This window comes from Aulostomus chinensis, chromosome 18, assembly GCF_037954235.1.
Source record: "Aulostomus chinensis isolate RoL2024-O1b breed Wild chromosome 18, RoL_Achi_v1.0, whole genome shotgun sequence".
NCBI lineage: Eukaryota > Metazoa > Chordata > Actinopteri > Syngnathiformes > Aulostomidae > Aulostomus > Aulostomus chinensis.
In genome coordinates this window covers 6,752,380-6,876,271 of record NC_141337.1, presented here as the reverse complement: position 1 = coordinate 6,876,271, position 123,892 = coordinate 6,752,380, and the positions used below count along the sequence as shown (strand labels likewise).

The 123,892-nt window shown below is 40.5% G+C and overlaps 6 protein-coding genes across 8 annotated transcripts; 5 read left to right on the top strand and 1 right to left on the bottom strand.

Moving 5' to 3' along the window:
* Positions 1 to 37,163: 37,163 nt before the first annotated feature.
* psmg3 (proteasome (prosome, macropain) assembly chaperone 3) lies at positions 37,164 to 40,151 on the top strand. Its single transcript, XM_086186381.1, has 3 exons — positions 37,164 to 37,302; positions 37,828 to 38,056; positions 39,612 to 40,151. Exons 2-3 carry the CDS (start codon positions 37,838 to 37,840, stop codon positions 39,762 to 39,764), a joined length of 372 nt encoding a protein of 123 aa, XP_086042507.1. The 5' UTR covers positions 37,164 to 37,302; positions 37,828 to 37,837; the 3' UTR covers positions 39,765 to 40,151.
* Positions 40,152 to 40,687: 536 nt separating this feature from the next.
* tmem184a (transmembrane protein 184a) lies at positions 40,688 to 59,949 on the top strand. Its single transcript, XM_086186378.1, has 9 exons — positions 40,688 to 41,470; positions 41,672 to 41,893; positions 46,207 to 46,372; positions 47,316 to 47,406; positions 49,883 to 49,958; positions 53,669 to 53,760; positions 55,158 to 55,327; positions 55,405 to 55,602; positions 58,520 to 59,949. The coding sequence occupies exons 2-9, from the start codon at positions 41,672 to 41,674 to the stop codon at positions 58,747 to 58,749; spliced, it is 1,245 nt and encodes a 414-aa protein (XP_086042504.1). The 5' UTR covers positions 40,688 to 41,470; the 3' UTR covers positions 58,750 to 59,949.
* A 3,140-nt stretch (positions 59,950 to 63,089) lies between these two features.
* mafk (MAF bZIP transcription factor K) lies at positions 63,090 to 70,551 on the bottom strand. 2 transcript variants are annotated; one of them, XM_086186380.1, is made up of 4 exons: positions 70,411 to 70,551; positions 65,790 to 65,895; positions 64,776 to 64,853; positions 63,090 to 64,686 (listed from the first exon to the last, which is right to left on the bottom strand). In XM_086186380.1, the coding sequence occupies exons 3-4, from the start codon at positions 64,818 to 64,820 to the stop codon at positions 64,252 to 64,254; spliced, it is 480 nt and encodes a 159-aa protein (XP_086042506.1). In that variant the 5' UTR covers positions 64,821 to 64,853; positions 65,790 to 65,895; positions 70,411 to 70,551; the 3' UTR covers positions 63,090 to 64,251. The 2 variants fall into 2 exon arrangements, with proteins under 2 accessions (XP_086042506.1, XP_086042505.1); XM_086186379.1 differs by lacking the exon at positions 65,790 to 65,895.
* Positions 70,552 to 77,932: 7,381 nt separating this feature from the next.
* On the top strand, positions 77,933 to 96,416 carry ints1 (integrator complex subunit 1). 2 transcript variants are annotated; one of them, XM_086185103.1, is made up of 48 exons: positions 77,933 to 78,069; positions 78,415 to 78,534; positions 78,616 to 78,906; positions 79,046 to 79,242; positions 79,870 to 80,007; positions 80,112 to 80,271; positions 80,520 to 80,625; positions 80,775 to 80,961; positions 81,089 to 81,234; positions 81,720 to 81,861; positions 81,992 to 82,168; positions 82,252 to 82,360; positions 82,446 to 82,566; positions 82,639 to 82,716; positions 82,810 to 82,967; positions 83,693 to 83,789; positions 83,878 to 83,969; positions 84,075 to 84,135; positions 84,221 to 84,418; positions 84,691 to 84,820; positions 85,313 to 85,492; positions 85,599 to 85,748; positions 85,840 to 86,019; positions 86,097 to 86,201; positions 86,309 to 86,476; positions 87,187 to 87,298; positions 87,395 to 87,553; positions 87,640 to 87,786; positions 87,872 to 87,970; positions 88,065 to 88,189; positions 88,328 to 88,582; positions 88,667 to 88,826; positions 88,910 to 89,041; positions 89,687 to 89,855; positions 90,342 to 90,465; positions 90,574 to 90,689; positions 90,992 to 91,079; positions 91,234 to 91,484; positions 92,849 to 92,978; positions 93,752 to 93,885; positions 93,995 to 94,187; positions 94,289 to 94,413; positions 94,507 to 94,616; positions 94,712 to 94,825; positions 94,907 to 94,977; positions 95,060 to 95,151; positions 95,279 to 95,388; positions 95,509 to 96,416. In XM_086185103.1, the coding sequence occupies exons 2-48, from the start codon at positions 78,480 to 78,482 to the stop codon at positions 95,622 to 95,624; spliced, it is 6,558 nt and encodes a 2,185-aa protein (XP_086041229.1). In that variant the 5' UTR covers positions 77,933 to 78,069; positions 78,415 to 78,479; the 3' UTR covers positions 95,625 to 96,416. The 2 variants fall into 2 exon arrangements, with proteins under 2 accessions (XP_086041229.1, XP_086041228.1); XM_086185102.1 differs by having other exon boundaries at positions 90,339 to 90,465.
* A 6,536-nt stretch (positions 96,417 to 102,952) lies between these two features.
* Positions 102,953 to 105,086, top strand: LOC147244875 (uncharacterized). Its single transcript, XM_086185074.1, has 3 exons — positions 102,953 to 103,349; positions 103,777 to 103,934; positions 104,520 to 105,086. Exons 1-3 carry the CDS (start codon positions 103,109 to 103,111, stop codon positions 104,931 to 104,933), a joined length of 813 nt encoding a protein of 270 aa, XP_086041200.1. The 5' UTR covers positions 102,953 to 103,108; the 3' UTR covers positions 104,934 to 105,086.
* Positions 105,087 to 108,885: 3,799 nt separating this feature from the next.
* On the top strand, positions 108,886 to 119,954 carry micall2a (mical-like 2a). The gene is made up of 17 exons (XM_086184439.1): positions 108,886 to 109,200; positions 109,821 to 109,869; positions 110,897 to 111,038; positions 111,203 to 111,393; positions 111,494 to 111,624; positions 111,696 to 112,172; positions 112,252 to 112,436; positions 113,476 to 113,533; positions 113,958 to 114,142; positions 115,225 to 115,332; positions 115,525 to 115,589; positions 115,770 to 115,893; positions 117,802 to 117,904; positions 118,209 to 118,282; positions 118,365 to 118,479; positions 118,581 to 118,627; positions 118,712 to 119,954. The coding sequence occupies exons 1-17, from the start codon at positions 109,058 to 109,060 to the stop codon at positions 118,789 to 118,791; spliced, it is 2,277 nt and encodes a 758-aa protein (XP_086040565.1). The 5' UTR covers positions 108,886 to 109,057; the 3' UTR covers positions 118,792 to 119,954.
* Positions 119,955 to 123,892: the final 3,938 nt, after the last annotated feature.

Below are 123,892 nucleotides of genomic sequence, written 5' to 3'. Positions count from 1 at the left end.
TAAAAGCCTTACAAAAGAGACACGGCTATTCCAACAGCTGTGACATGCAGTCTGTACTCTGTGACTCCGGCATGAACAAGGTTTATTTATGGTTGGGATGGAAGAATGGCTGAAAATACCTGATGCTGGTACTTTCAGAGCTCCCAGCTGAGCTACTCATGGTTTCAGGGTTTGTCAGACTCTTCTAACCAGGGGAATGGGGCTCCATGTCTGTAAATAGTGTCTAGCTCATATTGATACACTTGGAGGGATTGGTTTATTTTCACAGGGGATGCAATGCATGTATAATTAAAAAAGGCTAAGTGCATGTGTGCCTGCCTTGGTCATTTTCCAGAACACCCCTCCTACCTCTAGCTAATGGAGCTTGTACAGCTTCTCAGCTAAGCTATCCATTGTGAAAAGGTGCAATGAGTCAACTCTGATGTCACGGTCTGTGACTCATATGTATAAAATAAGTCGGCGTAACCAGTGTGATGTCACCCGTTGGATGGCGTTTTGGCTGTCATCTGGATTTTTTTTGGCACCTGGCTGTGATCAGTAGCTGTTGAAACCTTAAAGTCATATTGAAAATGTTTACTAAACCTTCTTCTGGCCTTAAGAGAGAATGTGTGTTTTGAGGTACTCTGCGTTCAACTAATTCTTTCACAAGTCAATGACAAACTTGATTAAATATCATTCCAAATCGTAGTGAAGGGAAAGTGCTTCCTTCACATGAGCTTTACAATGATGTGAACAATAAATTAGCCTAAGATACTGACAGCTTCCTTAAAAATTACAGGGAACATTTTTTTAGCTTCGGTCCTGGTCCTGGTTATACTGGGTTTTTTTTCTGTTTTTTTTTTTAATACCAGAACAGCAGCACAGGATGTAGGATAAACTTTACAATAGCTCTATTTGAATTATTCAAATTTGCAAGTATTCTGAATGCTAAGCAGTCCCTTACTGGGCCTTTTTTTTAACAAGCTTGGCTGCATGCCTGTGAAACCATGAGATCCTCTGACTCAATGCCATGGTTTATACAGTCAGCAATCCTCTCACCTGTCTGCACACATACTGGCAGCCGCTTCATGCCCTAGAGGGGTAAAAATAACTAGTTAATTATTCATCTCGTGGAACTGATGCCTTCTTTCATCAGTTGAAAAGTCTTGAGGTACATCTCAACTAGATGGTACAGACATTCCATTTACTAATAGAGATATGGCAGAGAAGAACAAACCTTTCACCGATTTGTCGGCCACCCAGTTTCTTAGAATATTCTTTAGTCACCTACAGGATGTGTCAGACCCACACAGGAGCTGAATGAAAAAAGTGTCCGTACTGCTCACACACACTTACATTCATTTATACTTGTTGATATAGTATGACTAAATACATTCCTAACAGTTACGGAATAGTAATACTTAGCTATTATTAGGTGTCAATATTTCTATGGCTTCTACTGTGCCTCTTTTTATCCACACATCCATCCATACTCCTCTGTCATAGAGGAAACAAAAACATCAGAATCTCCATGCTGGTAGGGGGTTCATGCAACTTTGAAGTGGGAAAATTCCCTTTTGCAAAGTGTCCAGTTCCCAGTAAAGTGTGTTCACATCATGTAATAGCCACTGTTATTCAGAGATTCTGCAATATCCCTGCAAAAATGAATGTGACACTCGTGAGGTTTTGCTTGTTTACACACAACCAAACAGCGCTGGGATGATGCCGCTCCTGCATTGGAATGTGCTGGTTTTCCACAACAGAGATGCAACATGTAAAGTTAGTAGGATCTTTTCTTTTCTTTTCTTTTTCTTTTTTTGAATAAGTATTTTCCACCATTCTGGCTCTCTTTCACACAGATGCTCACTAGGTGCTCTTCATTTCATTCTGTTGCCAGATCAGAGGCGCAATGGTCTGTTCTCTGACAGCAAGGTGTAGCAGAGCTGTAACATTTCCACCTTGGAAAGGCTGTGAATTGGCTGCCAACAACAACAAACAGGAAACACGCCCCACCCACCCATAAAACTTGCTCCATTTCTGCTGTCTGTGTCCAGAGAACAAACTCATCACCCTTTATCAAGTGACATAAAACCTGCTTCTCTGAGCTCTACAAACCTCCCACATTCCTAGCGGGATGATCAGAGTTCAACAGGTGTTGTGTGACGAAGGGTTGGAATTTTCCCATTTCCCACTTGCTCATGAACACACCATAATAGGCAAGGATCTTTTGGTGGTAGATCCATATATTTATCCTATAATTATTTCTTTTTCAGAACATTGATTTACATGTTATTTTATGATAGTGCAAAGAAAGAGATTAAACACTGGCAATAAAATATGCGTACATGCTGATGAAACTCCCTTCATCCCACACACTGTTTTGTTTTTTTTTTCCATTCAGAAGTCTGACTCATGATATCGGATGTAAACAGTGAAATGACACGTCAAAGGTCAGGGGAGTGGACTCGGGCACACATGTGGGGGTATATCCACATCACTCTCGCAGTAGCCGCAGCTTATTTCTAACTGTGCGTTGGAACACTGCTTGTGTGTCTGTCTGCAGGCAGTTAGCAATGATGCGCCCACCAGTCTGCATCTGTCTGACTACAGCCAGGGAGCCAGGCTTTCCAGTGCCCTATCCATGGGAGCACAGAGCCCAGCAGGCAGCCTACACAGATGCTGCGCATACCGACCAAAGGACGTCCGCCTACACCGTGTTGTCTAAATGATTCCCCAGCTCACGTAATGGTAGAAAAAGCAGAACAGATTGTGAAGTGTATGATCAGTGGAGGTTGGACTGCGTTTAGAGAAATACTTGCCTCAGTTCCTGTAAAACTTTTCATTACAGCAGAGCAGAGCTGCTTGAATAAAAAGAGAGGGATCAGAGGTTGTGAGCGGGTCTATGATTTCTGATGGATGGTGCAGGGAAAGGGATTGTTTTGATAAAGTCGGGTTAAAAGTGCTCCACTCCTTTGAACAACGTTGAATGTCTGAAGGTGAAAGGAGGGAGAGTCAAGTGCGTGCACACACACAGCCGGCGCAAGTTCATCGGTTGTTGCGGGTAGTGTTATTTAAGCAATGAAAGCACCTTTCTCTCTCGCTCCCTCTCACTCTCTCTTGCTCACTTCGTCTCTCTATCACACACACGCGCACACACACACGTCCACACACAAAACCTTGCTCCCATTTCTGTAAACTTGGCAGCCATGGCCATGTAAGTGAAGACAGAAAATATTTGTGAGCTCATGTTAATCATTTGTAACATCACTTCATTTTGCATTACCAGCTTGTTACAACATTTCAGGAATACTGTTCAGTTTAAGAGAGTAAAACGTGATTAGTTTGTTATTCATGATTATATTGAACATTACTGGAATCAAGACTTGAATAATCTGCTCAGTTAACAACTAACATAAAAAGGAGCAGTGCTACTGTTTGTTCATCGTTGTTGTTTTTTTTTGATGAAAGTGCAAAATGTAGTTCAGTAAAAGTAGTTGGCAAGTTTCATCTGCATTTAGCCTCGTGCACATATATAATTCTTATACCGGCCAAGTCATCCACAATATTGAAAACAGCCTTTTTGCTTTGCCTCACTTTTGTTCTGTCAGGTTTTTACACAAGGAGGTTTGGGAGAAATTGTTTTCAATTTCCTATATCCTTTTTTAAGCCCTTTAATTTAAAGATATCAAATGGCACCAGGCCTGCAGTGCTGCTTATTAAGAAACTCTTTCTAAAAAGTAATGATTTATTGTGCAGTAAATTTACTGCAGTTTCGCTACCCATTAAACTCCTTTTTTTTTTTCCTTCCTGAGAAAATCTTACCTCACAATCGAGCTGGAGTTATCTGAACACAAGCATTTATGAGAAACCATCTTGTCAGGTTTCAAGTGATGTGTCTGTATCTGGCACCGGCACTTCTGATACATATCAGTGTCCTTTGAGGACATGCGGACGTGGGTTAGGCATGATGACAGGGTGACAGTGAGAAGTGACTGCTGGTTCAAAACAACAATGGCGGCTCCTGAAGAGGTGACTGTGGATGTTTTATAGCATAGGTTATATCAGAGCTGGAGAGTATTTCCTCTTTGTAAGAAGAGCAAGGAACAGCACAGCTGGTTCACCCAATCACCTGCCAAGTGTCACCGTTTCTAAGGGCGATTTCTCAGCATGGGTCTATGAAGCAAACTAATCAAATACAGTTACACAATAAATAGAGAAGTGAAGTTGTGCTTAAGCCGCTGCTAATTGTCATTTTGGGCTTATTCAGCACCAGGGTACACAAATAAGTGGCAGAGTAAACTCTGCCAAGATTTCTTCTTTTTTCAGCTTGAGTTACTGATCTGTAACATTAGTACGACATCTTTTTCAGAATAAAGAATTGTGAGTTTGTAAAACTCATTAAAAAATCTTTGCAAAAGTTTTGAGCTGCTGTCGCATAATTTGCCAGTGTGGTGTTGAATGTTAGCGTGTCTTGAAGAGACTCAACAGACTCTACTATTATATCCCAGAAAGGCTGGAAGTGCTTGTGTGCTTCAATATTTTGTCTATAGCTTGATTGTGTTGGTATTAGACATTCAGTTCAATGAAATATTGATCACCTCTAAGGTCCCACCTGTTTAATACTTATGAAGATCGACAGCTACAGCTGCTGACATCTTTTTGGTATCTCTGAGAGCCATTATAGACAAACTAAACACTGAACACACTCTCGCACTTGGTAGCAGAGATTCCTATGTTGCTACTTAAAGTTTAAATCGATTTCCAGCACTCACAGGCTTTATACCTCATAAAATGTTTTTTGTTTCCTCCACTTTGTGTCCATCACGTTGTTTGTTTGTGGCAGAATAGAAGTAACACCTTGCCATCTGAAACATCTGCACATCCCTGTAATGCCTGCACAGCAGTATGTCAGACTTTTCTCTTTTTTTATTTTGATTAGGATTGTGACTCGCAGAGATAATCACACGTCTTCCTGAAAGAGCTGCTCTCAGAGGAAAACTCTTTGAGTCAAATGACTACATCACTGGGTGGTCCCTTAAAGGAGACTGAGCAAAAACCAAAGGGAAAATAAATCAGAAAGCCTCCTGGATTTATGAAAAACCTAACATCAAGGAATCAAAAAGCATCTAGCTTGCAAAAGCATTATTTTTAATAATCACTGTCGATCTGAAAAAATGCTGTGGGACTATTCAATGTGCCAGGAAGAGTTATGAATACTTCCCCATGCAGTATTTATGAAGGTGTCAAATACCCAAATCAGAAACTAAGGGCAGCAGCTGGTATTTCTGCAGTAATCCAATGAATAATCTGCTGATCGCAAAAGCAAATTATATGGCAGGGCGACAGTCGTGTATTTTTCCAGCACATTTCTGAAAGTGGGACTGAGGATGCACTCCACATCCCTGGAGAAGATTTGTTTTTACTTAATGAAAAGTAGTTCCCCACCTAAAAGTAGTCCAGAATAGTGCATATGTTGTTGTGTTGTCTTTGATAAAGCACACACCGGATTCAAAATAACATCACGTCCTCCAAAAAAAATAATCCATCTTGATAAAGGTATGATGTTTTATTAAAAGTCAAGATAACAGTGATCATCTGCTCAGCAGAAAAAATACTTTGAAAGAAAGATTGTGGCTCGGGTTCCTGCTTCATTAAAATTTCCAACATTGATGGAAATAACTGTTAAATTACTGCAGTATGGAGAAAGAGCAGAGCTTCCTGCAGCCCTTGGGCACCTTATAACGTAATCCAATGGGGCAACTGGCTACTGTCAAATTACATCCCCTAAAAGTTAACTGAAAAAATACTGGCTTATAATCTTGTTGTAATTGTCTGACAACATTTTAAAATTATACTAATCTAAATATATGATAATGACCCAAGCCTGTCAGCGTGTTGTAGAAGTGCACCTGTAGGGGGTGTAATTTGATGGGAGCCAGCTGACCCATTGGATTACATGACAGTGCGCTCTGGGGCAGCTGGAAGCTGGCTAGAAAGGCTGCTGCTGGGGTCAATTTTACTGTATGTCCCTCATTGCAGAGTTCCCTGTTTGCTCCCCCAGCCTGCCTCCTTGTGTGGATTTTCTCACTATATTTGCATGTCATCTGACCATTTCTGTGTAATTGGTTTCTAGAGGGCATCCATCACTTGAACTGTAAAGATTTGGGGCCCTACTTCCTTAAATATATGCTCCTAATCAACTGCAAATGTCTGTTTCAATGGGCTGCTCATATTCAAATCAGCTAGATAGGGGATTTATAAGAAACACAGAGCTTTTTTTTTTTTTTTTTTTTTTTAATGTAGAATGAGTTCAGTCTCTCACATGCAAACCCACAAGCCCCAGAGACAGAAGCAGCATGTAGGAGAGACAACTGAGAGTTGTTCCTGCCTTGTTTCCAGCCTGCCTCTGAGTGAGGCGCGCAGCATATGGAGGCAGTCAAGTGGAAAGCCCACCAGCACCTTCAAATACAACAAGGACTATTTTGCTCTGCATGTATGAAACATTCACCTTCTAATCTCTATGTAACAATTAAAGGATTTTTTGTGTAATATGTTCATTTCTGAAAGGATAGCTCGGCAAATCTACCAAAAATCTTTTTTCCATAAGTATTGCACAAATCTGCATGGAGCTCCATGAAAATAAAACATGCACGGTGTGGCTTGTGAAACTATTTAATAGCAACAATTAAATAATGCATGGCAACGGGATTAAAACCACCAATACATCAGGAGCAGCGACAATGCACAGCCACAACAATATTGTGTGCTCGTTTGGTACTAAGTACAAACCCAGAAGAAGCAAAACTTTCCATAGTTTTGCCAGAAACTTAGACTAACAATCTGGGCTGTACTTCAGTCTCTGCCCCCAAGCCGTCAGCAGTTCCAGTGCTGCCAATCTTCCTTGAGGACTGTAAGATAGTTACTGTTAATGAGGCATGGTCATCCTTGTTGATGCAGTCATTCCAGTTCCCGTGCTGTCGACCATCCCTCCCAATTCAGAGCCAGTTTGAATTTCTGAGCCGATGGCTGTCTTCACGCCAACACCATCCCAGCTGGCGTCCTATTGTCCATTCCCAGATGCCCAGTCACCAGAGCTGGTACTGGACTCTTGAGTCCTGCAGTCTACAATAGGGAAAGGCAGGATTCCGTCCAGAGATTTGGACTATGGGTGTTTTCTGTCTTATTTTGGACTTGGCTTTTCTTCTCACACTTGTGGGTTTGTTTGTTTTTTGGTAATGATTCCCTGTCTGTCCTGACTGAAAGATCATCATTGTGTGTTTCCAGGCATTCCTGTGTGTTACAGCGTGTTTTTTTCCCACTGAGTATTCAACTGTGTTTTTTGTTGTTGTTGTTGTTGTTTTTTTAACCTTAGGCTGATGTTGATTATTGACTTTTGTCTTTAACCTGCTGGATTTGGTTGCCTCGTTTGCTGTGTTTTTCTGGGTTTTGACCCTGGACTGTCATGAACATTCTACTTTTTACTCCCTTGCTTTTTGCTTTCTTTTCTAAACTTAACATGAATTCAATAGTTCATAACACCCCCCCCCCAAAAAAAAAAGAATAACTTCATTTAGAGATGTCTGTGTGTTTCTCCATGATTAAGCTTAAGAGTTAGTTTCAAATTACCATCATTCTCTTAAATTGTTCACACAATTTAAAGAAATTTGATGTATTTTATGACATTATCTACCTGGAAATTGTCTCATTAACAGTTGCCATATATTTTTATATTCTTGAATAGATCATCCTAACTCTTCATAAAAAGGGGGGGGGGTGTCATTTCATTTATCAGACTGGTGCTTTAGTGCTCTTTTCATTAGAAGGACTCCATAAATCTTGCATAGACATACGGATTTCCTACATTTGGGGAAACATCATATTCAAGGGTTAGGAGAGGCTTATTAGGATGGAGCCAGGCAAGCTGTTTCCCCATGTTTCCACCTAATGTGCTAACCAGCTGCTGGCAGATCTAAGATCAGACATGACCTTTAGCCAAATTATAGAACTACTACTTTAAAAAATGTGAGAACTGTACAGAGCTGATTTGTCTCCCGAGATTCAATATATGCTGAATAGCCTCATCTTTGAACTGAAAATGACAAATGAGATATTTGGTCAATCTCCCAGTTAGCAATTGCTTCAAAATTACAGCGTGAGTTCCAGAGAGACTTCCTTCTCTCCAGACATCTGTTGTGCTTTTTTTTACATTTGCTAAAATCTACAGTTGAGTCTTCAATCAGAGACTTTCATGACTCTCTGATCCCACCAGGCAGTCAGATATCATTTGAGCGTGATAGATACAATCACAGTAATCCCTCCTTGTATGTTGGAGGGTCTAAACAATGACACCATTAAAATGATTCAGGCGTCTCTGCAGTTGAGGACGGGTCACAGCATCCCAATGACGAACCGGATGACTCTGACCGCTAGAGATGGAAGACGTCTGCTTACCGCCCACCCAAAACTACCGACATATGTTCAGCTGTCCAGCTGTGTATGTGTGTGTCTAGCTCTATATTTAATATTTCATTGAGGTCAAGGGCAAAAAAAGAACACCTGTGTGCCAAAAAGTGAGTATAATGGCAGCAATATGGACAAGCATGTTTTTTTAATGGATAAATTTGACAAGTGTTTCTTATTCATCTCATTCAGGTCACATGCTGCTGGTAGGATATCATTCCAGTTGTCCCCTGAGAAGAGAAAACTGGCTGAATATACAAATAAGCTCATTTTATTTCAAAATGAATGTGTTTGCCATTTTCACTCCTCCTCATTAACGATCTGCGTCATTTGATCACACTCCAGGGAAACAGATGTGTTCAAATGAATTTACAGAGAACCCTGATGTGAGCAAAATAGTTTGTCAGTACTTCCTGACACTTCTGATCAGTATAAAGTCATCAGCACTAAAGCAAGTTCAAATCCCCCAAACTCACATTTCAATATCTCAGCATAGCTTCGCTGCATGTGGACTACACAATAACACAGACATTAATTATTTTGCTAATTAGTGTGGCTCTTATGGGGGCTGGATGATTTCATGTGAGTATTTCGGTCATCTCAAATGTTTTCTTTTATTATTAATTTTTGAATATTGAATCTTTATAATCCAGCACTGAGTCACACCAGCTGCGAGTTAAACACAAAGCTCAATCTGAATGTAATTTCTTTCAGAAGTTTGAGTTTGTGCACTGGATTCTAAGGGTTGCACTCGTTCCAATTTAGGGATAAACCTCGACTTTACCTCCATTTAGTGTGTGCAAAGCCCTTTGAAAACAGCAGTGGATATGGCACATGGTATTGGAGGATGATGAAGAGTGAATCTCTATAGCTGTATTGTCACATAGAGTTGGGGTCACCTTCATTCCAGCATGCAGTGTAACTACAGTGGAGTGATTTAGGGTCCAATAGTGTGGCACAATGGAATTCAAACAAACATTTCAGCTCAGAGACATTATGCAAATTTACTCAAGGTTGCCTACTCATCCAAAACCTGTTTTGTGTAACTGGTAAATGGGTTCTTTTCCACTTTAAATGCACTCAAAACATTTTAAAATGTTACCTCATTCACACTGATGGCAGAGGCTGGAAGGTGCATGCATCAGGAGCAATAAGGGTTTAAGTATCTTGCTCAAGGACACTCGCCCGTGGTCTCTGGAGGGGCCGAGGAATCAAAGTAGTAACCCTCCATTACCACTCACAGCCACCTGAGCGATGCCACCCTGCTACTCTACTGTTCCTTCTGAAACATCCTTCACATTTATCATGGAGCATCAAGTCTGAACGCAAGACAAAAGTGAAGTGAATTAAGAGTTTTGCTGGGACTTCTGCAGGCCAACCTTGAAGTTAGCATCTTCATGGGCTCTGGCAGCTAAATCCTTATCTGATTTTTACTTTTGGTTTTGCATTATCACTAAAAATAAGCTTTGTGGCAGAACAAAATATACGAGACTTAGAGACTCTCTGGAACAAGACTGTCTCCATTAACCACTGTTAAGACTTTAGAAGTTTAGATATGTTTGTTTGGAGGTTCAACGCCAACATTATGCTATTTATAAACTAAAACATGAATGCATGACGTCATCATCACCACAACTAGACTTTTTCTAGCCGTGTTAGCAACTGTCATTTTTAAGTCACATTAAGCTTCAAATTTCTCCTTTATTGTACTTGCCGACGTCTTTTATGTTGCAACTCATGTTAAGATATCTTAACCTTACAGATTTACTCTATTTACGGTTCTTTCTTTTTTTTAAAAACAGCGACCCTGAGACATTTCAGGAGTCTGTTTTGCACCACTGTATAGAATTGCTGTAAGTTCAAATCAGTCTGAAAAATGTATGACATTCTGCATGCAGGGATTTACTTTGTACATAACATAGGTATTAGGCAATAACATGAAATTATCACCACAAATATAACATTACCTTAAATCAACAATCACATTCTGATTGTTTTGGAGAGGCCAGATAAACCTCTTGACATTTATTGTTTCACGTAAAGCTTCACCGCACTGGGCAGTCCTGCTGCAGGAGCACTGTGTGTGACACCGCCAGCAGCGTGCGCACTCACAACTAAGACGCTGTAATGAGGAAGTGTAACGATGTGTGTCTGTGTGTGGCACCTCAGTGAGTCAGACAGGTGATATGAGCAGCAAAAGTAGCATCTGGAACTTGTCATATTGTGCAGGCCTGACAAATAAATAACCCACATTATCATATTTATATTAAAAGTTTTCTCTAGACATAGTTTTATCTACTTCTCTGACACATTTTCTTGCACGTGTTCATGTGTGGGAAAAAAGCCTATACAAAACAAAACACAAGTATTGTACTATAATGACCGCTTTTTCCAGATTAGATTAAAGTATTGTTTCAGTATGCAACCAAATATTCTGGAATAAACGTGAGACTCTTGGCAAGAGGCAGCAGCCTAAACTTTCATGCTAAAACCATGTGTGATTCACATGTACAGTGTGAATAACTTTTCCTTTTTTCTTTTTTAGAAAGCAAACACAAGTGTAGAGGGGGAGAGATGGAGAAACATATGCTGAGACAAATATTCAGATTACAGGCTGTGAACGTTCAGTGTCGCATCTCTAAAACATCACCACACGCAAACTGTGCCATCACTTTGGAATATTCCTCATGCTGTAAAAGAAAATTACCCATGTGACGACTCATTGCAGCTGACAGTGTGGTTTACATCCTACTATGTTATGCTGCAAGTGTCAGAAGTGTTTTTCATACATTTCAGTGCTTTGTATATTCATGAGTGTGTCGACGGTTACGAGACGTGTCCCTGCTTGGAAACAATTTAGACTTTTCAGTGTGTTTTCAGAATCTGCCAACTTTTTTGGGGGGGGGGGGGGGGACTTTTTACATTTCAATCTGAAGTGCTTGATGGCAAGAAGTTATTGATCACTGTCACTTTTTTAAAAACGTTTCCTCATTAAATCAAACAACATCCATCAGTCTCATTAAATCAGCAGTCAGCGGTTCATTAATACAGCAGAATGGGTATCATTCCATCTCAAAAGCTCCATGCCCAAAGGTTCTTTTATTTAAATCTCAAGGAGGACTGCAATCTGACCGCTCTGCCTTTCTTTAGAGAAAATAAAATACCTATTAACCTTTTATATTACTCCGTGCGAGTTGAAGTCCCAGAAATCATTAATAAGTCGCACTCAAGTGTCAGAGAAGACCCTGCGGTGTTCGCAAAAACTGGTTTCATCAGGTTCCCTCATCTGCATACAATCTAACTACACAGTGAGCCATTCGGAGGATGAAGGGGTCCTTATTGTCTTGACCAACAAAGGCAGTGTATGAAGGAGTCAATTTGCCTGCTAAAAAGCTTTACTCTCTCGTAGGTTCAGGCTGGATATCCGTCAGGAAACCTCAGGCTGTAGCAGCGGAGTCGAGACACATTCCTCCAGCAGAAAAAGACGTGGAAACAAAAGCTGCTCTTTCTGCATCTAAAGAAGATGGATCATTTTCTTATAAAAGAAAAACAGACTCATTATTTTGATGAGAAACAGCTGGTGTTCTGCCAGTTAGGTGGTGAATTTAGATTATTAGTGGAATTTGCTGCTGGCAGTGATGTTGCGTGTGTGTGCAGAACACGCACACACACACACACACAAATTGGCTCTACTCACATTGCGCTCCTTATATATCCAGATATCACTTGGCAAAAGTAATTGCAAAGCATATATGCAAAAAAAAAAAAAAAGTGTTTGTGTGTGTGAATGTATATGAAAGCCGGCAAATCAACATAGCAGATGGGGTAGAAATATGATTCAAAGCCTCAGGTCTGTGTTCAAGCCAGTTTTCAAATCAATAAATCCAGAAAGGTTTTTTTTTTTTTTTTTTTTGCACATGTAGCACTAAAGATTCCACTTGGAATATCAAATTATTATCACTGAATACTACTTTTTATGAGCGTAAAAAGTTAGCCAGCAATAAAGTGGTAGGTTAAAGGAAAAGTGACACCTTGGAACCTTTTCACATCAATGACCTTCATATTGCTGATATAAAATTCACAGGACATTTTCACTCTTTGCAGGAGGTCATGAAGGTGAAATCGCTGTCGAATAGGAAGACATTTGAAATGATAATCATAGCCGCTTAAAAAAAAATGAAATGTTTTTGTCATTTAATTTCATCGTCATGATAAACTTTGCTCCATTGACATTCACCCCATGCTATGCAGTGATAAGCGTATTTTTCTACATATTTCATGTGTCAAAATGAGCTTTTCACTCTGTGGAATTCTTATCAGATATTCATTCATAAACACTGGCACAGATAAATGTTTGCCAGTGCTCAGCCTCCTTGGGAAGTCTGTGACCTTGTGGTAGCTGATCTGAAACAGAGCATATCAAAAGTTATTTGTAAAAATGGAAAACAGCTACGATACCATCTTTGATTTTGTATACAATTATTTATTCTGGTCCCATGTTGAATTTTAAATTTTCACATTTGTTTGCATGCTTAAAAACAAAACCCTCCTTATCCTCCTTGTGTTGAGATTTTCGATTTTTTTTTTTTTATCCATTCTTTGTAAAAGTTACTCACATTTCTTTAACATACATTGATGCTTCAGAACTGGCTGTTAAAGGATGAGATAAACATAACTGTTTTTTTTGTTTGTTTTACATGAGTTAGAATTTTACTTTTTATGCAAAATATTACGCTTGTTAGCTTAGCTTAGCATCAAGACTGGAAGCAGATGCTCCCTGGCTCTGTCCGCACAGGTTGCAGAATTCCTGCAAAAACTGTAAAACGAATAAACACATAAGATCTTGTTTGTTCAAATTCACTGAGACTAAAATAACACAACATGGGGGGTGGGGGGGGGGGGTGGTGGTGCTTTTTTCTTTGTCCCAATCACTGGATTCTTGTCACTGTGAGGTTGCCAGGCAACCACAGGGAAAGTCCTGAAATGTCTGTTATTGTTCTTTTAATTTTCAGGATTTGGTATTTTCAATATGTGTGCAAATACTGGAGATGATTTATAGTTGGGTGCATAAAAATGCAAAGAAAAACCTTTGAGATTCCCATTTTGAGTGGTCAGGTTAGAATATTATTGATAGGTGTTTCCCTCTGCAACAAATGACAACCTGAGAGCATTTTAAAATATCTGCTTCATAGAGTGTACAGAGATGTATGTTTTTCCTTCCACATCTCTATGGGCTGTTGTCAGCTATGTGTATACCAGACCGCTGTAATTTTGGAAACTGTTTAAATTAGATAAGATCTCCTTATAGATGGCGCTTCAATGCTCCTGCAATGAGATAAGATCAACATCAAGGAAATGTACAAAAATGTGTACAGTAAAACCTTAGGAAGTGTAAAAGGAGAAGCAACACACACGAGGTGAAATATGAAATATCAATATTCAGTATTCAAGAAGCGAAATGCTTTGTGTATTGATCAAACGATGTATGCTTTCATTACTTCTTTCGGATTTAAAGTTCAAACCTTGTAATGATTTCACACAGTTTGGCGAAAAAGAATAGAACCCTGGTATTTCCCAAAATATTCAAGTTAGCATTGTGAAAGACATAATAGAAAATTCTCCGACACTCTTCTTCTTGCAGTCATTATTTTCTTGCAGGGGTTGTTGTCTTCTGTTTTATTGTCAGTTCACTTCATCCAACCATCCATCCATTTTCTATACCGCTTATCCGTTAAGGGTTAAGGGGGATGGAGCCTATCCCAGCTGACATTAGGCGAGGGCTGGGGTTCACCCATCCAGGGGACACCCCATCCCCTCCATTACAGTCCATCACAGGGCCATCAGGAGCAATTAGGGGCTCAGTATCTTGCTCGAATATATTTTGACATGGTCACCGGGGGAAGTGACCTATTCACTTTATACATCCATCCTTCTACCGCTAATCCCGTTAAGGGTTGCGGGGGGTGGAGCCTATCCCAGCAGCCCTCGGGGTTCATCCTGGATTGGTCACCAGTCCATCGCAGGGTCAACACATATAGACAGACAACCATTCACTCTCACAGCCACACCTACGGTCAATTTAGAGTATCAATCAGCTTCCCTCTTGCATGTCTTGGGACTGTGGGAGGAAGCTGGAGTACCAGAGAGAACCCACACAGGAACAGGGAGAACATGGAGACTCCACACAGAAAGATCCCATGCCTGAGCCGGGACTCGAACCCAAAACGCTTGAACAAAACAGACAACTAGCCGTCAGTTAACCTTTTCCTGTTCCATCAACCTCATCCATTTTATCCCGAAAACATCATAAAACTTCCTGAACTGAAAGGAATTCAGGCATTTCTCATGTCGGTCTTTCATTCTGATAGGAACATTTGCAGAGAGAATTTAAATCTGACCTGAAAATAATCCCCCTTGCTCAAAAACATGCAGCTTTGTAATTAGAGAATGCCTGAGGCATTTCTAAGCAGGAGAATTTAATTAAAAAAAACACGTGTGTAGTCGATGATGAATATATTCAGTGGCAGTCAAAAGAACTAAGCTGCTTTAGAAACTGTAACACATTAGAAGAAATTCAGTTATGAATACATGTGTGAATACTCCTTGCACACTGACAAGACCCAACAGAAATTAAATCCTTGTGTCAGTAACGTTTATTAATGGCTCTTTTTCTCAAATGTCGCGGTATTGCTTGTATATTTTCTGGGGCATTTAAAAAATTATAGCAGTATAAGTTTGACCCTTGATGAACATCTGCTTCTTATTTTTTTCCTGTGTTTCTAAAATGCAACGTTGTGTTGATAAATTATGTTATTATTGCCACAGGGAGGTGTGGCTTGAGTTAGACTATTTTTTTTTTCATGATATGATATTATTGGGTGGCACGGTGGTGCAGTTGTCAGCAATGTCGCCTCACAGCAAGAAGGTTCCGGGTTCCAGTCCCAGCTCCAGCATGGGATCTTTCTGTGTGGAGTCTCCATGTTCTCCCTGTTCCTGTGTGGGTTCTCTCTGGTACTCCAGCTTCCTCCCACAGTCCAAAGACATCAAGAGGGGACGAGGCTGATTGATACTCTAAAATGACCGTAGGTGTGACTGTGAGTGTGAATGGTTGTCTGTCTATGTGTTGGCCCTGTGATGGACTGGCGACCCGTCCAGGATGAACCCTGTCTCTTGCTCAAAGGCTGCTGGGATAGGCTCCAGCCCCCCCGCGATCCTTAACAGGATAAGCAGCAGAAAATGGATGGATGATATTATTGCCGTAGCTGCACAGATGGTGCCGTTCAGCTTGAATATTTATACTCTGTCAGTATCAATCAATTTGAACCTCAGAGACACAATCAGGTCAGATTGGGCTTTGCCAATAAGGAAGAAAGTAAATACTAATCCGGGTAAATGCAGTATTCCTATATGGTACTTTGAAGTGAATAAAGAAAGTTCAGTCTAAGCTATAACGGACCTGCAGTACAAAGGGAAGAACAAGTCAGAGTTCTGTCAAATCTGACAGTATCACCTTTTATAGCTATCGGCACTGAAGTCAGGTGCTGCAGCAACAACAAAAAAAGTCAAAGATCAGCTTTTCCTGATGTTTGGGTTTTTATAGCTGTGGCTCCGTTGGCTGCGTGTTGCTCTTTGACAGGAAAAAGCTTCCGAGACAGACAACACACCCAACTTTTTCAAATAACTCTTCAAGACAAGAGTATATTGAATGTGTAAGACCTTGGCTTAGCAAAAAAACAAAAGGAAAAGAAAAGGTTAGAAAAAATACAAAGGAGGGTAAATACAAATCATTATAGCTCATAAAGGTACATCAGAACAACAGCATTCAAACACTGACTGCATGTGTCATATATTTGTTCTTTTTTTTTCCGCATTCTTTTATTTTATACATCAGACTGTCATCATGGTGAGATTTAGAAGTTACAGAGAAATCATTCTGTCACACAAGCAACCATAGATCCTCCGGGAAGGTTCGACTTTAACTTTAAATTTGTCAGTGCCATCAAAAAAAAAGGGCATGAAATTGCTCGTTCATACTGTATGTCTATTATAGGACCTCCGCTTGGATACGCTGCCAACAGATGTAACCTGACTTAACCCATTAATGTCCACAGGGGAATTTTTTTTCATTTCAGCACTGAAGGTACCAGCCAAGCTATACAAATGTTTCGAATCAGTTAAAGGTCTAATATATGACAAAAAAAATTGACAAATCATAAAATGACGATGTATCATGATTGCTAAAATACGAACATTTATGACAAAAATGCAGCAAACAGAATTTTCAGCATAATGCACAAATTTATCTTTTTTTTGGGGGGGGGGGGGGGACAAATATATATCCATTTTTTTCATTTAACAGACGAGCTTTCACTCATAGTCTTTTAATCCCTAACCACAAAGAGTTACTTTTTTTCATTGAAAGCACAAGTTGAAAACTGTGATTCCAATCCAGTTACATTTCAGAGTGAATGAGACATGACAGTGGTGTTAACGGCTTCAATGAAGATTCAATTTCTGAAAAAAGAAAATCTGTTTCTGACACTCATGCTCATGTTATTCTATGTCAGACAGTGCTGTGGTGTTGGTGATAGAATCACACCATGCACATGGAAATTGTGACTCTATAAACACAACTGTGCCGTTGTGTTCAGTCCATTCAGGTGGATAAATAATCTGGGTGTGACATCACCTTTATTCATCAAATGAATCACTGTATATCAACTTGATCTATTGTCTGAGCAGTGAATGGAGCTTTAAAAACAATTAGTTTTGATATTAAGTGAAAATAAAAAGAAATATTCTTGTAACAGGACTCCACACACCTGTGTCAATTGATGACTCTGTTGCGTCGTCATCATATTACTGCCCCCTTGTGGTGTGGCATACCAATCTTCATGAAATGGTCTTTGGAAACCAATGAACACCCATATTGGTTCCAACAATTTGTTTTTTGAGCAAAAATATTATGGATTTAATCAGAAAGTCACCTCTTTAAAAGCCAGGTGCAAGTTGGACAAACAGACTTTACCTTATAAGTTCTGAATTCATTTGGTCTTCAGAGGAGAACATACATTGTTCTGGTGTAAATGCAGCCCAAAAATGAGTGGCATAGCCATGATGAATACTGGTCCAGGATCAGTCACAAATCATGCTCGTAGACCTGCTTTTCAAATCACATTCTCAATGAGCTCAGAGAAAATTTACTCTTTCATCAATGGCTGTGACAACAGTCTTCGAGTGTGAAACCGAACACACACATTATTCCACACAGTGAGACTCAACGTAGAACTGTAGAAACGAGAACAAAAACACTTTTCTGTCAGGAGAGACACTCAAAGTTGAATGTGTGCACAAAAATTAAAAATAAAGAGCCAATTTTATGGGAGTTGCATTTCTCATCACTGATGTTTCTTTGGGCTTCCATTGATGAAATAGGTATCTCTGACAACTTGATGTACCTACAGTAATTCTCTTTTTATTGTCCTTTTGGAAATCAGCCCAGTAATGCCTGAAGTACATTAAAACTAGGCTTTAACGCTTTGGCTCTGTTTCAGGTTACGCAAAAGCAAAAGCTAATCTCTGTGAGTGCTTAAGAGTTTATTAGAATGCTTCCATGTACTCAAAGTAACATGACAGGTCCACACTGACGTGCTGGTTTATTGTGACCTCTTAGCATGCAACCTGGTAAATGACACAGTCATTGTATTCGAACAGAAATACATCAATGGGAGCTCCTTCTGTTAGTAAAAGCCTTGTTCAGGGGGCTGTAAGGTTAATTATTTGATCTATGCGTGTGGAATACGTTGAAAAAAAAAAGCAGACAGAAGGCAGAAATTCATTTTATTATTATCAATATTATTATGACCTCCACCAACAAGATAATTTGATCGCTGTCATGTGCCTGTTTGTCAGCAGGATATCGCAAAATCTCTAAACCCGGGCTCTACTACAGGGAAGAATTGATTAATTTTTCAAACCAATCTGGATCAAATTGTAGCTCCTGGAACCTGAAGCCTCTTCTACATCATTGGCAGGATGTAACTATTATTTTTCATGTTTTCCTGATTTTTTTTTGTTTAATATTTCTTGAGAATATATTAATAGATGATAATATTCCAATATAATGATCAATATCTTGTGACGATTGTTTGATATTAGAGAGACTCGGATGGTGTCGATGTGTGTGATTGGTGACTGGGGAGACTTATTTTTGGTGGTCGAGAAGAAAACTGATGATCCAGGAATTCACTTTCTCAGTGCTTTCAATAATAATCTAAAAAGAGGAAGACCTATATTAACTTTTCATATTTCATATCACTCGTACAATATCTGTGGAAGATGAACATTTATTTTCTCTAACGCTGTTCTGATTTCTCCTGAGACATTATGTTTGAGACCAAATACTGCATGGAGGAATCTCTTTGGAGGTCGGACGGATGACAACTGCACAGACTTTGCCCACGCAAGTCTGATATCTTGAAACATAAAGAGTACTTTCAAGTCCAACACCATAGCAACACTTCTGCTTCAGCTCACCTGCTCTACCCACACATGACTCAGTCCCTCTAATCCACAATTGTAATCCCTCCTGTCATGCTAATATGAAAACACTTTGTGATGCTGTGAAATGTTGAGAGATTTTAGAATGAGGGAAATGTGGTTCCTTGAAGTAATTGATCTATTAAATTTTTAGCGGTGATTAATTTCACATTCTGTTCTGCTTATTAATGCCCTTCTTTGGAAAAAAAAAAAAGGTTAAATTAGAATATAAAAGACATGAAAATAGGAATTGAAGCTAATTTTATACAATGGAAACACAGCAGAATAATTCAAGCAACCAGCAGGTAAAAAGAGATGAAAACGGCCATCTTATTGTGCTGGTGAAGCTTTTTATTTACGTGTGCCTTGAGCCGTGAAATCTGTCCAATTCAAAAAGATTTATATCATTTAGATAGCAAAGGTTAATATTGTATGCAAATTAAACAAATGAAATAAGAATGATGATAATAATCACAATAAGCCTGCATGTTGATCTCCCATGTGGTTACGCCAACTCTTGTGGCTCCAGACATGGATTATTCATAGCTATGGCCTCATCATTAGAAAGCTCTAATTAATTGTTGAAGAGCTCTGGGGCTTGAACTCACTTTCAGCTGGAGCAAAGTTAACAACTTGCAGAGGATGAAGTGCTGAAAAGGAGTTCTATAAACTGCCAGCTTTTGCTAAAGCTGTTTGGTGTGTGTGTGTGTGTGGGGGGGGGGGGGGGGAGGGGTATTCAGAGGACATTTTTAATATATGTGTAATTTTCCCAACGATTGTGGTGGGAATTGTCAACCACTTGCCAGACAAAACACTCATTATCACAATATATAAAAGCATTTTTACATATTAGTTTTGCCGTATCGGCACGTTCACCCACACTTTCTCCCTGCAGTTCTCTTCATAGTCAAAAGAAAATGCAATCCTCTCATTCATGTACATGGACAGGAATTTTTTTTGAATTAATTTTGAATAAGTGAAAAATAATAATTAATAATGATACATGTTGGAGCATTATCCATAAAAGCAGCTTCCCCGCTTTGCATGCTGAGCACACTGATTAAAAGACCAATAAGTGTCACAGATAGCATTGATACAAAGTTAATTATGTGTAAGTAAAGCTTATCTAGCCCTCTACATAGCAGCATGAACTGTTGTTAATGTAACCCCAGCCTCCAGAGTCAAACATTCTTCCTCCTCCCCTCCACCTTTCCTCACACATGAACCACATTAATCCTCCAACGGGAACATTTTCCAAACAGTGAATAATTTTGAACGTCTAATTTTGTTCCGCTGTTTCACATCTGCCTGCACTGTTGAAACGTTCGAGATGCATGCATCTGCCTGGTACTCCTGGATGCAAGCCCTTAAGAGGAGGCATTCCATCCTGACTCCTCCCATGTCAACTCGAACAAGACACTAACCCCTAACCGCTCCTGCTGAGCACAGCTTCTGCCATCACTCTTTGAATGAGCCGATGTGAATGTGTTGTAAATTGCTTTGAGTGGTTGGTAGACAAGGAAAGCACTCTATAAATGCAGCTCATGAAACATAAAAACCCCTCTCCTTGCATTGACTGTGTGACATTTTCACTGACCAGAAAAATGATATCAGCTTTGTTTAATAAGCATTTTTTTCCAGCAGAGATGACCTGTCAAACTCAATCTGCTTTACTGTTGCGCTTTGATGTTTTTGGCTCACTACGCTCACTAACTCCTCAGATCCAAATGACAGCAACAGACAACGTGAGCTAAAGCACCAACAGCTGTCAGCTGTCTTGAACTTGTCTTCTAATTTTGTACATGAGGACTGGAACTCAGTGAATTTTAGAGTGACTGTGGTCTCATCCAGCAGTCGTGTTACAGGCGTCTCAAAGAGTGGAGGTGATTGAATGGGTCACATCCCTTGTACCTTAACATGTTGTTCTTTGTAGGAGGTTAACACAAAACCTTTGCAGACAAGTTTCGTCAAACTCAGCGGAGCTTTGGGCCTGACAAAGAACCTGTTAAATTTGGGTACAGGTCTGTTTAACATAACAAAAAATTGCTCTTATTTTACATTCAGTGTGGCTGAGTTCACCTTGCCGGAGAGTAGGCGCGCTCGAGTACTCTCAGGTTCAACTTCAATTCATTTTGCGATGTAGATAAATAGTGATAAAGATATTTTGAAGTGGAAAACTGTATTTAAAAAAATTCCCTAGAGTCATATAAATGCCTCCCAACTGTCCATCCAGCCTTAAATGCTGCTTCTGCTGGCTGTTCAGTTCTAGGCGGTTGTGTGCTGAACATTGTTAACAGGCTGAAAGGAAGTGTGGCTGCGTAGAAGATGCGCTCCTCTTGATTCTAAACTGTCGAGTAGTTTTGTGAAATTGGTTGCAAAGTTATGATTTCGGTTTGTGCGGTGCTTGTAGCCTAGCTATCAAACAACGGCTCATTTCACTGCACCAGTTCTATAAACCAAATCTTTCTTACATTACAATGTAAATTGGTCAGCTAATTTAACAGTGATATATTAAAGTAAATGCTCCAATTCATCTGGCGCTGCTGTGTGGGGAAATATTCTTCATTTCTCGTTGTTTTTTTCTCGCTCAGAGGGTTTGGAGGATATTGGTTAAATTATTTTCATTTTGGAAACTAGAGAGCAGCCATTGTCACTTACAATGGAATCTTAACTCATTCTCTTTATGTTTATTTCATATACTGTGGCAGTCTTCATTTGAATAATTTAATAACCAAAATGCCTTTCAGTGGAAAGTAAATTAGAATGTGAGACGGATACTACCAAGGGGCAGATAAGAACAGCCCAAGTCAAATATAATGTTCCTGTTCAGTGGGCACATACACTCGACGAAATTTAGCCTTTAACATTTGAGGCTTTGCTTGAATCTTTTCAAAACAGATTGTAAACCAAAACAACCTTCACCAGTGAGGTATACGCCTTGCTTACCTCCTCAGCCTCGCACTTTTACACCTCTACTCTCAAGCAAAGCGCATTCATTTTGTGAATGTGAATAAAGACAGGCCTTGTACAGTCACTCTCATTCATGAATCGGAAATGTTCCATTGACAGTATTTCATGAACTGTTGCACTTTAGATATATTGTGTTATTCCATCAAAACTAAAAGGGAGATTGTGTAATCATGGATCTTGAAGTGCTGAAAAAGAGGTTTTTCTTAATCCGGCGTGTCAAGAATTAGCCCATCTTATCAAGTATAATATCATCAGGTACCAATCAACCAAAGGCTAGAGTCCTAATTCTGTATTATGGAGCAATAAAAATGAGAAGTGGGGGTTAGGAAGAAGGTCCTTACTGGTAGTAAGGAGGGCCAAGCACCACTCACCTTCTCCACTCTGGTTTGTGCTTTCCACACCAGGGGCAAGACGAATAATGCCGCCATTCACAAGTTTTACACCAGTTTACTCTTCAGGAACAAAAGCTAGCTTCACAACATCCAGTGATGATGATCCTGTCTGCCTCCTCTTCCTCCTCCATCAATCAAAAAGCAAAAAAAAATAAGGGGGGGCCTTAATTACATGGTACTTCACCCTAGTGTTATTAGCCTCTCAACGACTCCCAGTTAGGTGTCTTCAGCTCATGTTTTCCTCCTCGTGACAGAAACGCTGCACTGGAGCATACTTACTAACTGATGTTTTGGACAGACTTATTGCCATTAGCTTCAAGCTAATAAATGTGGCTAGTGTTTTCTGTCTTCCAGAATCACTGAGAGGTCATACAAAGGGCAAAACATTGTGAATTCAAGACACCTAACTGGGAATACTTGAAAAGCAAATTAACCTTTTTGGCTGTAGCACTTTTAGAATGTTGACTGGACCGTTTAAGGCTCCTCTGGGAATGTTGGCACCACATATGAGGAGTCAGTCGACCAGATACCCAGATCCTCTCATTATTATTATTATTGTGACACGATGTCTGTTCTACACAGGGTGGCTGGTTGTTGTGTTCATTTGGAGAAAGAAATAACGCCCAGTTGTGAAAGAAGAAAAAAAAAAGACGGGTTCTTTTTGGCCACATAATTTTCTCTTTTTATAAATAATCATGAAAAATACATTTGAAGAATATACTGATACATGAATTAATCATGAATAAATAATAAATCATTGCAGTTGTGTATAATCATTCATTCTGCCAATCACATGAATCATTTATATCAATTTTTCATTAAAAATAATTAAAAAACCACATTTCAGCCAACATATTTACAGCAAAATGAAGTCATATTTTTTCCTTGACTAACAACAGTATATTCAGAAATGTCACTTGAGACATAAACTGATTTTTAATGTTGGTGTGAGCTACCAACATTATAAAACATTAGCATGCGGTGTGAATATTCCCATTGTCCTCGTGTTATTCCTAATTCCCCCTGAGGAGGGGGTTGACAACTGTAAAGCATCTATTCTAGATTGATGGGGAAGGTCTGGTCCTAAGTCAGAGCTCATAGTTCACATCAGCCCTACAGTGTGGCACACTCTGTAACATATTGTGGCAACAAAGACCAGTAATGGGATAGAGAGGCAATTTGCTCCAGTTCACCATTTTTCTCTGTGACCTTTTCTCAGCTGTGTGCAATGTATGTATGTGCCACCTGCTGTTCTAAATAATGCCAAGACAGGCGCACAGACCTGCCACCGTACCAGCACTTCGTCTTCACAAAATGCCACCCAGTCATCAAACAGAGGGACCCAGATTGATGAATGAATTTGGGGTGATCTGCCTACAAAGACAATGTCAAATCACTGCAAAATATTGTGCCAATTACGTGTCATGAAAAACAATACCCAAATTGTTTCACATATCCATCAAACAACAAACCAAATACCAGCCAACTGTGACATTAACGCTGCAACTGATACAATGATGGCAAGGGAAAAGTAAAAAGCTTAATGAATGTTGTTATTCCAAAATGAGGATCTTCATTTCAAATTAGCGTAAACAACAAGTTTTGTAGACATAAACCCATTTCTGTTCATTATTCTTGTGCTTTTTTTTCCCACTCAAGTCCTGACACCATTCTGGAATCATAACGTCGGTGATAAATCATGCAAAATGACACACACAACAGCAGCACAACTACAAAAATGGAAACCAGCTCTCAAAAGAAGGTCGTGCTAAAATGAAGAATGCGTGTTGTGACTGCAAGCAGATTACAGATTAAACTTCCCAAACTCAGTCATAAATCTTTTCAAAACATTTTCCACCTTTGAGAATGTTAGATGAGGAACTATTGTGACCCAAAATATATGAACCTGCTGCTGCAGCTTTGTTTTGAGGCAATGTGGGATTAAGATGTTTCTTTATCTGCAACAATACTTCTCTCAGTTGTTCTGTACGCAAGCACCAGCAATCGACAGCCGAGATCAGCGTGACAAGCGGCAATATGGATACTGAAAAACTGAGAGATGTGTAGAGTCTAATCTGGGCAGGAAAATTAAAAGCAGCCATCGTCACAGAAGCCAGGAGCGTTGTTTTATTCATTGATTGTTTTCAGGTTTAACTCATGTTGGCCTAATCTCCCAGCCGCATTAAGCCAGATGTACAGCAGATCGCCTCGTCACATGAGATGTGAATTGCCTCTTAATGCATGGGTAATCGCTCTAAAATATGCATATCATATATGTTCCAGCAAGAAATGGCACTCATTCCTCCGCCTGGATGTGCAAGATCTTGCAAGAAGCGCAATCTTTTTTTAATGTATGTCATTAACCTGTATAATTCTGCTTTGTTTGCTGGTTTGTTTGTGGGATGGTAAGTAAATTAATCATGGTGAATTATCCTTTCTTGTGTCAGAGTAGATAGTTTCACATTGGCACACATTTTAAAGCTCCTTATTTCCTCCCTCTTTAAGGATTTGGAAATGTCTCAGCATGTTCAATTAAAGACTACGCTATTAAATATGTAGCCACCTCCGTACTACTCCACGGTGAGCTGCTTTTGGATTCACCCAATGTTTCAGAGTACACAATGCAATGTGCATATAAAGCTTTAATTGACCAGATAGCGCATGAATATTGAGAACAACAATTAAAACTAACCTGGCCTGTGGATATTTCGGCTTGTGCTAAGAAAATGCAGGCAGTCTTAACTGAAAACACAACAACATAAAAGAATACATTATTTTCTCTTGTTTGTCTTTTTTTTTATTGTAAGAAAGCAACATGAATAAGAAAACACTCCCCTGAATATATGAATAAAATGATGAAAAGTTAACTTATTAAAACAAAAGAAAAACATTGTTAGGCAAGTATTTTGACTATCTACGATTTAAAAGTACATTTGATTTTAAGTGAGCTGAAGTCCACAGGAGAATTTAACTGAAAAATTCAAAGTTATAGAAAGTCGGAAATTATTTGAGTCTAATTTTCAGTGGTATTGTAAGATCCAGTAGGACTGAAACGCTGAATCTTTGCACCGTCCTGATCTACAGTGGGTTTGCAGTTAGGCCACACAGACAGGATTCTTGATTCAACACAGACTTTACTTCTGAGGCCCAGAACCATGGTATCAGCTTCATATGCATTGCATATTGATGGTTTTTTTCTTTTCTTTGACAGTATTTTCACATTATGATATATAGAACGGAACCAGACTGCAGTCAGAGATGATATACCTCCGCCAGGGTGAAATGATGTCATCAGACATCCATCCCTATTTTGTTGGGTTACTCTGCTGAAAGACGCACGAACCAGTACTGAAGATCAAATTAACCACCCACACAGCGGAGGGGGCTATCATTCATGCAGCTTTAATGGCGGCTACAGGAACAAATCACCCCAGTAAAAGATAAATTTTCTGGATATTTGAGCATCACAAGACAAATGCTATCCAGTTCCATTACGTTCTGGAAAAAGGCGGACCTCTCGCTGACCAATATCTCCAAAGTTCTTTGACACACAACAGGCGCAATTGGCGAAATGTCCCTTTAACAGTCAAGAAGATTGAATCGTGATGATTTAAGTTGAACAGTTTTAGCATTTAAGTTGCACTTGCCAGTATTTAGATATTTCATATCTGACATGTAACCAACTAACGGTCAAAACTATTATTAATTCAAAAGCACTCATGGCTCAAAGAATACAAATCGTATCGTCAAAGTCAAAATCATAAATTTCTTAACCCAACCATTAGGTCGTCTACTACTGCAGTCAGCCATTTCCACCTCAAGGAATTCATCATCATCATCATCATCATCATCATCATCATCATCATCATATTCAATGATATCAATAATATCTTTTCTACACATTTCATCAAAATACTTTGTTCACATTATAGTACGCATCCTGTTAATAAACTAGATATATATGACATCATCAGACCCATCCACAAGGTTTTGTGTTATCTTGCTTACAGACAGACAAGTCACCACTGGCAGTCAGCAGATCTAGTTCACAAAACCGTTCAACAGTCATTCAGTTGTTCAGTGGCCTAAAGAATCATATAGAGTCAACTTCCTCTTTCTCGTGGGCTGCCCAGCTGTATATCAGGAGGAGAGAGCAAGTGGAAATGTATTAAAATGTCAATTGAGGTTTGCACTAGATAATAAATATCTGTGACTTTACTCCATCAATGGAAATTGAGCAGAATCCCCCTCGCGTCTATAGATGCTGCTGGTGATGGAGCAATCCGCATGACCGAAGCAGTGTTTGTTAGAAACTCTTGAGTAGTTTCTCCCTAGATTGCTTTAGGGGGTCAAGACCTATTTGGAGTAAATTTGAAAGGCAGAATTACCAGATTAACTCAAAGGACACAGGTGGGAACGATCATTGATCAAGACTGGTGGTACTGGAACTGATGATGTGCGGCGTGCATCAACTGGAGAGACAACAGCAGACATTTACCCACAAAGAAATAAAGGAGGATCATGAGGGAAAAAGATCCTCCTTATTAAAGTTTTAGCTTCATTTTACATGGCCATCCACTCACCTTTTTTGAAAGTAATACCTTCATAACTGTTATCCTGGGGGGTTCATGGAAATCATCCTGGGAAAAGAAAAATAACCCCACTTTAGTAAGAGGAGAGTGTTTAACAAAAAATAGAAATACTGTATCACATCGCGGTTCTGTTACCACAGTGAGGGCCTGTTCCATTGACCTTCACCACTAAAATGCTCTCAGTTCATCCTTGAGCCCAAGTGGACACGTGGTACAGTAAGTTTCAACAAATACAATTAAAAGTTTTCCTGAGTTATTGCATTAATGTGAATGGAACAAATATTTGACACGTGAGCTGAGAGTGACCTCAACCTTTGACCACCAAAACATTTTCACAGCATTCTCAACCCAGTCCCCACAAACATGACTCTGCCAACACTGCCTTGCTTTCTGCTGGATGGGTGCTCTTTATTGACATTATTTGACCTCCTGGCGGCACGGTGGTGCAGTGGTCAGCACTGTCGCCCCATAGCAAGAAGATCCAAGTTTGAGCCCCGGCTCGGGCACAGGATCTTTCTGTATGGAGTCTGCATGTTCTCCCTGTTCCTGTGTGGGTTCTCTCCAGTACTCCAGCTTCCTCCCACAGTCCAAAGACATCAAGAGGGGACGAGGCTGATTGATACTCTAAATGGACTGTAGGCGTAGCTGTAAGGGTGAGTGGTTGTCTGTCTATATGTGTTGGCCCTGGCCCTGTGATGGATTGGTGACCTGTCCAGGGTGAACCCCGCCTCACGCCCGGAGGCTGCTGGGATAGGCTCCAACCCCCCTGCGACCCTTAACAGGATAAGCCGTAGAAAACGGATGGATGGATGCGACCTCCTATAATTTCTATGGCCACTAGATGGCAGCTGTTCCTAATACGTACGTTTAGGTAATTTCAACCTCTTGTATTTAAGATCTTATGAGCTTATTAACCATGAAACACAATTAATACTTGACAAATCCCATCTAGTTCCATTCATCTTGTAACTATCTTATGAACTTATATAAATAGTGAACATAATTACCAAAAAAATCTTTAGTTGATGCACATTCGCACCTGTTTCCTGTTTATGCTGCTATTTGTGGAGACTTCTTAACATTGCGCACATATTCGCAATCCATTTTAGTTATTTAAAATGTGATGTGAAAGATTTTCTATTATTTGCATGCCTGCCGTTTTTCAGAAGGCCTTGAGTGTTTATATCGCTTGAGTTTGAAGACGTGGGGGGAATTCTCCATGAGACTTCTCCACGACGTTGTAGAAAACTAATGGATCCCATTTGAGTCCAGTTCCTCAGTTCCTGAGGCACTGAGTGAAAATATATGGGAAGCTCTTTTTTATATTCTCTTCAACTTTGTTGTTGTCCTCCAGAATAAGTGCATTTTATTATTTCAGCTGTGAGGCCAAGTGTACATCGGTGTGAAATTTTTATTTGAACTTTTCTTCACAGTTTCACCATTTCTGTGCAATGGAAATTTCAGATATGTTTCATTATGAATTTAATAATGCAATTAGGAATTATATTGCTGCTCACTATGGTGCTGAATATTAAGATGAACTGTTTAGATTAATTTCTCTGCAGTAAAATTGCTAGGACTGCCTTTTGGCTGTATTGATCTAATGAGGTGATGCATCATAGAACAGGCAGATAATCAGTGGCCAAGATTAACGCAATAACTCAAATTAATTACATTATACATTTGTGTGGAAATTTAAACAGCACTTGTATTCACACGCATGTGCCAAGAAGCAGTCCTATTTGATGGCATTTAATGAACTCATCAACCAAGTTTGCGCCGCTATTTAAACATTGGAAGTGACACCCACAAATTTCTACGACATTTATTTCATCTTGTACTAACTATTTTGTTTTCATAATTGGCCACGTCTGGCTCTCAGCCTTCACTGCTGCAAACACGCATGGTCATAGATAAACTAAGAGCTAATTAGTGATGATTAATGGTCACTGATACAACTGAGGACTGAATACGGCCACTTAATGTGTGAGATCAATGGGAAAGTGAGGCATTTGATATCTTAAGCACCTCTGAGAGGAGAGCAATTTGTTTCGAGTGAGGTGTTCCTTGCTTTTAATCACGATGAAACTATTCTCCCTAAGAGGTGAAAACAAATGCAAAGTAATGCAAAAGCATATGACAAGAGTTTACTTTTAGCAACGTGCACATCCACAGTGGACCTGAATACCGAGAGTATCAATGAACATCAACTCACACTTGTACTGTAAACAAATGATGATCTTTCGTTTGTCACTTTGTGTGACAGCTATGGGCCAGAGGCTTTATGTTCTTGGGTTCTTTGTCCATCCATCACATCCTTGTTCGAGGGATATCTCGAGAACTGCTTGAAGACATTTCTTGAAGACATATGCATCACAAAAGTCATCAAATCATACCCAAACCATATGAAGTCAGCTTAGTATGCAATATTTGTATTACAGGTCTGTTCATAAAGATGTCAATGAAAAAAAATTGAAGTAAAGTAATAATCAATTATTATAACCAGCAACAAATTGCCAAATGTGTACTCTTCATGCTTGTGAGCTGGACTGAAAATTTTACTTGATGGATTTTTAGTGAGTAAAAAAAAAACTTAATCGGATCACGATGGGATTAGACGACAACCTGGCATGCTAGATTTCTTTCTTCCAAAGTATTCATTCAATTACACCTTGAAATGTAATGACTTCCATTTGATCAACTTTGAGGAAGATTTAACAAGCTGGCTTCTGATTGGTACAAGTGCAGGGTCATTGCCTGTTTCCACCTCACAAATAGGTAAAGCAGAGGATTTCATCTATGATGAGGACGTAGAGGAAAAAAAACTAGAAAGCACTCAGAGGGATCATGCCTCCACCAAGGTGAACTTTCGGCCTGTGGCTCTGTCCTGCTCGCTCATTAAAGCTGCTCTTCTGTGGAGTGAGAGGATCTGGATTGTGAATGAAAGAGCGGATTCATGTGTGCGCTGTGGTACAAAAATCACTTCCTACATCCACAAGGTGGTGCTATTATTAATCAATCCCAAATTGTAACAGGTTCTTCCTCAGTCCGCTCCACACCAACGTGTTCGGCGAAAATCAGCCTCGTCGTTCCTGCATAGCTCAGCTGGCTGAGAGACAAACACATGTAATTGAGATTTGTTTGTTTGATATTTGGATGCACAACATTAACAGTGCAAACACTCTTGAACTCTGGTAAATGTTGTTATGCAGCTGTTAAGAATAGCTCTTCACTCATTGCATGTCATTGATGCAAATCTTAAGTCATCTCCCCTCTTAGACCTTTGAAGAGCTGGGAGTATCTGAACAAAGCTCTCATACATCAAGCTAAAAGCCTTCACTCACAGAGAGACGTCAGGCTGCAACTCACCGAATGAAGTCATCTACATGAGCCACTTTCTCAGCTGTAGGAATAAATGTTTCGTGGGGCTGAATACTTGCTAAATATATTGTCATTCACTGTTGAGAAGATGAAATAATGGACAGAAAAAGAAAAATTTAGGGTGGCCCTGATATGGTTGTAATAACCAATGAAGTTATGTGGACTTGAGATTTCCACTTTAAAAAAGATGACTTGAAAGGATTTGACTTTTTTAATGAAGTGTTTACATTTTGCTAGATATCGAGAAGCAATGTTTGTTTTGTTTTTTTTGCAAAGCCGCCAACCTACGACACGCAAGACCAGACCACTACACTGAAACTGAGAGTTTCACCCTCAAATAATGCTAAGGAAGTTAACATTTCCTTGTTTATTACAATCAACTTTCTTGTAATATGCTGCTCCCCTTGATTTGGACTGTGAAATATGAAGCAGAGCGGCTACAAACTGAACCTTTCGGTCTTGATGCTTGTTTGTGACTTGCACACGTGTGACCTTCTCCCACCTCTGACAACCAAGCACAGCAGCTTTGACACAAACAAGAACTTTCTGCAGTCTCAAATGTCATTGTGTTTTTAGGAAATTATGTGTTTTCTGGATTGTCACTGTGTTTTGTGAAAAGCCACTGGGTTTCACTGGTCTCAAATGTCATGTTTTTTGCAAAATGTTGTGTTTTATGAACTGATGTGTTTTCTCTTTTGTGAATTGTTGTTGTGTTTTGCCACCCAGGGCCCCTGTGGGATGGGGAGGTATGGGATTTAGATCAGTCACAATCACTCCTAAAGCCTTGATTAGTGACATCGTAGCTGCCGATCATTGATGAACAATCCCAGCGCACCTGGATTGTCATCATCTGTCAATGAAGCATATAAACTGGCTCCTAATGGTTGTGCTGCACACTGAATGTAACGTCCCATGGTCTGATCGGTGGCGCCCCAGCTACCTCTTTTGGAAGCCCCTAACGCCATCCCTGCCTCTCCATTTTCTGCTCACTTCACCGATGCTAAATTGACATTCTGCAATATATAATTCTACCAACTGATTAAACTTTGAAAATAATTAACATTTAGCATTTTCTCTTCAAAAACAAAGTGTACACTAATTACCAATGAATTCGTTTCAGCTAATATTAATTATTTCTCATTTGTTAGGTCAATTCAAACCTTATGGTGGGCCAGTTTTGGGGCCAATGGGCCCCACTTTGTGTAGACTAGATAAACAGAACTCGACAACAATATATTACATATCTTTGTTGTCAGAGAAGGTCACTGAGGCGTTCTAACAAGTTCCCTGAACATACTTCACCTTTGTTTTTTGTTTCCTCTGTTTTACAGAGACTTCAGGGAAACTGGCCTCAGAGGTAAATCCCGTGTGTATTAATTTCCAAATGTCACTTCACTTTTTGAAGTCCAACTCGAAATACAGCACGGCACTCTAGTGGACACGAGGGTGATAAGTGTGTGTGTGTGTGTGTGTATGTGTGTGTGTGTGTGTGTGTGTGTGTGTGTGTGTGTGTGTGAGTGTGTGTGTGTGTGAAAGAGATAAGAAAGTTCAGTGACATGAAATCGACATGAAAGTCTCATTCATTGCGAACACTAACTTTGAACTTCGCTGATTGTGAAGAGCAGGTGTGAGGGAGTGTGAGGGCGTGATGGGTTGAGAGGTTCTGATTCAAAAAATAAAATAATTTCATCCGGAATGACATTTTGACATAGAATATCTGTGTGTGACACAGAGAAAACTCAGCATGCATACAGAGAGATTGGATGTGTTTGTAGAAAGCCTTAAGCACCGTTGTAATCTGTCAAAGTCAAACTTCTTTTTTTTTTACTTTTCAAATTCTGCTGGCTTTTGTAACATTTATATTGCCTTCAGAAACATCATGAAACAACGACGCGTTTAAAGTAGCATCTGGTTTGTACGTTACATTTAATTCAGCTCTTCCATTGAATGAATAAGTTAGCAATAGGGCCGGCACAATACCAGTATTTCACATGATGTTCAAAAACATGAAAAATTGATAATTAATGTGAGTAAATACCTGGTAGCAGTATTGTTTCTGGTTTCTACAGAAACAGAACCATCTTTTGAGTGTATTTCATGTGCCAAAAAACAGACGATCAACAAGTAATGAATTCAAAAGCATTATTACTACTTGTATTATTGTTACTATTCAATCGTATATTTTCACAAAGCTAATTTACACCTCACCAGGAACCAAAATTAAATGCATAAAATCCTTACAAATATAACCTAATGTTGTGTAAATGTAATCTACATAAACATATAACAAATAGCGCTACAACTCTCCTCATCTTAGGAGGTTCGAGAGAAGTTGAGGGAAGTATGAAGAGAAGCGTGCGTACAAAGCCTCATTTAAGCTTCCATATGATGACTCTTAATCAGCTTTATCTTCATATGAATTGCATCAGAAGTAATGAAAGAACGGCTCATTCTCTCTGATAACAATTCAAGGACCCTCAAACCTGTGGAACAGACACAAGCACCGTGTGTGATTCCACTCACATTCATTATGCCAAGCAATGCTCTCGTCATTCATAAAGAAATATTAGCCCATATGTAATAACTAATATGACGGGACTGTGTGGAAAAAATCTAGCATATACACAGTCCAATGAATAATGAATTGCATTTGTTAATTTGGCAAATTTCATACAGGAAGACTGAGGAAAGTAAAAAGAATATAAATAACACTTTAACTGCAGATATCTGTTTTCATACCACAGCTGCTCTTAATTAAAATGACAATATCTTTTTTAATCGACTCCTTATGTGTGAGCTACGTAGTCGCTGTGAACTCATGCACTAACGTGTTTTCAACTTTAATGTATAAAAAAAGGTGCCAAGAGCAGCATGCTGTTGTTTGTCAAGCTGAGTATCCATTGCAAGATGCTCATTGTCATTCATTCTTCATCCTCGTTAAAATTTTAGCAACTTATGTTGGAAACATTTGTTTGATTCTGCCCACATGTTTGGAAATCTTGAACATTAGATCTGCTTTAAAGCGATTTCTGATGAAGCAAAAGAAGAGCACAACAGTATGACTTATAGAATTTTCCAGCAAAGGAGTCGTATTGAACAAAGAGTAACAGATGATTCCTTTGGCCTCAAACCTGAACAGATGTATTTCCAAAACAGTCCAGTTTAACTCTAGCTGGATTGTTAAGGGGCGGCATGTGGTGCAGTGGTTAGCACTGTCGCCTCACAGCAAGAAGGCTCTGAGTTCAAGTCCTGGCTCAGGTTGAGTCTCCATGTTCTCCCTGTTCCTGTGTGGGTTCTCTCCAGTACTCCAGCTTCCTCCCACAGTCCAAAGACATCAAGAGGGGACGAGGCTGATTGATACTCTAAATGACTGTGTAAATGGTTGTCTCTGTATATGTGATGGCCCTGCGATGGACTGCGACCCGTCCAGGGTGGACCCAAAAGCTGCTGAGATAGGGTCCACCCCCCCCCCCCCCCCGCAACCGTTAATCAGCATAAGCAGAAGAAAATGGATGGATGGATTGTTAAAGTTATAGTGCAGCACTTTTTGTCTCCATCTACTGGCAGTGAGAGTAATTACCAACAACTGATGACATGCAAAGTTGCAGTTGCGTTAGGGTTAGTTGGACTGTTGTTGTTGTGCCAGTATACATGAACGGGAAGAATCGTTGTACTCACAGAACCATGTCTACCTCCGAAATGGTAGCTAGCAGTACGTTTCCTTACAGTGAGATGCAATCAGACTTTCTCCCGGTTCACCTTCTGTATCACATACCAAACAAACTTGCAAACAGCAGCGAAATTTCAGAACTTGTGAAAAAAAAAGATGATACTACCCTTCACATGTCACTGCATCAGGTTTAAATGCTGCAGTGGGATTTATGGAAAAAGTCTAAAGGTTAATTTCGGTCTGTACACACATGCCAAAGTAATTACATTTCCAGATGAATTATGTTTGTGCAACTTTGAGTCTAGTTTTAGTCAAACTAGCTCCATCCATCCATCCATCGTCGTCTTCCGCTTATTCCTTACTAGTAAGGGTCGCGGGGGGGGGGGGGGCTGGAGTCTATCCCAGCATCTACGGGCGAGAGGCGGGGTTCACCCTGGACAGGTTGCCAGTCCATCGCAGGGCCAACATACAGAGACAAACAACCAGTCACATTCACAGTCACACCTACGGTCAATTTCGAGAATTCAATCAGCCTAGTACCCAATTGCGTGTCTTTGAACAGTGGGAGGAAGCCAGACTACCGGAGAGAACCCACGCAGGCACGGGGAGAACATGGAGACTCCACACAGAAAGATCCCGTGCCCGAGCCGGGACTCGAACCCGGAACCTTCTTGCTGTGAGGCCACAGTGCTGACCACTGCACCACCATGCAGCCCTTCAAACTAGCTCAATAATCAGAATTTTTCCAATATCATGTTAACATACTGGACGCTCACATCAGTGGCTCTACTGTTGTCTTCTCCATGACTACTCCTTTTATTTCGGAGACAGATAGATTGCGTACCACAGAACTTCTGTGAAAATGACTAATTTCATTAAGAATCATTGGTTTAACAACATTTTGAAAGTTTTAAGTGTGATTAGATGTTTTATCCATATTCATGTAAGCAGAGGGCTAAGTAGTTGATTCAGCTGGAATAAATCTCTGGTATGCATGTACTGTGTGCATCCTCCCAGCAGCACAGGAATGCAACCACAAACTAAGAAATGTAGAGAGATTTACCTGGCAACGATGAGCCTTTTGAGCTTGGTGTGAACTCATTTGGCAAGAGTTCAGATGTAAGGGCCATTAAATAATATGAAAATATGATGCACTATAGCTTTATGCCATTAAAGACTGTAAAAATATTTCTGGCAGGGCTGTAAATATAGTTTTTATCAGACACTGGGCCAAATAGATCCTCAGATTAATACTGAAATATCGTATATTGATATTTGGATGTAGCAATTTAGTTACAACAAAATGATCAGTCAAGGACACAGATGGTCAGCCAGGCAGCCGTCAGACCATGATCATAGACCACTGCTGCCTACTCAGAGTGCATAACAATTCCGCTGAGTCTGTTCTAGTTGACATTGTGAGTGTGTCACAGGGATGGCTTCTTTCACATCAGCCTGATGCAGCACTTGCAGACTTCAGTGGAGCCTCACATCCACCTGAAAAAAAAAGTCTTGCAAGCACTTTTGATAACTGTGAAAATTCTTCAAGTGCTCATCTCTCATGTGACAGTGAAAGCAGATGTGACCGCTGTAGTCGGTTGGTGTGTGGCCAATATAGAAGGTAACTGTGCAGCTCAAACATCACGGCAGTAAGATGCTGTGTCTTAATGAGCTATTTGTATGTTACAAAAGTAGTCGTTGCACCACCAGGGAGAGGAAGTCAAGCAGATAAAGTATTCTCCTACCACTGCCATGTATTGTTGAAGGCGAATTTTTGCATCTGCAATCGTAAACAGGTTTGTAGCCTGAGGTGTAAAATTTCACTTTAAAAAAAAAAAAACTGCTGAAAAGAGAACATGAAAATAAAAAAGGAAAACTTTATATGACTCCTACAAAAGAAATAGAAGCTCAATGCTGGTTTGCAATGTTGCCTTGCAGCTAGAAGTTCCCTGCTGCCCCGTGTCTCATGGAGTTTGCATGTTCTCTTTATCAAAAACTTGTATGGGGGGAAGTTAATGCACCGAGGCAGAAAGAACTAGAGTTGGTGGCACATAGTTGCTCACTGCTCCATAGAGGATGGGTTTGAATATAGATTTTAATTTCATAACATAATCCGTGCAATGCTAATTAATACTTCACACTTAACACATCCTACCTCTGTACTTTCTTGATTCTCTTCCACAATATTGATGGAAGTGTCAAAGACTGGCTGTCAAGCATATAATGAAAGAAATTTCCACTTGAACATACATTGTTAAAGCACTGTTAAATGGCCTCTCTGCATCACATTTCTATGGAAAGGACTTATTAATGTAATTTGTTCTAGTATAGTCAAGCATTGCAATTAAATCACAAGTGGTGACCCAGCAAGGAAGTCCTTTAAGAACAACGCAAACTTTTTTTTCTAAGATTCAAAAATATATCCTAAAACTGCAGCTTCTGGTTTTCTAATCACTTTTTCACTCATATTTGTGTAGAACTTTCAAAATAGATGATGTAAATATCATAAAAACTGGTAATTTAGTAGGCCAAGTATTAAGTAGATAACGACGCTGAGTTGAGAGTCAGATACAAGGATTATGAGTGTACAAATGGTGAGCCGTGTGTCTCCATTTGTCAATCCCTAAATGAAGTATCTGAATAAAAATGGAAAAAATAACATGTTGGAAAACGTGCTTCCAAATGTATCAAATATTTGCAAAAATGATCAAATTCCAAACACTTCAGTTAAGACAGAAATTCAAATCATTCCTATTTGTATTGATAAAAAAAAAATGTGGCAAATCTGGAAAGTTGATGAAATCTAAGTAAGTGACACAAATGTACTCCAACAGTTTTCCTGTTCTATCGACACTATTTAATTTCTCAATAGCCATATTAATTCAAAAGTGAGTGTTTGATTTTTGGGGTCTGTGTTTCAGCCTAAAAGGTTTAGTAATAAATGTGTCAATTATTAAGCAACAGTAAGTTGAGAATTCCAAAAATACATATTTGAATAAGAACATCAGATACTCGACAAAGAAAGCAAAAAAAAAGGGCACGTTTATCACTAAACGTAACGAAAGTTTTATTTACTGCCTACAGAGTGTTGATACCCGTCAGTTTTTGAATTTTGAGCGAAAGGGGCGTGGAGGAATGTTTAAAACGTAATGACGAATACAAACGGTACGCTGGGATTTTTGTAATTACGTCATTACGCAGATGGCGTGAGCTGCACACTCTCATGCTAGCAACAGGAAAGAGTCCCAGTTATTTTCATGGTAGATGGTTAGTTACATTACGGGTGGCTGTTAGTGAAGAGGCTTTGTGCAGAGAAAGGGTGAGCACGTTTTTACAAGGACATTGAAAAAGTGTTCATTGTTGTTTTGTAGTTTACAGCCAAGGCTAATAGCGGCTATTGCTATCATTAGCATCGTCGTTTGACGACTTGCTCATAGCTTAGCATCACTTTGGCGGAGCTTCTCTGTCATGCCGAAAAGATTTAACGTTAATACTGTTTTTAAATGCTTTCTCTGAGTGGTAAAATGTCAATTTTGTTTGAAAAATGCGTCATGCTTGAGTTCTCCGAGCTGAGTGTCATGTTTTAACTGTTTGAGACAAGTAAAGTCCTCAAATTCTACAGCAACATCTCCAAACTCACCGTCCGTGATTGATGTGACATGAATTTGTAATTTAGTTTTGTTAGTGTGGAGTTTGATATTTGGACAGAGAAAATCCACAGTGTAAAATTATTACACCAGTTTACAAAATATGCCCCGTAATGAAATTAGAATGAGAAAAATGACTCTTATGAATCACTTTACATACTTAATACACTGCTTTTCTGTGTGTCACTCCACCCCAGGATTAACAAAATGTCTGCTGCCGAGTCCATCATCAGAACCAGACAAACAGAGAAAGAAGTCAGTGGAATTCCAACTCAAGTTGTCTGTTCTCATTTCAGTAATTACATATTTGTAGTCATAACCCAGTATGGCAAGATTGGGACGCTCATATCTGTCACACCTGAATCCAGATGTAATGACTTCAGCACCCCGGCATTCTCCACCAAAGTATTGCTGGGAAAAGACGAGGTACGCCACGTTAATTTGTTCAGTTAAATGTGATATCAGTGTAATGAAGACTTGTATCGGACCTCCGACTGATGCCACACACAGGGTATATCATTTGATTGTGTTGAAGGGCAGATGAGATTTCTTCTGAACTGCTCTGGTGTATTGGGTGGAATTAGACGTGTGCAGGCATGGAGTCCAGTGATTTGTTAAAATTCACACAAAGAAAACCATTTCCCCCCTGCATTTAATTTTCTAACTGGCATACAGTGCTGGGCGCAGATCATCAAAAGAGAAATAGATTATGATAATGTTTGCCTCAGGAGATGACCAGACCTGCAGCCTTGTTCACTTTTCTGGTGATTTTATGAAGGTAATACTGTTCTAGAATGAGAGTGATGCAGTGTAAAGGCTTTGTGATGCAAGCTGAGTGAATGGCCATGGTTGAATACTGTTATATAATGTAATTTTCCATTATCACATCAGGGGTTTCATCAAAATAGAACTGAATCGTATTACCTGCGAGGGCTTTTGACTTTCAGAGAAATTCACAAAGATCTTGTAGACAGGTTCTCACCCTTATATTCGATGTGTAACCACTGTTGAAACCATCATATATTTAATTTGCTCTGAATCTTGCTCATATTAATATTTACATCTCCTGAATCTGCCCTCAACATAGAAAGGATTTGTCCTAGACTCATGGTCCATGCTTCTAATTTTCATGAAAACAGGCAGCGTAAATTCTTTTATTTTGTTTTCCTATAAACAAAATACAAAATGGTGGAGGGAATTACCTTTCACATTTTACATCGGTGAAATACAACGTAATCAGCGAAGTTGAATGGCAGTAAATGGATATTTCATCTGTTAACCACATATACCTTATATACCCTTGGCAACAGCACAGACTGAGCACAGAGTTGTTCTATTTTTTGAGAAACTGCTAACTATATCATTGTATTTAGAGAATACGTAAATACATCTACATCTGTTTGAGATGCTTATCAACGAGGCAGGCTCAGGATAAAGGTGCTGCGGGGTTTGTTACTTCTGCCAAGGAGGAAATGTTTTTGGTGGTGTTTGCCTGTCTGTTAGCAGGATTATGACGATGAGTCGGAAACCTGGTGGAGGAGTGTAGAAACAGCAAAGAAAGAATCCGTCCAATTAGGACGTGACAGACTTCTTTTTTACGCTGTGATGCACTCCTCCTGGCGGGTCGACCAGATCCTTCTCAGAAACACAGACACCTTTAGAACTTGGTGATGGGTCACTGTGGCGACTCTGCCAATTTAGATATTCTGCCATAGAATATGAAACCGTTTTAACTGTAATTCTTGTCGTTAGATGTTTGTCAATCTCGTGATGTGACGGCAGCAAGATATATATTAACTGTGTGCTCTTTAGTGCCACCTTGTGGAACCTGGAAGTGATGCTCTCACTACGATACATGCATCAGTCTGGTCTATCGTGCAAAATCCAAATAATATCTGTTTTCATTGCCACTGAACATTTCATTTCCATTGCAAATGCTTTGTATTGTATAATCCAACACCTGATTTGTTATTGTTTTCAGCCTCTAACACACGTCTGCGGCAAAAACCTGGCAACATTTGTGTCTGAAGAAGCCGGCAACAGACCCGTCTTGCTGGGATTGGCACTCAAGGATTCCTCTGTAGATGCAATAAAACAAATGAAAGAGATCATCAAAAGCTGTCAAGTTTGGTAGGAGGTCAACACAATGGACATGAAGTGGGATTAATTGATGAAGTACAGACCTCCCACATCACTTTTGCTTCTCTTTTCTAAACACCAATCTGTAATTAAAGACCAGAGGCTTGTGCTGTCAGTCATGAATGTATGAATCCACTGACATGTGCTCTCATCTTTTGGATTTGCTGAGACAGTTAAGAAATACCAATTAAAGTTAAAATGGTTTTGTTTTTGTGTAGGTGACTGTGCTCCTAAAACTGAATGTGTGCTGGTAAGGTTGTCGTTTATTGCCACTTGTTTCATATTTTATAACCCTTTATACCTAAGGCTTGTGTCTTGTAAAACAGAAATGTCCCGATTGATCTCTTGAGGAGAAACTAGAAATAAAACAACTCACCCCTAATCTTTCTTCCTCTGTTTCTGAAATCTTGTCAGCCTCTGTGAAAGATAGGTCAGGTTTTGCTGTGCATAAACATTTTAAGCATCATCAAATACTGCCATTAAACTGGCAAATTGGGCGCCATTGGCCTTTTCTAATCTGGTTAAGGTCTCTGCTATCAGTCACAGTTGTATTACACCGGCCACAGTTCTGTGAAGCACCCATTCAAGTGTCCTTTTTCGGTAAATGTCATACATACGGTACTTAGCTTTTGTGCAGACTTGACGTCTACAGCACTACAAGATCCTCCAAAGTGTTCTTCGGGTCTGTTGTAACAAATTTCTATGTTGAATTTAGTGTATTTTCAAACTTCATGTGTGATTTATATATACAGTATATAGATATAGATATATACTTAAAATTACACCTCAGTTTTAGAGTTGGCTGCGTATTGTATACAGCCTTACGTAAGTCACTTTTCTTTTCTTTTTTTCAATAAACTAGTAATACAGAATGAAGACAAGCAACATAAGAGATCGGTTTAGATGTTAACTTAATCAATACATAATCAAAACGGTGAAAGGAGTCCATGAATAAACTGTTTGAGAGAATTTGAAATTCATGGATATGGACTTTTTACAAAAGATCCGATATACGTTAAATATTTGTGTTCCAGGGAGAGTGGGTTTTTTTTATTATTATTATTTAAATAGCAGTTCTGCGCGTGCATGTCTAAAGCAGACTTGATTGTAGAAGGAAAAAAGGGTAGCTTTAACTCGGGTATAAAGAAAAAACGTAAATCTGATAAAAGTCCAGTCATTTTCAAGGTAGGACGAACCACTTCAAACACGTTTTAAATATGAAGTCAACGTCGTGACGACACACGCTGAGCCGCTGGTCACGTGACTCATTCACCTGTGTCCAACCTGTTTATCTCCGTTGCTGCGCTCCTGTCTCGCCGCTCGGGGAACTCATTCAAATCCCCGTTGTTGACACAATTTGACTTTTTGACTTCTTTATTTTTGCTTTTATTATTATTTTGTCTCGCTTTGAACGGAACAGGCGACCAGGCTACCTGAATATTTCTTGTGTCCAGGTTTAATTTGGTCTCCCCGCCTGTTTGGACTTCGCTCTCGGTAGAAGGCCGACCTGTCTCTGCAATTATCAAACAAGGAAGTCTGCCTCTGCCTTGATGGTATCGACCGGTCGTTTGTAAATTCCAGTTAATGTCTACGTTGGATTAACTTGTAAGGCAACTATATTATCGATATTTATGGTGTAATTCTGGTGTGACATCCCTGGACTGGACGGGATAAAGCTGCTTCCAAGCTCCCCGGGACGAGGTGAGCTGTCTGATAAACAACAGTGGCATTATTAGAACAGCATTGATAGGACACTGTCATATTCTTGTTTCTATGAATTAATTATAAAAATGATTTGTTAAACACCCCCCCTGGCAGCTCACAGCCACAGGGGACTACGGAATTCACTTCAGCCCACCTCTACTTTACCTGCCCTACATTGACTTTTTTTTCTGTTTTCAGATGAACATCACCGTAGAGGACATGGATTCATCAACCCAGAATAATTCCATCGTCCACCTGGATGCACCAATTCTTCCAGACAAGTCGGATATCTCCAACATGACCATCTTCCAAACAAGCAACGGGTCAATCATAGAGGACCAGATGTTTTTAAACACGGTGGCTGCTCAAGCCCTCTCAGGGATATTTGTCTGGTCCGCCTTGCTCATAACATGCCACCAGGTAAGGCACTTGAGGAAATCACTGCAGCACACTTCATTATACACGCAGTAATTGGAATCAAAGACGGCTGAGAACTGCACCACCCTTGCTTGACGACATAAACTATATAAGAGGAGGCTTATTGCATCACTTTAGTCTATTCACTATCTCAGCTCACATTGCCCCCCCCCCCCCCCATACTCTACCCTACCTTGGTGTAAAATATTCTCTCAAGGCTGTAATTGCTCATTCTGTGATTGCCCCTCCACAGTGCATCACTGGATTGTTTTGCTACAGTTTACGCAGCAAGGAGATTAAAATTGAAGAAATCCGTTAAAGGACAGTGTGTTCAGGAAGCTCAGCACAGGCCACCTTTACCCACAATCCATCCCAGTGCTCCTGTCACTGAGTGTTTCCTCTCCTGTGCTCGCGTGTGTATGTGTGTGTGTTCCCCGCTGTGCGCAGATGATAGCTTGTCATTATGGTTTTATCATTTGCAGAGAATGCAGGAGGGTGCAGTGTATTATCAGCAAGGAAATCAATTGATATTGAGATAACAGTTAGTGCTACAGAGCATGAGGGTGTTGTTTTTCTGTTCACTGCGGGATTTAATGCTGTGCAGCTGTAACAGTTCCCAGATTCAGCCCATGATTTAGTAACATTTTGTACTGAGAAAAGCTACAATCTGACATCCTCAGGCTTGTATTCATATGTTCGGAACATATTTATGTTAACACACAGATGGTTAAATCTGTCCGTGAGTGCTTCAATTGAGTTATTTGTGTAGTTTAAAGATATCCAGCTCCCTCGCAGCATTTACGTCCTGTGGTCTACAAACAATCAATGCAAAGTAAATTGGTTTGTAACTTTTCATTATAGTACCTGTTTTGGTCAAACAAGTGGAGAAGCATTCTTTTTGTCACACAGGGAGTATAAAATGGTCTTACAATGCTGGTCATGTTTCCTCTGACTTGTCTCCAGCTCCTCTAAACTCACATTCTGAATACTAAACAGAGGTAGACAATGAGATTAAGAGCAGCAGACTGGACTCATCTCTCGCTCTGTAGCTGCGTCACGCTTTCCACATGGCTGTTAATGTACAACATATATGTTGTGAATTGTTATCTGGATTCCTGTGAAGGATTTTGAGCAAGAAGGGTGTATGATGTCATCATCAGTCCACATCATGAGTTCAGGAAGGACGTCACTAGTACTGACATGTTGCTTGCTTCTCCAACTGGAGGTTTTTTGTTTTTGTTTTTGTTTTGTTTTGTTTTTTAAATTTAGACCTGCTAGTGCCTTTTTTAAATGAGAAATAAACAAAATATGCCTCGGGTTTTTGTTCCCAATACTCTTTGTTGATTGTTGATTTATCACGTGTTACATGTTAAATTGTTTGTCTGATATTCAGTGTTTTGTTTTTGTTTTTTCAACCCCAAAGGTTGATGCCAGTCACTGCGAGTACATGACAGAAGTAAAAGACAAAGTATTAAGATTTAGAAGTTTAGGTTCTGAAGTACGTGTAAACAAGCAGTAGGATCGTATTGCATCGATGCGACGTCAAAATATCGACATATATTGCATCTTTAAAATACACATTATTTGAAATTCCCATGACACGTCTCTCATTCACTATTTCTGCCCAAGCGCGCCTCCTTCAGAAATAAAATGTTCGAAGAATATTTAAGTTGCTCTTTGGTGAGTTGATGTTGTTGATAAAATAGATTCTTCTCTGTTCAGGGAAAGTTGGTGAACAAAAGTTGTTAAATTAAATCACAGAATCAAGCAATAACAAGCCTGACTGCTAAAGTGATTTGTTCTTGTGAAATTGTATTATTTTATTGATTTATTTGCTCCCTAGAAATGAAACTATTAATAAATATTAACGCAGCTGTCTGTTATGGCTACATCCCACATATCACAACATTTCTTTGGATGAGTTCAAATGCAGTCATACAACTTTTTGAAACAACTTTTCAATTCTTTCACATGGGAAGATGACAAATGAATGGACCTGACAGTTAACATGAAGAATATCAACCGATATACCAATACGCACGGATGATAAAGTAGTGCTTCCCTATTGAGAGGTTTTAATTGAGTAATAATTGTCATTAAGTGATTCGCACAAAAAGCTCATTTTGCAGAGTTGCATGAATATTAGAACAAGCAGGCTTTATTACTCAGTCATTTATTGTAGATTGATGTCTAATGTTCTGGAGAGAAAACTCTCCAGGATTGTCTGAGGAGGTAACGCATGAATCTAGCAGGGATCTTTTGCTTTTGTTTTCTCAAAAGTGCTTTGTGATTACCTCACACTCAATTAGTTGACTAATGAGTCGGCGCTATCTTGGTTGAGTGACTGAGAATTTTTTATTAACTCATATTTTAAAAATGGTCTTTCAGGACGATGGAGTTAGAGAAGTGCCACGGCTCCGGCATCACAATAATATCCCTTAATTTGCTTCAGTCTTTAATAAGCATTTTAGGAGTGCTTTCTGCATGACTGCCTTCATCTGTATAGGGACATTTAAACTGGCAAAACAAGGTGATAGATTTTTCTCTCCAGCCGTAGCAAACTTTTTGTTTGTTGAGACCCTGAGCGGGACTATTTAATTGTACTTTGCTGCCACTGTTAAACTTCTCTCCCTCTGCTCAACATACAGATCATACTGCGCCGTGTTGGAAGCCCGTCTTTACTCTGGCGAGCGAGCGATTTATTCCAGTTGTGTTTGCAAACCAGTGTCGAATGTGGCTGCTGTGGGTGAAGTAGTATCTCATATATTTAGCTTGGTCATGTCCAGACTTGAGCTCCAAGAGCTGAACAATTATAAGCAGATCATCTGCCATATGCTGTCCAACTGGTCTGGAGACATTTGTGATTAGCTTTTACTGTTTTGACGAACGGAAGAGTTGGAACATGTTGACAGGCCTGCCGAGGTCGCTGGTAGAGGAATACTCGGCCAAGCTTCTTTCTTTTGTTTCGAACCAAAACTGAAAATTGCCTTTTGGTGTCACCCATACATTTAGGTATGTCTCTATACATTTCCTTGATATAATAAGGTATGAAGATGAATATAAACCTTAAAAATGACTAAACTAAAACCTTGCAGCTAATTTATGATGCTTGGAATTTTAGGTATCCTACTGCTACTCCTGGCCAGGTTTTTTTTTGTTGTTGTTTTTTTGTCTACAGAAGTCAGCTTCACTATGTGCAAATCATTACAGGATTATGGATGCGCATTGATTTGATTTGATTTTTTCAGTCCTGTGTAGTTTTTGATGAGTTTATTCGTGGAGTTCCATGACCAGCTGCATTCAAATGGTGCTCTGCAGCTTGTGCTCGGTGTAGCAGCTTCAGCTGATTAATGGAAGCACTCTGCCACGACAGCTGTGTTGCACCGCGTCCGCGTCTGGTGGATTTCAGCCGTTATCCTTCAGGTGCAGGTAAACTGCTGACATTTGACCTCAGGTGTTGGCCCCTCTGTGTTGGGCCATGTGTTTGTTTATTTTGCATGCTTATTTTCCACCACAGGACAAATGCACGTTCCTAAACTGCAGGGCCAACTCAGGTCTGCTTGGAAGGATGAGTCATTATGGATGGGGAGGAGTGATTGCTTCATAAAAGGAGTGATAGAGGGTATCCATGTCCACCGTAGACACCGTCCCTCAAAATTAGGGCTTTGAGAACTAGCTCCAGTCATGAATCTCTACCTAAACATCTTTCCATTGAATTTCTTTTACTGTGAGCTTATCTTTTTTTTCTCTTTTTTTTTTTTTTAAAACAAAGACTGACATTTCCCTGAAAGTTGCACGTTGCGGAATAATTGCGTCATGTGTCTGCTAGAAACATGCGACAGGGAGGAGTGGCAGAGAGGAAGACACATTTCAGACACAAAGAAAGATGACATCAGTGCTGGTTGCCTGTAAGATTGGAATTAAGATGAAAACACTAGTAATTTAGGCTTCAGTTCCAGGCAGGCCACATATTTTTTCATCGGCATGATTGCCACTGCTTCCCAAACAAACAGCAACATTCATTCTCTGCCTCGGTTCAACAAGACTGTACTTTCATCCCTTCCCAGGAGATTCGACTGTCATTTGACCCCATGTGATTCTGAATAGCAGTAACCGTTGCTCCAACAGTCAGGAGTACTAATGGCAAACAAGTTTTCTCTGACTTGCGTTATTAATATACAAACACACATTATATGTACTGTATTTAATGTTAGAACAGGATAGCCATGGTAGTTCCTACTTTTCAAATTTAAGTTTTATCGTATTTTAATATCATACGTCTTCGTCATTGTCTTCTCTCTTTTTTTTTGTTGCAGATCTACACACACCTTCGATCCTACTCTGTCCCCAACGAGCAGCGCTACATCATCCGCATCCTGTTCATTGTGCCAGTTTATGCCTTTGACTCTTGGCTCAGCCTGCTCTTCATCAGCAACGACCAGTACTATGTCTACTTTGATTCAGTTCGAGATTGCTACGAAGGTAATATCACAGGCCCCCTCTCCATTTTCTTTCTAATAACTTCCAGACTTTCATTCTGTTGTGACACAGTAATGAACTGAGTTCCCCCCTGCCCTCATATCTTACATGGATGTCAGGTGAGAGGTTGCCGGGAAATAGAAGGAACCAACCAAACTCGTTTTTCATGCCAGCTGATGTTCTCGTGTTACCAGACCCTTTTATTTGAGGTGTTCCATATCCAAGGGGAAGGAATTTTATAAGGATCTTTTTTTTGCACGCTGCTTTGTAGTGTCTGCCAGTGGAAAAAAAACAAAAACGTTTGCTTTCAGTCCAGATATTTACTTTTTTTTTTTTTATTTAGCCAGGTTGTTGTTTTTTTTTAGCATCAGAATTAAATCATTCTGTAGTTTATAGTTTAATGTATTTTGTAATCACAACTATTTATTCAAGATAGAAGACCAAATCACTTCACAAATAGCAAAGATAAATCATATGCAAAATTGATGACAAACAATTTAAAGAAAGGATGAGGAGGAAATGCATTATTCAGGAGATTAGTTTTTAGTTTGCAGACCAATTTTGTGGCTGATTGATAGTGAGGCGCATCAGGAAGCAGGCAAACGGGAATACCACCAGCGGCTGTGGCTAAAACACAATGAACCCTCTCCTGACTGGACACCATCTGCATTAGCTTCATTTAATCTCTCCTTAAATAGCAACAAAGGATTAGGAAGGGATTTCCAAGACACAGAACCCTTGGAAGCTTCTTAATGTAAGGACTGAAACATTTATTGTTCCATAATGTAGGACTAATTATTCTTTATCATGGGGAAGTTTTGTCTTCTGAAAATGATTGACCTTTTTAAATGAAGTTTTATGGAACTCGTGAGAAATCACTCGGTTCACACAGATGCGTGGTGTGGGGGGGGGTGTAAAAGAATGAACTCCTGTCTTTGTGTTGCAGCATTTGTCATTTACAATTTCCTGAGCCTGTCCTTTGAGTATCTGGGAGGAGAAAGTGCGATCATGTCTGAGATTCGAGGGAAGCCCATACAGTGAGTTCACTCTTTCCAACTCCACAGACAGTTGGGGTAAACACATGCACACTTTTGAAAGAAAAAAAATCTATGAATATGTTGAATATTTAGTAGTAAATGAATCATAAAGTTTTCATCTTTAGCTATGATTGGACTTTGTCTCCATGCTTATCACTAAAAGGTGCATTTCTGACCTTGAGTTAGTGTTTTGAATGAAAAGGGTGAAAGTCCTGGCAATAAACAATTGTGTTGTTAATCTGTAATGTTACCCTTTATCTCTGACCTGTCTTGTCAGGCTGTGTTTTATTACTAACTGCTACAGGCCAGCAGCTCTTCTGTTCATTCCTAAGACAGCAGAGAAATGATGGCATTACATCATCTTGCTGTAGAATTGTTCACTTTTCTGAGTTGCTGTTTCAGGACCTTCAAAGATATCCAGCATTTCAACAAAACGGGTGTTAACATTCTCCATAAATCAGTTCATTTAACAATTTCTTTATTGACGAGCATATAACACACAAGAGTTCTAACCCCCAAACCAGTGGTTCCTTAGCAAGGGTCATGTGTACTAAAGATCATGTGCACAGGCTTTGTCTGCTTTGAGGTGTTCAAAAATAGATTTGCATATGTTACATAAAATCATAGTAGCCCACTTGACGATTTATTAACAAAAGCTTGACTACAAAACTGTAGACAATACTGTGGCACCCGTAGCAGCACGACAGCTCTCCAGAAGTGAAGCCAAAGTATCTTAACAGCTCTCCTCCAGGAAGCGCTTGACTTCATATGCGGCAGACTTATCAATAAGCTGAGCATGCATTTTTAATGTCTTTCATGCAGTGATCATAATTTAACTGTTGGAAGTCACAATCTTGATTAAAATTAATATTTGATGATTGCAACCCAATTATTATTCTTTTGCATATTATACACAACTGAAACATAACACCCCAGACCTCTGTTATCTACCTCTTATAACAGCAAAGTATAGCAGACATGGCTACAGATAGTTTTTTTTATCGTAGGTGTTTGGTGAAATGTGGGAGTGGAGCAGGAAAAAAATTAGCCTGCTCAGCTTCTACAGTTACATAATTAAGGATAAAGATTATTTTGCCAAAAAAATATTATGTCTTTGAGAGAAAAAAAAAGCATTCTCTACATTCGGTAAAAGAATTGGCCAGCACATGTGTGTATTTAGCCTAATAGCAGTCTTATCAAGTTTTGAACAAATGACAAAAAAAATAATACCCACCTACCTACCTCACTCAATACCCCCATAATGAAAGTGTAAACAGAACTTAAGAAATGTTTGCAAATGTATCAAAAAGGAAATCCTGAAATTTCACATTGACTTAAGTATTCAGATCCTTTAGTCAGTACTTAGTTGAAGCACCTTGGGCAGGGATTACAGCCTTGAGCCTTTTGGGGTATGACGCGACAAGCTTTTCACACCTGGATTTGGGGATTTTCTGACATTCTGTGCAGATCCTATCAAGATTTATCAGCTCAGATGGGGACCTTCAGTGGACATTTTCAGAAATGTGAAAATGCTCCGCAGGGTTCAAGTTGGGACACCAACAGACAGACTATTCAGAGTGGTCCCTAAGTCACTTCAGAATTGCCATTGATGACCTATCGGAAGGTCAACCTTTGATCTGAGCTCCTTAGTGTTCTGCAGCAGGATTTTATTTTAGGATATCACTTTATTTTTCTCTGTCATGCTTCATCCTTGGAATAGTATTGGTCAGAAGATGAGCAGTGCTAAGTTTTCTTCTGACACGAGGCTTATAACTAAGGCCAAACAGTTCAATCTGTCATCCGACCTGAGACTCTCACCCTCTGAGAACCCTTTAGGTGCTTTATAGCAAAGTCCAAGTGGACAATTGTGTGTCTTTCCCGGAGGAAAGGCTTCTGTCTGGCCCAGATTGGTGGAGTGCTGCTGTAATGATTCACAGTTCTAGAAGATTCTGCCATCGCCACACATCTGTGGAGCCTTTCACCAAAGCCCTTCTCCACTGTCGCTCAGTTTGTTTGTTCATATTCAAATTTATGTCGTAGATTTAGTAGATGAAGCTCAATGCGTCATGTTCTCATCAATAAGCGAAATAACCCCGAGCTGCTCAAAGAAAACTACACCTCAGATGTAGAGAATCCGGGGAATCAAAACAGAACTGTTGCTAACGATTGCACGATTTCTTCACATTGCATTTTGAGTGCTTGAGCATCAGCAACCTTTTTGTAGAGAAGACAAAAAAAAGCGTACAACTTAAATAATTATATGATAACGCATGAAATGATCATCACTGCCAGAGATTTCATCAAGCTAATGTTTCAAACGATATTCACCTTGAAGTCATTTAATATCATGTGATCAGTGTAACTCAGTACAGTCCAACAGCACCACAAACGACACCCTTCAAAATGGCCACTAAAATAAAACAGTTCCTCGTAGTCCTCCCTTACGTGACCAGAAACATGTCGTGTGTACTTTCAGGTCAAGCTGCCTGTACGGTACCTGCTGTCTGGTTGGGATGAGTTACTCCATCGGCTTTTTGAGATTCTGCAAACAGGTGAGCTTCAGTCATCGCCATATCTCATTTCCAGAGGTGCCACTGAAACAGGTCGCTGAAAAAAAAACAGACACTGAAAATACAAATATCAAACATATATTATACTGGGCTTCATAAATTACCATTTTGTTCAGATGTCAAGTCTTCCTCTCAAATGACAGCTGTTATAATTGACTGTCTGCTTTTCAGAGGATAACATCCAGTAGGTAAAAATGAAGACAAAAGCAATTGAGAGCAGGTGAAATCAGCTTGATAATAAACCCAGTGAGATGGTAAGAGCTGTCAACAAGGAGCTCCAAGAGTGTCGAGGGATGCTGCTCAGGTTCCCAGTATAAAGCTGATGGATATCAGAAATGAATGTTATGACTTCAGAACAAGATACATGATGGAATGATTTGAACTTTTTCTTTCTTAAAATAAGCGGCATAATAAATGCTGACTGTGGATTCACAGGAATCCTTTGCCAGGTATTTTAAAAAGGAAAACTTTGGAAGTTCCTTGTGTTGTGCGAACTGTTTTGGTATAAATCAAAACCAAGTAAAAATATATATCTCTGAGCGGGAAAACAACGATCAGTCCAATGGGTTCTTAAAAAGACTTGCACTGTGATACGTGTTCTGCATAATATCATCCATCCGTGAAAAGAACATGCCAACTTTTATGCTTATTTGACATCCTCTCCAAAGCCAGAGAAGATGGACACCCGTCACTCTTCCCCTTTGGGTGTAGCTGTGACCCACAAATACCAGCTGAACGCGAGTAAGATTAGCGCAATGAATGGTTGTGGTTGCAAGTTGAAGCAAAAGTTATCAAATACGCTTCTCTCCAAAACAATTTATGTCTACATGAACAAAACTTAACAGGCATAACAAACCCAAGGAAGCTGAATGTGAAGTCTTTCACTCCAAATGAAATAAGACTGTGGAGTTCTGTTCTAATTTATTTTCAGTCCATAGCACCTGGTCACCAACCATCCACCAGCTGTGCGGAGCAAGTTTTGTCCAGTTCCAGCTACGTATCTGCTAGAGCACACGAGATCTCAAAGGCCTTGATCCATTTTCGTGAAACATTAGCATTCTTTTCACAAGCTTCTAAAGAGAAGTTAACAAATGAACCACTGATATGGAGAAGCAGCCTTGGGTTATGGTGGTTCTTGGAGATAAGGTGAGAGGATAAGCTGCACTTGCATCCTAAACTTGTTTTTGACATTTCACTTTCAAGTCCTTTATCATGTACAGGATACTTTAGGCCCTTTTCTTTTTTCAAGCTGGGCACTAGCACAATCACACAGACCTTAGGGGTAGCTGTTTTGCTAAATACTTGCTAACGGGGATCCAAATATGTTATCTCAACATGTGTGCATGTGGGTGGGACCAACTATGTTTTCTTGTTTAGGATGAAGCAGGTGCTGCGGTGGGGGGGTGAATAGATTAGTATTTGGTTGAAAATAAAACCAGCAGGTGGAGTCACGTTTAGCGCTCGCCCTTCTCTGATAGGCAGGTTAAATGGAATCAGAGTCATTAAAATATGTATAGCCCAGAATATGCAATGGGAAAAAAATGCAAGTTTACCTCATTTTGCCTTAATTTATTAGTTATGTCTCAGGCCAGTAATACCAAGACCAGTACATAAAAAAAAACATGGAAAAAAAGAGTCAAAAATGAAATAACAGCCAATTTGCCAAAGTGCTTTGCAAACATTTGCACTCCAAATAATTTTGCATCAGTAGGAAAATGGGCTTCCCAACATGTTTTTCTTTTTCTCATTACCAAAATGTAATCTTTAAGCAGTTGGATGAGCAAGTGTTGTTTCCATGCAAGGTAAACCACCATACACAAATAATTGACATGGATATGATTCCTCCTTCATTTCTTGTTCCTGGGCAGGGGTTTATCAAAAAAAAGTAGAATTTCCTTTTCAGAACCTAATAATGCAAGATACTGAGTCTGGTATGTAAAGCAACAGTACAGTGAAATAATGATTTCCTTATTCATGTTAAAAAAGATCAGCTTTTCATGTCTGTATTGTAAAACTCAAAATCGAGAAGTGTTGGTCCTAATTAATACTCAGGAGCACATGAATCTGCTCTGTCGATAGTTGCCTTCCGTGAACTATGGCAGTGAAATACGGTCGCGTTACTAATTATTAAAGAGAAAATGCCTCAAATCATTTCAAGCTGGGAATTGACAATTAAAAATTTATTTTTGTATTTCTTTTAATGGAAAATGCCAGCAGGTTGCACGGACGCAGTTACTGTCTGGAATTGAAGACTTAACCACAGCTGACTTTTAAGCCAGGGGCATGAGGACTGTGCATTGTGTTTTTTTCCATCAAGCATGTCAGGAAATATTTAACATTGTTTTCCATTTATTGAGGCAGACAAACCAGAATATGCACATGGCACGCAAAGACTGCCAGCACTAAAATCGTCAAAGCAAATGTTAATATTATCCCGATACTGATGCGCAGGTACTTTCCCCCTTGTTACTTGTTTCCACTATTTATTGTGAATTATGATTTATCACTCGTTTGTGCTTGTAAATTTTTACATTTTCAATTTGTATCATTATTTGTACTTATTTTGACTTGCATTTTGTAGCATCGCATTAGGAAATGTTGCTGGCAAATTGACAAAAAACACCCTCAATTTTGCAAAAAAGGTTTTTAAACTTGCTCAAGGAGATTTTTCTCAAAGTGGTAAATGTGCATAATGTGTTGTTGTTGTTATTTTTTAAATAATCTAAACATATTTTGAACGCTGGTTTGTGACCAGTTGTATCAGCTGCCGGAACATTCCTGGATGTCCCCAAACGTTGAACAGCATGCAACATGGCTGACAGTGGCTGGTATGAAGAAGACCTCATATTCTTCTTCAGCTATGCATCATGTTGCCTATACTGCCATCTTCTGATGAAAATACACATTGCATCCCCAAGTATCCAGTTGATGGAAATGTACCTAATTCGCATTTCCTTTTTGCTACATTTGAGTACTTCTCTCTTAAAATCCCCCTGACCACGTAATAGAAAAACTACTCTGTTGTAATTTTATTCGGTTATATTTAATGTTATAATTGAAGATAGTACAGTAAAAATGTATAAAGTTCTTTACAAAATTTGAATAACTGTTGAAAGTGAGTCTGATGTTACCTGGTGGATCAAAGAACAATCCCAGGTTAACACGGGTGTCGGTCCGCAGACAAAGCCCTGGTATCAGTGTCTGGATCTGATCGCCGCAACCCCGATAAATGCTTATTGATGCCATTCAGTCCGGCCCATAGTCATCTCATTCTAGAAAGCCTCCCTCTGGCTAATCAAGTTGAACACGCTTGGTCTGTTGCTTCCCACCACCACAGCAGTGATTTGACTTTAGTGCAGCCTCTGTCAAATTGGTTGGTTCAGGCTTCAGTTCACATCACAGAGGACACCTGTCCTTCAGTCTGATCTTGCATGCAGGTCAACACCCCTCTGCTTCTTGTTATCCTAGTCAGTTGCCATTGACATCAGCAGCGAGACACTATGGTTTACTCTTTGGAATTGAAGGAAAGACAACAGAAGTAGCAATGAAACACCTAATTTACTCATAGATTTTCCGTCTGTTATACCCCTACAACTAAGCACGAGTACTTGAATATTTAAATCTCGTAAGTCATCCTTCACCTGTCACTGCATGTTTGGCTGTCTGATTTGGAATTGCAATTTGTTCTCCAGGCAACTCTCCAGTTCTGTGTCGTCAAACCCATCATGGCCGTCATCACCATCATCCTGCAGGCTTTTGGCAAATATCATGACGGTGATTTTAAGTGAGCAGCGATCCTCTTTGCATTTTATTCATGATGTACTGTTTTCTATGCATCTATGTTATTGCCAGCAGGGTTGTTTTGCTGTTTTTGTGCACCTGGAATAAAAATGTGCAGATGGAGATAACTATATATCCTCCTTACAGCAGAGCAGATGACTTTTTTTTTATTAATTTGTATTATTTTTGCCTTTTTATGCAAAAGCTGTGGCCAGAGGCATCATTTTTCATATTTTCCATCCATATGTCTCATTCTCTTGAACAGAAAAGCCCCGTGGCAATGACTTCAAATTTGGTGCAAATATTCATTAGGATGATTGATTGGGTTTTTGCATTTACAGTCAATTATGACACAAAATTTCATACAAAAGTCATTATAGAATATGGAGATAGCATTATTTATATCCAAAATGTGCAAGGTTAATTTCAGTGTGAGATCGTAATGGTCTGCAACGATTCTCCAGCTGTTATTCAATTTGAGTTCCAATTAGCCAAAAAACACACTTAGAACATGTTATGGAATCCCTTTAGCGTCTGCACAACACACAGTTTATTATGAAACTGGACAAACGGACCAAATATGGCGCAAAGAATAACATATTACAGGTTTTCCTCGCTTGTGGTAAGTAGGCTGGTGTGAAGGAATTTAATTGTGGTTGGAAGCAAATTGTTATGAGGGGAGATTAATGGTTTCATCTCATATGGTTACATTTGACTGTCAGGCGATTAAAAACGTCTGCGTGTGAAGAGTTTGCTGTCACACCAGAAAAGTCAATAAGGATGTTGAGAGGAACATTTCCAATACGCCAGTCTTCAAGTGGAATCAAAGGCAATACAATGTAATGCCAATGAACTGGTTTGTTTTTAGGTCGTCTTCTCTGCCGCTGAAAGTCTGCCTGAAGATTTCGCTGTGACGACACGTGTCTCTATCTATCTAGATCATGATTATTCACAAATTGTTTCCCTGTACAATACTTTCAGCCAACCATGTACTCTATACTGCACGGCAGTAATTAGCGCAGTTATCAGTGCTGAATGCTCTGTGTGTCTGTCTGTGCCTCAAATGCAAAGAGGACAGAGGGTGTAATGAAGCACAGACTGTTTATCAGATGCATCCTGAGATCAAAAGGCCTTGTAAAAACAGGCTTTATTAGCTGTTAGTTGAAATAGGAGGACAAAAGGCTACATTTCCTGTTGCTCCTGCAATATGGCTGCAGTTTTTAGTAGCAGCTGTCAGTGGTTTTCACTCCTCAGTTCAAATCCGTGAATCGAGTGAAAACAGGAATGAGCTGTTGAGATTTCTCACAGGATGCAGATGAATTTGAACTATACATTATGAAACTCTTCATTTGTGAATGGAATATGTGTAACTGTGGGGCTCTCCTATCTGCTCCTGTGCAGCGTGAATGGAGGCTACCTGTACATCACAATCATCTACAACTTCTCCGTCAGCCTGGCTCTCTACGCTCTCTTCCTCTTCTTCTTTGCAACAAGTGACCTGCTCAGACCGTACGAGCCAGTCCTCAAATTCCTCACTATCAAATCCGTCATCTTCTTATCCTTCTGGCAAGGTAAGTCTTCTGTTCTCCTTATTTTACTATGACATCTCTGAAGAGAAAAGTCTAAACTGATGAACGTGTTGTTGCAGGAATGGTCCTCGCCATCCTAGAACGCTGCGGTGTCATTCCTAATGCACTGTTCATCGACGGGCACGAGGTCGGTGCTGGCACTGTGTCAGCTGGCTGGCAGAACTTTATCATCTGCATTGAAATGTTCTTTGCTGCCATTGCACTCCGATACGCCTTCACCTGCACCGTCTACCAGGAGAAGAAAAATGAAGTGCCAGGTGAGTCGTCTGTGAGCTGATCATTACCTCCAGGCATGTTTCCATCAACGTGAAATGATGCACATTTTGAAGTATTGCATTTGAACAGGTTGATGGAAATGACAACATTCTAAAAATTACCTCAATTTCTCTAAAATATTTCTGCTTGCTTGCGGTGGTGTTTTTGTTGTTTTTCATTTTCTTGCTTTTTTCATAATACTGGATGCACAATACTAGAGATAGAATCCCTTTTTTCAAAAAAGTTCTGACTTAGCAAATCTTAAATTTACGTGACCGACCGGCAGTGTCCACCGATGGCATCTTCCTGTGTATTACCAAATTTTATCTTCGTTTCCAGACAGCATGTAATATGGCTAAAACCAGCTGGCACAAAAGAACAATTTCAACTCACCCTACTGAAACTAATACCACAAGACCTTTTGCAGATGGATGGCTGTCGATGGCCAAGACCACCTCTTCTTATTCTCAGTTACAGCCATGTAACGTTGACGATACGGCCATCATATAATTAAAATATGCATCACATAACCTAGTTTATGCACTCTTAACCAGCTGATGGAAAGGCTCCTAATTTGCATTTTTATGCATTCCTGTCTGTAAAAGCTGCAAGCTGGAGATGGTTTTGGTTGTCCCTAAATCCATTGGTACGACCCATTTTCTGTTAAGGCCATATCTCTGGAATGCTTTGAGGGGCTCAAAATTTGCCACAAAGTTCCTTTGGGACTTAAGATGAACTGAAAAGATTTTGGCATTCAAGGTCACTGTGACAGACACACAACCTGGACATCAGTGACACTTCCAAAGTTGACTTAAAATTTCCTTTGACAGCTGAACCTAAAAACGACAATTGTCTCTCTTCCTTCCTCAAATCGTTGGCTAGATAATGAATAATAAAACCACAAACAGTAACAGGAATTGCTCTGCCCCGCACAGTCAGACGGATGTTTGAAATTAGATTTCACATTCAGCCTCTGCTGTGTTCTCTGTGATACACTTGCAGGCTTCTGTGAATATTTACAGATTGATCCTTTTGAATATCTTGTTGCTGTGAGCTGTCAGTCAGGCTGGAAGTCAGCAGGGGTTGCCTCAGCCCAAGGGCATGCATTGATACTGGTGGCTCGGTGGACAGTCGACTTTAAAGCCAAGCAGAGGCAGATGACGGGAAAGTCATCAGCTCGGTACAGAAGCTAGCAGGGGGGGCGAGCACTACACCTTTGATGTCAGTGTTATTCACAAGTAAAAGACAATTCAAGAGAAAAACCTTGAGCAGCGATCAAGCACTTTCTGCTATAGCTTGCCTGTATTTCATAGAGAACTTTGTATTTTGTTGTAAAGGCTCACGTCTATAGCACTTTATAATGTTTGTTTCAATAAGTGCTCTACAAATAGACTTATTAATCATAATAATAATAATAGGAAATCCTCTGACATGCAGCAGCACTGATAATTGTTAATTCCAACTTTTCCAGATAAACGTATGTCCTCAACCATTTATCTTGCCCGTGAAAACTTGATCGTATTTTATTTACTGTTCGGTTAGATGTTGAGTTCCTCAGTCAAATTTATTCATACTCCAAATCCTCCGATCGAATAGGTTTTTTTTGTTTGTTTGGTTTTTTTTAGTTCATCCACTTCTGGCTCCCAACTCCCTCATCGTCAGTTGTAAAATAGGGAAAAAAAAGCTAGTGTCTAATTAATAGCACTGCGGGAGGGCGGAGTGTAAAAAATTCACCTAACCTGCTGCAACCTGTACAGCTGGTTAAAAACTGCAATTTTATTATCTATAGTTCACATAATGGTTCGCTTTACTCCGTTTTCAGTAAAGAAAAAATAAGGGGCCGCTGTAAAACTTAATTCCAGCAGCATTCGCAGTGTTTCCCATCAGCAGGTCGTGTTGCCATTAGCTTCTTGTGAGGGGACTTGGGAATCATCCCTGGTCAGTACAAACAAAGTCTGTTTTTCTGTTGTTGTTTTCTAGACAAACACAAATCTGGTACAGCTCAGTGTGTGTAACAGTGGCGTTCTGACCTTGCAGCGCTGGAGGTCGTGGTACCTTTGTGCCACTTGGTTCAGACTGAGTCCATCTCCTGTTCAAAGCTGCTGTTTTTTGCACTTAATTTACCTTTTTGATGTTTTTCATTCATTTGTAGTGCAGATAAATACAGGTGGAAAGACATGGACGTGTGTATGGCTTGGTGCAGGACATACCACATGTACACAGACAAAAAAAAATACTAGCCCATAGTCCCACACAACATGAACTATAACGTAAGTGTAAGAGATGTTGCTTCAAAAAGTTTCAGATTGTTACCTCAACTCCAGCCCTGTTGGACTGGGTGAAAGGAAAAACTCAGCAGACCATACATAACTGCTCCCCCAGCCCATGTATCGCCCTTCTTTGTCACCTCCAAACACCAATCCAGACTGCTCTGCCAGTGACCCTGAAATGCAAGGCTGTGGATTTCTAATGGTTCTTTGTTTGCTCTGGACACCCTTTTAGTGCACAGCTAAATTCAACCTGGCTCACAGCTCAGCACCGAGGGACTGTGGCTGGACACTTTCCCCCCATTTATTTACTGTTGCGTAAAAAAAAAACCGCCCAATTAAATAGATAAAACAGGACTGTTGAGATCTTTTAAAATGTTTTCCTAAGTATCATATATCAGTATTTCACATGAAAATACGTTAAAGGTAGGTGATCCACATCAGCCAAGGTGTTTGTTGGTACGTGCAAGTTTATCGATGCATCATAACCACCATAGATTAGTTGAACTGTTTTAATACAATAAATGAATCCCACCATTTTTGTTCAAGTTTACCTTTCCTCCCTTTTATAAAGCCACATTCTTATCCAATGCAGGATTGAAATGAAATGAAATGAAGTCCCTGCTGTCTGTGTTCCTGTGCCCCCCCTCAGAGAACATCCCCCCTATGCAGAGCATTTCCAGTGGCCTGAAGGAGACCATCAATCCAGGAGACATGGTGCAGGATGCCATCCACAACTTCTCCCCAGCCTACCAGCAATACACCCAGCAGTCCACACAAGAGGTGATCCAGCCCTGCCCAAACGGAAAAGTCGCCGCAGGCACCAAGGGCTCCCGTAAGGCTGACAAGATCATGCTGATCACCTCTGATGACGAGTTCTAGGCATTTTTTTCAGCAGGATCCAGGTGTTTATGTCCTTGCCACCCCCTCCCTCTCTCTCCAACCCCCCTTGGGAAGAAGCTATACTGCATTTGGTGCAAAAGCTGGATTGAATCCAGGTATTTAATTTTCATTATCCCAGTATTTAAAACGGACCATTCACTTCTGTCTTAATGATTAATTAAAGCGCCAAGAAGAGGATGAAATTACTAATAGTTTTTAAGTTGATAGCTCAGTGACCACAGAAGCGGTCTGGCTCCGTCTTGGCTACACTGATCACTGGATAATGTCACCTTCACTCCATCACACAAGTCTAGAACTTCTTACAGTTTCTCTGTCTGAAGCAGCTGCTGGATGTTCAGCTCTGATACTCTGATGTCTGTCACGATGTCGAGGCTCAGTCTCCGCACCCTCTGATTCATGTTGGTCTCAAAGAAGACATGATTAATATGTGACTTCCAGGTGGGAAGCAGGGAGGAACCACACTTCATGGACTGTGTCTCTGGCATCTGCTTGTTTGAAGTATTTGGTGATTGTTCCTCTGCATGGTTTCCTGACAAATGGGCGAATTTATTCAAAGACACATTCATTTTGGAGCATGTACTTCAAACTGCAGACTACCACACTTGGATACATCTACTGTACCATGTACAAACTGTTTAAACCAGTCCCTCCTACAAAGCGGGAGTTGTTGTTCTTGTTATTTCCTTAGCATGCTTAGCAGTCAGAGCAACTAGACAGCAGATTTTGTAGCTTTTACACTCTTGTAAATGTTTTTGGCAAAGGCCTTTTTTGAGTTGGGATGACTATTTATATCATAATTCCACATTCCAGGGATTATATTTTTTCAAATATGTACAGAATGGGATTGGTGTAATTCCAGTTTTTCATGTTTAATATGTTCTTTGTATGTTCAAGAAATAGGAATTTTGATTAAAAAATAAGGAAGATACTGAGATATAGATATATATAATGTGTTTAGTATAGATAAAATAACCTACTTTCTCCCATTTTGTGTAATAATAAGTCAAATGGCAGAGATGACGTGCGGAAGTAGTTTAAGTTTTGATGCCGTCTTGTGCCAACGCTTGCTGTCTCTGGAAAAACAAAAACAAAGAGTATGTGCAAGCAAAATAATGTGAAAATAATTCAAAACTTGTGCAGAATAAAACAGTTTTTGTTGTGTAGTTTGCATGAATTGAACTGAGCCCTTTTTTCAATGAGGAAAAAGCTTTATTTGAAAGTACAAAAACAGACACAGCAGACCTATTTATAGGAATAATTTACCATACTTTAAATCAGAGCAGAGACAAATAGAGATCTTATTTGTACATGAGGGTAGTTCATTGAGAAAAACATGTCAATAAATGAAAGCAAAAATAATTTAGGTGTTTTTAATAAAATTACACAAATCAATGAAATAAATAGAAATATGAGCAGAGTAATGACAAGTTTGTGACGGGTACATACTCAGTTTATGCTGCCGTATTTCTGTCCTCACTGACAGTCATTCATTAAGTCTCATCGCGTTGACACGAGACCACGTAGAACAAGGAGATTCCACTTTGAAACAACATAGAAACTGCTGCTGTTGAACTAACATTCAATGTATTTCATCAATTATTTCACCCATAACCATATATATATATTCCTATTGTGGAGCTTTTTTCAGTCTACAACCATAAAACTTACTTTCTACATTAAATACTTTATAGCTTGTTGGACTGGTTAAGCTTGTGTTTGGATGTTTAAAGACATATTTTCAGAAGGAGAAACAAAAACCAGCAACATCATTTCCACACATTTTCATTGTTATGGCTCATATGAAAATATTAAATCTATCGTGTATGTGAAACTTCCATTAAACTGGAGAAGAAAGAGGACTTTTAGTAAACATTCATCCCACATATACCTCTTTTCACCCATAGTCTTTATGTACTGCTTTCTGAAATGAACTGATACCCTTTCTGTAGGGAAATTCTATCATTTTTAAATGTATGAAATAAGATTTTACCACATTTGGCAAAAAAATCGATTTTAGAATGTAGCCTATGGACCTGTGGTGGGCCACATTTGTAACACCAACAATGTACTCAATTCACCTGGAGGGAGGTTTGTCTTATTATGGTATGGCACATTGAATGCATACGTTTTCTGTGCTGTTTTTAAGGAGTTTTGGTTCGTAGTTCTACCACAAGAGGTCACTGTAACACCTTGAAGGGTTTGTGAGAAAACAAGCAGAACAGAAAGTGACCAATGTAAACATGAGATGAATTCATGTCGGAACAGAGCTTAAACATGACATTTCTTGATGGACGGTCTTAAGCAGCTTTAGACTAATGTTCAGGCAAAGTTTCACACGAGTTTAAAAAGAATCATCATCGGTGTTTGAAACTTTCTTCTAATTGAATTGGCGTCTTCTTTTTTTTTTTGTTTAAGGATTTTTTATAAATGTTCTTAATAATGTATTAGCTTTACCAGAAGGTCATTACTCAATTTCAAAAGCAAAGTCTCTCATTTTATTTTCCCCTCGACTAAAAGAGCAGAAAAGTCCCACGTCTAATGAACATTTGGTGAATATTTGGAGATCTGATCTGACTAATGGGTCTGTTGAATTCTGAACACTTCATTGATTGAATACTGTTGTTAAGTGTATAGTTGATGTTGAATTCCTCTTGCATAGACTGTTACACTGGCAACATTTCTCCATGTTACATTTGACTCAAGTTTCTAAAGGAACAGATTTAAAAATGAAGAGAAACGACACTTCACCAACGATGTAAACCGTCAATTCTCTGCAATGAGAGATAATGCAGTCTGTATGTAGCCTTAGTCACTGCCCGCCTAAATTGTGAATTTGACAAATAGTATACAGGAAGGAGGAGAGGAACTCTTCATGGGGCATAAATACTCTCAAAATAGACTTAATGTCTGAGAATAGGTTTTTTTCACTGTAAATGTGGATACAACTTTCTTTCAGAAAAAGGTCAGCATCGACGTAATTGGACTTCAAAGAATGATTACATAACCACACCACTCCCAGGATAGTAACATAAATATAGAAAAATATGTAATATATATATATATTTATATAATGTATATGCATATAAAACTTAAGTATCAGAAAGAGAACATAGGATGCATCAACATGGAAACCAAGTGAAAATACAAAATTAGAGTAAGAACACAGCAATGCCCCTGCTTTCAAAATCACAGCAGGTTGTACAGCAGCAAAGTTCCCCGTACTGTTCTTTGCAGCTATGTAACAGGGGAAGAACAGTCATGTCATCTTAGCCAAGAGAAAATCCTGACATGCACAATATGAAAATTGACTTCACTCCAAATTAGGAATGGATCCTCTGTAAGAATGGCTTGATTTCAAGTGAATAAACATATTTAAATATCTCAAAAAAATGCACAACAGGAGCAAGATTTTACTGCATTTGGTTGTCATGACACCACTGTTTCTAGAGATGGGTGTCTCCTGCAGAAGAGTGTGTCAGAGGCAAGGTAAATAGCTAGTGTTTCAAAGTTACCCACACCGGCAGCAGCACTTCTCCTGACCCAGCAGCAGGAATGATTTCTATCTGGACGGAGTTCTGAATGTAAAGTGACAATGGAGGCAGTGGGAGCTTTATGGTTGTAGAATATGAACTGAGCCTAAGGTCTGTAATATACAGGACGTACGGTGAATTCCATTTCACTTGTCAGGACCTCTCTTATTTTCACTATATCCAATATGGATTACCTACCAAAGAGCGGCGTATAACTGAAAGAGGCACAAGACCTAGTAAGTGCTGTGCTATGCGTATCAGAGGATCTAGCAGAAAGTGGTCACACCACATGTAATCATCACGTAATTCAATCCCAGGAACTTCGGATATCATTTTCCAGCCCTTTGAATCATTGCATTTTCTTTTATACTGTGACTTTACAGTTTCCTTATAAGTGCTATATAATAACAGGCACCAGGCAATATCAAACCTGCAGAAGCCAAACCCATTGGCTCAAAATGCACCTCCAATCAAGTACCTATTCAATCAAATCGTCTTTCTAATCCTTTGAAAACATCTCAGCCGTTGAGATTTTAGTATTCCAGACATTGTGGGTAATTTTTTGATTACAACAGAATCCCATGCAACATACTCCTCCAGTGACATGAGCATCACGGCTTAGTCCAAGGGAGGATATGTCACCACATTTCAGCAGCACTTACGAACTTCACCGTTTGTAGTCACGCGTTCAATGAATGACTTTTATGACGTCAGCCGAGGAAAAATTGGTCTGCCACACCAAACTGGGTAGACCTTTTTTTTGTGTGTGTGTGTGTGTGTGTGTGTGTGTGTGTGTGTGTGTGTGTGTGAGGGATTCACAGAGCGCTCTGGCCGTTGTTTATCTTTTGATGTGAACGGTTACATTTGAATGTTTCAGAAATGAATAATATGAAATTTGTCCTCAAAGATGGAAAAGGGATAAAACACTTTAAAGAAGTTCTTTTTTGTAGGATTTTTCCCTACCACAAAAGGGGAATAAAGCTCAACAAAAACAACATTAAAAATTCATCAGTAGTGATGAAGAACCATCAATATTTGCCCAGAATGTCACAATGGGTGCATCCATATGAAAATGTTACTTCAACACTACCAAATTATTCTGTGTATGTATAGAGGCCTTTACTGAAGTGCTGATCTCAAGCGATACTTTATAAATACTAAATGCACTTTTTGACATGACTGACCACCCAAGTAAAAACTCTGCATGACCATCACTGAGAGTGTGTCACTACTGGAGACTTCAAGCTCCATAAATGGCTAAAGAGTGACAGTTTTTTGCTTTAACGGGTGATTTTACTTCTATGCACATTCCAAACAGAACAAAACTCATCAGTGAAAACATCTGGTATTGTGATTTGGCTTGAAAAAGGTATCCTTTTTTTCAGGGTGCGCTGCGTCTGTGAGGAGGTGTCCACCTGACCTCAAAGATAGAAAGATGAAATTGTGCTCAGCTACATGCAAAGATTAGAAAATAATTCAGATGGATCACTCAGATCTTTTTAAGGCAACAGTTTTACATGAAGACACTTGGAAATGTGCTCTTGCAGAAAGAAAAATATTAGGCGTCGGCTTTACTGTCACATACTTAAGTAGCATGAAGTATCAGAGGTGTCCTAGGCTAGTGCTGCCACTGGAAGGCATGTCAGATACTTGTTCACACTGGAGTATAAGAAAATCTGTGCTATCAGTCATGGAGGTTGGGTCACAGAGAACCAATACCCTGCCGGTGCTGGGGTCGGGAGCGGGGTTGCACAGTGCACAGACAATGTAGGTTATGTAAGAGAGACAGAAGGAGGGAGAGTTGTGAATGCAGCATAACATCACATAGAGCTTGCCGTCCCATTTCATCCCGCAGTCTAACTACTGAGCTTCCTCTCAGTACAGGATGAGTGGGCTGGGTCAGAACCGGGGAAGGACCAGGCAGGAGGAGGAGAGCCCAGTCCTGTCAACACTAGGAAGGAGCTGAGAATGGAGTCGGACTGGAGTTATGGTTGGTGGACTTGACGATGGTAATGACACTGGTGGTGGCACCCTTGCCTGGCGAGAGGGGCCCACGGGTCACAGTCCGGGCAAAACATTGCAGGGCCTCATATTTGGCACGCAGGGCATCCAATTCCAACCTCATGCTGGCGTTCTCCCGGGCCAGCTTGTCCACTTCCTGCTGAAGCTCTATTTTTTGTCTCTCCAACTCCTCCTTCTGGGTGACGCGCTTGATGCGGCAGCTTGCAGCGTAGCCACGGTTTTTCAGGGTCCTTCGACGCTGCTTCAATCGCACAACGTCCTCCTTCGTCAGCCCGCGCAGGTGCTGGTTGAGCTCCCGCACAGACATGGCCACCAGCTCATCGTCACTGAGTGCCGGGGCATTCTCGCCTGACTCCTTCTTGACCTGATGGACATGCAGAGGGGATGAAGGCCATCAGCAGCAGGAGCAACAGTACAAACGGTAACACAGAGTGCTGGAAACATCAGACTTACCTTTAAAGCTTTGCTCGTCTTGAAATGAGTCGTCATTCCCTGCATGCAGACAACTGTCAGAATCTCACAGAAGACACACTAAGAGAGAAGAGAAAAGAATTGAGTGAAACACATTGTCAGTGGTGGAAACAGCACATGCTAAAGTGAAATATAGTACAAATATATAATTCATGGTCAGCTTGACATAATAAAATGATAAAATAATGATACATTAAAATAGAGGGATGAAAGTGCCAAAAATGTATTAAATTGTCTACATTAGCTTTGTTTTAACCTGCTGCAACATTGAAACGAAAAGCTTAAATTTTCATAAATCAAGAAAAAAACAATGATGTATTCATGGGTATAGTTTAGTATCTGTAAACTACAAGATTACGTTTAATATCTTTAAGTACATTTTGATGAGAAAACTTCAATAACAAATGTTTTTACCCACTACTTCTTGTACATAATCAAGACATAACAGCAGCATTCCACAGTTGCATCATGTGTCAGCATTTGTGTCTTCATGTTAGTACCAATCATGCCAGCAGAGGGCAGCATAAGCCTGTTCCACACAAGCGCTGACAGGCACTTCTGTTTACTTGCTAGTGGAGGAGGGCTTTGACAATGTAGTTCAAGAGACCAAGCAAGATTAGAAACAGGCAACCTTTCCTCATAGAACTTTGAGTCTAAGCTCGCCGCCTGAGCTAGTTTGCCAGGGCAGTTTTAAGAAAAGCCTCCCTGTGCTCATTACACTGAGGCACATGCTTTCCAGACTGCCGCCACAGCCAAAAAAAGCGAGAGCGCTGAGCTGTGATCCTGTGAGAGCCACACATCCCCCCAAGGCTCCATTTCAGGACCTGCAGACCAGGCGGACTACAAGTGCACTGTTCCATGCTCAACTGCTGCCATGGTAACGCCCTGCAAATGGGCGTGGGAGTGTGAGTCACATGGTCATCAAAAGGGTAAACAAAGCTCATTCATCACCGCAGCATAGCCCATACATAGTACAAACAACAAGCATATACTAACTTCAAACTCCTCAACTTCTTTATCCCGTTACTTTCCTACATCCACTTGTATTTCATCTTCTTCTGATTCTGATGTCTGTGCTCAGAGGGTCCTTTCCCACTGCCTCCTAATCACAGACAAAACACTGTCACACAACATTTACAGGGTAGTGGATACGCATGTGGAAAATTCCTGGAGATAGAGTGTCACAGAGAAATACTTTCCTTTATAGTCACTGATGTATTTTTGCTGTGAGACAATGTACTCTATCAGTTTGGGGCTGTGTCTCGTTGCTTGGATCCTCTTACACTGGGCTTTCCTGAGCCGCTCTATGCCCTTATTTAACTCTGGGCAGATATATTTAGCCCACAGTGCTGACACAAATTTCTGCCAACTAAACAATTTAAGTAAGCATGCGATAAGTGATACCTCAGTAAGAGGGCAAATATTCTCTGCAGTCCTGTTTGCTGTAGCTTTGATGGAAGGAATACTCATATTCTGGGTGTGGCACTTTTGTTTTTTTGAGTGTGTGTGTGTGTGTGTGTGTGTGTGTGTGTGTGGTTTTTTTTTTAACATCCTAAGGATATAAATATTGCTATCTGCTGATTTGCAGACGCCAAAAACAAGAGTGCTGTTATCCCTTGCTGTCTTCAATGAAACGCTGCCTTTATGATAGCTGACATTCAGCAGTCTACAGAAAGTATTTTGGTGTTTGCGTCACAAACAGATGAAGAAACAGATGACAAATGCATGCACCAACCAAACAGCTAAACCCAGAGCCACAAAACCTCCTGTTTGGAGATTCAGAGAACATCTGCTACTGTCTCTAATCTCTTTTTTTTTAAATTCATTTTGCAAAACATACAAGACACAAAGAAATGCATGACTGTGTGATGAAATGTAACACTCCACTAAAGTAAGAAGCCTAATTTAAGTCGTATTGCGTCAGAGGGGGTCCCTGGGTATATTCCTTGCAAAGATCATGGAAAAGTGGTGTGTGGGGCCCCTTTCTCTTCATACAAGGGGCCTCCAGCGTGAACTAAGAGGCCAGGTTGTTTCCCGAAATTCTTTAGGCATGTGCTTATGTTTTTGTAATGTTCTCCTAATCAAGAGGCAGAAGTTTCTTAAGGGGATTTTCTACTTCTTCCGTTACTTTCACACAAACATGACAAGCATATTTCACTTAAAAAGAAGGGCGTCTCACTATCAAAAAGAAAACAACTCAAATAAGGTTTTTCGGGACAGTAAGAGAGGGAGTCTGGGAAAATACCTCAAAGAAAAAAGCCACAGATGGCGGCTAGAGAACAAAACCACATTCCTGAGTGAACACATATGTGCAAACCCTCACAGGCACGCATGCAAATCTTCTCTGGAAAAGGGCACATGCAGCTTGAATATGTCCTGCGATGCACTCAGCTATGGGGGTGGAGCTGAGACAGCCCCACTAGTAAAACAGCGGCTGCAAAATTCACAAAATGTCTGGAATTCGGGGGTGTCTCACATCTTTCACTTGCCCAAACAAATCAAATACAGCCTGTGTGCACATGTGAGGAAATAAATGAGGAGTCCACCTTTTGAGTCCATCTTTGTACAAATCATTGTCAACAAAGTCATTTATCTTTCATTTTACTTCCTTATTCTACTCTTAAAGCAGATGCATTCCTCTCTAGTGACTAATAACCAAATAAGTACCGTTTACTCAGCTACAATAACAAATTTATAACATTGTCAGATAAGACACAGGATGTACATGTCACAGCTTTGATTACTTTTTGACAGAATCGACGTGTTTGATGCAGAAAGCAGACGATTTACTGCCAAACTTCCACGTGTATCACCTGTCGCTTTGAAAATGAACTGGCCCTTTAAAGACTATTTCTGTCCTTTTCTTTCAGAAGTGTTGAAGAGCTGTACCAAGGGAAAACAGCTATTACTACTCTTGAAAATCCAATTCATAACTTTGGTTTTGTCTCAGATAAGATGAGATAAAGTCAGATTTCATAAGGCTTTATTGAATTTGTTCATTGATGCCACATGTTTAGGCATCTGGTCAAGTTCAAGGCCGGTGACAGCAGGCAACTGTGGGGCCCGGCTTTCTTCAAAAATAAACAGCATATCAAAGACTAATGCGCCCCGGCTCGGGTGAGAAATGCCGACTTGGCTGGTCTGGACTCCCGTCTGTCTTGTCTTTTGCTTTGAGTTTAGAAAAAAAAATCAACTCTAGTGTTGCTACCCTGGCAGTCTAAAAAAAAGTTCTTGTCTTTGAAAGCTCTTACATTTTTCTCAAGAAGACATTTTTCAACAGTCTGGATCTCCCTGCATTCTAGTCTCTTTCTCCAGCGCAGCACATTTGGATATTATGTGAAGGAAATGGAGAGCATAGCTGAGCAGTGAGTCATGCTGTTTACTGGTAAAAGCGACGACCAGCGGCAGGGAATCACACCCTCCTGATCTGACGTTTCCTGGAAAATCCCGTTGTTTCATGAGGAGGAAGGAAAAGTACAGAGAACCTTGGAAATGGGTGGCATGACCACCAGAACTTTGGTACGGAAAGGGAGGAGAAGTCACTGAATATCAGACATGGGGACGGTAGGAAAGAAATGTCAAGAATGCAGTGAAGAAAAAAAAGCTCTACCTGCTCCTGTTTTTATTATATGGGAACCAATAATGAGAGAATAATGAGAATAAAATCATACATTAGATCGTGTCTCTAAAGGTCAAAGCAAGTTTCCTCAATGTTAAAAACAATCATGTTTGATTCATACTTCATGCTCTCGCTGAGGACGTGACAGTAACACACGCATATGAAGAAACCAAGTGTTTGTTTTGCTGTCATGGCAGAATCAGGAGGTTACTCAGATCCAGCAAGTCAACTCCACGGAGAATCAACAAGGAATCCCCGAGAACGCCATCCAGCAAAACAAATAAACATGACACGTAACACACCTCTGACCTTAATGAGGTGAAAGCAGCGGGCTGGATTCAGCCCTCTGACAGAAAAAGGAGGACGCAAATCAGTGTGGGTGGTAGCCAGACATAATTGTCAGGAAGTCACTTTGGACAGATGCACCACAAGCCTGTTGACACGTTCATCTGTTGTTTACACTATGCTTGGCATGTTCGGCTGCGAATAAAATCCCTGGCTTCCAGAGTCAACAATTGCACACTCTTTTTTTCCAGTAAGGCGAGCAAAACACATCATAACTAACATGTTCCCTGTGAGTCATCACATCACCAACCACAACTATTTCACTTTCACAATACTCCACCACAAAAAAAAAAAGAAAAACGGTGTGTATCCCATGCTGCTTTCATCTACTGACCACCACAATGAGAAATAGTGTTGAATAGGTGATAATTTAGCTATATCCTGTGTCTGCGGGGGGATTTCTCCTGATCTGCTTCGTCATTGTCAGACTATTGTGGCAGTAAAATGAGTCAACCGCTGTTACTTCTCTATCCAAAGCAGGCATCATCACTTTAGAGATGGAACCACATGTTAACCTCATGACAGAGGAGTATGTGCCCACTCCCACAAGCTCTCAGACACATGTGCACCCACCATAGACAGTGATTAAGAAAAAACACCCATAAGACACCACTTGGTGACATTATAAGTGGAACGAGTTATTCAAACACACAATAAATTCCACCTATTAATCACCATAGACTAAAACAGCTCATGTCATCCAATAAAAAAAGGAAAGGGCTGATGTCCAAGCATGTACAAGACAAAAATACAGATAATCTCATATAAATATAGTCAAATATAGGGTTATTCTTATGTAATGGTAATAGATAATGTAGTAAAACAGTCTTCTTCTAAGCAGAAAGATAAAATAAAGGCTTTTTTCCCCTGCTCTGATGTATCTTGTGTGCCAATACATGTATGTGCTCTTCCTGCTGTGCAGTGGCTGCCTGTAGGCCAGCCAGCCCTGGTGGTCTAACTTCACATTGTGCCCTTTGTCCTACATGTCTAAAATGCAGACCACGTGTTAATTCCAATGTCAAAAGTAGGCTGGTATTATTGCATTATAAACAACTCCCAAATGCTGAACAAGAGAATGAAAGGGGAAGATATCTTAAGTTACAGGTCAGTCCGATTATTTCACTTCAACCCCCCCCCCCCCCCCACCAAAAAAAAGCTCCACGGATCGACTTGATAATCAGAAATTATTGTTATTACGATTCCATTTTAAAATTGGAACTTTTACATTTCCCCCCAGTATAAAGCTATGTCCTTATCTGTGCTTGTTACAAAATCTATAATCATTTATACCAAAGGTTTAAATCGCTTTTTTTTAAATAAATAAATACAAATACAAAGCTGATTGAACCAGTTGATCTTCGACAATATCAAACTCGAAACGCAATAAACTGATCATTTTGCCCGCTTTCATCTACTTCCTATAGGCGAATATCGCTATCTGAGTATTGTAATTTGTATAACCAGCACAACACGTGTCCACGCCGCTCAATCTAAAAATCTAAAAAAGTCAACATCGACTTTCTAAACAGGGATTAAAAGTTCTCCTCGTGGACGGGCGTGTGTGACCGTCATAAACCCGTCTGCATGCGCCTATATGTCAATCTAAGCAATCTAGAAAGGAATGTCAAAACATCTCCAAAAAAACAACCTCACCTCTGAGGATGCGGATATCTGAGGACCGGAATGCGTAAAAACGGGATGAGTAGGTTTCCAATCCAGACGACGGGGTCACTTGACACGATTGGTAGCCTAGAACGCGTCCAGCAGACGGCGAGCGATGTGTCCTCGTACTAAATTAACTACAAAACAACAACAATGTACTAACATTCCACGCTCTGCTTCCGCAAGCACTCACGTCACCAATTCCTCGTGACCGCCCCCTCCATTCATGAAAATAACTTTCTGCTGACGTCAGTCTGGGAAGGGGGAGCTGAGGGTGGGGGGTGGGGGCCATAAATAGAAGATAGACACTGCTGGCGACTGTTTTTGCTTACTTTAACAAACTAATCTGCTCAATGTTGCCAATATTACACAAGTGAACACTCGGGACTAACTTCTAGAAACCTGTTGCACTCTCAAGCCCCCCCCCCTCCCCTCCCTCCTCTCCCATGAGCCTCCTCCATGCTCAGGTCTACACTATGAAGTAAAAAAAAAAGTGCATTAACTGGGGAAAAAACTGCAACCTCCCCCTTCTGTCTGACTTGCTAGCAGCGGCATTCCATTCCTGAGGAAAGTATGTGGTGTAGCAGCCCGGCAGTCACAGGATTTCTCTTATTTAACTGCTGCTGTCACAGGTTATTTTGGGTAATTAAGTACTGGATGTGAATATGTGAAGTCAGAAGCCTTTTAAGGACTGCTCTCTATGACTTTCCTTGTTCTTTGGTTAGCTATCACAAGCCCTAAGGTTGCTTCAGACGAAAACAGATGCAGCGTGTTTATACTACAAACACTGTGGGCGACACAGTTCAAACAAGGCTAAAAAGCAAAAGAAAAAAATGTCACTTATCCATATTTTTTTTCTTTCTAACTGCTCCAATATGACTCGGGGGGCAGATATTTGGAGCAGACTGAAATTATTCTGTTAATTTTTTTTTTTCATGTGGGATTTTTTTTTTTTTGTAACACTGCCTCCAGTGAAAAATGTGTTTTTCATCTTGTTCCCACAGTCGAGTGTTGGAGCTTCATCATGTGCAGTAACAAAGGGAAGCTGTTTCACATCTATTAGCTAAAAGTGTACATTCATTCTGCGCTCGGAGAAAATCTGATTTGAAGAAGCGGGGCTACGAGCATAATTTGTGACATCACCAGTATTTGGATAAAGTATCAGCCCTTTTTCATAGCAGCCCGGCATTTACTCAGGTGCGACTGATCAAATTAATTAGAGCCTCGCTCCATTTAGTGTGTCGGTGTTCCAGTGAGCCAGCATACACACATCCAGAGCCCTCGGCCGCCTACATGGAACTGTGAAGCTTCCAGTGAATAAACACTTAAAATAGAACTTAAAAAGTACAGAAGTCAGCAGTTAAACATGTAAAATGACAAATGTTTCCATAATCTGGAGTTTCTAATGAAGTGTTGGTCAGAGGATTTTAATGTGGAAATTATAGATGTTTTCCTGCAGGTTAAACATGATGTTAAGAGTATTTTGTTTGATACAAAACTGGAAACTAGTAATGTAACTAAATTGTTCAGTCTATGTCCAACATACATTCTCATAACACAGGTAAACATTTGGAGACTAGACTGGAGAAGCTATCAGTTTTATGTTGATTCAATGGTCAGAGTTCTTATACTAATTTATTTGTATAGGCTGGTAGATGGACAAAGAATAAAAAAATTCCATTATAATGAAGCCTAATGGTTCATCGAAAGTTATGAAAACAAACATCCACTTAGTCAGGCTTGCGATTAAGAGTTTAAGCTTTTTCCTAAATGCCAAAAACAGCTTCATTATTGAATTTTTTTTGTTGCTGTTCCATGACGGTTTGCTGCTATTTTTAGCCACTAGGGAGACAAAAGAGGAAACAGCAATAAAATGTCACACAATTAAGTGGACTGAAAAGTTAGTTTTTGCCTCGTTTGACACTTACTGTACCAAGGGGTTTTTTCTTTTTTTTTTTATTGTGTGCTTGGCTTAACTTTTACTGTTTTTCCAAAGCATTGACGAAACTTGGAATATTGAGTCACATGTGGAACGCTACCTCATACCATTCACCAAAGCCCACTTCCAGCAAAACTGACTAAGTACTTAGAATCCATCTCTTTTACCTGGGCTTGGTGCCAGACACCCAGGCAGGCGGACACTGATATTGCTTGCTCTCATGCTTTACAGCTGGTGACTCAACAGATAAACGTCTTCCTCTCAACCGCATGTGGAATCAATTGTTTACTAGAGATGGTGCGTTTGATTCTTTTATCTTTGCCAGAGTGTGTTTCACACATAAACTTCATCAGATGAGTAACCACCTTTTATGTTCTGGTGAGCTTGTGTTTCCATTTTGCTGACCACAAGAAACAATTTTTCTTTTTGGAGAGTTCCTGCGAGGAGTTCCAGTCAGGAGTACCGCTTGGTACTCAGGTGGAAAGTACAGCTACTGTATTATCATTATTATTATTATTGTTGTTGTTGTTGTTGTTGTTGTTGTTATTAATAATGGCCAGGCCTTATATTGAGATGAGATACAAAGAGACGAAATTCAATTGCATCAGACAATTGATGAATTGCGCTGGGGACAGAACTAGATGGGGTTACATTAGATTAGAACAGAGACTGGATTCAATTGTAATAGTTGAGAGTTACAGGAGATCCGATTAGATGAGAGGCGAGATGAGATGCAATCGGATGAGTTTGCATTAGAGATCAAATGTGATTATGTTACATTAGAAATTAGATCACATTCCACAATTAATGGCGATACATTCATGCTGTGGTGCAGTAAACTTCTTTTATAATGTCATATTTCTGTCCTTTTATCAGTTTAAATCAATCTACAACCCACTCCTTTTTTCAGTTTCTCCAAAATTGATATGTGAGACAGACAAATGACAGCACGGTGAGGAACTGAAACCTTCCAAAATACAGTGCCTCATCAACAGACCAAAAAAAAAATCTCTAAATACATTTGCACTGTGTATAACTTCCTGTCAGAATGCCTCTTTATCAGCATAAAGACAAAATGCAAAGCAAGGAGGATATGAGCAAGGATGTTCTATTGTTCAGACTAACATGTGGTCTTACAAGCTTAACCACACTTTCTCTTTTTCAAAACAATTGTGTCGAATATTTTACACACCTGAAAAGCTCAGGAACCCTGAAGTATTCTTTCTGTGCCGGTGTTGCAAAAACAGCAAAGGCAAATTGAATGGACTCAGCTTTTAATAACCCTTTCCCACATTTCATCATTCTCAAAGTGCTTTACAATGTTGCTTCATTCACACACGCGCGCGCGCGCACAAACACACACACACACACACACACACACACACACACACACAGAGGAATGCCACAAAAGTGCCACCCTACTCATCAGGAGCAATTAGGAGCTCAGTATCTTGCTCAGAGACACAGGGGAGGTGGGGATTAAACTCGCCGCCCTTCAATTACCAGATAGCCACTCTACCACCTGAGCCATGCCAACCAACTTCACGGCGTTCTGTTTAGAGGTCTTCTCGGCGCGGGACAAAGGGACAGTTAAATATAAAAAATGTCTCGGCCGTGTTTTGGTAGCTGAGAGGAAGCAGATTACGATTGCCGATGAACCTGATCACTCGTCTGCAGTGTTTGACTGGTTAAATCCAATCTATAGCAACAGCACATTAGACAAATTGTATTACTACATGAGCTGAAAGAGTCAGGACTTTTTATAAATATGTCAATTGCATGCAGATGATTTGGAAAGAAGGGTTATAAGTTTTCTCTTGGTTGTGATAAGGCATTATTTCCCCACTGTTTATCAAAGCCATTCAAAATTATTTCCCCATTTTTACATCCGGTTGCTTATTTTGAGTGCCACGCTCCTATACTGACATTTCTAAAGCCAATTAAAAGGAAACGGATTATTTAATTGATAGGTTATACATATACAAAGAAGGCAGATATATGATTTAGATCAGATCAGAAGATAAGATCATATAGATCAACTGGAGTCCCCACAGGAGCCCATCATCAAGTTCTGAAGGGGAATTTCAGAAGGTCGACCCACAAGTAGTTCATATCAAAGTGTACAAAACAGACATGTAATTTCCCATTGCCACAAGGTGGCGCCGTGACTGATCTGCCCCTGAATACAATACATTCTTCCGTGGCCCTTACCGTACCCCTCCCAGTGGTTTGGTGAACATTGACCTCATACTTCTTCTTTTTTTTTTTGCATAATCCTGCTGTCAGACAGACGCCAATGAGAACGTTACCCAAGCTATAGCCTATAGAGGTCCAGTTTAGACACAGCACAGCACATCACAAAGGCATAAAAAGGCGATGCTGAGTTTCTAGTTCTTCTCCTTCCATGACGACACTCACTGAATTTCTGCAGAATGATGTAACATTATGTACTGAAACTAATCTGTCTCGCTGTTGCACGTACAGATGGATGATGAATTTGTCATTCGAAGTCGGTTTTCACACATCAGCAGAGGAGGGAAAATTCCTCTGAGTTCACCTGAAATCTGACTTTAACACGTGTACCCACGAGCACAATTTGTGATGTCAGTGCTAGTTTGGGAGCCAGTCACGGCGTGATGTGGAAACTCCAGTGCACACGCAGCGTGAATGGAGACACCGTGTTCAGCTGTAAAACAATATTTATACACACAATGTTGTTGCCAGGAATGGGAGCAGATGTCATTTAAAGCCTTTAAACTGTGTAAAAAAAAAACAAAATTGAATTATTCCTGAAAGCAGAGAGATTACAAATGAGATGTTGAGTTGAGACGAAACACAAACAGAGATGAAATTTGAACGGGTCAGAGAAATTAAATTAAAAAAATAGACTATGATAAACACATTATGAGTGAAATTAGCACTGGTAAATTATGTGCATGTTTCTTGTGTCCCGTAGAATTTTCAAGTGGTTAGACAAGAAGAGAGACGAAACTCTGCGGGACCCCTTGAAATATTTCTGATCAGTCAGACATCCAGCTGCTGCTGCTAAATGTCATACCGCCCAATTACTGTCCATCTGGTAACAGTGTACATCGATGGCCTGAACTACACCCAGTGTTCAGCTAAACAAAAACAGAGAGTCATGTGTGGCAGACTTGTCAGGCTTTGGTTAGCTCAACCAACTGTGGGGTCTGGGTACATACAGGCAGTTTTGGATTACAGGAAGTTACATTGAGTGACTAATCTTACTTTTTTTCTGACTCAGACTGTTGAACTTAGTAATATGATCTGGCACAAAGAGGCCCCTGTTGCAGAGGATCATCCCCCCCCCCCCTCGCTCAAACTTATTTGTGAGAAGCTGATCTTAACCTCATAGATTTTAAAAACTGATATAGTAGCTGAGCCAAATAAATCATCCTAGATTTAAAAAAAAATCCCAACATGATCACATTTTCTTTTTCCTGATGTTTGCAGGATTTGCTAACTGAGGTATAGTGGTAACCGTGCAATGTGATGTCAAAAGTAAAAGCGCTGCTTTTCCAGATTTCTAGACTTCCCATATGACACAAGATTTAATTGGGAACATCGACTGAACATTCCACTGACTTCACCAAAATGTGTTTCATATGAAAACACTTTACGTAACCAGCTGGCAAGTTAAAACTGCATGGAAACGAACATGGTGAAATTACAGTAGTACTGACAGCCGGAGCAGGTCACAGCAGACTGTTTGTGCTTGATATTCACCAGAGTTCTGAAAAATCCTCTCAGCTTATAGCTTCATTGCAATGACTATAATAGGATAGAGCATCCTGTGTTGAACATATCTAGTCAATCCAGCAAGAGACAGTTGCCCGTTTGAAGCCTGGTCAGGCGTTAGTAATGTGCAAGGAATGAACAAATCACTGCCAGTGACCATGGGTGGGACGACATATGGATACAAAGGGTGGCAAACTCAGATGTTCTCACTTTGTTTTCCTTAAGGCATGGAAACAGTGGGAGACCCACACACACACACAGTTGTCTTACTGTTTTTGTGGGGACCTGTCATTGACATTAGTCCAGGTGTAACACCTAGCCCTTTACATTAATCATCACAGCTGTATGAATGAGCCTCGCGAGAACCTAAAATAACCCCAATACTTATATCAAGACTAGGTAGGTAGACCCCAGAAAAGCCAGTTAAAGTCAGAATTGTGGTCCCATAGAGCACCTCAAACCCTCAAAGTATGGTGGGCTCATGGTTGTCAGATCCCACAAAGTAAACTTAGTGCCTATAGCCCTCACCCTTAGTCTAACCTCAACACTAGCCTTGACTGAATTCTAACCCCCAAACCCCTAAAAAAAAATCAAGTTAAATTGTCATTTAAAATTGTGGAGTCCTACTTTCTGTGACCACAGAGCATGTTAGACCCTTCAAGAAGAGTAGGATCCTGAATTTTGGACTTAGCCTAACCCCTAACCCCTAAAACCAAGATTTTATCTCCAAACAGTAATTTAAACTTGTGGGGTTCAGAATTTTGGCCTTATTAAATATGTCTGACCTTTATTTCAGTCACTTTTGGTGTACCAAGAGACTTACAAATTCATGGAGACTCAGCCCAGCCACAACTTGTCTAACTCTAACCCACCACTGACCCAAAAAAATCCACCAATTGAGGTCACTGGGTTTGTCTACAGTTGCATGTGCTGTGCCATCCCAAAGTAACTGCTCCTGAGTTTAATTTGAGCCCTGAAATTGGTTTTACACATGAAAAATTAAAAATTGTTGCATATTTAGCAAGTGCATTTGAGTCTTAAAATCAATGTTCTTACTTACAAAAAGGAAAAGAAAAAAAAACACCTCATCATCTTGTTCTTGTTTGGCTTTGATCTTAATGTGGACTCTGTGCTTGCAGTGTTGTTCAGTGTTGGTTAAATTGGTTTTCTTATCAGTGTAGAACTGTGCAGGGTTGTGACGGAGAGGTATTTGGTTTGTTGCTGTTAAGTTCCACATTCGTGGTCCATGACAAATTAAACCATCACAAAAAGCTGAAGCCGATTATTCTTTTTTTTTTTTTAGATAAAAGAGCTGGTTTCTGTTCAATAACGTAAATGTATTCACAGAAATGATAAAATTCTATTCTGGTCAACACAGAAAACTCCCACAAAAAGTGAGAACATGTCAGTGCTGTAGAAACGGAGGCTGCTGCCACCCAGTGTTACATTAATTGAATGTAAAAACAGCTTACAAATCTAAAGTTGTTCTTTTAAACAGTGAATTCACAGTACTAATGTGAGCATGATATGAATATGAAAAATATATAGAACTTCTCTTAATTTCTTCTGTGCAGTTGTATTATTTTATGCAGGTCAATTTGAAACAGTAGATCTTTAAGTCTATAAACTACACATTTCTATATTTCATTTATTATCAATCTATGATTAATAGATAGAAATACAGGTGGAAAGAATAATAAAAACTGATTTGCGGCAGATAAATATGTTTGTATTTAAATTATTTCATTCACTAGACTGGAAAAGGATAACGCCGTTAAACACATTCCGGCACTAGGTGGCAGTATGGACTGTTATGTGAGTTTGCAACATATTTAGTACAGAGAAGAAGAAGCTCCGCCGAAACTCTCCTCCGGCGGCTTTATGTCATCTAACGTACATTTTGAGCAACACAAGGCTTCAAAACGTCCAGTTTATGAAAACGATTAAAACACGTAAGATATTTAGAATTGTGTTTGCTGGTAGTACAAACAATGTACATCATTTAGATGATGTAAAAGTTATGACGGGGCACATGAAACCGTTTGTTGTCATTAGCCTAGCATGATTTGCTCATTGTGTATAATTAATATAATATCGTCAGTCAACCGATTGATAAGACCCTTTTTGCTTCAGTCTGTTGGAAACGCTAATGTTGTCGAAGAGTTTAGAGGTTTTGTGATGTTATTGCGATTTCCCGACCTAACCAGCTGGCTAAACGATGTCAGCTTTGATCGTAACGCTACCTTGCATAGTTTTACGTTCGCTGATCCTATTTGTTGTGTGTTTTTCGCTCTCAGAGACTATTCCGATCTAGGACATGACTGTGACGATTTTTTGATTAGTGTCTCAAACGTAAACCAAGATGAACCGCCCAAAGCCAACAACTCTGAGGCGCCCCAGTGCTGCAAAGCCATCGGGTAAGATGCCATCTGCAGTTATGTTGTTTTAATGTGTTACAGTTAAGAAAACTAAAATCTTTGTGGGTTTTTTTTTCTAAGGTCACCCTCCACCAGGAGATTTTATCGCTCTTGGGTCAAAGAGCCAGGGTGGAGAACCTAAAGCCCCCGCTGTCCTCCTGAAGCCAGCAGCAACAGGTTTACCTGCTGACCGCAAGAGAGAGACTTCCTCTGCCCTGCCATCCTCATCGGGCCTGTCCAGCCTCGCCAAGCGGCCAAAGCTTTCAACCACTCCACCAGTTAGTGCCCTTGGACGGCTTGCTGATGTTGCAGCTGTGGACAAGAGGGCAATATCACCCTCCATTAAAGAGCCATCAGTGGTGCCTATCGAAGGTATCTCTATGTCTGTGTTCCTGTCATTAATAAAGGCTTTTAGTCACTGACCTTGAATGGTTTTAATTTTTTTTATTTTTTGCAGTATACTCTACATTGCTACACTTTCAAAGTTCTAAATTTTATTTTGTTGTTGCAGTGTCCCCAGCCGTGCTGCTGGATGAGATTGAGGCGGCAGAGTCGGAAGGAAACGACGATCGTATTGAGGGACTGCTGTGTGGAGCTGTGAAGCAGCTGAAGATGAACAGAGCTAAACCTGATATCACACTGTACCTCAGCCTCATGTTTCTGGCCAAAATCAAACCAAATGTGTTTGCTACTGAAGGAATTATTGAGGTGAGTCCTCTACTGCAGTGTTGCTGTATGCTCAGTGGGAGCATTGTTGCGATATACGTTGTTATTTTTTTTCCCATCGTGTGTTTTGTAATTGCAAATAAATGGGGATGTTTCATATATGATGAAAGTTGTAACTGAACATAATTAAACAGGAGTAAGAACTTTTTTTTTCTGTGTGCCAACATGTTGTTAATGACTTAGTGGATAAAAGACGCCAAGAAAAAAAAAAGTATAATGTTTTAACGTATTTGAAACATTTAAACACACATAGATGTTATATACATGTATTATATTATTTATGTATACTGGTATACTTGATGCAAGGGATTTGGTGGCGCTGTGCAAACATCACGCCATGGACATGGTGTCAATGTCAGGCGTTTAAATAAAGAAGGGGTAAAATTAGTCTATTATTCTTGTTATTTCCGCTGAAATGAGCATATTGGCTGATTCTGATGGAAATTCCAATCACCTTGCATCCCTGGCGTGTTTATAGTTGGCCTTGATTGTCAAATTTGAATGCTAGTAGCCTATATTGTAAAATCTCACACATGTCAAGATGAGTGTTTTGCTGACTAAGCCGAGCGATTGATAGATGTTGGTCACCTGTCACATTCTTGTCTCAAGGCCTTGTGTAGCCTCCTGCGTCGAGATGCTTCCATCAACTTTAAAGCAAAGGGCAACAGCCTTGTTTCTGTGCTAGCTTGTAATCTACTGATGGCAGCTTATGAAGAGGATGAGAACTGGCCTGAGATCTTTGTCAAAGTGAGAATCTTCTACTTTCCCAAATCAGTGTTCAGATGTTCTTTTCATTGTTTTATTTTAGAATGCATGTGTTTGCAATTTTCAAATCTAAAATGCATTTTCAGGTGTATATCGAGGACTCTCTGGGCGAAAGAATCTGGGTGGACAGTTCACACTGTAAGAATTTCGTTGACAACATTCAGACTGCGTTCGGCACAAAGATGCCCCCGAAAAGTATGTTGCTGCAGGCTGACACGGGTCGTTCTGGTGGAGATCTCAGTGCAGGTACACATGATCACTGTTGAGCACTCACAGCCACACTCGTGCAGCTACATTTTGGAACAGAAAAACACTGCATGTAATTATCGTTTACAACAATATTTCAGTTATTTAATTAGTTAATTTAAAGTTAAGTAACACATCAACCAAAAAAATGTTTTTTAATCAAGATTAATGACAGCCTGCCATGTGATTAAAGTCGTTCATTTTTTCTATGTTGATTGACAGCCCGAGTTTTCCATTTGTTATTTTAGGTAGCAGCCCTCATCCTTCAACCCCTGATGAGGATGACAGCCAGACTGAGTTACTGATAGCGGAAGAGAAACTCAGCCCTGAGGACGAAGGGCAGGTTATGCCAAGGCATGAATCATTTTATTCTCCATATCAAGGATGCTGCAGTTTAATTTGCAACAAACACCACCTTTGAAACATAATCTTAATTTTCACTGTTTTTATTCTTTCTGAGTTCCCGCACATTTCTGAATTTTGATGCCTCTACTTTACTGTAGGTATGAGGAACTCGCAGAGAGCGTGGAGGACTACGTGCTCGACGTTCTGAGGGATCAGTTGAACCGCAGGCAGCCAATGGACAATGTGTCCCGAAACCTGCTGCGTCTACTTACAGCCACATGTGGCTATAAAGAGGCACGGCTTATGGCTGTCCAGAGGCTGGAAATGTGGCTCCAGAACCCAAAGGTAAACGGTATAACCCATATCCTCCAATACAGCCAGTATCTGATGTGGAGTTTTTGAGATTGATATGAATCTCATGTGTGTGTGTGTGTGTGTGTGTGTGTGTGTGTGTGTGTTTACATGTTTACAGTTGACACGACCAGCTCAAGACCTCCTCATGTCTTTGTGTATGAACTGCAACACACATGGAGCAGATGATATGGAGGTTATTTCCAACCTGATTAAGATCCGACTTAAACCTAAAGTGCTCCTCAACCACTACATGCTCTGTGTCAGGTCTGTGCAGCCTTCTTTTTTTCCCTTTAACTTCCCTCTTTTTTTCAGTGTTCATACAGTCTTGAAAAACCTGGAAAAATTAAGTGAATTTCAGATTTCCAGGCTTAGTAACAGATTAAGTCAGAAATTTTGGGAAAATACATGGAAATTTAACGCAATCAATAACATTTATGTTTTACTTGATGCGGCTGGGTTAACTTAAGACAATTCTGTTCAATACATGTCAATACTGTATCAGAACACATAGCTTGTCATTTATGTACAGTTAAATATATGCTGGTACAATTTCATATTGATTGCTCTGTTAAATTGTTCGTGTCTAAATGGTAATTTCAGAGATGTATGGTCCTGAAAATGTTTCTCATGGAAAATCCTTGAAAAAATGTGTGTGGTACTTAATCTCTTTCTTTTCTTTTCTTTTTTTTTTTGCTGCTGTTGCTTTCTCTGGCTTATGTGAAACTATTTCTTCTATTCTTCATCTCCAGGGAGTTGCTCAATGCGCACAGAGACAACCTGGCCACAATGGTAAAGCTGGTGATCTTCAATGAGCTTTCTAATGCCAGGAACCCTAACAACATGCAAGTCCTCCACACAGTCCTGCAGCACAGCCCAGAGCAAGCTCCAAAGGTGATTCTTGTTTCCATGTCACTTGAAACAGATAAGATCATGTCACCTTTTGATTCAAAAAAAAAAAAAAAAGTTATCAGTTTTTGGCTTTTAAATTCTGCTCTTGAATTGTCGTCTCTTGTGTTTCTAGTTCTTGGCGATGGTTTTCCAGGACTTGCTAACCAATAAAGATGATTACCTCCGTGCGTCACGAGCGTTGCTGAGGGAGATCATCAAACAGACCAAGCATGAGATAAATTTCCAGTCCTTCTGCTTTGGATTGATGCAGGAAAGAAAAGAGGCCAGCTATGTGGACATGGAATTCAAAGTAAATGTCGACGTTTATCTCTGTCATTGAGCTTCAGGCTCCATGCTTTCAGTTTGGATTATTTATTCTCATTCCTATCGCAGGAGCGTTTTGTCATCCAGGTGACAGATTTACTGACCGTCTCCATGATGCTGGGCATCACCGCTCAGGTCAAAGAAGCTGGTATTGCCTGGGACAAGGGAGAGAAGAAGAGTGAGTGAATGTGATTTGTTCTTGTGATGTAATTATTAGTCATAGTATGCTGGAGTAACTTGAATACGTGTCTGGTTAATTCCAGATCTGGAGGTCCTGAGGTCGTTTCAGAATCAGATAGCTGCCATACAGAGGGACGCAGTGTGGTGGCTTCACTCAGTGGTTCCTACCATCAGCAAAGTTGGTGCGAAGGACTACGTCCACTGGTGTGTATCTGTGTTTTGTTGAGTCAATCTTGTTTCCAGCTACTGATGATCTTATCTCTCACATGTCTGCAGCCTTCACAAAGTTCTCTTCACTGAGCAACCTGAGACGTATTATAAGTGGGACAACTGGCCACCTGAGAGTGACAGGAAGTGAGTCTTTCTATAGTCATGCACTGCCCCAACAGGTTTTTGCTCTGACTGTATTAAGCACTTTACTGAGCTGTTTTTGTTTTCATTCCTCAGTTTCTTCCTTCGTCTCTGCTCTGAGGTGCCTCTTTTAGAAGACACACTGATGCGTATTCTGGTGATCGGGCTGTCACGTGACTTGCCCCTTGGTCCAGCTGATGCCATGGAGCTGGCAGACCACCTGGTTAAGAGGGCTGCAGGAGTTCAGTCTGATGGTGTGTGAAGATAAAGCCATGTTCATCTACATGACTTTCAAAGTTAGATCGCTGTGATGGTCACACATCACAACTTACTGTCCTGAATCATGAATATTTAATTTGTTGTGGTTTACACTTCATCACAGTGACAGGTTATTCCTCAGAATGACATTTAGTCACCAAAATTACACATCACATGGCGCAAGTGGTGCAAAACCATGAATGAGACAGGATCTATGGTCCGTTATGCAGATTCCCATAGGGAAACAACAATTCCTTTGTTGCAGACTGTCTGCGAATTTCCTGTCACACTGTATCCTGCGTCATCATGATTGAAGCTCGCCACGGAAAAGATCTTGGCCTTTACCCCCCCCCAAATATCTGAGATGGTTCGGACAAACATTGACAAGCTCCTTAGCTTTTATCTTAGCAGTTCACACTTAATGCTGTAGTGCTGGTCGTTGGAAACTGTCAGGGAGTAGAAAACCAGGGCCAAACTCATGTAGTGTGTAATGTCCAGGCGTTAGCTGCAGGTGTTTGTGATTGCCATGAAAGCTGTTTATATTACCTTTTATAGACCTTTGTCAAGTAAGTGTGCCAACAGAAGTCTTATAAGGGCAACTCATGTTCCTTTTATCTTTCTTAGTCAGCAAAATGTTTTCATTGTTACTGCTTGAATATTTCTTGGCACTAGTCTTGGAATATCAGTGTAAAACTAACAGTAGTTAAACTCTGTTCAACAGATCTGGAGGTCCTGAAAGTGGAGAGGATCCAACTCATCGATGCGGTGCTCAATCTGTGTACATACCACCACCCCGAGAACATTCAGCTGCCTGCAGGGTATGTCAAACATGTGCGCCGGCCGGCGGGCCACTTACATCTCACACAGTTTACAGTCTAAAATAACAGATGACTCTAAATGTTTAAGGTACCAGCCGCCAAATTTGGCAATATCCACGCTTTATTGGAAGGCATGGCTCCTGTTACTTGTGGTGGCTGCATTTAATCCACAAAAAATAGGTACAGTTAACATTTATGCAGCCAAATTATACGTTTATATGTTATATGAACATACAGCAGGGACTTTTGTTAATTTTACACAGTATCTGACATTTTCCTCTATAGGTTTGGCTGCCTGGGATGGCTATCCCACCTTAAAAATGTTGATGGAGATGGTTATGACAAAGTAGGTGAAAGTTGTCATTCATGATTGAATAATTTCCTGATAATGATGATAAAGAAATAACATGCGTCTCTCTTCACTGCCTTAGTAACTACACTTACCCTCCTTGCACCATCGCGGATGAAGATACCAAGACGGAGATGATCAACCGCGAGCTGCAGATTTCTCAGCGGGAGAAACAAGAGATCCTGGCATTTGAGAGCCACTTAGCAGCAGCTTCCACTAAACAGACCATCACAGAGAGCAACAGCTTACTCTTGTGTCAGCTCACCAGTCTGGACCCACAGTAAGGAACCGAGATTCCAGGATCAAACTGAAAATCATCATCAACAGTCAATGACATTATCGATTGTTCTGCAAAGTATATTCTCGAGTTGTCACTGAAATGACATTGACTGTTATATTGTGATATATATTCTTTGCTTGTCTTGATTTGTGCAAAAAAAAACATCAACTCACTGATATTCAGTTCACAGTGATAAAAAACAGAAATGTGTAAAATAGTGGCATAAGGTGTGGCAGAGGAAATCACAACTGATCTTTTTTGTTTGTGATCAGGGGTCCTCCTCGCCGTCCTCCACCTCATGTCCAGGAGCAGGTGAAGAGCCTCAACCAGTCCCTTCGCCTTGGTCATCTCCTCTGTCGCAGCCGCAACCCAGACTTCCTCCTGAACATCATACAGAGACAGGTACTGGCGACACACATGTTGTAATGCTAAACTCTTGCTGCTTGGTTTGTGGAAAGAAGGTTTTTCACAGTGAGTAATGTGTTTCACAACAGATATGTCATATACTTAAATAAACTTTATGAATATGACTGTGCTCAAATAGAGTGAAGAGAGAATCTGAAGGTGCTAAATTCTGGACTGTGGCTCTTGTGGTTCTTCATCTTTTTTGCCTCTGAAAGCTGCAGCTGGAGAGAGGGGAACCTCTGCCCACTGTCATTCAAATGTGTCTCCTTCTGGCGAACATAATAGAGTTCCAAATTTGGATTTTTGACTTTTCAGCAGAGCGAAATAATTGTTCAAAAAAGATTAATCTATTCTCGTCTCCATCTGAATAGATTCATCTTTGTCTTAACATAATACAATCTGGCTTAAATAAACAGAAACTTCACACATTGCCATTTGGCTGTCTCCTGTCAGTGGGGGTCCGCTAATGCATGTTCAATTCTTTGACAGGCTTCCTCTCAGTCCATGCCATGGTTGGCAGATTTGGTCCAGTCCAGTGAGGGGTCCTTGGATGTGCTTCCAGTTCAGTGCCTGTGCGAGTTCCTGCTTCATGATGCAGCGGATGACAGCCCGCCAATTGAAGACGATGACGAAGGAGAGAGCAAAGAGCAGAAGGCCAAGAAGAGACAAGTATTTTTGATTATGACTTCATACTATGTTGTGGTTTGGTTTGGTTTTTTGCTGCTGGGTATAAATTAGTCTCGTCTAATGCTAAATTCTAATGCTTTCCTGTCAGAGACAACAAAAGCAAAGGCAGCTCCTCGGACGACTTCAGGATCTTTTGCTCGGTCCTAAAGCTGATGAACAGACAACGTGTGAAGTGCTAGATTACTTCCTGCGTCGTCTCAGCTCTTCTCAGGTGGCGTCCAGGGTCTTAGCTATGAAGGTACTGTACAGCTGGCAGAATACATCTCATGATTACTCATCATGTTACTCTCAAAGAGATAGTTCCACATACATCATCCACTTGTATGCAGGGTTTGTCTCTGGTTCTGAGTGAAGGAGGATTGAAGGATGGCGAGGAACGTGACCAGCCCATGGAGGAAGACTCTGTAGATGCTGAGCTCCTGCCGGGGTACCAGTGGCTGCTTGTGGACCTCCCAAAGCTCCCCATGTTTGACAGCGTCCGAGCCATGACGTCCACCGCTCTGCAGCAGGTTTGTATCCATCAGCAACCCGCCAGTAACTTTCTGTAGATGTAGTTTAAAACATGTCTTGTCTGCTGCTTCGCAAGGCCATACACATGGAGACCGATCCCCAGACCATCAGTGCCTATCTCATCTACCTATCCCAGCATGCACCAGTGGAAGAGCAGGCTTCTCATAATGACCTAGCTCTGGTAATCGCAGCTTATTCTACCACGACTCTTTATGTTTTCTTTTACCGTGACACGTTTTGTTTTCTCATTAATCTGCTCTGACATGGATCTTCTCTTGCTCTATGCAGGATGTCGCCCGGCTGATCGTCGAACGTTCCACCATCATGAACAGCCTGTTCTCCAAACATTCCTGCAGACCCGAGTCTGACGCTGTTCTCACCGCTTTCCTCACCATCTTCTCTGCCTACATCAGGAGGATGAGGAAGACCAAAGAGGGAGAGGATCTGTACAGCTGGGTAAGAATCAGCAATAGTTGTTACGAACTGAATTACATCAGTATTGAGTGAAATATTTGAATATGACCCGTCAGTTAACCTTATAAACTTTTCCAATAAAAAAAGACCTTTGATGTAATAAACTGAAGTTTCTCGTGCTTATTGGGAGCATTTAGACTTTTTCAGTCATACGGCTTTTTTGAGGAACCATCCCCTCCCCAAAAGGGTTGATTGTAGTTCATAGAGCTACGTTTTGAGGAACCTCTTTAGCTTGGTACTTTCCAAGCAGAAGAGAAACGCTGAATGACACGTGTTCCATCTCTGTCACTATCACGAAACCCACGAGACACAACAAACACGCAACCCTGATCACGACATCCTCCATCTCATTGTTGTTGACTTATGCTCTGAAATCCAGGCTGTTGGCTCAACTTCAATGCTGCTGGCTGTATTAATGTAAATAGAAATAAGCTCTTGAGTAATCATAGTTCTTGGAGGAACCTCCATAGTGTGGAGTTTCTCAAAACATGATTAGATGTTTCCTGTCCTGAAGCATTCACCAATTGATTTTGATAATGAACGCAAGACAAAACAATAATGCAGTGAATGGGAGATCATGTGATTGAAAGTATGCTTTGGGTCTGCAGCAGAAATCTCATCTGTAGCTGCTCATTAACTGAATGCATGTATTGCTTGATGATTCTTGTGCTTAACAATCTTCTTTTTCCCAGTCTGAATCTCAAGATCAGGTGTTTCTGCGGTGGACTACAGGGGAGACGGCAACAATGCACATCCTAGTAGTCCATGCCATGGTGATCCTACTGACTCTGGGGCCTCCCAAAGGTAATCCTCTTGTCTTTACCATGGAATCTTTGAACTGATTAAAGATCTTTGAGAACATTCATACCATAATTTTGTATTTTGGTGTGGTCACTACAGGAGAGAGTGACTTTTACAGCCTTTTGGACATTTGGTTTCCTGATAAGAAACCTTTACCCACTGCCTTCCTGGTTGATACGTCAGAGGAGGCCCTCCTGCTGCCTGATTGGTTGAAACTGAGGATGATTCGATCAGAGGTCTCTCGATTGGTTGATGCAGGTACAATATCGGAAAAAATGCGCGTAGCTTCTCGAGAAAATATGTCTATTTCAACTTTTAAATGGAACAATTTTGATTTTCATCAGCTTTGCAAGACCTGGAGCCTCAGCAGCTGTTACTTTTCGTCCAGTCTTTTGGTATTCCAGTCTCCAGCATGAGTAAACTGCTGCAGTACTTGGACCAGGCTGTCTCTCATGATCAACAGACCCTGGAGCAGAACATCATGGACAAGCGTAAGAATCTGCCATTGATGGGTGCCTTTAATTGTTGTAAGATTTTAAAAGCCATACAATCTTCTCATGCTGTTCTGTCTCTTAGACTACATGGCTCACCTGGTCGAGGTGCAGCATGAGCGAGGTGCCACTGGGGGGCACACTTTCCACGGACTACTGAGCTCCTCTCTTCCTCTACACAGAGGTTAGCAGCAGATTCATTCTCCAAGTGAAAGTGGCTGCCAGTGAATCTGTGAATGGTAACTCATACCCTAATTCCTGCTGTACCCTTCCCCTAGATGCTGCTGAAACGAGTAAGGCCAAAGTTACTGTTGAAACACCCCACAGCTCAGTTAAGATGAGAGCCGCCAGTCAGCTTCCTGCCGTTGGACCTGATGATGATCTTACCGGAATGATGCTTCAGGTAGCCGTCAGTTCTTAATTTCAAATGTAATTGCAGAATCTCCACCTAACAAAGTTCTTCCTTCTATTTATTCTCTACTGTTGTGGAGTCACTTCTTTGTTAAATGGACTCATTTCTTTGCTGCCTGCACTTCGACAGATATTCCCTCTGAAGCCAGACCCACGCTGGCATGGTCCACCTCCCAGCCAGCTGTCCCTGGCCCTGCAGCAGGCTCTGGCGAAAGAATTGATGCGGGCCAAGCAAGGCTACATTCAGCAGGGTGGGTTGGCTTTTTGTCTCCTACAGGCCATTGCAGCTCTGCTTACATCTGCCCACGCAGGACCGATTGTCATGTCAATGCACCGCAACCATGCCCTGTCCTGCCCTCTTATGCGCCAGCTTCATCTCTACCAGGTAATAAATGCTAACAGTTTCTGCTTAGTTCTGCATTTTGATCAAATCAGCAATGTTTTTCACATTTCTCCCGCTCGTTTGCAGCGTCTTGTGTCCCAGGACATCGCTTTCTCCTCACTATTCCTCAAGGTCATTGTGGAGATGTTAATCTGGTTAGACAATCCAACTGTGGAGGCGGGGCCACTAAAGACCCTGCTGAAGTCCTTTGTTGGTCAGAACTCCCACAAACACAGACACAGCGATGGTGAGCACCTCAATGGTATCCACTGTCTGAGATGTTGAATAAGTTTACGTACACTGTGAGTGATATATGTTCCTGATCTTCAGTGCGTACAGGTTTCCTCCACCTGGCTGAGGCTTTGGCGTATCGCCGCGACACCGAAGTGCCATTGAGAGCGGTCATTGCGATGCTGAAGGCTGGAGACAGATGTAACGCAGAGGCTGAGCTCATCGGAAAAGGTAATAAATTAGTTAAGCGCACTCTTGAATAATGATTTTTTTTGTTTAATCAAAACACACATTTTTTCATAGTCAAGTCACAATACCAACGACATTGAGTAATGAGAAAGACTTGTTATATTTTCTTAGCTGTTAGCTCATGATTTGAAAATAAACAAACCAAGTACTCTCATAACTGTTTAGTTTGTATTCACAGTAGCATGTGAAGGGAAAAGAAGACCACAGAAAGGACATTTAAGTAGAATGATCACCTCCACCTACCAGTCCAGCTGCACTTGACATCCTTGTTTGTCCAGAATCTTCATAATATACTGTCTGTAGTACAGACCATAAGAAGTTCAAAAATATAAACGATAATAATCAAAGTTTTAATGCATTTTTTTCGTAAACTGGAATTATCATAATTGCCTCAAGGCTTTTTATAAAATGAAAATTTGAGCAATAAGCAAGACAGTGTGTGTGAGTTTTTCTTTTCATTAAATATTGGTCAGAAAATGTAACCTTGGATGTTTAGGAAATAAAATGTCATCACTTCATATCACGCTTTCAGACATTGTTGCAAAAATGTGTTTTGTTCCGCGATTGTGACCTTCATTCATCATTGAGTAATAAGCTGGGGGGGGGGGGTGTTTGGTCATTTTTCAGTATTACAAGGGCTGATGGAGGTGAAGTCACCGTACTTGGAGGAGCTTTTGTCTCTGTTGATGACAGTTGGTACACAGAATGGGACAGCTGGCCCTGTTGCCATGGTGATTTCTCTGCTGCTTCAGGAAAGTGAAGAGCGAGCTGTGAAAAAGGAAGTGGATTCAAACAAGTGAGCCCCGCAATTCTATTTCCCTCTCAAGTCATGCAAGAAACATTCATATTTGATGGGACTCAATGAAAAACAGCTGGCTGTGGGGAAAAAATGCCACTTTTACACCTGCTGTTGGATTGGATTGGGAACCATTTTTCTGGTTTTAGAGCTTTTCTATGTGGTTGATAGATTTATACGCGGGGAAAACCATGTTACAGGTTCATTTGAAGGATGTGCATTACAGAACTCCCAGTTTGTGTAGAAAAAAAAGTGTTAAGAAAATTGACTATCTTCCTCAAATTAAAGTTTTAAAACTAGAGAGTATTACGTGTTGTACGGCTGGAGGCCCTTGGCAAAAAATTTTGATTTAAGAAAATCCAACCGACTTTTGTAAATGTTCCTTAAAGGTCTTGAAATGTTACAATTTAGTTGCAACAGACTGGAAATTCATCAGATATGAAGTTGCATTTCCTTAGATGTAACCCTCTTGACCTTTGCCAGCAGCTCTGAGGTGACAAAGTCTGGACTGAACTCTGGCTTGCTGGTTGATTGGATGGAGTATCTCGACCCCGAGGTGACTTCAGTGTGTCCAGACCTTCAGCAGAAACTGCTTTTTGCGCTCAACAAGGTAAGATGAGTTTTGCCTGCAGATACTGTGATTTTCTTCTCTTATCACAGTGGAGGAGGTGTTTTCATAGCATTTGTGATGCATCTCGTCTCACTATTTCTGTTACAGGCCCGCGGTAGTCCAGCCTACAGACCTTATCTGTTGGCCTTGCTGACTCATCAGTCAAACTGGTCCACCCTTCTGCAGTGTATCAGTGCTCTGCTCAGCAAGCGAAGAGACTACAAGTACTTAATTTGAACAGACCATTTCTCACCATCTTGAGGGAATTAAACCTATTCTGCTCATTTCCAGCTCTGATTGTTTTGTCATAATGGAGCTTGATGCTCTTGTCAGTGTGTAAGATGCAAAATCAAACCTACTAGGGAAGATTTTTACTGCTGATCATTTAAAAAGAAGAAGAAGAAAGGAAAAAAAAAAGACCCCATTCAAGTAGATTGATATGATTTCTCAGACTCTGTGTTTGCTGCAGTGGTGAGATTTTATTGAGCACGATGTGAGAATTAATTATCTGTTTAACATCTTTCAGACTAGACCCGTCCTCAGCCCTGGATTTCCTGTGGGCGTGCAGCCACATTCCACGTATCTGGCAAGGGCGCGACCAGAAGATCCCTCAAGTAGGTTCAAAACCCACCGACGAGACCTCTTGGACCCTGAATACAGAGTTTTGAACATTCAGGTCCAGCCCTACATATCTCTAGTTGTCCTCTTCGGCCTTTCTAATAAGACTGGCATTCTGCTCGTGCTTTGTTTTCTTTTTAATTTTTACAGAAGAAAACAGAGAAATTTGTGTTGCAACTCAGTTCAGAGGAGCTCATTAGCCTGGTGGACCTGATCCTGTCAGAATCAGAGGTCAACAGTCGTGATTCACCCCGTGATGACAAAAGCGCCATAGACCAGGTCTCCTGCTCTCTCCTCCAGTCCAGGCTGCCCCTCCTTCACTCCTACTGCAATGGAGATCTGGAAAACATCAAAAAAGTTTCTGAGTACCTCATCAATTGTACAAAGAAATGGGAGGACAGGTAATACACAGATATCTACTTCTTGTTTAAGACTTACCAAAGTGCTCGGCCCGTCCAGTTTGACATATTGTATTCTGTCCAATTAGCCCAGACACTGACAGTTTCTTCTCCCTCTATTATGGCGTGCTGATAAACTTGGGGTAAATCGCACTAGATTTTCCCTCTCAGTGCAGATGAACTTTTCAGACTTCCTCTGTCAGCCACAATGCTGTGGACCAGGGAAAACCCGATAATTAGGTCTATTGGTGTGAAATTAAAACCAGCAGAAGTCGTCTGTACTGTGATCTCTTTAAAAGCTCAGTGTATTATAATGAAGCCAAGAGGATTAAGGCTGAAGCTCTAAACTTGCCTGTGTTGTGAATTCCTGCTCTGACTTAGCTGTCAGAGATCAGGGTGCAACTCTTTGTGGAGGCAAACCCTCCTTTCATGAATATGTCTCTGGTTATTAAACCACTTTAATGAGGAAACTTTGGCCAAGGTCAAGCAAAATTAGCTTCCGAATTACAGTATTTTAAGTAGAGCTAAGCTGGGTGGTAAAATGGTTGCTAGTGAAAATATGGCCGGATAAATACACGTTGAAAGTAAAGGGTTTTGGCCTTGTGTTGAATAAACACATGATTGTGTGTTAAGCATTCTTCCTGTGAAAGCTCTCTGTCAGATAAGCTGGTGTTTATTCCAATTACACACCAACTATTGAACAACAAGCGGCCTCTTTCCTCTCAGTCAAGGTTGCTCCGATTTGCTTAATGCTTAAGAGGAAGAAACTCTCGTTAGCAGAGTTCAGTTATCACCATGTGAGCCTGCCTTAGCTCTAAGAGGATTTCAGGAAACCGCAGTGACTTGAAGGCAAATACCAACCGTTGCTTTATGCTATTCATGTGCCTAGTTTGTATTAATGAACATTAATTATTGTCACTTGTAGACGGAAACAATAGAGAAGTGCTTTCTTGTGCTCTTTAATCTGTGATCTCATATCAACTCTGTTCTTAATCAGAAAAGTGATTTTGTGAAGGCCGTCATTTTTCCTTGTGAAACTAGGAACATTGTCCGCTTCATAACATGAATGCTGCTGTACAGTAAAGATCACTTTAGTAGTAAAGCTGAGACAAACTTCTTGGGAGAACTTGGTCAACCGCTCACTGTCCAAATAGCTTCAAGCTACACGACTCAATGACATCAGGGATTAAAGCTTCTAGCTTTATGATGGAATTGCTCATGTAAACAAGGAGGAGCTCAACTGAACCAAACAAATATTAAAATGTGTCTTTCCTACAGTGAAAAGCATATTTCTGCTGAAGGTGGCAAGTTGGTTCTGAACCATGAAACATCATATATTTCCCATGATTGCTTGTTTGATCTTTCAGTGCCGTGAGTAAGCGTTGCCAGAACCTGCTGCTGCAGATCTATCTACACTTTCCTGAAGTCATCCAGCATGTTACATTGCCTGAAGGCACTCTCAGCAGTGGGGGGGCAGCAGACGGCAGCAGCTGCAAGGTAAATAGTACTTCCTTGTTTCATAGATTACATACTAATCCAACAGATTATAAGGGGAATTTTGAGTTAGTTTGTCTTTAATAATGCTCCAGTATCTTTGTCATCCTGTACAATATGTAAATTATGTTTACAGGTGACCTTTTGCATGAAATAATGAATGAAAAAGAAATGGCCAGAACAGGTCAAAAGTCACGAGCTTCACATCCCCTCATAAACTGTGAAGTACTGCACACAAGAGGTGGTCCTGGGACGTGTGATAGCTGGGTGTAGCCCAGAGGTTAGAGAAGTAGGCTTCTGGTTGAAGTTCAGGACGGGATAAAACCGTTCCCGTCCTTTAAATCTATGTCAGTCCATCACAGGGCCAACACATAGAGACAGACAACCATTCACACTCACAGTCACACCTACGGTCAATTTAGAGTATCAATCAGCCTCGTCCCCTCTTGATGTCTTTGGACTGTGGGAGGAAGCTGGAGTACCAGAGAGAACCCACACAGGAACAGGGAGAACATGGAGACTCCACACAGAAAGATCCTGTGCTGGAGCTGGGGCTCGAACCCTGAACCTTCTTACTGTGAGGCGACAGTGCGAACCACTGCACCACTGTGCCGCCTAAAATGAATAATATAAAATAAATTAAAATCTTTTCCATGCATAATCTGTGAAACTGCAGCTGAATCAGGTGCTTCAAGTCTTGTACAAAAAAGAACAAATACAGCTTTGTTTTTTGATTGGAGTTCTGTCGTGTTATAAAATCCTGCTTCATTTCCCAGCTTGACATCCTGGTCCATCGCCTGGTCACGCTGCTCGCTGATGTGGGAGACTCCAAGTCTGTTGAGGGCCGTGTGTCTGACGCCAACCTTGCGTGCAGGAAACTGGCTGTTTCACACCCAGTCCTTCTGCTCAGGTGAAGAAAAAATGAGACAAGAATTCTGACAGTTTTATGAGAGACAGTTTGTCTGTCACCAGTCACTTGCTGACTGTTTTAACTTCTTTTTTTTCCTCCCTCTCTCCAGACATCTGCCTATGATTGCAGGTCTCCTTCACGGTCGCGTTCACCTAAACATGCAGGAGTTCCGTCAGCAAAACCACATGACATTCTTCAGTAATGTGCTGGCAATCCTGGAGCTGCTGCAGCCACACGTTTACCACAGTGACCACCAGAGGGCACTTCAAGACTGCCTTCTGTCCTTCATGAAGGTCCTTCAAGTGGGTGGCTCTTTCAAATCTTCTCCAGAGGATTAAAAAGCCTGAACAGACATAGCAAGATCCTCAGTGTTCTGAAATATTATCTGTCTTTCTGACTGTAGAACTTTCAGAGGACTCGGTCTCCGTTAGTCTTCATCAACAAGTTTCTGCACTTCACACAAAAGTACATAACTCACGATGCAGCAGCCGCAGTTCCTTATCTACAGAAGCACTCAGATATATTGCAGTAAGTTTATCATGGTGACATCTATTTATTTTAGAATTTGAGATTATTTTCTGATATCTTTAATTCGTTATTTATTAATTTATTTTTTACCAGGAGTCTGTGTGCAGAAAACCCAGACTTGGTCCAGCTGAAGTCTCTGCTGGCTGGACTCACTTTACCAGTAAAAAGGTCCTCGGCGGAGGTTACTGCAGAAGAGAGAGACGGTAAGTGCCCCCACGTTTTTAGCATTTAAATCTAAAGAGTTGTACTTCTTACAAACTCACAAGTTTTGCCATATAATGTTTTTGATCTTTGCCAGATGACGTGTCCACCGGTTCCCTGCCTCTTGTCAACATATCTGCTTCGGTTTCACTGAGCGCGGCCGACATGACGATGTATCTGAAAAAGATGTCGAGAGGAGAAGCGGTGGAGGGTAACTAACGCTCAGCTGCTGCAGTGTCACACACACGAATCATAATGAGTAATATACTGTTTTTCCTTTCATCTGCTCTAGATGTGTTAGAAGTGTTGACAGAAGTGGATGAGAAGTCGAGGAGGAGCCCAGAGATCATCCAGTACTTCATCGTGAGTCAGACATTAGAAGAATAAATAAAGGTCAAGTTCAACGTATAACCCGTCAATTAACGCAGCGTGTTATTGGTGCTAGAATGATCTGCAGAGACTCATGATATCTTCGGAGGAGTTGTGTCGTAACATGGCCTTCAGCCTGGCTCTGCGCTGTATCCAGAATAATCCCTGGTACTTACACACAAACTTCAACACGATTCTAATTATGGAAAACTCCACCAGGGTTTGATTTGTGTGTGTGGAGATGGAAAATACAAATATTTCACTGTGTAATAATCTTTATTTTTCTGTGCTGCAGCCTGGCAACAGACTTCCTGCCAACTTTCATGTATTGTTTAGGCAGCGGTAACTTTGATGTTGTCCAGACTGCCCTGAGGAATCTTCCAGAATACGTGCTTCTCTGTCAAGGTAACAAGACATTTTTCATTCTCGTCCGTGTTGATAGCGAGCTGTTATTACATGTTGTTGATTTGTAGCGTGTTGCGTAAGAACCATTAGTCATGTTTCTTTTTTTCCCCTCCTCTCTAGAACATGCAGACATCTTGCTCCACAAGGCGTTTTTAGTGGGCGTTTACGGACAAATTGACACCAGTTCAATGATCTCAGAGTCCATGAAGGTCCTTCACATGGAAGCAACAACGTAACAGCAACTGATTAAAAACCATATTTTACATTTTCATTTAGTTCCATCATCTGTATTTTTCATGACAGATCATCTCTTTGGGTCTTCAGCAATAAAGATTAGTGGGTCATCCATTAATGCAATTCTACTGGTTAATTTATTGTCTATGTGTATTATAATTTCCTCTAAATTAGTTGGAAAAATTGCTGCTATTGTCATGGTTTTCCATTAATTACCCCTTAAGGGATGTAGATGAGTAAAAACACATTGTTGCACTGCACTGTTTAATTTAATCAACAGTATTAATTGTTTTAGAGGGGAATTGCTTTTCATGCGTTTCGTAACTTACCTAAAGTTACATTTCATTTTGTTATTGGAAAAATGAGACATTAGCTTTGTATTTTTAATGATTTAAATATCAGCATCATTGTGGCGTTACAGTTTTACTTTAACATGTCTATTAATTTTTCATCTTGTGACAGTAGCGACTGTATTCGCAAAGGGTTTTTCCACATATAAAAGTCAAGATACAACAAGAATTCCCAACGCACTAATTGATGAAATGCTAATCCCGGGAAAGTGGAAATGGCAGATAGAATAAGACAACATTCAAAGATGCGAGTTCCTTAAATACATTTGCTAAATTAGTCGGTCGTGATGCTTCTGATTATACCCAAACACCACTAGTCTTTTTGTGAGCCATTTCAGAATATTTTTTTTTTTGTTAATATTGTTGTAATAATAGAAAGTGAATCATGAAACGCATTTTCCACACTTTGATTTTGAATGCAAATTTCCTTTTAATGTAAGATTTTAGCACCTCTCAGGATGATAGAATGTTGTGGGATAAATGGTGCAAAGCTTGCTGGCTTTCATTTCATTCCAATGATTCTTTAGCAGTAAAAGCAGGAAACAGCTGTCGAACGGTGGTATGCTTGCTCTTCACTGGTGTGTTACAGACAAATGAAAGGCGTGATGCTGCAGTGAGAACCATTTTGCCATGAAAGTGTGAGTTGTTTTGCCCAGCGCCACTGACTTCATCTGAAAACCTCTTGATGGAGTCAAAGGGATAAGTGAAACAATGTGTAGGCATGCCGGTAAACAAGGAAAGTGGATGTCTCTATTTATGCTAAATTAAGCATGGCGGTAATTGTTCAATCATTCAGACCAAAGGGTGCTTTGAAGACGTGATGTGGGTGCAGGCCACTTTACGGCACAGACTGCTGCTGGTGTTTTGTTACAGAGGCGAAGATGAAGATGAAGCCTCAGCATGGTTGGGGAGAGTACGTGAGGGTGAGGCATGCCTACACTAGTGGGTCAGTGGAATCTGTCATTCAGGCGAATAACAAGCATTCAATCAGATAAGATACATGACTGGATGGATGAAAGCAGCTTTTGTAGATTGTATTTCTAAAGCTTTTTGTTTTTAGGATTAACACGAGCAAGGCTTGAGGTTGAGTTGCTCTAAATTTTAATCGTAAAGTTAAGCGCCTTAATTTGGCGGTGGGGTGTTGTTCAACCAAATGTATAGCTATATCATTAACACTTTTCAGAGACGCTTAAACGAAACAGCTAAAGGCCGAGTACTCATGAGGTAACTGAGGATCACAGTTGTTTCCATCGCAGTTAAAGCAGCAGTTAACTGGATCTAGTGACATCTCGGGGTAAAATTTCAGATTGCAACCTTTTGCCACTCCCTTGCCTTCCAAGTGTGAACCTACGGTGGCCTGTAGGATAAATCAATCCTACACTCAGTTCATCTCCACGCAAGCCAAAATTATCAGCCACTAGCAGTAAACACTCACTAAGAGTCAGGAAAAAAAAGCCAGCTTGGCAATTCACAATCAGTTCCGTAAGAGGGACTGACCCTCCAACTCAAAGTCCCTGGAAATCATTTGTGTACAGAAATGGAACTTTCGGGTCCATTTGCAGGCACAGTACACAACCAGGAGATCTCGCCTGCTTTCTGTGGGCCAATACCGTCACACTACTGGAGACCCAGGCTCTGAGTATGAGCCCCAGAGCCGAGTGGGAGCAGGGAGACTGTTGGCTGGAGTGAAATCAGTGATTTTCTGAAGGGGGTCTGGAATAGGGGAAACAATTGTGTTTGAAATCATCAAGGAGGCTGGAGGTGACCTGTGCTGATCCGTTCATGAGAATTTGAATATTTCTGGAGATATTCTGATGACTGATGTACGTCATGTTTTTATGCCCTCCGCGCTGGCGACAGCTGTGAGCTGGAGGCGCTAATGCTTTCATGCTATCTGTCCTTTCTCATGAACATGATACTTCAGAAACACCTTGAGAGAATGTCATCAAATTTAGCTCAAATGTCCACTGGGGATTGAGCGTGAAAAGGAAAAATGTGTTGGTTGCAGTCACCTCACATGAAGATGATATCAGAACATGCAGAGGAGACACATCCTGGTACCAAAAACTAACTGCTTTGAGACGAGTTGCAATGATACCATGGAGACGGGATAACGACTTTAAGAGGATACGACGCCGCTGTCAGACAACGAAATGGAACAAACTTGCTTTGACAGCGTTCCAGATATCTCTTGGGTTGATCATCTTTGAAAACAACTTAGTCCGGTCTGTTTCTTCACATTTTTAAATTTCTCTTTTTTAATTAAATTATTGCATCAAATAAGGACCTAATGGAGACATATTAGTTCTCTTACTCAGCTCGGCAACAAGAGGCAGCGGCTCAGTCAAGGTGAATAAATTCTACGTGCCTTTGTCTTCTGAACCATCATGATGCCTTCAAATCCCCTTTAATGAATATGTATTCACACATCCACTCCTATAATTAACTTGTTCATATGCAAACCAATCATGTCTCGTACCTATCGTACACTTCACCCGCTGAGCTCCCTCCGCTGTCTCCGGCTGATGTGTTAATTGCACCTGTATGGTGTCCTATAACTAGCTTTGTTTATGGTTATCTATCAACTTACGACACAAGTCTTGACAGCCTAGGCTCTTGGTCAGGCGCCAGCATCCTATTGGCTGGGCAGCAGTGAGGCGGAACAGAGATGAGTGACAGCTAACGTAGTGGTAGGAGGAGGGGGCTGACGGATCACTGACAAGTTAACAAGCTCTGCCATCATACCAGCCTGGATACCCTCAAATGCAGCTGCTGACCTCGTATTTGCAACTGGAATATTATCACTGCGGGACTTTGAGGCGATGCATTGTGAAATAGAGGTCACGCACATGTTTGCCAGCAGGCCTGCAGATGCGAAAGTGGACAGTGAACAAGCAGCGAGCAGGAATGCGACCAGCCGAGGGTTCCTGGTGTCTCAGCTGCAGGAGGGGCCCTGATGTGCCACTACCTGCCCATGCACATCTGTCCGCTCTCCGTCTTCCTCTCAATGGCACCCTCGCCTTAGATCATCTCCTCTTCCTCTACGCTTGAGTTGCACTTGGCCTGCGTGGAAAAAATGTGGACCGTCTCTCGCCTCTCTTCTCCCTGGCACTTTGATGTCTCAAGTGTGATTGCTCTTGGACTGTAGCCGCTTTCCCTTGAAGGTTTTGACATGAAAAGCAGGCTGGGCTCTCAGGTTTATCCTGTGGCCGGTGATCCAGGACTAAAACAATCAGCCCTGCTCACTGCAGGATACGATTACCAGGGAGAGTGAGGCACCGAACATAGGGGCTTCCTCAGGCATGAAACACACTTTTCCTCCAAGTTACAAACACTTTACATGTGTTGATTGAATTAAACCAATCCACATTCCTATTAATAGATTTCACTTTGAAGTTAGTGCAGGTAGTTGACATTAAAAGGAAGCTACCAGGGGTGATGTTTGCACAGCGCTGGGCAGCTGAAATTCAACATTTGTATAATGAATTAAAAAGAAATGAGGCCAGTAAATGCAGTTAAGATCGACCCGATCTGATAAGTAGGAAAATGTGACATGTCATTAACAGCAGAGGCATAAGTGACAACCCTTAAGCTTCACTTACACTTTCATTAAATATTGATTTTATCTGCGCCAGTTGCTGCTCCATCTTGCAAATTACACCAGATATATTCCCACGACATTGTAATTGATGATTATCATCCATCTTCTCATGACATTTGGCAGAACTCTTGTTTTATGAGCTAAAGGGCCATCACTGTGGATGAGAATGAATAATAATGTGCAGCTTTCACAGTCTCCCATTATGTCAGATTGTATCTTATCACACAGAGGGCAGATTGTAATAGTTAATCCACTTCAGCCACGTCTGTCAAGGAAAAAAAAAGTGGTAAATACCACCTTTTTCGTTAAAGCACATTAAAACTGATGCACTTTCTGCAAAATGAGACAACATGATTTCGCCTGTGAGTGTTAGGAACAGTTTTGGAAGATAATGCAAAGTGCAGCCTGAAGACACATTTTTAATTTTTCTTCTATTGTGGAGCTAACAGGAATTTTTTGTCATGCTCATGGGTTACTAGAAACTATCCGACGGAATGATCTGAACATTTCTGGTGAGCTGATGAAACTTGAATATGGTTGGATGCAAAATTTCCATTAAAAAAAAACAAAAAACTGTCCTGGTTTTCAAAATTAATAAATTATGTTTTCATGAAGGAAAAACAATTAAAAACTCAAACAATTATGGTAATTTCTATATGTATAATTTTGTGTATATAATAATATTTTAGACGGATTAGAAATAGAGAATTCTCATACATGCAGGTAACTTTTAAAATTTTTTTTATTTATTTTATGAAAAGTGTGTTTTTAAAATTGGGAAAATACCCCCCCCCCCCCCCAATCTGGTGATTTTTAGTTTTATTCAACCAAAGTAAAAAAAAATACAACAAAAAAAACACACGTTTGAAAAGGATTTAAATGCCCCTTTTCCCTCTGATTTGCAATGAATGAATGCAAGCTCAAACAAGTCCATTTCAAGTTGAAGCCATCCGAGGGGCTTCCCATTACTAAACCCACAGATAATGCACATTCTGTCTATGCAGCTGAAGCTCTGCTAATGATACAATGATTGCCATTTTAACTGCGGATCTCCACTGTCACCTAGTCATCCAGGGAGCTAGAAATACCTGAGAGACGAATAAAGCGCGGCATGAGCCATTACTATTGTTGTCTTAATGCCTCCTTCAATTATCCACAAGCAGCTCTTCTGAGCAGCGTCTGACAGAACCTCCCCCACTGGTTTTCACCAATTTTGTCCCTGATTATCTGGATCAATAGGCATTAAAGGGACACAGGAGGAGAAACACAGTAGTTTGGGGGGTAGGGGGGGTGGGGGTCTACTTTCAGACAGACCAGAAATCCCTGTAACTACCTGTGTGCCAGGGACAAACGGAGATGGCTATTCAGTCGTCAGTCCCACCACACACAGTGTTTATTTAGCCGCGGCTCAAACCAGACACTTCTAATCTATTTTCCTTTTCACCACAGAATTCAAAAACCTAGGAAAAATAGTTTTTTCAAACTCAAACACAAATACAGAAAGAAGTGTTTAAAGTTAGGGTTTGTTTATGCTCACTTCACTCAAATCTTAAAGATGTTTTTTTTTTTAATTTTCAAAGCAATGTCGTGAATTAAATTATGCAAGAATCTTTTACAATTCAGATGTAGTCCGTCTCAACAGGAGCTCTGAGGAAATCCTGATCAGTCAAACCCTAATCCTGACCTCTCTGCCTCTGTGACGGCATTAATTTAGTGTTTGAACAGGTGCGGATGAAACGGCCACAGGTGAGGGAGCACAGGAATGACCATCATGTGACTCACCTGAGCTCTGTCCAGCTGCCTCCTGTTGCCTCTGCCGGCAGATCAAAGCTGCCTAAGCTAGCCAGTTTTCTTGCCGGTGACAACACTGACAGGGGGAATGTTTTCACTGCTGCCCGAGCTGATGAGCAGTTAGCGAGATGCGTTGTTAGGTGATATGTACCTGTGGATTAATTGTCACACCTGTGTTTAATTCACATGGACATCAGTCATCACAGATCCATCAACACTAAGCTACAGCTGGCTGGCTTGCTCAAAGAGAAAGAGTGCTAATAATCTTCCTGTCTTGGCTGTTAATGTGCTGAGGTGCTTTCATCTGAGATGGATAAATCCTTTAAGTGTTTGGTAACACTTTGACTACTGTCTACATACTTTACAACAATAGTAATCGTAAGAATACCATCACCGCTAATCGCTGCGATATCGACACGCATAACCAAACATGTGATATCACTTTAAAGCAGCCTGATGACCTTCTATGTAGCTATGATGCCTTCCAATGACCTACACAGGCAAACGTTCGCCCCAGAAGACAAGAGGCATTAAGAGCCAAATAACAGTCATCGGTGTCGGCCACAATTCTCATATCAATGCAGCGGTAATTATAAACAGATTTGGTGAAAACGACATTAAAAAATGTCATTGGAACTGAACGCATCCTCAACTTTTTAAACTAGATTTCATCAGCAGGAAGTAGAAAATAGGAATAGTTTGTACTCCTGGAAGGCCAAGCTTCTGGAACAGATAATCTTGAATCTACAGCTGAATAATTTCATAATTTTGGAAAGAGCAAAGTTTTAAGTAAATTACATTACAATACAGCAGCAGCGAGTTGCCAAATGTAATTGCGCAGAAATATTCTTTACAGTGAAAGCATGCACCACTGTTGAGCAGCAGAGATTTGTTTGTGTTCTTTGTTGCTACTCTATAAATGCATTACTTTGAAGACTGAGAGTGAGTTTGTCTCATGGATGTGGAAAGTAAAGAATCGCTTGAAATCACAACTTTAAATTAAAAAAATCAAAGAAATGAAATCAGCAGCAGAGATCCAGGATCTCTACAAGGATGGCTAGAAATTCAATGAATTAGCTGTCAGATTTGTAACTATAGGGAGGAGGGTGTTTACCTCGGAACCTGTGGTTCTGGGTCTGCTGCATTCAAGCTTGTTGTCCAGCTCCCCCATCCCCACCCCCACCACACACACTTTTTCATTAAGTCCCCTTTTAAAAGTTTTCTTCTTACAGTACTTGACCTACGCAAAGTAAAGTCAGATAAGAGGTGTTTTTAGAAGAAGTACATGTCCAAACAAACATTCTCTCAATCAAGTTCTTACGCTCGTAACTGATTTCCGAACCAAAAGATGTTGCAACTCATCACACGGAGATGAATTTCATCAGTTTAGTGACAAACTCATGGTGAATAATACAAAACTGATAATCCACTGAGAGATGTGGTTGGATTTTCACCTCTGATCTCTAAACTCTAAGAGGAGATCATGTGACTCAGCCAAGGGAAGAAGAGGATTGGAGGATGAAAAACTAAGGTGGGACCACCTCCACCAGTCAAGCCTCACCTTTACCGTGTACCTGCGCTCAGCCCTTCATATACCGCTGCTCCAATCCCACGCTAGACCGTTGTGAACATCTACTGGACACCTTCACCTCGGACATGCTTTTCACCATTTCACCAGCGTCCCTGTAGGAGACAACCAGGCCCTTGTCAGTGAACTGACACTTAGTATTGGACTGGTAATAGCATGGACATGTTTGGCCCTGGGCAACTGGTATCTACTCTCCTGCCTGCAGTTTTCCATTCACCTGCAGCTCACTTTTTCCCTGCATTCCCAACCCGACTGGGCTCTCAGGCTCAGATTCTGATCCCGGGGCCCTTTATCAGCTATGAATCTTTGAGGAGTTATCTGCAGCCAGAGCCGTGTAAGGAGGCGTTGCTCCTGGCCACGCAGGCGGTCAGTATGGGACAACTCGCAGAGGGAATAGGTGAGTGGAAAAAACAACAACGGCTGAGACGGAAGAGACCTACATCCACAGAATATCGTCATCCTATTTTTGCATACTGTCATTTTGCATCAGCTCTTGCTGAGGTTTCTTCCATATTATTCTCTCTTAAAGGAGGATTTGAGGGCACCATATGTCCAGATTGTTAAGCCCCTCGAGGCAAATTTGTGATTTGTTACATTAGTCTATATAAATAAAATTGACTCAGTTAAGACAGTCAGTGAACGCCATCTGATTGTAGTGTAAATGTTTACAAAAGACTGGCTAACAGCTTGTAACTAACAATCAATTATCAAGCAGTGTTAAAGTGGGGCCTAATGATTGCTGCGCTAATTATCCAATCTAGAGCCATTAGTTCCTTGTCACCCGTTGGCGATTGTGTAATTGGTGCTTGCACTGCGCTTTCCAGACGAACAGAGGCCAGTGAAGCAGCGTCGTGCACGGGCCAACTACAGCAGCTGGCAGCTGGAGGAGCTGGAGAAGGCCTTTGAGACCACCCACTACCCAGACATCTTCATGAGGGAAGCCCTGGCCCTCAGACTGGACCTCATTGAGGCCAGAGTGCAGGTAATTGGCGCGCGCACACACACACACACGCACACACACACACACACACACACACACACACACACACACACACACACACACACACAATATTGGCTTCATTTTTCAACTGATATTAATTTCTCAGTACAGTGTCGACACAAATTAAACTCTTCAGCCCCGCAGCCGTCCATCAGTTCCAGCTTGTTTTGAAAAACACAGACTGAAAAAAAAAATCATAATTTTCACAAAAGTGGAATAATGATTAACTATTGGAAAAATTAAAATACAGTCACTAAAGCAGAGAATAAAAAATAAGTTGTTATTATTATTTAATCATGAAATTACTGACATGCAACCTAAGCAAAATGTATCTCTGTGTAAATGCCATATATTTCCTCCAAAGAATAAAATGAAAGAAAAAGTTGACGTATTATTCTCTCAGTATGCTATCGTTTTCTGTCCTTTGTTGCTCCGCCTGCGCTGAACATGGGAAAAAAAATCCCTCTGAGTATAATCTAACTTTGATGCTACAATTTTTATTAGATATGCACAGGAACAAGTATTTCTTTTATTTGCCAATATTTAAAATCCTAAATGTTCTTCCAGGTTTGGTTTCAAAACCGCAGAGCCAAGATGAGACGGCAGCTAAAACTCCAGAGCCAGCATGCAGGCTCTTATGTAAAACCAGACGATGACATCTCTGACAAAGCGAACAGGAGTTTAAAACTTCACGCCAAAGGTTCTGAAGGGGAGCACTGGGAGAGACAACGGGAGGAAGAAGACTATCCCTGGACAAAAGCCACTACTCCTGCGACGCTAAGCCTGCGTATGCATCCTGAGAGCCAGAGGTCAGGGCAGTGGGAGAGGCTGCAGGGCCCCAGCTCGGAGGAGCTCCGCTCCTCTAGCATTGCCAAGCTACGGGCCAAAGCCAGAGAGCATGAGGCTGAGATCCACAGTACTGTAAATATGTCAGGAGGTGACACCATGTCACAAACACAGGAAACTGATGTTGATGCTTGACCATTTTCCTTTTTCCTGTTTGTACAGATAATGAGAACTTAAAAAAAACAACAACAGACCAGCAAAAGGCACCAGCAGAACGTGTCTTTCCTTTTTTCTTTTTTGGTACAAGGAGCCACTTGCTCATTGACTGAATATGTCTGGAACACAAGACAGAGATTTTCATAGCGGGAGGCGGGCCTTCCCAAGGGGGAGGAATCCTACGTTAGTTTCTATATGAGTTATCAAAATCACACATGTCAAAATTGACGTGATTTTGTTAAGGAAATACTTCAGCAATGAAACAGCTCTTATCTGCATTGAAGAGAAAACGAATAAATATCGTAAGACAGATATTTTTGACATATTCAATGTAGTCTGAAGTCATGTCCCACAAGCTGAGTGTCTCTGGATTGAATTTGAAACTGAACAACTAAAGAAAGGGCGGGGGGGGGGGGGTAGCTCAATGGCCCACAGTCTCAGACGTGGAAATATAAAATGTTATGTTCTCCTAAAAGATAAATGAGTTCCTAACTCGTCACATTATTTTACATTTTTATCTCAGTACTGCATCTCAACTAAATTCTTTCATGATATTTTATGGGCCTTTTTATTTGATTGAAACTGAACTTTTTGAAAGTCTCTTGTTTTTCCTCTGTTTCAATGTCAACAAATCAGGCAGGTTTTTTGTTTTTTTTCCGAATGAAGGTGACCGCATCATTCTGTCAGAGCACAACTGAAAAGGAATCCGGTCCGACCATTTGTAAATGATGTCACTGATGACGAGCTCGTCACTGACCTCTCGGGTTACCGTCTCAGTCAGGCAGGGTCTCAGCAAGCAGCCGCACGTCCCCACAGGAAACAATGGACGTCGCTGAAAAGTAAAATCACAAAGAGTGAGTTTACATGTCTTTGCGTCAGAGACTTCGGTACACTGTTTTACATCCCATAAAACTGAAGAGGAAATTTTTTTTTTAGCATTTTAATGTCTGATTTCACTAATCTATGTCAAATCTTAACAATAACAAAATAGTGAGGATGCTGAATAATCAATGATGATGTCAGGCAAGTGGACATGTTGTGGATATAAAGAGTTTTTTAGTAGTTTTATGAAACTTATCTCAACAAAAAAAAAAAAAAACCACAAACTTATTCTTGCTCTGAGCTTCAGTGCTAACAGTTGGTCGGTGCGTGTTTGAGTCCTGGACACATTATTTGACTCAGTCTAATGTATCCGGATATGACGAAACATGGAAAAAAGCACCATGTCTTCCCAGAGTTTTCAAAATAATGTGTTAAATTTTATATGGTGGATTACTTTTAAATATTAGCTGATGAAATCCAGAGTTACAACTAAAAACACAATTTAGTAATGTTCCATGACACCTGCATGTAAATCATACACGCATTGTACAGTTTGTGTGCCATAATACCGGTTCATGTTCCACATCTAATTTCAGAAATACGCATGAAAATGAGACACATTCTTCCACTATTTATGAGCATCCACAATAAATGTGACCACACATTTGCTGGGGAGTGTTTAAGAGTGCAGTGTGACACTGCCCCCTTCTGGGCAGAAAGATGTCCTCAGACAAGATAGACAGTTAAAACTTCTTCATTCATTCATCCATCCATCGTCTTCCGCTTATTCCTTACTAGCAAGGGTCGCGGGGGGGCTGGAGTCTATCCCAGCATCTACGGGCGGGGTTCACCCTGGAGGGGTCACCAGTCCATCACAGGGCCAACATACAGAGACGAACAACCATTCACACACACAGTCACACCTACGGTCAATTTAGAGTATCAGTCAGCCTAGTCCCCAAATTGCATGTCTTTGAACGGTGGGAGGAAGCCGGAGTACCAGAGAGAACCCACGCAGGCACTGGGAGAACATGAAGACTCCACACAGAAAGATCCCGCTCCCGAGCCGGGATTCGAACCCAGAACCTTCTTGCTGTGAGGCCACAGTTGTGCTCTGACAGAATGATACGGTGCGTTGCCACTGCACCACCATGCAGCCCAGTTAAAACTTCTTGTTTTTAGAAATAAACTAATAAATGTATATGAATTATTGCATGCATGTGATTTGAGGATTATTGTTTTTATCATTAGTAGGATAAACCATTCATGTATCATAGTGTTTGTTCCAGTGAATGAGGTCACTCTCATTTTTCAGCTCCGGTGGTGAAATAATTACCTCCCTCCTGTTCCGTTTGTGGTACAAACATTGAGGCCTCTTTTCAAAAGGGAGTTTTTTTAGTTTCAGCCTTATCCAGCTGGGTTACTGCTTGAAAGTTTCTGGAAAGGTACCTTTGGTATTCTAAAGTTTTATGGGACACGCTAGTAGGGGCTAATGTGGTCGGAATCTTTATATGACAATAGCTGGCCTCATTTTGGCCTCAATTAGGCCCTACACAAAGATGAATGAGGTACAAAAAAAAAGTGTGTCATAGATTCATTCAAATATTTTGCCTTGAGCACACTGATCCTGAGGTCTGATGTTTAATTATATGAGAAAACTACATTTTTACACATTAACTTCAAACTGATGAATTTCATGACTCTTTGAAAAATATGTTACACTTGCCAATTTATCAACTCTTAATTCAGATGACTTCGTAACACCTAATTTCAACAGCATCACACTGTTACAGACTCCAATGAACATTTAAATAAAATGACCTTTACCTTTCTTAAACAGATTCAATAAAAAATGAAGATTATGAACCTCATGAGGTGAGGATTTATCGCAGGGCAGCTGCATTAGTTTTATCACTGCGTACCTAATAAATTGGCAAGTATTGGCAAGTGTGACTGGCCATATGTAGCCTGTATTTATATGGATACACAGCAGCATCATTTGGTATGATAGTTTGAACTTTTCTCTTCACGCTATCAAACATCCATGTCTTCGTACACCAGCAGCAATCATGTAAACTAACTCAATGAAGAACTTTAAGATTGCAACTATATTGCTGCTGCAATTTGCTGTTAATTTCCAGGAAATCCAGACGCAGCTCCATCACCAGGAACAATTATTTAACCACATTATAGTTTCCGATCATAATTAGAAGAAATGTGTTGTACAGTATAGGACCCGGTTCTTGATTCAAGCTGCAGAGAAGCCAAACAAATGCAATGTTACCAGTGAGAGCTGAGGCACTGTGGGTCTATAGAAGAGACTATTTTAAGATTTGTTATGCAACCCCTCATCCTACTAAATGATGATTCATGTTTGACACTGTACATAATTGTCTTTTGTAATGGAATGGCTGAGATGTTTTAATTTGGACCCATAATTAAAGCTTTAATTCGTAATTAACTTCCTGGTATTCAAAGCTGATTTAAAAACTGTCTCTAAATATCTTACAGGTATGGAAGCCCATTTCTGCCAGTTTGTTCACACTATTTCTTCCTCCACTCCTGGATCAGAGGTGGGAAGATCAGTTTTCACATTCCATTTGTGTACTTTTCAAAACATGGCGTGGTGAAATAGTGGGGTAACATTTCCACCTTCAGCATAAGACAAGTCATCATTCCAGTTTTTTCAAAAACTAAACTTACCTAAGATTTATTTTGCAGAGACAAAACACATCAATCCACTTTTAAATCCTGAGTCCTTGAGCAGTTGTGATGAAGTATAAAATAAATGCAAATAATGACGTCATACTTCTGTATCTCATAATTTCAACAGTTATCACAATAGAATGACATGGTAATATATACATTTAAAAAAAATGAAGACGAATTTTTCATCTTTTTTTAACCTTTCAGAAATGGGCTTCCATACACAGGCCTACATTTTACTCTTCTGTCTGGATTTAAACTGTAAATTAACTGTGACTCATCGGTCGCTGTTAATTAGAATAATGAGCGGGGACACACACACCACCACCACCAGCAGCAGCAGCAGCAGAAGCAGCAGCTTGTCTCGGAGCTCCGGCGCTCACTCAGGTAAGCAGAAGGAAACAGGACGCAGCTGCAGCGCCTCAGTTCACGGTCAAACTCCTAGCGGAGAGACGCTTTGTTTGTACGTCTTCTTCCTCCACCGACTCCTCCTCGCAGAAACTTCAGCCTGTTGCTCTCTTCTTTTGGCTGGCTGGACTGAGCTGGCGGTGCTGCGTCGCGGTGGCTGAGAGAGCATGGCTGCCATCAAGGCTCTGGAGCTGTGGTGTAAGACGCAGTGTGAAGGCTACAGAGACGTCTCCATCACTAACATGACCACTTCATTCAGGAGTGGGATGGCTTTCTGCGCGCTGATTCACAAGTACAGACCAGACCTCATGTAAGTAGTTATTTATTTATTTAATGGAGAAGTGTATGAGATAAGTGGAGAGTCAGGGGGCAGCCACTCCTTCCCACGTCTGTTTCTGTAAGGTTTGTAATAGTTTTTAGTTGTTCTTATCATTTGAAATTGTGTTTTAGTTTATTTCCAGATAGTTAACAACTATTTTGTCACTTGGGCTGAATATTATTTAAAAAAAAAAAAACAACAACTTCACCAGCACCTTTACTGATACCTTAACATTATTCTTTACAGAATAACATTTTTTTTTCAAAATACTTTACGAATCTCTGCTTTGCAGTTCCACACACTCAATTTAACGAAATACAATACAAAATATGTCTGTATTATGTTTCAGCATGTTGGCTTTTTCCAATCAAATCAGCTTTACAACATCAAAAAAGACTCAATTTACTTTGAAAGTGTTACAGTTTGCTACTATATGATGTGAAATATTTACATGATCACATTTAAGATACACTGTCGGTTCCACACGAAATTTTTCAGTGGTTTAATATGTAGTTGTTTTAAAGGAAGAATGACTGTGCATAGTGAATATATTTAGAGCTGCAGAGATGACGTCACTCCCACTCATGTCAGTTGTATTTCTGTTTTCCCAGAGACTTTGACTCTCTCCGAACGGAAGATGTGTTTGAGAACAACAGACTGGTGAGATGTCAAGTTGTTCAACCTCGCAGTGAAGCCGACTTGAACTGTGAAAGCTGATGTAGCATCTACTTCATTAACCCCAGTCACATGAAACCACACACACACACACACACACACACACACACACACACACACACACACACACACACACACTTTAATTATTTAGCTGTTTCAGAGGTAGTGTAAACCAGCAATTGTAGATTCTAGAGGAAACAGCTTTTGTCCACTTGACCTCCTTCATTTTGTTAACCCCAACATGACCTGAGAAGGAGAGCTGGGACTTTTTCATTATTTAATGTTCTTCCATTTGTTACTGGCTTCCTCTGAGGATGAGGGGTCTTGCAGAGTGTTATGACTTCTGTGAGACTTTCTCCTTGTCTTGGATGATCCTGGAAGAGTCCAAACCCTGAGCTCAGGGGAGGATTTCCAGGCTTTTCACCGCTCCTCGATGCTCAGGATGGTTTATTTGAAGAAACTGCTGTTGTTTTTTTACCCAAGAAACTTGTTGAAGATGCACGTTCTTGAAAGATGAGAATGTATCTAGTGCTGTAATTCACACTCATGTATATTTCACGAACAGTGTGGTGTTTCAGGTAGTTGTTAAATAAACGATTGAGTTTTTGTTTTTTGTTTTTTAGCTTCAGTTTGCAGACATAAACACTCTTTACTGCTTGTGCTCCTCTTTTCTTTGGCAAACTGGTTATTTAGGGAGGCCTTTGCCTGACATTTAATGAGCACATCCTAAACAATGCCCTGATATCCTGCTCCCGCCATCCTCTCTCTTATCCCTGCTAGCTCACAGGAAATGTGCTATTCATTATACAGCCTTGTCAGTCCTCGCTGGACTGGAGTGTTCCTGGCCTATTTAAAGGGGATTTTATTTTGTGACATTTTACACGCACTGTAAGTTGAAAGCTGAAATTTAAAGCTGTCCAGTAATGCTTTTACTTCATCCATCATTCTCTAAAAGTAAATGTTATCTTGAGTTGAGGGTTGTTGGTAAAACTTTATTTATTCTTTTCTGAAGGCGTTCCAAGTGGCAGAGGAGAAGTTGGGGATCCCGGCTTTGTTAGATGCAGAGGACATGGTGGCTTTAAGGATCCCAGACAGGCTGAGCATTCTTACCTACGTCTCGCAGTACTACAACTATTTCAAAGGACGGCCCCCAAGTGAGAACATGGCTGCTTTAAATAGGAGTTGATTTTGAGCTGTACATCCTTGTAACTGTCATCACGTCAGGGATTTTCCTCATACAAATTGAATTTTTTACTATTGTTTCTCTCTTGTGCCTCAGTGTAATGTTAAACACTAATAGTAGTGTACTTCTCCTCAGTGGGAGGTGTAAAAAGGCCAGCAGAGGGCTCCAAGGAGGAGCCGTCAGAGAAGAAAAATCTCCCAGTGGTTGCCAAAACCTTTGTGTCTAAAACCACCATCGGGAATTGGTTCTCTCCTCCTCCTCCTCCTCCTCCTCCTCCTCCTCTCACGGCTCAGACATCACCCAAGTTAGCAAGCGCATCGGCACAGGTCAATATTCCTGTCAAAATATGTCATCTTCTCTATATTGTTTGCATTTTAAGACTTTCGGTCGGTTTAATAAGTTGTAACCCTCAGTTTTCTTTCACAGACACCAGTTTTGACAGAAAATGCAAACAAAAATGGAACTCTCAATAGCAAATGTGTTGCTTGTAAGAGTCACGTTCATCTGGTTCAGAGGCACTTTGTGGAGGGCAGGCTCTATCACAGGAGCTGTTTCACGTAAGTATTCAGCTCTCGTATCATATTATGTGAATGTCAGTAATTATTTTAAGCTGATGAACTCCCACCAGGTGCAGCGAATGCTCCAGCCTGCTCCACGCTGGAGGCTACAAACCCGGTAAGGAGACGGACACTTTTATCTGTAGCGCGCATCAGAAGAGTTGTAAACAGTCCTCCTCTGAGGCTCAGATCAAAAATGGACACACTCACACCAACCAGTCTGCACCATGCCCCTCTTCAGTGCTGTCAAACCCTGTCAATGTCATTCTGAAGCCTGTCAATCCCATTCTACCTTCCCAATCCTGGACTGCATCAGCACAGAGAACTCAGGTAGCCCGTCAGCAATTTTTTCAGGCTGCGCCGGCTGTTATGGAGGCCTCAGCAGGCAACTTGAAGTCCACAGAGCTCTCAAATGGAAGATTTAGATTCCCTCAGAGTCCTGCTGAAGACAAGAGCAGGGCCAGGACAGTGATTGGAAAGAAACTAGCAGAGGAAAACCGCAACAATAACAACAAACGCCCGTTCACCATCCGATCAGCAGAGAGACGGTGAATATAACTTTCTCTACATGTCAGGTTGTTCAAATTTTATGTTTTCAAGCTGACGGTGAGGCCTTTTTCTCTGTAGCTTTCAAGATGAGCCAAGTTCAGCTGACAATCTCAGTCAGAAAAAGGATAAACACAGCCAAGGCCCAGCAGGAAACTTGGCAGGACAGCCCTGCAACAGCCAGACAAACAATAAGGAATCGCCATGTCTGAAGGCCATCAACAAAGACGACACACGGCCAGCAACTGTGCACACAACTGCCAAAGGCAAGTGCTGCTAAATTCATTTCACTTGTTCTTGATCCATTATTTGACATCCAGCCAACATCCACCCACCCACCCCCATTCTCTCAGTCTGATCTGTCTCATAATGCATTCATAGGAAACAAAGCCCTTTGTCATTCTTGCCCCATTTAGACAGCCAGTGCATCTAGCGTAATGTTAGCTCAATGTTGTAATTAACTAGAACAGTTCATGTGATTAACCGATTCTTCGGGGATGGATGTGCATGAATGGCCGCAGCATCCTGAGAGGCCGACAGAAGCTTTGCAGACAGAAGAGCAGTGTCAAATTATCACCGTTGATTGAAGTTACACTCTCATAGAAATGTTGCTTTCTAATAGAGTGGAGCAGGAATAAGTCCTAAAACACGGAAATGAGTTAGCATTGTAGGCCGTCTGGTTCACTCGTCTCAAAGTCAATGGGTTTTAGCTTCCCTGAAATGCGGTTAACACAAGTTTAATCTATTTTAACGCGCTTTTTGAGAGCAGTTAATACATCCATAAACGGCACACGTGCGAATTTTGATGCCTGTGTGTCTTTAAAAAGGGCAGTTGCTAACAAGTTTGATAATCCTTTTGTTCATTGTAGCCTAACCTTAACTTTTTAACCTCGAGTGATCACATTTACTCTTCTGAATTCATAAGCAAAACATGTGAGTTTCAAACTTTTTTGTGCCCCAGAGCCTATTTGCATCAATAATCTAAAAACCCATTGGAAAAATCCTTTTTGGTTGAGGGAATCCATGGTGATGCTAACTTCCAATAATGTCATCCCTGCAGCGCTCTCTCAGGACCATAGATGAAACTTCATTTTTGAGTTTCAGATTATAAAAGAAAAGCCTAAAAAGGGAATATGTTTGTATTTGAATATGTTTTGCTCTTTTAATATGGATCAAATTTATTAATGGTATTTTTTTTATAGCGCACTGGAGCATTCTGGATAAATGTCATAAGATCAAGAGTCATCATGCTTTTCCTTGTTCTGAGTCCTTCGGGTAACATTTCCCGGTTATGTTTGTCTACAGATCCGGTTCCTGAAGTGCAAGCCAAGCCTAAACCCGTGGCAACTAAACCGGGACTAAGGTAAACCTGCCCAGCTGTTATTATTGCTCGAGTCACTAAACTGGGAGGGGAAAGTTCACTCAGGTGGAGATGAACAGCTGGAAAGATTTGTCTGTTATGACTCCTGACCCTTCAGCTTATTCACTCTGTAGAATCCTGAATCGCCGATCTTCATCCATCTCTGTCCATCTCTGTGCTGACTGGCTCAGAGCGCAGCCGCTAACTCTGTCCCCCGTCCTAACAAGCCCCAGGGAGTGCCACGCCTGAACCTTTCCTCCTCTTAACATTCTGATTTCTCTTCCCTGTTGATGATTCCTCTTTTGTGTTCACCTTTTTAACATTACAAAATAAAAAGGTGAGGCCTTTTCTTGTCTATTAATTCTTTATTAGCTGTGTCACACAATGCCATACTCCTAAAAGCTCATTTTGCCTGTCTTGCATACAGACATGCTGAAGCCTCCACTGAACAACAGGGATCTAGATTCACCTCCTTTACCGTCTCCATCAACACAACAAGGCCTCCCTCTGCTCCGACACCTGCAAAACCTGCAGTTGCCTTTTCTCCGTTTGATCCTGCACACTTCAGAGAAGCCTCTACACAGAAACCTCAGCGTGGCTCTGGAAATCTGGGTGAGTTGCGTCTTTGCATTTATAATAAGAGATATTTGTCTACCAGTGGAGTCAATTTGTATTAGCTAGATATCAAAAAGCTCCATGTTTAGAATTTACTCCCCATCATGTTATCTGGTGGCATAATAATTTCTCTTTCTGTAAAAAAAACTGTACTGTACTCGCCTGTAGCTCTTGTCAGATATTGACTCATAAGATTACTGACTTCATCTGTGTGTAAAAGGATTACTTTTTGTCATCCAGTCATTGGTGCATATTTCTAAAGGATTTTGTCACCTTTGGACAGAATGGGGTCAGCTGGTGTCCCTTACACTGAACTGATACAGGAGGGGCGCCCGGTGTTTAAGCCAGAAGTTCTACATAGCGGCCAAACCATGTAATTACTAGTACGGCATCCATCACGTGACGCGTCGCGGCTTAAAATCACCCTTTCCTTGCAATAAAAAAAGAAGCAGCTGTAAAATACTGGATTTGTTTGAGCTTTGCAACATCTGCAAAATGACGTGATAATTGATTCTGCTAACAGTGGGACAGTCTGGACAGGCCGGCAGATTAAATCATTTGGAACATGCGCTTTCTCACATCCAAAGCTGGATGCAGTTCTCTTCATTTTTTGTGGCTTTAGGCTAAGCTAACATAACAGTTGCTGGCTGTAGTTTTAATGCCTGTTACGTGTTATTGCTAGCTGTGCGTAGGCCCACATCACCATCAGAGCAGTTTCTAGGGGGATCATCGCAACTGCTCTGATTGGTCATTGGCCGTAACAAGCGTCTCTACGCTCTAGATTTGTATAACAGATTGACCTGGTGTGTTTGTGGTGTAACTTTTGGTGTGTAAAGTTTTTTCTCCAAGAGAGTTATGCTATGAACTATGTTATGTTTATTAAAAATATGACTTTGAATTTTTTTTATTAGCCGATTCCATATTTGTTGAAATGAATCCTCACACAGTGATTCTCGCATGGATGTGCTTCACTTTCTTTTTCTTTTCATCCTGTTTTTAGTAGAAAACCAAGAGAAGCATTTGGTGATTGAAGTTACTGCAGCCCAAACACCATGTAAACCTTCCTGTCCTTATTTTAGCTGTTAAACCCGGGAGCCGCTCGTCTGTAAAATCCCCGCCAAGATGGCCAGCTGTGGAATCCATTAGCTCTCCAACAACTGCTCCAGACATTCACAGAAATCCACCAGGTAGTTTTCTTTTCTCTTTGCTTTTTTTTCTTCCTTTTTTAATCAAAACCACACGCGGCCTCAGACACGTTGTTGATTAAATATGAGCAGTGATTTTAACGGAAAATAAATCAGGTGAAGTCATATGTGACAATGGTTCTCTGAAAAGCTGCCATGAAAGGACTATCTAATCCTATTTTATCTACCTCTTAGGTGCTAAAAAGGGAAAGTATTTGTCACCCACTAACGCCTCCAGGACTGAAATGAGGTCACCCTCTGTAAGTTCTCTCCATTAAGTCTCTTAAGAGATTAATTAACAGCTCTACAAATATGATGTCATTCTAAGTAAAAAAAAAAAGGACAACCTTCTTTACATTTAAGTTGTCAAAGTCAGAATTTTCAAATTAAAGCTATTCGTACTTGAATGCGACTGTGAAAGTTCTTCTTTTTTATATCAGGTGAAGTCTTATCATATCCCGGCGGAGCAGATTGAGAGGGAGCTGAACGATATTGAGAAAAACTTAGCACAATTGGAGGAGGAGGGCGTGGAGCTGGAGAAGAAACTCCGCGTCTGTGAGGAAGGTACTTTTCCTGTCACGTTTCCTTCCAACATTTCCCACCGAGTTTGACGTGAAAATAAAATAACAAACTCGCTCATCCTGTGACAGAAGTCTCTCGCAATGAATAACCTTCACACAGACTTTATTGTATTTGTGCAAACTGCTGAGTTGCTGAGTCCCCGCTGCTGTTTCAGTCAGAACCTCTATGGTGTGGAGTTCTGTTCTGATTGCTCCACACACTTTCACTCACCATCAGCTGGAGGTTGGTGTGTGTGTGTGTGTGTGTGTGTGTGTGTGCGCGCCGGGGATTTACCTGCCATTTCTATTACTGTTTCCACAGCCAAATGAGGTGAGAGGCACAGAGAGCCCACAGGGATGTTGCTTCCCTTTTTGAGGGAGTGGGAGTAGGGGGCCTGATTGCTTTGCTCAAGGTCAACATGACTTGGGTGTAGTAATATATATTCTGGTCAATTGCGTACAGCTCTTCCATGTGCCACCCAGAACGCCTGAGCAGGCAATCGCTTGGCCAGAATTTGACATCAATTGCACACCACCTAGGAGATCATCTACTCCTCGACTGGAATTTGTCAGCATAAAAACTAAACCGCGGCATTCGAGTTCAGTTCCGAATGAAATCATGTTTGTTCTGCTGATGGTAGGATGTGGACGGTCTTGTTCTCTTTGTCCAGATCACTCTTCATTGTACTTTTGTGTATGTTGATCGACTGGCTTCTAATAGGAAATGACAAATTGTCAATATAAAATCAATAAATGCACCTACTCAACTATTCTAGTCTGACTGGGAGAAGCTGAACCAACAAGCTGTAGATATAAAATGATATACTAATCCTGCTCATGTAATTTGTAATAATTTTTTACAAGAATGTGAGAAAACGGTAAGAAATCATCAAATTATTCCACATCCTACATTGACCTTTTAAAGTACTTCTTTTGTAAAACCAACAATTTCAAATGCACGGTGATATTTATGTTATTTTCGAAATGTACACTTATGGGAAACTATAACCAGAGAAAGTTTATAAATGTTTGCTTAAAAACGGACTCAGTAGATGCATTGGATCAGCTACTTATCATTTCATCTTTTACCTTCCTGTTTCAGAAAATTAATAGAACCCAGTGTATGATGCAATATTTGCCCCAGCTTGCAGGAACACAAGGGGAATATTGTGTTCTAGTCTGAAGAAAACATGTTTCGTGACAAATAATGTTGAGTACAAAGTAAACCAGGATGGTTTAATTCCAACATCACTGTTCTGTAGTCATTCTGATATTGAATTTACTCAGACTAATGATTACCTGCAGCCACTCTGGGCTCCATGTTGAAGTGCAGGGTGGTGTAATATTGGCTGCCACAGTCCCTAGTGACAAGTGTTGACATGGTCCCAGGAGGTGAGTCAATCCTAGCTGCATACCAGCCAAATGATCCAAAAATCCTTGTTGTATTTTGTGTTATTCTGTAATACAGTGGGTTAAAACAAAGAATTGTTTCAGCACACTTCTAGATGAGGGAGGCTTCTCTTCTTTTTTTATATTAAGGCAGGTGATGATTATTTTAATAATGTGGACGGGACAGAAATATCCCACCTTCATTCGCTGTACCGTTTAGTTGAGAGGAGCGCAAAGTCCATTTTTACAACATAAATGAGCACATTCAGAGCTTAATTTGTTCCCGCAGGACTTAATTTACTCACATTATTTTAGTTGAGTCGCTCAAGTTAGTCAGGGTGCATTAATGCACAGAAATATAATACAATGGGTTCAAATTCAGATTCATCTACCTCTACCATAATGTTCCCATCAGTGCTTGTAGATTACATCATTAAAGGTCATCAAGGCTGATTAACTGCACATAATTGATAATATCCTGGGTAGTGTGAAGCTATTTTTACAGTGTGTGTTGTGTTTTCAGTGGGAGAAGGGGACATACTGATGGACCCTCTGATGATCGACTGGTTCAGCCTCATTCGTAAGAAGCAGACGTTTGTTAGGAAAGAATCAGAGCTTGTTTACATGTGAGTATCATGTCCTCTGTCTTAAATATGATCTGAACTTGTTGAGAGTAACAGACTGGGATTGGGCCTTTACTATGAAAGCTATATTTTGTGGAAAACTATACTTTTTAGTAAATTCTCTAATAATTTTTCTTTGTTAGTGTTGCCATGATGCCCCTTAACTTCAGAGTAATGGAGAGGACATGTTTCACTGTTGGCTCAAAAATTGGTACCAGAGTTTGAGATAAATGTGGATCAAAGATCAGATTTGCAGTTTTTTGTTTGTTTGTTTGTTTGTTTTTTCATGTGATCTGAATGATTCAAGAGCCAGGACTCAGGAGCTGGAGCAGCAGCAGGCAGGTGTAGAAGGGGAGCTCCGGAGGCTGCTGGAGAAGCCAGGTAAAGAGATGACAGCAAGTTTTTCAGAGCTGATGTTGGGCAGAGATGCTGTTTTTCCAAGTCTGTCAACTCGATTCCGCAGAGCATTTAAAGTCTACAGAGGAGCAACAACGGGAGAAGAAGTTGATGCAGAGACTGATGGAGATTGTGGATTGCAGAAATGCGATTGTGCAGGTTCTGGATGAAGACAGGCTGAGGTAACGCGCGCATTTAAATGTTAAACTTCAAGAATGATCGCTAATGCAGAGAAATACTGGTGATCTCACACAATGAGCATGAAGGTTTTAATTGTTTTCAGGGAAGGTGAGGAGGATCAGCAGTTGAATGAAATGATGAAAAACCTTGGTAAGTACGCAGAAGTATGCTGTAGTTTTTCCAATTTAAATGCACAGCTGTGATGTATATATTTATGTTTGCGTTGTTGAATAGGAGTAAAGAAATCCAAAACTAAGAGGAAATCCTCCATCTCAAAAATGTTCAGATGGAGAGGTAAGAGAAGAGTGGAATAATCCTCAAGGGATTTTTTTTTTTAAACTCAACAGATAAACATAATATCGTTATCATAATATGATAACAAATTTTAAGCTTTTTGTAGTGAAATACTGTACTATTTTTAAAGTGTGTTACGGTGAACAAAAGTGATGTAAGACTAGGAAGCACGTTTGTTCAAATGATTTGTTTTGTCTACAGTTTTTAAAAAAAAAAAATTTGTTTCAATATTCACACATCATGTCATTATTTGGCTGTTACTAAGGTGAGAATATTCTCTGTATGTTTTTGTTTCGTTTATTTCACCGAGGGTGTCATGTTTATTCTCAGTTATTTCTTCACTGATTCACGAAAACAGAATGGTGTTTAATTATCTGGCGAATGTTGCTGCAGACCTTGCCTTTTCATGTTATACTGCAACCTTTACGAACACAGGAAGACACTGTATCTAACTGATGGTTCGGAATGAAGAATTTTTACACAGTCGAGTTGCTTTATTGTCATAATGGACATATCTCACAGGGAACGCGTGTAAATGGCATGAATACAATCATTTAATTCTTCCAAAGTGAAATAATTTCAGCATTAATTTTATAATGGGGTTTTTAACAAATCTCCTGTATCAATAGTGGCAAGAGAAAAAGGCTGGAGTTGCTGTAGAGAGCAACATGGAGAGAGCCACACATGTTGAGCAGCAGCAGCAGCAGCAGCAGCCTGCCTGTCCCCAGGCAACCTGCTCCCTCTCTCATCCTGTACTGTAGGTGGCAGCCTGGGTATGCTGTATCACACGGACAGAACTTGAAAATCCAATTTGCCACAGTACAGACAGTTAATTTCTTTGCTAATTTTATAAATGCTGCAAAAATGTTCAGCTGTGCTGATGCAATAATGTTATGTGAAAGAGGATTAGGTAGAGCAGTAGCTTATGGCCGGGGAAGGCTTATAAACTATAGGTTGTATTGAGCTCTTTATCTTCAAACCAGGTTTAATTAAACATTACTCTTTACTAATATCTGCATCAGAATTGCTCGGCACCTGAGCTATTAAAATGTTCAAACGACGTGCAGTCGCTCATCTGTGAAAGTGGCATTCGCAGTGCTTGTAAGGAATGTACTGTAATGTTGAATTTTAGAAGCATTATTGAATGGTGTATGTACTTGTAGTATTTTAAACTTCAGCTCTGTTGTCCAATAAATCCTTTGAAGATTAGTACGTATGTGTGAGAGGTTGAATTATTAACTTAATAACATCTTCTATTGGCACACATCTTTCTATTTAACCGTATCCCTCAACTTTTCATCATTCCTCTTTCCATGTTACAAGCCTCACCAGTTGGTTCTGCCGAGATCAGACGTCGCTCTCGGTAAGAAACCAACAATGCGGCAACTCCTTCGCATTAAAGCCGCGCAGTGATCATGGAACTGCATCAATGTAGGCTTTTAGTAAGGCTTTTTAAGGACGGCATCAAGATAATTCACTGTCGTCAATAAATTGCAGCTACTTAAAAACTACATATCCCTCATTTTGAGATGCATGAAATTGTGATCATGAACTTGGAACACAATCTTTCTAGCTGAGCAGAGTTGGGGATGATATTGGTACAAAATGCCATGCATGATGTGGGTGACAGTCGAGACTGAATGTGTGATATTAGAGTTAATTAAAGCTTTGCGCCCCATCTACTGCAAATGCTTGCACTTCTGCAATTAAGAATCAAAGGCGAGGGCTTAGTGTCAGGGGGGTGTCTAATACATGGTTTTAACAGGAACGGGACCTGATTTGCCAAGCTCCTAGCGACAAGCATTAACAACAGCCTCAAATTAGAGGGACATTAATATTCATAAGTAAAACAATTCATCCTGTGAATGTGTGATGAAATGGAATCCTCTGAGGTGAGCTCTTGTGTCCAGGCTGCCGCCGTTCATTAAAATATGCCATTACCCATGAAGTGCTTAATCTTTATGAAAGGGTGGTAAAATCTGTTTGAACTACTCTGACAGAAAGGTGGAAATGGTAATATTGTTTGGTAACTTGTCCTTTAAATTTTTAAAATATAATGTGGTTTTGGGCGAGACTCGTTGGAATGTCCTTTTTAAAATTTATTTATTTTTTTGCTCATACACATTGATATTAGCCCATTTTTATTTTACCGACAAGACGTGAGTGCTTTATAATATTTTAAATATTATGCTTCCATTTGCAACACAATCTTAATGTGTGTGTATGTGTGTGTGTGTGTGTGTGTGTGTGTGTGTGTGTGTGTGTGTGTGTGTGTGTGTGTCGTCTTATTCTAGGCGCTGCCAGAGTCTCTGCCACTAGCCTGTAATTATGATCCTCGAGGTAATTTTATCAGGCTCATTAGCTCTGATGAGTAAACGAGAAGCGTGCCTCTAATTTATTGGCCATCCAGGCTGGAGACTTAATTCTCATCAGAGAGATCATAATATTTGTATAGAGAGACAGATATACAGTACAGATACTCAGTTACAAGGCTCTTAGACCAACACGGAGACTGAGACTTTAAACCAGTAATTACACTCCTGACATGAGGACTGTTTGGATAATTGTGCTAAAATTATTTTCATATATGTTATTCTGATACACAAAAGAGCTTTTTTTTTTTTTTTTTTAAACATTCAAATGAAAGCTATTGTTTGTATCCTACAAAGTCTTGATCTTTCTATGCAAAATTAGATTCTCACACCTCTGCAAACAAAATTGCATTGTTTTGTTCCCTATTCAGTATAGATGATCCATTTTCTGTGTCAGAGAATGTGTTAAGGGATGGGGGGGGTAAATATGCTCACAATTTTCAGTGTGTAGAAATTTGCATTGAGGGGAAATTATGCATGCTGGCTAGTGGAAATGAAATATATAAAGTGCATGACTGGTAGACTTGACAAGTGCAGCTTTCATCCATCTCAAATGAATAATTTTCACTTCCCTTAAACATCCTTAATCCAACCATGTTATCAGCGGGCATGCAGGATTCTGCCAGACTTTCTCCTTAACGGCACAGCAACTTTCAACTTGCCTGAGATTCTGCACTGCAGTTGCTTACCACATGGTCTTAGGGACTCACTTTTATCCTTTCCTGCTGGTTTTGTGGATCAGTAAAATTCCTTCAAAACACAATATATACATAACGCAAGTCTTAATAGATAGCAGAATGTCTCACTCTACCCTCCTCTGTGCTGCCTCAGAGGTCGACTTAATGCACTGTATTTTACCTCTGATTCACATTGGCAGAGAACTCAGAGGATGGTGTCGGAAAAAAAAAAAGACCCTATTTGCTCGGTGGCCCTTTGTCCTCTATTTCAAATTTCAGTGACAGACCCTCCCATGCCAGGATAACACTGTTTAGAAATTCATATGGCCGTTAAGGAGTAGAGGATATTCAGTCTAAATTGCTCATTTACAGCTCAATATTCAGCAGTTCGACTTATTTTAGGTGCATTTTCAGAAATAAAATTCAGCTCTTCTAGTCCCAGTCATTTTAATTTATTCACTATGTTTTCTAAATACTACTGACAATAAACAATTAAATGTGTAATTTGTGTTTATGCTGCTAATCCTCGTGATAGCTTCTAATACGAAGGGGTTACCTGGCTATTTTCAATATCCACTTTCACAGAAGCCTCGGTTTGCGATAAGAATATTAACCTCATCAATTTCAGGTAACTTTCAACGCTTTAACATCTTGTCTTAAAGACCTGCGTGTTAGCAGGAGTCTCAGCCTTGGCATTTAGTGACATTTTAAGCCTTTTAACAGAATCCAGACAGGGATTTGCAGTTTCCACCAAAGGAAAATAATTTATATCCTCCTTTCTGAGAAACTGTGGGTAGAGGGATTAAATGCACCAGAGAGATTTGTATGTGGTGTAAGTAAAACAATATTGTGACTCAGTTAATACATTTCCTATCATCCACTTTCATGTTTTAAGAAAGTCGGGAGTTGTTACTCATCGGGTTGAAGTTGGCTTTGATGCTTTTCTTGTTTAATTTTCTCATTCTTGAGGTTTCAAGTGTAGCGATGACAGCGCTATGTACCTGAACTTAGAATATGAATAAATGTGCAGACCAATTACTTGCATTCCCTCTTAATCAATCTCCTTTAAAACCTTTGGAATAACAAAATGTTTTCACCCGACTTCAAGTTATATTTAAAACATAATGATGTTCTTTGCACACACGCACAAAACATTTCTGAATGACAGTTTAGATCACAAAAGGCCCTTTCTGCATGTTAGATGGGTTGTGGACCAGTGTATCTGGCTCTGTGTGTGTGTGTGTGTGTGTGTGTGTGTGTGTGTGTGTGTGTGTGTGTGTGTTTTTGTGTGTGTGTGTGCGTGCGTGCGTGCGTGTGTGTGAAGGCTGCTGTGTAGTGGAGACATGCAGGGCTCTGTTCTCTCTGTGGGCAGGCAGCTTTGATGCACTGCCTCTCTTATCTCATGCCTGGCAAGGTTAATGAAGTGGTGGCACTTTTGGAGGAAGTAGAAATGGGATGAGTAGCAAAGACCAGAGGAAGCTTGGAGATGAAACGTCCTGCTCTTAGCGGCTGTAAGTGGCAATTTTGGTGTATTACATAGACAATAAGAAAGGGAAGGGGGTTGTCATCCTCTTAAACACAACAGTCATCTGAATCAGGAAGGGTTGATTGCATCTCTTTCAGTGTGGCTCATGAAATTACATTAGCATTTAGGCATCACTTGTAACTTGATCTGTCAAACATCTCCTTATAAGGCCATTTTTAGTGTCTATGAAAGTCATTTTTGTGTTCTGCAATGTTATGAATTGTAGAGACTAAAATAACATGATAGTACCTTGAAAGCTGGAAATTGACTTGTGAAATGCTAAATAATTTAACTTCTATGAGCGACAGATCATTCCTGATTTGTATCGGTGAGATATCATGCTGTTTTCAGCAGGGTGTAGTCTGGTCTGGTCCTCTGACGGACTTCTGAAAACCCACACTGCCTTTGTAAAGGGGCAACAAGTCTCACTTTAGCGTATTTTATTTCTAATAGCTGTCTTGGAAGTTGGCTCGTGTTAAAGCTTAAACAAAGGGCAGGAATGCTACCCTAATATAAATATAATAACAGGTGATGTACTGCTAATGCT

Excerpts from the sequence above, each read along its gene's own strand:
- psmg3 (XM_086186381.1), top strand. The coding sequence starts at position 37,838 with ATGTCTGCTGCCGAGTCCATCATCAGAACCAGACAAACAGAGAAAGAA. Across the intron at positions 38,057-39,611 it reads TATTGCTGGGAAAAGACGAG|CCTCTAACACACGTCTGCGG; the intron begins GTACGCCACGTT and ends TATTGTTTTCAG.
- tmem184a (XM_086186378.1), top strand. The coding sequence starts at position 41,672 with ATGAACATCACCGTAGAGGACATGGATTCATCAACCCAGAATAATTCC. Across the intron at positions 46,373-47,315 it reads AGTTCGAGATTGCTACGAAG|CATTTGTCATTTACAATTTC; the intron begins GTAATATCACAG and ends TTTGTGTTGCAG. Across the intron at positions 55,328-55,404 it reads CTTCTTATCCTTCTGGCAAG|GAATGGTCCTCGCCATCCTA; the intron begins GTAAGTCTTCTG and ends GTGTTGTTGCAG.
- mafk (XM_086186380.1), bottom strand. The coding sequence starts at position 64,820 with ATGCAGGGAATGACGACTCATTTCAAGACGAGCAAAGCTTTAAAG. Across the intron at positions 64,687-64,775 it reads AGACGAGCAAAGCTTTAAAG|GTCAAGAAGGAGTCAGGCGA; the intron begins GTAAGTCTGATG and ends CATGTCCATCAG.
- ints1 (XM_086185102.1), top strand. The coding sequence starts at position 78,480 with ATGAACCGCCCAAAGCCAACAACTCTGAGGCGCCCCAGTGCTGCAAAG. Across the intron at positions 81,862-81,991 it reads GCCCAGAGCAAGCTCCAAAG|TTCTTGGCGATGGTTTTCCA; the intron begins GTGATTCTTGTT and ends TTGTGTTTCTAG. Across the intron at positions 90,466-90,573 it reads TGCTTTTTGCGCTCAACAAG|GCCCGCGGTAGTCCAGCCTA; the intron begins GTAAGATGAGTT and ends TTTCTGTTACAG.
- LOC147244875 (XM_086185074.1), top strand. The coding sequence starts at position 103,109 with ATGGACATGTTTGGCCCTGGGCAACTGGTATCTACTCTCCTGCCTGCA. Across the intron at positions 103,350-103,776 it reads ACAACTCGCAGAGGGAATAG|ACGAACAGAGGCCAGTGAAG; the intron begins GTGAGTGGAAAA and ends TGCGCTTTCCAG. Across the intron at positions 103,935-104,519 it reads TCATTGAGGCCAGAGTGCAG|GTTTGGTTTCAAAACCGCAG; the intron begins GTAATTGGCGCG and ends ATGTTCTTCCAG.
- micall2a (XM_086184439.1), top strand. The coding sequence starts at position 109,058 with ATGGCTGCCATCAAGGCTCTGGAGCTGTGGTGTAAGACGCAGTGTGAA. Across the intron at positions 109,201-109,820 it reads AAGTACAGACCAGACCTCAT|AGACTTTGACTCTCTCCGAA; the intron begins GTAAGTAGTTAT and ends CTGTTTTCCCAG. Across the intron at positions 118,628-118,711 it reads TGAAATGATGAAAAACCTTG|GAGTAAAGAAATCCAAAACT; the intron begins GTAAGTACGCAG and ends GTTGTTGAATAG.